Source organism: Bos indicus, chromosome 15, assembly GCF_029378745.1.
Source record: "Bos indicus isolate NIAB-ARS_2022 breed Sahiwal x Tharparkar chromosome 15, NIAB-ARS_B.indTharparkar_mat_pri_1.0, whole genome shotgun sequence".
Taxonomy (NCBI): Eukaryota; Metazoa; Chordata; class Mammalia; order Artiodactyla; family Bovidae; genus Bos; species Bos indicus.
This window is the reverse complement of record NC_091774.1, coordinates 15,544,516-15,688,694: the sequence shown is the minus strand read 5'-3', so window position 1 is coordinate 15,688,694 and position 144,179 is coordinate 15,544,516. Positions and strand designations below refer to the sequence as shown.

At 40.9% G+C, this 144,179-nt stretch overlaps 1 protein-coding gene and 1 long non-coding RNA gene across 3 annotated transcripts; one reads left to right on the top strand and one right to left on the bottom strand.

The window, feature by feature from the left end:
- Positions 1-37,412: 37,412 nt before the first annotated feature.
- SESN3 (sestrin 3) lies at positions 37,413-118,329 on the bottom strand. 2 transcript variants are annotated; one of them, XM_070803350.1, is made up of 10 exons: positions 118,312-118,329; positions 65,126-65,191; positions 61,589-61,786; positions 59,691-59,873; positions 56,851-57,087; positions 56,080-56,254; positions 51,508-51,626; positions 50,491-50,681; positions 47,494-47,638; positions 37,413-45,240 (listed from the first exon to the last, which is right to left on the bottom strand). In XM_070803350.1, the coding sequence occupies exons 3-10, from the start codon at positions 61,694-61,696 to the stop codon at positions 45,154-45,156; spliced, it is 1,245 nt and encodes a 414-aa protein (XP_070659451.1). In that variant the 5' UTR covers positions 61,697-61,786; positions 65,126-65,191; positions 118,312-118,329; the 3' UTR covers positions 37,413-45,153. The 2 variants fall into 2 exon arrangements, with proteins under 2 accessions (XP_070659451.1, XP_070659450.1); XM_070803349.1 differs by lacking the exon at positions 118,312-118,329 and adding an exon at positions 116,542-116,789.
- On the top strand, positions 116,957-129,790 carry LOC139187277 (uncharacterized). Its single transcript, XR_011570813.1, has 3 exons — positions 116,957-117,807; positions 118,367-118,448; positions 129,212-129,790. It is a non-coding gene; the product is annotated as an uncharacterized lncRNA (long non-coding RNA).
- Positions 129,791-144,179: the final 14,389 nt, after the last annotated feature.

Sequence of the window (144,179 nt, the reverse complement as noted above, 5' to 3'; positions counted from 1 at the left end):
ATTTGAAATCTAGCCTGGGTACCACAGAATAGAGTTGACAGATCCAATGCATTTGAACTAAAGCATTTTGCAAGCTTGTAAGCAAGAAGGTCAGGAAGATGCCTTGGAGAAAGAAATTGCAACCTATTCCAGTATTCTTGCCTCGAAAACCCCATGGACAGAAGGAGCCTGGAAGGCTACTATCCATGAGGTTGCAAAGAGTTGGACATGACTTAGCAACTGAACAACAATAGCAACAAGCAAGAAGGTAGTGGAAGAATTTGGCGGTAAGGGGAGCGTTCAGTTCAGTCACTCAGTTGTGTCCGACTCTTTGTGACTCCATGGACTGCAGCACGCCAGGCCTCCCTGGAGCTTACTTAAACTCATGTCCATTGAGTCAGTGATGCCATCCAACCATCTCATCCTCTGTCCTCCCCTTCTCCTCCTGCCTTCAATCTTTTACAGCATCAGGGTCTTTTCAAATGAGTCAGCTCTTCACATCAGGTGGCCAAAGTATTTGAGTTTCAGCATCAGACCTTCCAATGAATATTCAGGACTGATTTCCTTTAGGACTGACTGGTTGAATCTCCTTACAGTCCAAGGGACTCTCAAGAGTCTTCTCCAACACCACAGTTCAAAAGCATCAATTTTTCGGTGCTCAGCTTTCTTTATAGTCCAACTCTCACATCCATACATGACTACTGGAAAAACCATAGCCTTGACTAGATGGACTTTTGTTGGCAAGGTAAGGTCTCTGCTTTTTAATGTGCTGTCTAGGTTGATCATAGCTTTTCTTCCAAGGAACAAGCATCTTTTAATTTCATGGCTGCAGTCACCATCTGCAGTGGTTTTGAAGCCCCCCAAAATAAATTCTCTCACTATTTCCATTATTTCCCCATCTATTTGCCATGAAGTGATGGGACCGGATGCCATGATCTTAGTTTTCTGAATGTTGAATTTTAAGCCAAATTTTTCACCCTCCTCTTTTACTTTCATCAAGAGGCTCTTTAGTTCTTCACTTTCTGCCATAAGGGTGGTGTGTGTTGAGGATATGTAACTCTTGTGGCAGAAGGTATGGTCATAGGGACGTAGATACCCAGCTGCTACATCTGCCTCAGCTAACAATCAGGGGTCTCTGGAACCAGCAGCAACTTCTTGGGCATCTAGTTCTTCTACAGACTGCTCTAACTAGGGGTACCCTCAGCTTTTCAGGTACTTCAGTATAGAGGAAACACTGATTTTTCAATAGGACATCTAGAATTTGTTATGGTTAGGGATTTTCTCTCCTTTACTTTTCTTAACTAAACAAATGCACATTTATAAGAGAAAATAATCACAAAGGCCCTCAACTTGTGCTTCTGGCATCAGTGAGGAGCTAGACTCAAAACCAGAATTTGGAGCTGTCCTCCTCCTTAGAGAGCAACCAGCAGCACAGAGAATGTATCTGGAAGTTCGCTATAAAGAGCATTGATATTAAACAAGTTCCACATTTTATGAACAATTAACTTGGGCTCATATGAATGCAAACTCGATTGGGCCCTTTATAACAAAAAGGTGAGTTACCTAATATATCAGGAAAAAGCAAACTAAATTGGTATAGAGATTAGCCAAGAGATCTGCAGCTCAGCTAGTGCTGAACAAGGTCAAGGTGATTAAGAAGTTAATGAAAATCAGCACTTTGGGCTATAAAATAACCACACAGAGAAGTTTAATCGTGTTGCAGTCTCCTCTTCCAGATTGACTATCTAGAGCTTGCCAAGGGCACCATACTCGGTCGTTGCTTCATTTTGCTAAGGAACAGAGGATTGAACCCCCAGAAGGGTACCAAAAGCACCCACTGATAAGGTCTCACAAGACCATCACCTTCAAGGTGTTGAGCAGAGAGAGGCGGACTAGGCAAGTTTTGGACACTCTGGCACCATTTTCCTTCCACTCCCCCTTTAAGAGGGAGGGGCCACCATTGGCCCTCCTGGCCTGAAGTGGCCCTGCTTCTGCTGATAAACAGGTTTCCCCCTTGGCCATGGCTGCACCCATGCTCTCCGCCACCGCTGGACTACTCTGTTACTGCTGCAGCTCCCTGGATCTAATCTTGGCATCAGGAATTCACCGCCAACTTCTGGGATCTCTTCCCAGGTCCTGGGTGCATCCTTCATCTGCTAGTGTTCACACCCAGGCCCCCAAATCCATCCACCGATTCCTGCAGTGCACTCCCAGGCCCTAGAGGTCCATCAGCTTTTGGGGTTTATCCTGGGCTTCTGTGGGTCACCCCAGCCTCTTAGAGGGCATCCCACTGACCTCAGACTACAAAATGATTACCAGCTCTCCAACCAGCAGGTCCTCACTACTCTCTGAAGGAGGAAACATTCCTATCCTTCTTCCTAATGAGAAGTTTTGCCCTTCCCTCACCCCAAATTTTCGTTCTCTTCTGATTTCCTGTGTTTTCCTCCACAGGAAAGTTTTGGTGATTTTTGTGGCAGAGACTGCATTATCAACAGAGCTGAGGATACAGATTCTAACACCCCCATAACTCCCACCAGGATATGAATACATTGTAGCAAGAAAAATAGAATAAGTTGCTAAGTAAAAGAGGCCTGTGGTATGTTTTATGTAAAACAGAATTACAGCCATGCAGAGACATAATACAAACAAAGAAGTACCGATGGCTAACAAACACATGAAAAGATGCTCAACATCACTCATTATCAGGGAAATGCAAATCAAAACCACTATGAGGTACCATCTCACGCCGGTCAGAATGGCTGCTATGAAAAAGTCTACAAACAGTAAACATGGAGAGGGTGTGGAGAAAAGGGATCCCTCTTACCCTGTTGGTGGGAATGCAAACTAGTACAGCCACTGTGGAGAACAGTGTGGAGATTCCCTAAAACACTGGAAATAGAACTGCCTTATGACCCAGCAATCCCACTGCTGGGCATACACACCAAGGAAACCAGAATTGAAAGAGACGCGTGTACCCCAATGTTCATCGCAGCACTGTTTACAGTAGCCAGGACATGGAAGCAACCTAGCTGTCATCGGCAGATGAATGGATAAGAAAGCTGTGGTACATACACACAATGGAATATTACTTAGCTATTAAAAAGAATGCATTTCAATCAGTTCTAATTAGGTGGATGAAACTGGAGCCTTACTTTACAGAGTGAAGTCAGAAAGAAAAACGCCAATGCAGTAAATTAACACATATATATGGAATTTAGAAAGATGGTAACGATGACCCTATATGGGAAACAGCAAAAGAGACACAGAGGTAAAGAACAGACTTTTGCACTCTGTGGGAGAAGGCAAGGGTGGGATGATTTGAGAGAATAGCATTGAAACATGTATATTACCATATGTGAAATGGATCGCCAATCCAGGTTTGATGCATGAGACAGGGTGCTCGGGGCTGGTGCACTGGGATGACCCAGAGGGATGGGATGGGGAGGGAGGTGGGAGAGGGGTTCAGGATGGGGAACACATGTACACCTGTGGTGGATTCATGTCAATGTATGGCAAAAAACCTCTACAATATTGTAAAGTAATTAGCTTCCAATTAAAATAAATAGATTAAGTTTAAAAATATGTCAAGAAACAAGTAATAACATTTTCAACTAAGGAGGGAGCTAGTGAGCAGGAGGAGTATGACTTAGGCTGAATGGAAACGATAAAGCCGTGAGACAAACTGCTTCACTGGTCTGCTGGTGTACTCATGCCCAGGGTATGGGTTCCCCATACCTGGGAGGTGTGGGCAGGGCTCTCAGCAGATGAGTTAGGCTGGGAAGAGAAGGCCCAGTCAGGCGGCTGTGCGCTCCGCCCTGGTTAATATAGTGCTCTCTTCCTGTTCCTCAAGAGACAACAACATTCTCCGCTGTGTGTGACACAGAACTTGTATTTTTTTATAATTCAAAACAAATTCTAAGCAACATATTTGTGTAAAGTTCCTGGCTGGTAAAGCATTGTCTAAAGATAATTTTAAGAAGCCATAAAACAGGGCTGTGTGTGGGAAACAATGACAGCTCATAAATTGCAGCAGCTATTAACTACCTTGTTGGAATAAACTCAAAGTGAACTTTTTTGGAGTTTTCAGAAACTGGTTTCACCTGACTGTTAAAGCCCCAGCCTATTAAAAATGTAGACGCAATTGTGAAGCCTGAGAAAGCAGCTTATACTGGTAATTCTCCCTGATGTTCTTGCTTGAAATGAGCTTGAATTAAAGGAATTTTTGGCATGTTTCTCAACCCACACATAACAGGATACATTTTGGGTTGTTTTGGCTTTGTTTTATTTTCTCCCCTTCCTTCTCCTCCCCTTCCCCCCTCCTCTTTCTTCTTCCCTGGTCATTCTAGGAGCTGGGGCCCCAGCGACGAACAAGACCCAGGCACCGCCCTCAAGGAGCCCACACTGGTGTTCAAGTGCCAGGCAAGTCCTTCCTTCCTTGATGAGAGTCAGCGTGCGCAGAGGTGAGTAAATGGGTGTGTAAATAGTCGACCTCAGGATATGAGGCAAGAAGGCAAAGAGTCTGAGAACTGCTGTTCAAACTACAGACTGAGATACAGAAAATACAGCAGCAGAGCCAGCACGCAGGGAGGTGCGATCAACGTGGGGAATGCATCCTGCATCTTTGCAGGTGGTACCCTGTGCACAAGCTGCCCACGTGTTTGCTTCTGGCCCTGCGCTGAGTGTTCCGTATCTCTGTCCGACTTCCCAGCATTACCATCTTCCGCCCTTCCTGGCCAGGACCAGGCGTTAATAAATGCTGGGTTAAGCAAACATTCAAGAAGGAATGTCCCACTCAGTGGGAGGTGGAGCTAGAAGATTCCGTCCTACTCCAAAATTCTCTGCTTATAGAGAGGGCCTGGCATGTGGCAGGTGCCCACTAAATATTGAGTCACATGATGCCTGCCTAGGATTGAGTTCATTTGCACTGTGTTTTACCTCTCCATGTAAATCAGCTTACCCTTTCTGTAAGTGTAGGAATCCTTTAACAAGCATTGAGCTAATCAACTTGCATGCATTACGTCATTTACTTTTCACAACAACCCTAGGAGACAGGGCTTTGTTGACATACAACAAACTGCCCCGTAATTTAAACAACAGTTTATTATTATCCATCATGGTTTGTGGGTTGACTGGGCTCAGTGGGGCCATTCTATTTGGGGGTGAGGGGGTCACAGTCAGATGTTGACTGGGACCACATTCATTTGAAGGTCCAGTGGGGGCTGGACGTCCAAGATGGCTCATTAACTTGGCTGGCAGAGATGCTGGCTGTTGCTGGGATATGGTGAGCAGATGCCTACGTCATGACCTCTCCAAGGGCTTGGGCTCCTCACAGTATGCTGGCTGGGTTCCTACCGGGCACATTATAGGGGACCCAGATGTAATGACTTACTCTCATATGCTCTAGCCTTGGAAGTCCTAGAAATTGGTTCTTTTCACATTCTCATGGTCCAGCAAGTCCCTGAGGCCAGCCTGGAGGCAAAGGGATGAGAAGTAGACTTCATCTTTTGATGGCAAGATCATTTCAGAAGAGCAGCAGGGATGGTCAACACTGTTGTAGGAATTTAAGAAAGATACATCTGCCCTTTGGTGTTATTGTTCAGTCACTCAGTTGTGTCCAACTCTTTGTGACCCCATGGACTGCAGCACACATTCCTTGTCCATCACCAATTCCTGGAGTTTGCTCAAATTCATGTCCACTGAGTCAGTGATGCCATCCAACCATCTCATCCTCTGTCATCCCCTTCTCCTTCTGCCTTCCATCTTTCCCAGCATCAGGATCTTTTCTAATGAGTCAGCGTTTCCCATCAGGTGGCCAAAGTGTTGGAGCTTCAGCTTCAGCATCAGTCCTTCTAATGAATATTCAGGATTGATTTCCTTCAGAATTGATTGGTTTGATCTCCTTGCAGTCCAAGGGACTCTCAAGAGTCTTCTCCAACACCACAGTTCAAAAGGATCAATGCTTTGGTGTTCACACTTTTTCATGGTCCAACTCTCACATCCATTGGAAAAATGGACTACTGGAAAAAGCATAGCTTTGACTATACAGACTTTTGTTGGCAAAGTTAATGTCTTTTCAGTTTAATATGTTGTCTATGTTTTGCCATAGCTTTTCTTCCAAGGAGCAAGTGTCTTTTAATTTCACATCTGCAGTCATGATCTGCAGTGATTTTGGAGCCCAATAAAATAGTCTTTCACTGTATTCATTGTTTCCCCATCTATTTTCCATGAAGTGATGGGACTGGATGCCATGATCTTCATTTTTTGAATGTTGAATTTGTAGCCAGCTTTTTCATTCTCTTCTTTCACTTTCATCAAGAGGCTCTTTAGTTCTTCTTTGCCTTCTGCCATAAGGGTGGTATCATCCACATATCTGAGCTTATTGATATTTCTCCCAGCAATCTTGATTCCAGCTTGTGCTTCACCCAGCCTAGCATTTCTCATGATGTACTCTGCATAGAAGTTAAATAAGCAGGATGACAATATACAGCCTTGATGTACTCCTTTCCCAATTTGGAACTGGTCTATTGTTCCATGTCCCATTCTAACTGTTGCTTCTTGACCTGCATACAGATTTCTCAGGAAGCAGGGCAGGTGGTCTGGTATTCCCATCTCTCAGAATTTTCCAATTTGTTGTGATCCATACAGTCAAAGGCTTTAGTGTAGTCAATGAAGCAGATGTTTTTCTGGAATTTTCTTGCTTTTTCAATGATCCAACAGATGTTGGCAATTTGATCTCTGGCTCCTCTGCCTTTTCTAAATCCAGCTGGAACATCTTGAAGTTCTCAGTTCACGTATTGTTGAAGCCTCGCTTGGATAATTTTGAGCATTACTTTGCTAGCATGTGAGGTGAGTGCAATTGTGCAGTAGTTTGAATATTCTTTGGCATTGCCTTTCTTTGGGATTGGAATGAAAACTGACCTTTTCCAGTCCTGTGGCCACTGCTGAGTTTTCCAAACTTGCTGGCATATTGAGTGTAGCACTTTAACAGCATCATCTTTTAGGATTTGAAATAGCTCACCTGGAATTCCATCCCCTCCCCAGCTTTGTTTATAGTGATGCTTCCTAAGGCCCACTTGCCTTCGCATTCCAGGATGTCTGGCTCTAGGTGACTGATCACACCATTGTGGTTATCTGGGTAATGAAGATCTTTTTTGTATAGTTCTTCTGTGTATCCTTTCCACCTCTTCTTAATATCTTCTGCTTCTGTTAGGTCCATACCATTTATGTCCTTTATTGTTCCCATCTTTGCATGAAATGTTCCCTTGGTATCTCTAATTTTCTTGAAGAGAACTCTAGTGTTTGCCATGTATTCTGTTCCTCTGTATCTTTGCATTGATCGCTGAGGAAGGCTTTCTTTTCTCTCCTTGCTATTCTTTGGAACCCTGCATTCATATGGGTATATCTTTCCTTTTCTCCTTTGCCTTTAGCTTCTCTTCTTTTCTCAGCTCTTTGTAAGGTCTCCTCAGACAGCTATTTTGCCTTTTTGCATTTCTTTTTCTTGGGGATGGTTTTGATCACCGCCTCCAGTACAATGTCACAAACTTCTGTCCATAGTTCTTCAGGCACTCTGTCTAGCAGATCTAATACCTTGAATCTATTTGTCACTTCAATTGTATAATTGTAAGGGATTTGATTTAGGTCATACGTGAATGGCCATGGGACTTCCCTGATAGCTCAGTTGGTAAAGAATCCACCTAAAATTCATGAGACCCCAGTTTGATTCCTGGGTCAGGAAGATTCACTGGAGAAGGGATAGGTTACCCAATCCAGTATTCTTGGGCTTCCCCTGTGGCTCAGCTGGTAAAGAATGTGCTTGCAAGGTGGGATACCTGGGTTTGATACCTGGGTTGGGAAGATCCCCTGGAGAAGGGAAAGGCTACCCACTCTAGTATTCTGGCCTGGAGAATTCCTGCCCCGAAAATAGGTTCATCTGTATCATTTTTCTAGATTCTACATATATGCATTAATATACAATATTTGCTTTTCTCTTTTCTACTTACTTTACTCTGAATGACAGACTCTACGTTCATACATATCTCTACAAATGACCTAACCCAACTCTATTTTGTTACTTTTTATGCCTGAGTAATATTCCATTGTATATATGTACCACATCTTCTTTATCCTTTCATCTGTCCATGGACCTTTAGGTTGCTTCCATGTCCTGGCTATTGTAAACAGTGCTGCTATGAACATTAGCGTACATGAGTCCTTTTGAATTATGGTTTTCTCAGGCTATATTTGGAGAAGGCAGTGGCACCCCACTCCAGTACTCTTGCTTGGCAAATCTCATGGACGGAGGAGCCTGGTAGGCTCCGGTCCATGGGGTTGCTAAGAGTCGGACACGACTGAGTAACTTCACTTTCACTTTTCACTTTCCTGCATTGGAGAAGGAACTGGCAACCCACTCCAGTGTCCTTGCCCTGAGAATCCCAGGGATGGAGGAGCCTAGTGGGCTGCCATCTTTGGGGTCGCACAGAGTCGGACACAACTGAAGAAACTTAGCAGCAGCAGCAGCAGCAGGCTATATTAGAGAAGGAAATGGCAACCCACTCCAGCAGTCTTGCCTGGAGAATTCCATGGACAGGGAAAGCTGGCGGGCTGCAATCCATGGGGTCACACAGAGTCGGACATGACTGAGCAACTGACACACACAGGATATATGCCCAGGAGTGGGCTCCACAGTTCCTCTGACTTCTTTACCATGATGCTTTACCTAAGACAGTTTCTAAAACTTCGATAACAAAAGAGTCACCCCTCTCAAATATGCAGTATTATTTTCAAAAATATAAAAACATAAACTCTAGTAAAAATTTATAAACTAGAAATATAGTCAATTAGAAACATAGTTCTAGTGGGCTTTGGGATGTTATGTTTGAGAAATACTATTGAAAGAAGGACTAACATTTGTTGAGTGTCTTCAGTGATCCAGGTTCTTACACACTCTATATAAACTCAGTTAATTCTCACAATAATTTTTTTCTCTCAGATGAAAAATGAAATTTTGGGAGGTTAAATAACGTGCCTAAAGTCACACGGCCACTCAGTGACAGAGGCAGGGTTTAAACACAGATGTGTCCCAGTCCTCTTTCTATGTGCTTTCCATGTGGTTCCACAGTACAGCAGCCAGCAATCAGGCTCCGAGATGAGATGAGTGAGAAGGAAGTTAACTCAGGAGTGCTCAGGGATCACACCCGTGAGGGAAGGTAAAGACACAGGACCAGGCACGGGAGAAGCGGGCTGTGATGCGGTCAGAGAAGAGAATGCGGCAGGCCCTTCAGAGTCATCCCAGTTAGAGGGAAGGGGTCGGGGCCTTTATTACCCCCCAACCCCGTGGCAGGCATCGCGGCAAATGGCTGCAGAATAAGCAAACGCATCAGTGGTCAAACCAGACGGAACTGTCAAGGGAGGCGCCTGGCAGAGGCGAGGGCCCACAGGGGTAAGGGCAGCCTGCTACATTTTTAATGTTGTTGGGTTTAGGCCCCACATTGAATCAACTTACAGTATTGAATTTATTCACCGGAGGATGCCAAGTGGTGATACACACCCACTGAGGAGTTCCTAAAAGTAAATAATTCAGGAGATGTTCACTCAGAGAGGCCAGTGCTGGGAGATGGTTGGCTGATAAGAGATTAACAGCCAGTCACAAAGACAGGCATCATCAAAGGCCGCCGCTTACGAGGCTGGGATGGAAGAAAGGAAGCGCATCTTTCCTGTCCTCTGTCTGATCCAGCCTCGCCTTCGATCTCCATGGGAAAGGGGAAGAGGAGAGTGGGGAGGTCAGAGGTCAAGGGGGAAGAGGAGAAATGAGACAACTTGAGGAAAATAGGACTGGTTTATCAAATATATGTTATCTCATTTAATCCTTATTGTTGCTATTTAGTCGCTAAATTGTGTCTGGCTCTTTCGCAACCCAATGACCTATGGCCTGCCAGCTCCTCTGTCCATGGGATTTCCCAGGCAAGAATACTGGAGTGGGTTGCTATTTCCTTCTCCAGGGCATCTTCCTGACCCAGGGATCAAACCCAGGGAACTGCATTGGCAGGTAGCTTCTTTACCACTGAGCCACCAGGGAAGCCCTTAATCCTTATTACAACCATGAGAGCTACTGTTTTTTAAAACATTGTTAGTGGAGTATAGTTGCTTTACAAACTCTGGGAGATAGCGGAGGACAGAGAAGACAGGGTGCTAATGTCCATGGGGTCACAAAGAGTCAGACACGACTTAGCAACTGAACAACAAACAGCTGCTTTATGGTATTTCCACTGAATAGCAAAGTGACTCAGTTACACATATACATATATTCACTCTTTGTAAGGTGAGTTTCCCATAGAGGCTGTTACAGAACGCGGCCTGTGCTATACAGTAGGTCTTTATTAGTTGTCTACTGTATATTAACATGTAATAGTGTGAGTACCTGTCAATCACAATTTCCCAGTTTATCCCTCTCCTCACTTTCCCCCTTGGTAACCGTAAGTTTGTTTTCTACATTTGTGACTCTATTTCTGTTTTGTGAATAAGTTCACTTGTATCATTTTTTTAGATTCCACATATAAAGTGATATCATATGGCATTTGCTTTTCTCTGTCTTACTTTGCTTAATATGATAATCTCTAGATCCATCCATGTCACTGTAAATGGCATCATTTCATTCTTTTTTATGGCTGAGTAATTTTCCATTGTATATATCCATTCCTTTGTAGATGGACATTTAGGTTACTTCCATGTCCTGGCTATTGTAAATAATGCTGCAATGAATACTGGGGTGCATGTACCTTTTTGAATTATTATTTTCTCTGGATGTATGCTCAAGAGTGGGATTGCTGGATCGTGTGTGTGTGTGTGTGTGTGTGTGTGTGTGTGTATGTGTGTTAGTTGCTCAGTCATGTCTGACTCTTTGTGACCCCATGAACTGTAGCCCGCCAGGCTCCTCTGTCCATGGGATTCTCCAGGCAAGAAGAGTGGAGTGGGTTGCCATTTCCTTTTCCTGCTGGATCATATGGTAGTTCTATTCTTAGTTTTTAAAGGAACCTCCATACTGTTCTCCACAGTAGCTGCACAATTTTAGGTCCCCACCAACAATGTAGGAAGGTTCCCTTTTCTCCACACCCTCTCTGGCATTTAATGGTTATAGACTTTTTGAAGATGGTCATTCCAACTTGTGTGAGGTGATGCTTCATTGTACTTTTGATTTGCATTTATCTGATAATAAGTAACATTCAGCATCTTTTCATGTGTTTTTGGCCATCTGTCTTCTTTAGAGAAATGTCTACTTAGATCTGCCCGGTTTTGGATTGTGCTGTTTGTTTCATTGACATAGAGCTTCATGAGCTGTTTGTATATTTTCGAGATTAATCGCTTATTAGTCACTTTGTTTGCAAATATTTTCTCCCATTCTATGGGTTGTCTTCATTTTGTTTATGATTTCCTTTGCTGTCCAGAAACTTTTAAGTTTAATTAGGTCCTATTTATTTATTTTTTTTTTTATCTTCATTAGTCTAAGGAGGTGGATCAAAAATGATGTTGCTGTGATTTATGTCAGAGTGTTATGCCTATGTTTTCTTCTAAGAGTTTTGTAGTGTCTGGCCTTATATTTAGATCTTTGAACTACTCATTACAAACTTTTCAAAGGAGGAAATTGAGATTCAAAAGGAGTAATTGAGATCTCATACATGTGGGAAGAAACGGAGAGAGGACAAAGGAGTGAAGGGAGGAGGCAAGGGAAGAGACTAGAGTTGGGCACGTTGATCAGAAAAGGGGGACAATTTAAAAAATGTTGCCAAAACATACTCATGCTGCCAAAACACCACACTTCCTGCCAGTGCACCCAACTGGGAAGCCGAGAGGGAAGTAAGTCCTTGAAGCCCAGACTTCATTCTGCTTTCTTTCTCTGCAAGTAAGCCGATCCTGCTCATGGTGCCCTGAGACCTCTGATGGCGTCTTTCCAGAGATTCTAAACATGTCATCACAGAAATCAGTTTTGGCTTCAGTTCTAATAGAATTTTCAACAATGAAATTTATCCATTTTCTGTAGGGTAGGAACTTTCAAAAGATTTCATTTCACGTTTATTTCATTTACCCTGAACAATAATGCGTGCGTGCTCAGTCGTGTCCGACTCTTTGTGACCCCGTGGACTGACTGTATCCCACCAGCCAGGCTCCTCTGCCCATGGGGTTTTCCAGGCTAGAGTACTGGAGTGGGTTGCCGTTTCCTCCTCTAGGGGATCTTCCCAATTCAGGAATCAAACCTGCATCTCTTGCATCTCCTGCATTGGCAGGCAGATTCTTCACCACTGCACCATCTGGGAAGCCCAATAACCCTGCCAAAATAAAGAATTATTTCTAATTTTGTAGAAGATGAATCTGAAACTCTGAGAGGTTGAGCAACTGATCCAAGATCACACAGCTTGTGTCAGAACTGGAATTCTAAGCCAGGTTTTTGCCTACACACTCTTTTCACTTACTTATCCTGCTTCAAAGTTACTGAGGTCTGTGAATTCCACATATATCACTCTGGCCTTACTTTTGGTTGACCCAGACATTCAGGGTCCATCAGGGGGGTGCACATTTTGCATGAATCCGTTACCCAATATTGGGCATTTTATTCTTATTTGGCAGATTTAGTTTTTCTTTTTTGGGTGGGAGGGGGTGACTGTGGGTGCCCAGATAGCATACTGCTGCTGCTAAGTCACTTCAGTCGTGTCTGACTCTGTGCGACCCCATAGACGGCAGCCCACCAGGCTCCCCTGTCCCTGGGATTCTCCAGACAAGAACACTGGAGTGGGTTGCCCTTTCCTTCTCCAATGCATGAAAGTGAAAAGTGAAAGTGAAGTCGCTCAGTTGTGTCCGACCCTCAGCGACCCCATGGACTGCAGCCTTCCAGGCTCCTCCGTCCATGGGATTTTCCAGGCAAGAGTCCTGGAGTGGGGTGCTTCCCTCAAATAAATTAAACTTCCCATCTGTACTGAATCATTTGGCAAGAAGTGGTCCGTAGCCAATGCAAATATAAGAAGAGTGCAGTAAAAGGTGGTGGTGGGCGACCTGGGAGAAGAAGGTTTAAATGTATGGAGCTATGAAAGCTTCCCAGGTGGCGCAAGTGGTAAAGAATCTGCCTGTCATTTCAGGAGGCTCAAGAGACTCTGGTTCGATCCCAGGGTGGGGAAGATCTCCTGGAGGAGGAAATGGCAACCCACTCCAGTACTTTCGCTTGGCGAATCCCATGGACAGAGGAGCTTGACAGGCTACAGTCCATAGGGTCACAGAGAGTCAGACATGACTGACCCAACTTAGCATGAGTGAAAACATCTCATCTTCACCTCCCACTAAAAACCAGCACTCCCACATCACTGTTTGCCCAAGGAACCATTCTTTCTCTACTTTGAGTTGTAGTTCCTTAGCAGCCCCACAGCCAGCATCCCTGCTCTGTGCCTTTGGCAGTCATCCTGGGCCTGGGAACGACTCTATCCTGTGTGGACACCTGTGGGTGCCTCCCAGAGTTCCTGAAAGGACGATGGATGGTTAACCACGGCCCACAGCTCCTGGGGAGCTCTACCCTTCCGCAAGCCGGCCAGGAGGAACCAGGGGCTCCTGGGTCCCGGCAGTGCACTGAGGGATGGGAGTAAGCATTGGGAGAGGGCGGACAAGTCAGAGCTGGAGGGGAAAGGACCATTCTGGAAGCACACCTAATAAAAAGGAAGTGTCCTCTCAGAACCCAAGGAGAAGACAGAGGGCCCCCAAACAGTCACACTGTGATCAGTGCTGCCAGGCAATCAAGGGGGTGGGCGAAGGAGTGGGTGGAGAGATGTTATTTATGGGGCAGATGGGAGAGCTCTGACAAGCAAATGCCAAGGTCAGTGTCAAAATAGCATTCATCTTCAGCCCTTGGTGGTGAAAAAAAAAAGTATATATAGTTTCTCTGAAACAGCACTGAGTTTGAGATCCCCTGTGGTTCAGTGGTAAAGAATCTGCCTGCCAAGCAGGAGATGCGGGAGACGCGGGCCGGATCTGTGGATCGGGAAGATCCCCTGGAGAAGGGAATGGTTACCCACTTCGCTGTTCTTAAGCCCAAAGGGTTAGGAAAGATGCTTGGCTTTCTTCCCAGGTCCAGACCTCGAGGAGGAGCCAGGCTTGCGAAGGTTTTTTGGAATTCTCTAAGGGGAGGGCCCTGGGTGTGGAGGGCAGTTTCTGCTAGCGGCGCGCTACAAAGAGGCTTTGTTCCGGGAGGACGCGCTGGGGCGGGCCTGGGAGGGGGCAGGTTTGGTCCCGCCCAGGAGCAAACACTGTGGCCAGCCTCCAACAATAGTTTTGTTAAAAATCAGGAATGCAGGAACGTGCCAGAGACCGTTTATTTTCCTTTGGGGTGGGACAGAGGGAAAGCCGCTCCCTTTCTTGAGCGGGACCGAGTGCTGTCCCTGCTTGCAGCACAGTGCCAGTTCCCAGGTCTCCAGGGAGGAGGCCGGTGACCATCCGCCCCTTCCCTTCGGAGACAGCGCACCTTCCCCAGCCATGATCATTTTCTCTGGCGCTAAAAAGAGACGCTCAGATTCCCAGGCCCGAAACCCGGATAAACAGCCCACATGGCTGAGTGGGTGTTCAGGCTTGGCTGACTCTTTGCGACCCCGTGGACTGTAGGTCGCCAGGCTCCTCTGTCCATAGAATGTTCCGGGCAAGAATACTGGAGTAGGTTGCCATTCTCTTTTCCAGGGGATATTCCTGACCCGGGGATGGAACCCGCGTCTCGTGCATTGGCTGGCGGATTCTTTACCACTGGGCCACGTGGGAAGCCACTCTTACCCAGCTCCAGTAGCGAAAGATGGAGCGGTGGTTGGTCCCCAGAGCAGGCAATCCTGCAGATGCTCCCAGAGGAGACACAGACGCCCACACAGACATATACACAGACACACAGACATACACACACACACAAACACACTTTGGGAAACCCCGCGCCCCCTTGTGGTGCAAAGAGCTTCTCCGCTGGAAGAAGGACTCCTGGATTCGCCGCTCAGGTCTCCACGTGGGGGTCCTCCGCTGTCTCCAGGCGCCTCTTCCATAGTCGGGGCTCGAAAGAGAAGGGGACCGAGGTTTGAAAGACTTTCTTCTCTGGGATCGCTGTCCCCCGCGCTCGCCTCCAGGTGGCTCTCTCAGCCTGGGCAGGGGACGCAGTCGTAAGGTGATAGCCCCAGTTTGGAATCCCGTCCCAGGCGGCCTCCCTGGTGGCTCAGACCGTAAAGTATCTTCCCGGCAATGAGGGAGAAGCGGGTTTGATGCCTGGGTCGGGAAGATCCTTTGGACAAGGGAATGGTGAGCCAAGGCAGTATTCTTGTCTGGAACATCCCAAGGACAGAGGTGCCTGGTGGGCTACAGTCCATGGAATTAAGGAGCGATCAACACTTTCAGCGTTAACACGAGTCAGGAGCACTTTCGGTTTCCCTGCTCCCGCCACCCCCGCCACCCACCCGCTCCCTGCGTCTCTGGTGACATTCGTTAGGAGGATGAGCTCAAAGAAGTAGACCGAGTGAAGCCCGGATAGCCAGGTTCCCTCCCGGTGGCCGGATAAGGTCTTTCCTCCCCTCGGGCTGGGAGCCTTTGGGCCTCAGAGGGCAGCTTCAGATTCTCTCGGGAAAGTTGCGCTCGCATCTGTCCATTTCTGCGTGAACCTCGGGGCCTCTCTGGACCCGCTGACGACCAGGGTGGGGAGAAAGAGAGAGAGAGAGAGAGAGAGAGAGACAGAGAGAGAGAGAGACAGAGAGAGACAGAGAGAGAGAGAGAGAGACAGAGAGAGAGAGAGAGACAGAGAGAGAGAGAGAGAGAGAGAGAGACAGAGAGAGAGAGAGAGACAGAGAGAGAGAGAGAGAGAGAGAGAGACAGAGAGAGAGAGAGAGAGACAGAGAGAGAGAGAGAGACAGAGAGAGAGAGAGAGAGAGAGAGAGACAGAGAGAGAGAGAGAGAGAGAGAGACAGAGAGAGAGAGACAGAGAGAGAGAGAGAGACAGAGAGAGAGAGAGAGAGAGAGACAGAGAGAGAGAGAGAGAGAGAGAGAGAGACAGAGAGACAGAGAGACAGAGAGAGAGAGAGAGAGAGAGACAGAGAGAGAGAGAGAGACAGAGAGAGAGAGAGAGAGAGACAGAGAGAGAGAGAGACAGAGAGAGAGAGAGAGAGAGAGACAGAGACAGAGAGAGAGAGAGAGAGAGACAGAGAGAGAGAGAGAGAGAGAGACAGAGAGAGAGAGAGAGAGACAGAGAGAGAAAGACAGAGAGAGAGAGAGAGACAGAGAGAGAGAGAGAGAGAGAGAGACAGAGAGAGAGAGAGAGAGACAGAGAGAGAGAGACAGAGAGAGAGAGAGAGACAGAGAGAGAGAGAGAGAGACAGAGAGAGAGAGAGAGACAGAGAGAGAGAGAGAGAGACAGAGAGAGAGAGAGAGAGAGAGACAGAGAGACAGAGAGACAGAGAGAGAGAGAGACAGAGAGAGAGAGAGAGAGAGAGACAGAGAGAGAGAGAGAGAGACAGAGAGAGAGAGAGAGAGAGACAGAGAGACAGAGAGACAGAGAGAGAGAGAGAGAGAGAGAGAGAGACAGAGAGAGAGAGAGAGAGAGAGACAGAGAGAGAGAGAGAGACAGAGAGAGAGAGAGAGAGAGAGACAGAGAGAGAGAGAGAGAGACAGAGAGAGAGAGAGACAGAGAGAGAGAGAGAGAGAGACAGAGAGAGAGAGAGAGAGAGAGACAGAGAGAGAGAGAGAGAGAGAGAGAGAGACAGAGAGAGAGAGAGAGAGACAGAGAGAGAGAGAGAGAGAGAGAGACAGAGAGAGAGAGAGAGAGAGACAGAGAGAGAGAGAGAGACAGAGAGAGAGAGACAGAGAGAGAGAGAGAGACAGAGAGAGAGAGAGAGAGACAGAGAGAGAGAGACAGAGAGAGAGAGAGAGAGACAGAGAGAGAGAGAGAGAGAGACAGAGAGACAGAGAGAGAGAGAGAGAGACAGAGAGAGAGAGAGAGAGAGAGAGAGACAGAGAGAGAGAGAGAGAGAGACAGAGAGAGAGAGACAGAGAGAGAGACAGAGAGAGAGAGAGAGAGACAGAGAGAGAGAGAGAGAGAGAGAGAGAGAGAGCGCGCGCGCGAGCGAGCAGCCCTGGAGGGCACGCCAGCGGCCAGAGCGCGCCGCTCGACCCCGGGGCCACTGTGGCTCAGGTGGTAAAGTGTCTGCCTACAATGCGGGAGACCTGGGTTCGATCCCTGGGTTGGGAAGATTCCCTGGACGAAGGCATGGCAACCCACCCCAGTAGTCTTGCCTTCTGGAGAATCTCCATGGACGGAGGAGCCTGGCGGGCTATAGTCCATGAGGTCGCAAAGAATCGGACACGACTGAGCGACTTCACATTCACATTCATTCATTCGCCCGCCCTCGTTTGCCCCTACGGGCGCAGCCGCCGCGGCCTCCGCCCGGGACCGGCCTGGAAAGGCCGCGCGGCGCTCCCCGCGCGGAGCATCCTTTATTCCCGGACGCCGGGAAAGGGAGGCAGCGCTCACACCCGTGAGTCCACTTGCAGGTGCGGCTCTTCGGGAAACCCGCGGGAAGGCGGGAGCCGGCGAAATTGGAAGACAGTGAGCCCAGAGCGGTGAAGCCGGATGAATCGCAAGTATGGGGACAGACGGCTCCGACCCTCCGCTAACCCATCTGTCCCCACGTGACCAGATCTCCTGTGAGCCCCGTGAGGCGCGTCCTTACCGAGACCAGTGTCCCCTTCCCTCCTCTTCTCTGTGCTGCACCCCCGCTGAAAGACATGAACTCGGGTTACCGTGTAATCCGTCCCTCATGCACGCGATCTGGGCACGCTTTCCCCGTGGGCTGATTTCACAGGGTCACCGGCAGAGGGCAACTCCATTCCAAGTTCTTGAGGACCCCCAGCCCTGTGTCCATTCTCCACCGGCCCACGAGGTGGGGCTTCTGTCTTGCCTGTTTACAGCCGTCCTCATCCGGGTCTCAGAAAATTCTCCCGAGCCCGCCTTCCTCACCTGCAGTAAGGCCGAGAGGAGAAGGTCCCCTGTATCTCTAGCACAGTATGAGCTGCCATCTGTCCAGATAACTGTGCTTTTTTTCTTCCCCTTACCACTTGTTTTTGGGTTTCCTTGGTGACTCAGAGGGTTAAAAAAATCTGCCTGCAATGCAGGAGACCCAGGTTGTATCCCTGAGTGGAGAAGAAACCCTGGAGAGCGGAAATGGCTACCCACTCCAGTATTCTGGAGAATTCCACGGACAGAGGAGCCTGGCAGGCTGCAGTCCATGGAGTCACAAAGAGTCGGACACAACTGAGCGACTGACACTGAGACCTGTTTAAGTTTGAAGGAGCCACAGAATCGCCAGCCAAAGGAAAGCAGGCCTGGGAAGGCGGGGAGTGTGGCGAGGTGTGCTTGGGTGTGGACAGAGAGACGGAGGACGACGGCTAGTTAGCTTGTGGCAGAGGGTGAGCCAAGGCTTTTCCTGCTTTCTGACATCCCCTCAGCTTCCAGTTTTGTTGGTGTGTAGGAGCCGCTGCTCTGCCCCAGGCACTCACTTGCACACTGTCTTCCTTAGTGGAACAAGCTCTGGGCTTGCAGCTGTGAGATCTTAACTGGACTCTGGCTCTTTCTCTCCCTATGAATTTCCTTTTAGAGAAGCACCTCCTATTTATTGCACTTCCCACTATGCAATTAAGTACATCAGTTTATCCATTCAAGACATATTTCTGTGTGCCAATATATGTCCCCTTGCCGAGCTTGTAGTCAGACAATAAGCAATAAATACAATAACTACACTGTGTGTGTTAGAAGGGGGCTGGTTGTACAGGGTTTTGCAGACATTTTATGAGCTTTAATGTGAAATGCAGTACTTGGATGCAATCTCAAAAACGACAGAATGATCTCTGTTTGTTTCCAAGGCAAACCATTCAATATCACATTAATCCAAGTCTATGCCCCAACCAATAACGCTGAAGAAGCTGAAGTTGAACGGTTCTATGAAGACCTACAAGACCTTTTAGAACTAACACCCAAAAAAGATGTCCTTTTCATTATAGGGGACTGGAATGCAAAAGTAGGAAGTCAAGAAACACCTGGAGTAACAGGCAAATTTGGCCTTGGAATACGGAATGAAGCAGGGCAAAGACTAATAGAGTTTTGCCAAGAAAATGCACTGGTCATAACAAACACCCTCTTCCAACAACACAAGAGAAGATTATACACATGGACATCACCAGATGGTCAACACCGAAATCAGATTGATTATATTCTTTGCAGCCAAAGATGGAGAAGCTCTATACAGTCAGCAAAAACAAGACCAGGAGCTGACTATGGCTCAGACCATGAACTCCTTATTGCCAAATTCAGACTGAAATTGAAGAAAGTAGGGAAAACCACTAGCCATTCAGGTATGACCTAAATCAAATCCCTTATGATTATACAGTGGAAGTGAGAAATAGATTTAAGGGCCTAGATCTGATAGATACAGTGCTTGATGAACTATGGAATGAGGTTCGTGACATTGTACAGGAGACAGGAATCAAGACCATTCCCATAGAAAAGAAATGCAAAAAAGCAAAATGGCTGTCTGGGGAGGCCTTACAAATAGCTGTGAAAAGAAGAGAAGCGAAAAGCAAAGGAGAAAAGGAAAGATATAAACATCTGAATGCAGAGTTCCAAAGAATAGCAAGAAGAGATAAGCAAGCCTTCTTAAGGGATCAATGCAAAGAAATAGAGGAAAACAACAGAATGAGAAAGACTAGGGATCTCTTCAAGAAAATCAGAGATACCAAAGGAACATTTCATGCAAAGATGAGCTCGATAAAGGACAGAAATGGTATGGACCTAACAAAAACAGAAGATATTAAGAAGAGATGGCAAGAATACACAGAAGAATTGTACAAAAAAGATCTTTATGACCCAGATAATCACGATGGTGTGATCACTGACCTAGAGCCAGACATCCTGGAATGTGAAGTCAAGTGGGCCTTAGAAAGCATCACTACGAACAAAGTTAGTGGAGGTGATGGAATTCCAGTTGAGCTCTTTCAAATCCTGAAAGATGGTGCTGTGAAAGTGCTGCACTCAATATGCCAGCAAATTTGGAAAACTCAGCAGTGGCCACAGGACTGGAAAAGGTCAGTTTTCATTCCAATCCCAAAGAAAGGCAATGCCAAAGAATGCTCAAACTACCGCACAATTGCACTCATCTCACACGCTGGTAAAGTAATGCTCAAAATTCTCCAAGCCAGGCTTCAGCAATATGTGAACCGTGAACTTCCTGATGTTCAAGCTGGATTTAGAAAAGGCAGAGGAACCAGAGATCAAATTGCCAGCATCTGCTGGATCATGGAAAAAGCAAGAGAGTTCCAGAAAAACATCTATTTCTGCTTTATTGACTATGCCAAAGCCTTTGACTGTGTGGATCACAATAAACTGTGGAAAATTCTGAAAGAGATGGGAATACCAGACCACCTGACCTGCCTCTTGAGAAATTTGTATGCAGGTCAGGAAGCAACAGTTAGAACTGGCCATGGAACAACAGACTGGTTCCAAATAGGAAACGGAGTACGTCAAGGCTGTATATTGTTCCCCTGTTTATTTAACTTATATGCAGAATACATCATGAGAAATGCTGGACTGGAAGAAACACAAGCTGGAATCAAGATTTCCGGGAGAAATCTCAATAACCTCAGATATGCTGATGACACCACCCTTATGGCAGAAAGTGAAGAGGAACTCAAAAGCCTCTTGATGAAAGTGAAAGTAGAGAGTGAAAAAGTTGGCTTAAAGCTCAACATTCAGAAAATGAAGATCATGGCATCTGGTCCCACCACTTCATGGGAAATAGATGGGGAAACAGTGGAAACAGTGTCAGACTTTATTTTTCTGGGCTCCAAAATCACTGCAGATGGTGACTGCAGCCATGAAATTAAAAGACGCTTACTCCTTGGAAGGAAAGTTATGACCAACCTAGATAGCATATTCAAAAGCAGAGACATTACTTTGCCAACAAAGGTTCGTCTAGTCAAGGCTATGGTTTTTCCTGCGGTCATGTATGGATGTGAGAGTTGGACTGTGAAGAAGGCTGAGTGCCAAAGAATTGAGGCTTTTGAACTGTGGTGTTGGAGAAGACTCTTGAGAGTTCCTTGGACTGCAAGGAGATCCAACCAGTCCATTCTGAAGGAGATCATCCCTGGGATTTCTTTGGAAGGACTGATGCTGAAGCTGAAACTCCAGTAATTTGGCCACCTCGTGTGAAGAGTTGACTCATTGGAAAAGACCCGGATGCTGGGAGGGATTGGGGGCAGGAGGAGAAGGGGACGACAGAGGATGAGATGGCTGGATGGCATCACTGACTCAATGGACGTGAGTCTGAGTGAACTCCGGGAGTTGGTGATGGACAGGGAGGCCTGGCGTGCTGCGATTCATGGGGTTGCAAAGAGTCGTACATGACTGAGCGACTGATCTGATCTGAATGTGAAAGAAGTGGGGAGCCATTCGAGCATTTTGCTCAGCAGGTAGGTACTTACTCATCACAAGGATTGCACTTGGCTGTGAATAGTGAGGAACAACAAAATGGGGACCATGGTGGTGATCTGGGGAGCTTCTTTAGGGCCAGGGGTGAAGAGAAGTGCTCAGATTCTGCATGTGGTTTTCAAGGTAGGAGAAAAAAGATTCCTGCCCTCCTGTGTTTGATCCCTGGGTGGAGAAGATCCCCTGGAGGAGGGCATGGCAACTCATTACATTATTCTTGCCTGGAGAATCCCATGGACAGAGGAACCTGGTGGGATACAGTCCCTAAGGTTGCTAAGAGTCAGAAATGACTGAAGAAACTTAGCATGCCCTCCTGTAGGATGTGAGGGAAATTGGAGATGACTCCGTGCAGCTGGAAGGATAGAGCTGCCGCTGGGACTTGAAGACTGTGGAGAAAAGGGGGAGTAGAGCTCAATTTTGGACATATTCATGGTGCGGTGTCAATTAGAAAAGCCAGCGAAAAGGTTGGCTAGGCAGACACTCATGTCTCGGGAGGGCTGGGCTGGGGATAGAAATGAGGGGAGTGTCGGGATGCATGCACACCGTGCTGAAAGGCCTAAGGCTGGAGAGATGAGTGTGAGGATGAGTGCGGTGCAGGAGTCCATGCCCGGAGCCTGGGCCACCGTTGCACACATCACAGGGGAACCTGTTAATGCTTGGCCCCAACTCCCATGAACCCCCTGGATTGTGGCTCAGGCATAGATCTGCTCAGGAAGCATCTGTTAAATGGACAAGCCTAGCTTGTCTGACTCGAGAAGGAAATGGCACCCCACTCCAGTACTCTTGTCTGGAAAATCCCATGGATGGAGGAGCCTGGTGGGCTGCAGTCCATGGGGTCTCAAAGAGGTGGACACGACTGAGTGACTTTACTTTTACTTTTCACTTTCATGCCTTGGAGAAAGACATGGCAACCCACTCCAGTATTTTTGCCTGGAGAATCCCAGGGACAGTGGAGCCTGGTGGGCTGCCGTCTATGGGATCACACAGAGTCAGACACGACTGAAGCAACTTAGCAGCAGCAGCAGCCTCTCTGACTCTTGCCATCACGCCTCAAATGAACATAAACCTGGGACCCACTTCGTAGGGTTGTCCTTGAAACGTTAAATGAGGTAATGAAAGGGAAAATGCCTTACAAGTAGTAGGCACTCTGTTGTATTTTAAAGATACAGGTTTGAGGACCTCATCGTCTCTCTTTTTTGTAACTCAGGTTTGTATGAACTTTACGGTTTATATCTCTTGATGGTGTCTTCACAATTATTAATAATTCCTGATGTGTGCATGGTAAACACTGTTACTGTCATTTTATGGATGAGGAATGTAGGTTTGGAAAGGTAGTGATTTCCTGAAGGCTCACCTCTGATAGTGACCCCAGCGGCTAGTGTATCTGGGCATGTCTGTGCAGGCACTGGGTTGATGATCTCGCTTGCATCTTGCAACAACACCCTGAGGTGGGTATTTTACCCTCTTTTGCAAATAAGAGCACTGAAGCCTGAAGAGGATGGCGCGCTTAGTCAAGGCCACGAGGTGAGTGGGTGGCAGAGCCAGGTCATGAAGCAGACCTCCCAGTCCTTGCCTTGAATGATCTGTTCACATCCTCCGAGGTCCTTTTCATGGTTGGCATCCTAGACTCTGTCCAGAGCAGGGCCTCGCCATGGGCAGCAAGAGTGGCTGTCTCCTGGCTTTGGAGTTGGCCTGATCCTCTCTCCTTACATTCTCTTCTACCAAGCCTGCTGCAGGATGTGAAAGTTCATTCACTTCTTGGGAACTTTCTAGAGCAAGCTAGGGCAAAGCATTTTGGGTCATTGCTCCCTCTCTTTGAAATGTTCTTTCCCTTCTTGATGTGTGGTCTTTGGAATTCTGGGGAGCTCCTGGGTGTTTTTCCAAATCCAGCTCTACTGTGACACCTTCTCTGCTTGTACGGGACAGAGGTAGTCACTGCTTTGTTCCCATGACACTTTGTTCCCACCTGTGTCACAACAGTGAAGAGTCTTCTGTGCATTTGACTGATACCACCCTAAGAATGTGATCTTATTTTTTTTTAGGAGAACTTACTTTTTCATGACTTTGTATCCGATGTGGTCTTTGCTTCTGAAACACATAAATGAATGAGTGACTTTCAATAGTCACCATCAAAATGATTTTCTGGATATCAAATACTATTTCAGAGATGAGGAAATAGACTCACAGAAGTGACTGCCCAAAGCCATTCAGCTAATTAAATATTGGAGCCTGAGCACCAGAGAGGTGATGAGGTTGTGTCTTGTGAAATCTCTTGACAACTGGTGAAGCCCAAAGGTTCCACACCAGCCTTGCTTTCTCTTTGTGATGCCATCCAGGGTCCTTGAACTCTCCCCCAAATGATCCTGCAGGTGGCAACAGAAGCTAAGGAAAGGTGCAGTGTCCTGGCCCAAGCTGGTCTGGAGGTGTAAGGAAGGCAGAGTTTTCTACAAGTGGAGCAAGGTGACTTGTAGAAATCCAAGCAAGAAAGAACATCCTATGCCCCATCGCGTTGAACTCAGAAGCTGTTTAAACACTTTCAGGAATAGCACTGGTCCTAACGTGGAGAAACGTGCAATATGACGAAACGGAAAAGGCAACAGAAATAAGAGGACATCAGATAACAAAGTGAAACCTTATGTTTAGATGGAAAAGCCTCAGAATCCACCCCAAGTTACAGAACGTGGGACAGTGAGGGTCAGTTTCTGGACCACTATGCCTTGTTATCTGCAGAGCAGATTTCTGTCTGGTGGCTGAAATCAGAGGAACCAGGGGTAGGTTCGAGGACATTTGACGTGACCCAGAGGCTGTTTCGTCATCAGCTGAAGGCCACCTGGACCATCAGAGCTTCTGGCTTGTGAGTCTGTGTCCCCATCTCTGGCCATGTACATATTTACCCAAGGCTCACTAAACAGCAAAGGAAAGGTCATTAGTTTTGCCAGGACAGGAAACTCTGAGTCCTATAGTACCCAGACGGAAGAGTGGTCAGCGGAAGATGGAACAAGGGGACATTTGCCCTATACTTAAAATAGCTGGGAGCTTCCCAGGTAGCTCAGGGGTAAAGAATCTGCCTGCCAATGCAGGAGCTGCAGGAGACACGGGTTCAATCCCTGGGTCGAGAAGATCCCCTGGAGGATGAAATGGCAACCCACTCCAGTATTCTTGCCTGGAGAATTCCATGGACAGTGGAGCCTAGTGGGCTACAGTTCATGGGGTTGCGAAGAGTCAACCACAACTGAGCAATTGAGCTACTGAGCACGCATGCATGCAAAGTAACTGGAGAAGGGCACTGCATGGAAGTGGCGTGGCTGGAGCAGTGGTGTATGTGGGGAAGAACGGGGCTGAGGCTTTTGTGATTACAACTCCTGTTTGGGCAGCACTTGCAAGGCACTTCCATGATCTCTTTACTTCTCTCCACACACTAGAAGGTGGTAATGGGGAAACTGAAGCTGGGAGCATCTCGTCTACCTGTCTGCTTACCATGGAGCTATAGTATCAGTTGTGTTTCTGTGATGGATTATTCTCTGCTTTGGGTCCACATCTTTAACCAGGCTACATGATGTGCTTCTTCTTTTTCCAGAACATCGCTCATCTCTAATCTCGCCATCTGCCTTCATATAGGAGCTATTATTATCTGACTCTTTCTGGGACTGTTCAGCCTCTGCATTCGGTCTCATCCTTTCTTTCTCCCTGTTGGTTTGATATATGCCATAGGAGTAGGGTTGCCAGATTAAACAAAAAACAAACAAACAAAAAGAGATGCTCAGTTCAGTTTGAAATTAAGAAAATTAATTTTTATTGTAGGGACATATTAAAATGTTTCTATTTATCTGAAGCTCAAATTGAACTGGGTGTCTACATTTTATCTGGCAACTCTACATGCGGGTGACTGTCCTGAACACCATTTCCATCATACTGAAAATGTCCAGTTTCCCAGGAATCCATTGGGTGGGGGTCACAAGTGCCTGTGGTGCCTGGGCAGGGAACGTCAGTGTCTGCATTGGGCGATGAGTAGGAGGAATGGTTATGGAGCTGAGCTGAAAACTGAAGAGTGGATGTTCTCCCACTCCAGACTTTCAAATTCAGAGTTTTATAATATCATTAAATATTTTAAATAAAACATTGAAGGGAAAAGCAAGCCAACACGCACACAGGCGCACACGTGACGGTCGGAGTCTGGCTTCTTCTTGAAGCCCAGGCTGGGCTGAACCACCGGGTTGGCCTTGGTGGCCCCCAATCACATGTTCTGCCCTCCCCTTCCTCCCTCCTCTCCTGTCTCCCCATGTCCCCATCAGCTCCTTCTTGCTCATCACATACCCCTGGCCGTCTTCCAACCTGCCAGCCCCACTGGCCACTCAGATCCCCAGTGATCTTTCTCTTTCCAAGTTCCAAGTGTTCTTCTCCTCCCAGGAACCCTCCCTGCGATCGTATCCAGAGCCCAGAGGAGGCCAGGGAGTGACTTTGAGAGGCCCCCTACCATATATCAAGACCTTTACATACAGATCTTTGCTTCTGTTTGGTCTCCTGTCCTTTGTAGGATGGTGAATCACTCGAGAACCGCAACCCCGTGACATCCACCTTTGATTTCCGTATTGCATTTTGATATAAATATGTGCTCAGAATACACTGAGCAGTGGGGTCAGGAAGGTACAAACTCGTGACCTCAGTAACTGCAGGCTGGAGGCAAGGTCCCAGTGCCTCCCCACCCCCGCATTTCCTCACCACATCCCCGTCCCCTCCCAAGCCTAGTTTCAAGCATTTTTCTAATTTGAGGCTTGCCCAAGTTGAAGCCTTGGCTTACACATCCATCTTTTACAGAGCTGATGAGGACCTGAGTTGGAAAGATATTGATTCTCTTTTTGACCTCCATCCAAAAAAGGTTAGTTTTATTAGGGAATTAACCGGAGCATCTTAAAGACCTCCTCTTGTGCAGTGAGTCAGACTTGGGGCTTTGAGAGGAATGTTGTTTCATCTTGACAAAGCCCCATCTTTTTATTTCTAAGAAGAAAAAAGTCCTGAGGAACATGGGTGACTTGGGGCAAAGGGCCAGTTGGCCCCAGGCGTGATCTGTTTCCAATGGGAAAAGGACAAGAATCCTGGAAACACCTGATTTAGGCTTGGAAAAAGAAAAAAGGCACAAGCACTGGCTAGGCAACCTTCCAGTCTTCCTAGCTCCAAAAATTTCTCAAATGTTCCTTCCCTGGGACTCCTGGCCTCCCCCTGACCCCAGGGCTAACTGAGAGGTGCGGAGCTGGGCTGGGGACCCAGGCTGCCGCTTGGGCATGCCTTTGTAGCCAGTGGCACCTTCTTCACAAGCTCCTTCTTAAGACTTGCTCTGGGACCTGCCCTGACAGGGAACTTTCTGGAAGCCTGGTTGCCTTTGAATTCTGTTATTACTCTTTTTTAATATATGCTTTTTAAAATTGGAATATAATTTCTTTACAATGTTGTTGTGTTAGTTTTTTCTGTACAACAATGTGAATTCTCTTCCTTTCAACAGGAAAAGATCTCATGACAAAGACTATGTCTCTGTTTTATCATTAGGCTTCAGACCTCTCCATGGGGGAAAATAGCTGTTTTTTTTTTTTTTTTTAAGTTCAATAAACTTGGAGAAGCTCATTATTATTCATCAACTTCAAAGAGACTGGCCTGGGCCCCTTGGACAGGACTCAGAGCAGTTTCCTAATCACGGGCAGAAAGAAAAGGAGACCAGGACACATGGGTGAGTTTTCCTGCATTAGTGGTTTTTCCTAAAATAGTCTCTGGTTTGCTGTCTGGGGGTGGGGGGAGGGGGGGAGGGGGCGTTTGCACTTGCCTGCGTGCCAGCTGCTGCTGGGACCCAGGGTCGCCAGAGGCGCAATCCCTGGCTCTCCCTGCCTGCTGGAGGAGATGGGCTTGTGGGCAGAAACGGGATGTGCAGTGGTTACTGATGCCGGCTCTGGGTCGGAAGGCCTGTGCCCTGGCTTGGCTGTTGCTGGGCTGTGTGGCATTGGGCAAGTTACTTAGCTTCTCTGGGCCTTAAGTTTTACATGCTAAAATGGGGTTCATTGCAATACCTACATCCGTTGAATGAGCTCAAATAAAGTGCTTCTACCCAGTGCTTGGTCCTCGTGTTTATTATGATCATTCAGAGGGTGGGGAGGAAGTGTGTGGGAGTGTGGAGGAGCATGCAGCTGATTGCCTGGAGGTGGCAGGGGTGGCTTCAAAGAGCAGGTGACATTTGAACTGCGCCCGGAAAGGTGAGGAGGAGTTCGGTAGACCAAGGTGGTGCCGGCTGAACCCAGGGAGAGGGGAGCGTGGTCAGAGGCGTGAACTGGCTGGAAGGAGGGCCGGGGGGCCGGGGTGGCTGTAGCCGAGGACTTGTATCTGGCCTGGGGAGGGAGTGAAAATCACAAAAGGAGTCTGGAAATGCGGGGTCAGGCTGGATTGGGAAAGGCCCCCAGTTCCATTCATTTGGTTGTTAAGTCCCTGTAACCACATGTGATGTATTTGAAGTGCTCAATAAATATTAGCATTGTCATTATTACGATGATTTTCAAGTCTTCTACAGATATCGTCTCACTGAATTCTTACAACACCCCTGAAAAGTAGGTTCTTTCATCCCCATTCTGTAAAACCAAGAAGGAAGGCAGAAGAAAGTTTCAGAACCTGCCCAGCATCTCTGAACCTGTAGCGTGGAGCCAGTGGGTGCTGCAGCTGGATTTTGAACTTGAGTTTGTTTGACCCCAGAGTCTAAGCTCTTCCCCGTGACTTTGTGCTTTCTCACAGTGCTTAAGGAGGATGCCTTCAAACAGGGCTTCCCATGTGTGTAGTTAATGGGATTGTATATGAATGACTGGGGCTTCCCGGGTGGTGCAGTGGTAAAGAATCTGCCTGCCAATGCAGGAGGCGCAAGAGACATGGGTTCGATCCCTGGGTCAGAAAGATACCTTGGAGTAGGAAATGGCAACCCTCTCCAGTATTGCCTGGAGAATCCCATGGACAGAGGAACCTGGCAGGCTACAGTCCATAGGGTTGCAAAGAGTCAGACACGACTGAACACACACTGGAGAAGGCAATGGCAACCCACTCCAGTATTCTTGCCTGGAGAATCCCATAGACAGAGGAGCCTGGCGGGCTGCAGTCCATGGGGTTGCAAAGAATAGGACATTAGTGAGCACACACACACACATATGAATAATACCATACTGTTTACTTTGTAAGAAATTTAATTAAAGAGATCCAATAGAGGAGTCTGACAGGGGCCTTGAGAGAATAAATGCACCCTTCGGTTGGGGTGTCTTTCAGACAGCCTTCCCAGGCAGGGAACTCTTGGGCTGTATACTCAAGGCCAGGCCCCAAGGCCCTCCCATCTAACCCCCAATGCCTGCAGCACAAAAATCACCATGGCAACCCTGGTTAGCATTTCTTTGCAGACAGGCTGAGTGGTACCTGACACCCTCTGGGGCACTCAGCTTTGAGCAAGGGCTTGGCTCCCTTAGGGGCCAGTGCAGGCCAGGTCATCAGGTCTCCAGGCTCAGACAAGAGCCCAAACATCTTCTGATTGGCACAGGGCCTGTGACAGCTTCTCTCCCACCCATTCACGGCTGGCCAGGCCTTTGTGTCTGGGGTCACAGTTCTGTAGGTAGTCTCCCGTTCTTTGGGGAGACTCACTGGGTGAGGACACTTAGTCCCTGGGCCCCCAGCAACCTCAGGGAAGATGCTGGGGAGGAAAGAACATTCTGTAGTGGGGAAGCAAGTGACAGGCACCCGGGAATTCCCCTTCCTCTAACACCTCCCTCATCATTGTTCCCCGATGCCACCAATGCCAAGGCTTTAAGAAATCACAGAGGAACCAGTGACCTTGGCCCTGGGACAGCTGCCCCAAATTAACATCCTGTGCAAGTGAGCTAATTTGCATAAATGTAACCTCCTCTGAGAACCCTGCCAGACCACAATTCACTCTTGTTCCCTGTCTTTCCCTTGACAACGTTTATTGCAATTTCTAGGCTATGATACTAAGATTTTCTTGCTTACTATTCCCTGCCCCCTGCTCCTGACTGTAAACATCTTGAGGGCAGGGAGCTCCTGTTTTATCGTCTGTTGACTGCTGGCGGCATTGAGAACAGGCTCTGCACATGGCGTGTGGGTCCAGTCTCTGGAAGCTCCTGCCCCACCTCCTTCCCTGGCCTTCTTCTCATGTTGGCCTTGACTATTGAGTTTCTCAAGATGGGCTCTTCTGCTGCACAGCCTTTCTGGAAAGCAATTCGGCAATGAAGAACATTAAGAGTGGTTTTGCCTTCTGGCCGAGAAGTTCCGTTTCAGGAATTTCCACTTCAGGAGATGTTTGTATCTGGAGTTTATGGTAGGGGGTTCATTTTCACTATGGGGAACCTGTCTCTGACACAGCTTCTTCTGGAGGCCTTTGGACTAGCTGCTTTATTAACATGCAGTCTTCTTTGGTTTCTCTGTCATATACTGAACATCCAGAGTGGGTGAAGACAAAGTGGATTTAACACTGTGTAACTCTGTGTATAAAGTTGTCCGAGGGAGGGGGTGTCCCCAAAGATAGATGGTTCTCAAAAGGAGCCTCTTGTGGTGCAGAGTGCATAAAAGTTGTGTGGGGAGCTTGTAAAAAGGGACGTTGTATTGGCCCCTTACCTCCCATTCTGATTCAGTAAGTTTGGGTGGTTTCCAGGAACGTCTGTTTTTAAGAAGCTTCCCTGTAAATTTCATCGCACAGGGAGGTAATTTGAACACCATTCTTCACACTTGTAACCCCCCAGAGTCCATTTCGTTTTTAAAATTCCCCTAGGCCTTATTTTCATGGAACTATTTTATGTCATACAGGATCTGTGCATTCAATAAATACTGAAATACCAGACAAGCATTCTTACCACAAAGTTAGAGAGAGAAGAGTTAATTATGAAAGACACCACGTAACTGGTATACCACGCTTTCAAGGGTACACACTGCATACAGAGACAGACATCTAGAATGACTTCAGTCTGCAAAACTTGCTCTGCTCACAAGCAAGCGTGGGCACGGCCTTCTTTTCCTGGGGTCACGCGAACTGGTTGTATGTTTCCATGTTCACCACCCATCTCAGCACTTCTAAGACTCTGCCATAAAGAGTGATTTTAGAAGGAGCTTGGAATTCCTTTTTGTCTCTCCCTAATCTGGCTCCCTTCTCTCTATTCTGCCTGGAGGTGGGAAATCAGGCTGCAGTTCTTTCCACTGTTAGGAAGGGGTCTACTTGGTGGGAGGGGTTATTAACTTCGCTCACTGGTTCTCAAAATGTGCTGGACATTGGAATGACCAGGAGAACTTTTCAAAACCAAATGTCTTGCATGCACCTCAGACTAACGCCACTAGAATCTCGGGGTAGGATTGGGGTTCTCAGAGATCAGTGTGGTTGAGAACTACTAATTTGGCCTAAACTTCACTTGAGGCAGAAATCAAAGTAGTGCAGGAAACTTTATTGAAAAGCCTGGAGAAAAGCATTTCTTTTCCTTGTACCTTATTTATGATTATTTTCTGTGTTCACTTGTCTTCCTGTTGACTGGTTTGCTTTTCTTTTCACAGACTTCGATTATTACCCTGTCGTATCACCCTGTGGATTTTCCAGGTGGTGCTAGTGGTAAAGAACCCGCCTGCCAATGCAGGAGACCTAAGGGGCATGGCTTTGATACCTGGGTTGGGAAGATTCCCCCAGAGGAGGGCACTGCAACTCACTCCAGTATTCCTGCCTGGAGAATCCTATGATGGAGGAGCCTGGCGGGCTATGGTCCATGGGGCCGCACAAAGTTGGACACCACTGAAGTGACTTAGCATGCGTGAATGCATGACTCTGTATTGTAGCTTCATTCCATTCAGACCTGGAAAGCTCATCTTGTAACCCAACCATTTTCCCCTCAGAGTCTGAGCATGTGGCTTCCCAGTTACCATGGATGCTTTTTAAAAAATGGAGATTCCTGGTATCTGCCCCATATTCATTAAATCAGAATTTCTGGGGATGGTTCCACGAACCTGGATTTTTAGCAAGTTCTTCAGTGATTTTTATAGTCTAGAGTTTGGGTATTTTGGCCCTAACCTCACCAGCCCAGTATGACTCATGTACAGTCATACTTTGGATCCAAAATATTGAGGATGAAGTCTTAAGAACAAGCTTAACAGGAATGCCATACATTTTACCCTGTGAAGATGGACATTCTGAGGACAAGGATGAACAAAGGGCTGATTATTAGGTTACCAATTACATTGACTCTAGAGATTATAGGTGGAAACTCCTATGACTGGTTTCAAGGCTCCCCTTCATCGACTGTGATATAAGAAGAAATTTCCCGATCCAGTTTCTCGGAGGGTGAAGAGCTAACTGCCTCCAGCACTGGCGTTCTATCAGTTATCCATTGCCACAGACATGCTGTGCGACATACAACTGCAAAACCTCAATGGCTCACAATGCATACTGAGCTCTGCTCATGAGCCTCTGGGTTGTGGGGTGATTTTGCTGACCTTAACTGGGCTGGGTGAGGCGCCACCCCCAAGTCAGGAGTCAGTTGTCAGGCTAGCATCCAGGCTAAAAGACTTAACTGATCATGGGTGAAAAGACCCTGATGCTGGCAAAGATTGAAGGCAGGAGGAGAAGGGGATGACAGAGAATGAGATGGTTGGATAGCATCACCGACTCAGTGGACATGAGTTTGAGTAAATTCCAGGAGTTAGTGATGGACAGGGAAGCCTGGAGTGCTGCAGTCCATGGGGTCTCAAAGAGTCGGACACAACTTAGCGACTGAACTGAACTGACTGAATCTTGGGTGAGCTTTCTCACATCTTAGCTAGAACCACTGGGGCAATTCAGCTTGCTCCAAGTGGCTCATCCTCTGAGAGAGTGGAAATGTGCAAGGCCTCTTAGAACCTGTGTCTGTGACTTGCACACTGCACCTCTGCCACACTGTTGGTCGGCTCAGCCACCGAAGGAGCCCACGTTCGAGGAGGAGAAACAGACCCTCCCTTTTGACAAGTGAAGTTGTCAAGTCATGTTCCAAAGCATGTGGCTATAGGGAGGACATCCGTTGGTGCCATTTATGCAAACACATTGATCACTGAATCTTTTTCTCCTTAGGTACCACATGGTTAGAAAGCACCAAGCTCTGAAGGGTCTTACATTGGTTCTAGACATCAGGAGTGTCTGTGTGCACACAGGTGGGAGGGTACGCCAACCTGCACCCCAACAGTTTGCTTTGTGTGTCTTAGGCTTTACCAGTCATGGCCTGGAGTATATCACTGAGGGGGATGTGCAAAAGCATTCGAGAAATTACTCAAGGCATTCAGAAAACATCCCAAAGAAGGCATCACAGTCACCTGGCAGATGCTGTCTCTACGCGTGCGTGCATGCTCAGTCACTTTAGTCATGTCCGAGTCTGTTCATCCCTGTGCACTGCAGCCTGGCAAGCTCCTCTGTCCCTGGAACTTTCCAGGCAAGAATACTGGGGTGGGTCGCCATGCCCTCCTCCAGGGGATCTTCCCGACCCAGGGATTGAACCTGCATTTCCTGCTCTGCAGGTGGATTCTTCACCGCTAAGCCACCAGGGAGGCCCTTCTGTTTCTACACTGCCCTGAAATTCTAGTCAGGCTCTGGTTGCCAAGGAGATGCTATTGTTTCAAAATAAGGGACAACTCCATGCCAGTGCTGGAAAATGGTTTCCATCTCCTTTTCCAAATGAATAAATACAAGTTCTTTAACCTGACCTTTCAGACCCTGCAGTCTGACCAAATTACAGCTTCCAAATCCATCTTCTAATGTAGATCCTGCACATGCACACTGCAGTGGACGCTTGCCCCTGTCCTCCCTTCTAAAGGCATAGCTCCTCCATCACTGCAAATCCAAATCTTAGCAATTCTACCAGCACCTGTTTCAATACTGGCTGCTTGAAAAATCATCACCATTAACAGCTAACAAAAATGCATGATTCTCCCAAGTAATTGGCAACCCACTCCAGTATTCTTGCCTGGAGAATCCCAGGGACAGGGAAGCCTGGTGGGTCAGTCCATGGGGTCGCAAAAAGTTGGACATGACTTAGTGACTCACTCATTCACACATCTCTTTATTTGGCATCAAGGGAAAAGACGAGTGGTTAAAGCCAGACAAATCTGAGGATAGTTCTATCATCCACTTGTTCAGCCTCAGACAAGTTGCTTCATTTTGCTCTACCTCTATTTTTATCTCTCTAAAATGGGGAAGATACCCGCTTTCAAGGGGATTAGGATAAAATAATGTATTTAAAGTTCTTAATGTTTAGATAGGATACATGATAACTTGATAAATGATGGCTTTTTATACCACGTTACAAGTTATTATCTTCTTCTTTCCTATGTTGTCTCATGTTACCTCTCTTACCCACATTCGCCCTTCCCCCTCCCCCACCTTTTAACGACAAGGGCCATGTCTTCCTTCTTATTCCTGTTATCTGCAAGTATAGATGAGAAAATGGAGGAACCATAAGATGTGGTGATTTGTTCATGGCCAAATAGTTTGCCGTGGTGGAGCTGAGATTTGAATTTATTCTAGGACCTGCCACCTAAACCCCTGCACTGCACTGCCTTATCTTGATGTGGACTTCCAGGAAGCAAAGCCTGAGATTAAAGTTTATTTGAGCTTGAGGGGCAGAAGTGGAGGACAGGGGGAGTAAAGCAGGAAAAGGAGGAAAGAGTGGACTGGTACTCAGTTCTACCAGGTCCTCTGAGTTTCTGAACTGAGACCCAGCAGATGGAAAGAAACAAACAGTCACCCCTGGTCTCCAGTTAGTCACTGTGCAGGGGTTGACTGCTAACTCCTCACCCTTGCGGTTGTATGCGATCAGCATGGAGGTCCGGAGAAGACTCTTGAGAGTCCCTTGGACACCAAGGAGATCAAACCAGTCACTCCCAAAGGAAATCAACCCTGAATATTCACTGGAAGGACTGATGCTGAAGCTGAAGCTCCAGCACTTTGGCCACCTGATGGTAAGATTCGGCTCCTTGGGAAAGACCCTGATGCTGGGAAAGATTGAGGGCAGGAAGAGAAGGGGATGACAGAGGATGAGATGGTTGGATGGCATCACCAACTCAATGGACATGAGTTTGACAAGCTCTGGGAGATAGTGAAGGACAGGGAAGCATGGAGTGCTCTAGTCCACGGGGTCACAAAGAGTCGAACACGACTGAGAATCTGAATAACAAAAAGGTCCTTCTGGTACCCTGCCACAAGAACTCAGGGCAGCCCCAGGGCAGGAAGCCAGACCTAAGAGGTGCTTTCCCACTGTCTCTGGGAAAACCTGGCCCCAGCCTGTGTGAAGCTGGTGGCCACAGCACATGATAAAGTGGTTGGTGTGTGAAGTGGCTGGTGTGTGTGAAGCAGTTGGCACTAATGCCTCAGCAAATAAAGGAAATAGTCAATGGGTGGTAAAAGCGTAACTAGGAGTCTTCCTGAATTTCACGTTGATATGAGGATGAAGGGTTCGTTTGTTTATTTTAGAAGCAGGCTAGTGCAAGATGATTATTAAGCATTCTTGTCTCAGATCCCTTTAAAGAATGCTATGGGTGAATTAAAATAAGAGTTTTATGGAAAGGTGTGGACTCACCTGTGTTTTGAAACATGTCAAGTATGTGAGATTATGGGAGAAGAGACATTTTTCTGAGACAGATTTTCTTTTCAATTCAATTAGAAAATTACCTGAGTTAGAAACTATGCCTTTGTATTGGTAACTTCCACCACATAGAAAGGTCCTAAAAATACAAAACAACAACAACACAGTTTTAAGTTTTTCTGGGTCTTCTTTAAGAAAAGGGTCAGTCGTTCTTTGCAACCGCATGAACTGTAGCTCACAAGTCTTCTCTGTCCATGGAATTCTCCAGGCAAGAATCCTGGAGCGGTAGCCATTCCCTTCTCCGGGGGATCGTCTTGACCCAGGGATCGCAGCTGGGTCTCCTGCACTGGAGGCAGATTCTTTACCATCTGAGCCCCCAGGGAAGCCCAAGTCTTCTTCAGGATCAGGTTTATTGTTCTCTTGGGAAAAACTTCCAACCTTTAAGCTGACAGGTGAACCTCCCCCCTAAGATATCATCTTTTAAATCAAAAGGCTTATTCAGGACTGGAGGGGGGAAAAAAGACCCTATTTTTTAAAATTTAAAAAAAGTTGCAAGTTAGCCAGAAAAGTAAGTTATCTAAATTTTGTTTGGGAGTCTGAACTATTCTTTAATTTTTCAAGCAAGATGTCATGTTGCAAGCATAGTCATTTATATCATTAACCAAGAAACTTAGGCTGGATTAAGGTAGTGAAGTTCAGTGTAAAAGTGGTGTCAGAAAGATGGAATTCAGATCCCCCACTGTGCTGATTCTAAGGCACCAACTCTTGGGCAAAGCTCTCAAGACTGTTTCCTCTTGTGTAAAATATTATCAGTTCTTTACAAAGTTATTATGAGGATTAAATGAGACCGTATATGTGAAAAGACCAAGTACACACATAAGGGGTTTCATTTTACTTTTAAAAATGGCCAAAGTTATTAATCAGTTCCTAGGGAACTAGGGTCAAAAAGCTGGATCTTGAATTGGGGAAGAAGTGGAAATTTAGCTGTTGGCTGAGTGTGGTCTGACATGCCCTGTCCTTTCTCTCTCCTGCTACTGCTGCTGCTGTTTGCTTGCCAAGTCTTGTCTGACTCTTTGTGACCCCATAGACTGTAGCCCGCCAGTCTCCTCTGTTCACGGGATTAACCAGTCAAGAGTACTGGAGTGGGTTGCAATTTCCTTCTCCATTATCTCCCCTAGAGGTCACATATTATTGAAAATGACAGACTCTAATCAGCAAGAAGCTGGTTTTTGCTGATCTCCCAGTACAGCTGGGGGCTTCCCAGGTGGTACTAGTGGTCAAGAACCCACCTGCCAATGCAGGAGCTGCAGAAGATGTGGGTTCCATCCTGGGTCAGGAAAATCCCCTAGAGGAGGGCACAGCCACCCACCTCAGTCTTCTTGCCTAGAGAATCCTGTGGACGGAGAAGCCTGGTGGGCTACAGCCTATGGGGTCACAAAGAGTTGCACACGGCTTAAACAACTTAGCACACATGTGCGCAGTACAGCTGGACACATGGCACAAAGGAGAGTTCTTGCCTTTGCTCTGAGTTTTTGTGTAATTAGTGAGCTAAGAAAAATAGAAAGTTAGGGCTCTCCTTGGAATACCTTGCACAAAAGACTTTGCACATCCTCTCTAGCTTTCCCAAAGACTACTTTACATTTCCACTTGACAGTCTTACTATCACCTCATTACACGTGTATATACACCCCCGCCTCCGAAACTCTCCTTCCTAACTCTTTATTTCAATTAGCAACAGCACTATTCTCTGGGTTTTCTCAGGCATCCAGTCAGACTCATCACTGTACTGCGTATTTCAAATCCCTTCTTACACATCACCCAATCTCAAGCAACTATCTCAAGAAGGCAATTATCTCCCTCAGATGGTGGTACAGAAATCATGGATCCTAGATATCAAGTTACTTAAGGTCACAAAGCTTAAGTGAAAAAGAATAAGCTTTGAATTCAGGCTCTGCCCCAGGTTCAACGCCCCTTTTCCCATTCTACCTTACTATTTTTGGTTAATAAAAGATAATAGTGAAATTAATTTTCCTATTGCTGAGATCACAATGGACAGTTTCAAAGTAATAATAACTCTATATTTTGCACAATTTACACTATTCCATTAATGCACTATTAAGTGGTTGTAATAAATGTTACAAGAAAACTGTGGGTCAGAAAGAAACAAGAGGGAAAATGACTCTTACAACAATGCTGATATCTTTCAGAATGCATATCCAATAATTAACAAACAAAACCTACACTAGAATGCTTCTTGAATATTCAATTAAATATATATATATATATATAAAAGCAAATAGTCAGTGTTCAGTTTTGCCAATTTTATTGAACCAATAAAATTCCTACTAATAACAATGAAATAAATTTCTGCAAGTATAAATGTGATACAGTTTAACAAAACCCATTGTTCTGTACCTATAAATAGATTTTCAAAATGTCATAAAAAGTGCAGTTATGAATTGTTAACATGTTAATACACAGTTGCTTTATTTCAAATGTGTTTGCCTTGACTCACCAACAGTTCCTTCTGTAGCTGTTCAAATAATATTACCCATCCCTCCAAAAAAAAAAAAAGAGGCATTAAAGCACTAGAATATTACACATAAACTGATCCATTGAGGTCAGCTTTAGTCAGAATTGTAAAATCAGCAACATAAGAAAAATAAAACCTAGTTATACATACAAAAAGCTTTCATGGGTTCTATACTCTTCTTAACTGCTGACTCATGTGGAGGGCATAATAGTTGAAAAGGCTTATATGGTTAACTAACTTAGACTACATCTACAGCAGGGTCTGATTTGCCAGAACAAGTTTAAAGTGGCTGTTTATCAAGTTTGTTGTCTTCAGAATTGAAGCTATAAATGTAAGATCGCCATTTGACACTGAAAATCGTGTGAATCCTAAATTGCATCAATGATCTATTTGATAAAAGCTTATTCTAATTGAAACCTTATATAGTAAGAGACTGATAGATATATAGCAGTCTTAAAGATCACGTCATCCGCCTCACGTTAGTCCAAAGTCACGTGCTTCGTAAAAAAGAAAAAAATTACAGTAACAAAGCACAGGACGACAAAGGCAAAACATCACAGCTTCTGATTACATGGAATAAAAAGTACCAAGGAACGCAAAAAGATAATTCTGTATTAATACTGATGAATTAAAGAACTATAACAGACATTTCACAGCATGCTACATATATCACTCACAACTTAAGGATAAAATGATGTCTAAAATTGAAAGATAAGAAGTTGGCAATCTGATTTCGTGTGCAATTCAGCTACAAAGTCTTAATATATACATTCATGATGTAGCTGCCCTGCAAAATCAGGTTCTTTTTAAAAAAGAGAGATTTCAAGTTCAAATCCTATTTCATAAGCTAAAGGATACATCCAGTTGTTCCATGACCAGGAAAGTTATTTTCAGGGTTGAAGGAGCTAATCCAAGTAGCAAGGCCATGCTCCACGCTGACCTGACAGGGTTCTGTGTAACCTTGCTCCAACTGTGCATGTGGCTGTGAGTATTCTATCAGCATGGAGAAGATGCCAAACTGGCTTGTGGTTTGCTTTCTTTGTCTATCTTATCTGATTAAAAAGAGCAGATGTGAAAAGAGAAAAGAGGAAGGGAAAAAAAAGGTGTTTTCTTTCCAGGGAAGATATATAGATGTAAAGGGAATATCTGCACTAGGTATAGAGTTGGGATGACTTCCCTTGGTGAACAAGGGTAGCATTTAACTCTTTCCCTTTATTTTAGAGAATCAGTGAAATTCAGGAAGGAGAAAACAAGTCTCAACATTACAAAGGAAATTTCTTGGCTACCAACTGATGAATTTCCTTGATCCTACTTTTTGATCCTTCCTTATCAGATTTGGGAATCAGTCGACAACTTGTAAAGACTGATTAACTTAAAAGGAGATGTATAATCAGTTTCATTCAGTAGGTGTCATAATGCATAAACTTAAGCTAATCAGGATTGATAATACTTCAGCATTAAAGACTAGAGAGCCTCTCTCCTTTTGATTTTTTTATGAAGTTAAACTGAGGAATGCAAGAAAATAGACTGCTTTAGCAAATTTATATACCCAAAATTACATTTATCATAGTTAGACTTACTAACATTTGATGTTGTACTATGAGCTGTAAAATAGGCTGTTTGTTCTAATGGCCATTCTATAGTATGAATTTCATTACTTCAAAGATTTCCACAAGCATTGAAAAGAATCAGGTATTCATCCCCCAACCTGTCCCCCCCACCCCCCACCACCCTCATATTCCTTCTTTTTCAACTCTGGACCTCACGGTGGTGCACTCATAATTAATTTAAAGCTAGAAGGAACATTTTATAACATAGGATTTAAGAAAAACTATTCCTTCAGGCTCTACTTATTCAAGTCTCATTTACTGGACTCTGTTTTTGAGTTGGGGTGTTCACAAATGGGCGTGGAAGGCACCCGGATACCACCACAGATCATAATATTTTAATCTGTACTTTCAAACAGGGTGGGGTTTGTCTTCAGGTCAGACAACTGTCTACAGATGAACACACCCCCCCCGTTAGAAACCTGACAGCATTCGTCTATGGACTGCGCTAAGCAGGCACTGGCCAGACCGGAAGTGCTGTGGCTTCTTCCCCTTCTGTGCGCTTCCTGTTCCTGGATGATACTGCCTGGATATCCTGGAAGTACGCCAGGGGAATAAGGACTACAAAGGAAGTGCATTCCCTTTTCATCTCACAGCTCATTTTCCCCAGCGAGAAACAGGGTAGGAACAGGGGCTCCAAGCTTAGTCCAATGAGGGAAGCTTGATCAAACCCTTAGGTAGCCAATTTTGTGGTATTTTATCTATATTTTAAATCCAGTAGGCTTCTGTGATCCAATGGGACTACCTAAATGCCGTGTATCGTATGTTCTTCTATTTGAAATATGTTTCAAGGCCCAAATGACACCCATAAAACAAATGTCAGAAACACCACCCATGTCTATGCCAGAAATTTCCTGTTCCACTGATTGGTTACAGATTAGTCTGGACTGCTGGAGAATTTTCACTTTACATTCAAATAACGTGGACTAATGCAGGTATTTACTACCTAATACAGATCCAGGTTAGGATGGCATTTCAATCACTTTAAAATCCTGCTAAATGCTAAATTCTGCATGGTAGAAATAGTTCGATTTCTTATCATGTATAAATATAAAGATTCCTACTTTGATAGAAGGCAAAACTCTTCTATGATTTATTTAAAATATGGAAGTAGTACTTCTGAACAACAGAGAGTGAATCCATGAAAATGGTTGGATACTCTGAGTTTATAGGCTCTTTGGGGATGAGGTAGAGGAGAGCAAGATATTCTGGCAGCTGGGAAAGGGCAGAACAGTATGGGATGGACGCGATCACACGTGGTGCTACATAATTTCCAGTAGGGGATCGAGGGCAAAGGTGAGCCAAAATATACCTAGATGATTGAGGAATTTCAAGGGAGTTGGGACAAGTTGTATTATTCCTCATGAATGGAGAAAAAGTAACTGGGAAAAGTAAATGCTGGTGATGATCAGCAGGTGGCTGGTGATGTCTGGTTTGTGAAACAGCGTTCGCACCAAGATGGGCCGAGGGGAGGGGAGGAGAGTGAGCACGGTTGAGGCTGAGGCACTTGGGAGGAAGAATAAGCAGGCAGGAAAGGGTGGGCTGAATGTAGGCAGGAGCTCCCGCAACAGGAAAGGCTCCTTCAGACCGGGTGTGTGATGCTGAGGGCAGCCACGCTAGTAGAGTTATGGTCCATGTGTTCTTTGAAAAACTCTTCCTTCCTCACAGGGCTCTGCCTCGACAGGTACCTCTACCCCTGCGATCCATTTCACTCCAGCTGTTTTTGTTCTAGGTCTCACCTGAGCAGACACTACTGATGAAGCCAAATTAGCATGGAAGTAAGTTCCACATGGAGGGGGCACTGAAGTTCTGTTGACTGAGATGAATACATTCATGTTACAGTACTGTTTTAAGGAAAGACTAATTTGATTCTCAGTCTTCAGATGGATATAATCGGGAAACAGAGTTTATGATGATGGCCACCTAGAATAGGTTCTGACTATGAAATTAGGTAATTTAAAACTCAGTCTGAATAGAGGAGCCACATATCGTTCAGTTTCCTGTTAAATTATACTATTAGCAAATTTCATATACTATTTATATAACATTATAGTTGCATACTTTTCACTCCATGCAAGACCGTCTATTTGCATAAAAGAAGAAAAAGTCCCCCTAGATAAAGAGTTTAAGGTCTTGCTTTCCAGAGGAATGATTTAGAATTGTCTTTAAAACACAACATAAAACAAAAATGAAAACCTCATTTTACTAGCACAGTGCAAATAATTTTCATAACATGCACTGAAATTTATTTTTTTCCCTGATGAACTGCCCTTAGAGTTTAAAAGAATCTTACCACCATATAGGCATGTACTCTGCACAAAAATGGTCAACTATTTTTAAGTACACATTTTTAACTGCTGGTTGATAATTTCATTTTGCTGTAGCATAAAAATTTAATAGTTTGGATTTAAAAACTCTGTAAGGTGGGGAAAAAAGTTGCTCAGGAATAATGTTAACTAGGTTTTAGAAGCATTTGAAATCTTTAAGGGACTTTATAGCACAATTAAAATAGGGGCTCTGGTTCAAATATGATTTTGATATAGAGCTGACATTGAGAGTTCTATTCTAAGACAGTCTTGTGTTGTTATCATTTGGGTTTAAAGCTATAATTAAAAGCCAAGACCATGCCCCAGGTTCCACATTAGCCATCTTTTAGTTAAAAGGTATCCCAAATGGGACAAAGGTTCTTCCTGAGACTGAGACAATATCCTTAGCTCAAAAAGGTGAAGAAAGTTACAAGTTGTCCCATCTCAAAAGCCTGCTTTCCTCTAATTATCACGAGTCCATCTGAGGAAGCCGAATCCGAAGGATTTAAGGAGGCACCTGTCTGGCCACTCCCATAGTCAAGGGACTGGGTTCACCATTTACTTTCAGAGAGAAGAGTATTTGGATTTTCTTAAGGTGATCCGAGAAAACTGAGCATTCTAACTCTAGCGGGAAAACTCGAAATTCAAAAGTAAACAGAGAACCATTTCAAGCATATACATCAATGGATTATTAGACTAATTTGAAAATAATAAGCAACGGAGTTAGAGACTTCACATTCACATGTGCTTTTTGTTTTTTTCACGTACATGTGTACATCTCAGTTTGGCACAATGTGAGCCCAAGGGGTAGGTTAGCAGATCGTATAGTCACATCATGACACCAATTGAACCAGAGAGCTCTTTTAAAAAATATCACATTTTAATATAAAAAGCTATACTATAAATTACTACATAGTAAATTCAATACTCTGAAAAAATACCACCCTGGAAAACCGCATCAGAATTTCAAGTTTGCAGTAGCTGAAATTCACAGCAAACTCGCTGTACAAATGGTATTCACAACCTAGAAGGCTGTGCAGGCTGCATCTTGGCAGGTGCTTTGGCACCTCCAAAGTCAATTTTTCTAGGCTGATTCAGTGAGGTTCATAAATATCTTGTTTTATTTTTGTTTATAGTTCCAAGTCAACTGATTTTCCTGATTAGCGATAAGATACATCTATGCTAAGCTAAAAAGAAACTTTGCTAGGAAAGAGATCTAGTAAAGGCACTAATAATATTCCCATAACCCAAACTTCAACTACTTACATTTCTGGGGTGGGCAATGCAAAAACAAAAACTAAGTGGCCATTTTAGTTACTTAAACCTTGTTTCCCCTTTTGGTTTAAAGCTCTTATGATGTTCTATGAGAATTTTTCCTCCTTTTCAATATATAAATTATTTTTCAACCTCTAATACAGGTCACCTGCACAAAAACAAAGGGATATTAGCTGAAAGAATTCTAGTTAAAAAAAACAAAATGTCAAGAGTAAAGGGTATCCTCAACTTGAAAGTTCTAAAATTAGGGAAGTCAAATGGACATGCATGTTGTCATTCATATTTTGCCATTCCCCTAAATACTTTCTTTGTAGTTAGTACCTATCTATATAATGTGATATGGAATAACATCAACATATGGTATATGCAATAAACAAAACAGACTCGATCTGGCATGAGTTCTTTGAATAATCTTTTTAAATAAACCACCCTGTCTTGAAAAATATTAGCAGTTTTTTCCCTCACATGGAAGATTTCAAACAAGATCCTGGAATCTAAAAATGCAGAACTACCTTATATTCATAGGTGTACAGTCATCTTGCTATTTTCTTACCTAGAACAAAGCCTAACAGAAAGCAACCTAATGGATTGTACCAGAAAAGAATGATAAATGGAAGGGGAAAATGATTGACGAGAATACTAGCCCACAATTCTTTCATGAGAGGAAAGACAAAGTTAAGTCCTAGATTACAAGTCTAAAATACAATTTTTGTGGGAATGCTAACGGAAAAATTTATCTTCTTTACTGTGAAAAAAATGGATTTTTTAAAAAAAAATTAGTATGTTTGTGTAAAATTCAAGTCACCCTTAGTTAACCAAAAAGTGTTTAAGCAGTGCAGTCGTGTCCTACCGGATAGCTGTGAGCATCTCTTTAGGCACTTCACTGGTTCATTAACATAATACAAATTAAAGCTATAAATGTACAGCATTGTGCTCTGTGAAGATAGTCTAATCAAGCAACATAAATCAATGCAAAAATGTGACTTTGGGGATGCTTTTTCCTCCCATAAGACTTGAGATCTTTTTTAAACCAGTTGTCCAAAGAGATTGTTCTGGGAATGGGGATGCTTTGGCATTGTAAAAGGAACATTGTTCAACCCCAGGAAGGCAAAAGCCTTGTGCGATAAAGAAATCTGAACTAAATTTCTTTATAGCTCTGTGGTAAAAGGACACTTCTGCAGTGACATACATAATAGGGGGAAAGTTTGTTGAGTCTTTTTCTCTCTCTCTCTTTTTTTTTTTTACATATTGCACTCTTGTGTTGTTGTTCAATCACATTAATGCATAGAAACAGAATTTTTACCTTTGAATAATCAACTGTTTAACCTATCATAAGAAAAACCGTGGAAAGTAAGTTCTAGAAGCCTAACAGGAAAAAAATATAGGCATATTAACCTTCCTCTGCTTACTGTAATATAGAAAACACTATGAGAAAAGAAAAATGTGCAAAGAAAATTTTTGGTCAGTCTTGTGTGGGTACATGTTTCTATGTGCCAACTAAATGAACTGTAAGCAGTCCTGTGAGCACTGATTACTCTGATGACTGAGGATTACTGTCCGTGATAGAAAGGAGTGTGCATAATTCCACTTTGAATATATACATCTGATATGGAAAACGGAAGCTTCTGTTTCAGAAGAGAAAGGAACTAGCTGAATTTGGCATTTCAGTAGCATGCTATAGAATTCATCATGATCAATTTCACATTAAATTATGGACAATGGCTGTATCACATTTCATGTTATCGCCAATAGCAGTAAAAAAAAAAAACAAACAAACAAAAAAATAAACAGTGCCTGACAAATAAACTCCTGGAGACACAGATGCGTGTCCTGTGAGCAGCTTAGTCCAACAGCGCATGCTTCTCCTCCACCAGGTGTAGGACACAACCTTAAAGTTCTAGAATGGCCAGAGGAGGTCATTCATTGCTGAATTCCGATATCTGAAAAACAATTGCTCGAGCAGATTGTAGGCGCTTTTCCTTATTAGAAAAAAAAAAGGAAAGAACAAAAATACACATACAAACCCCAAAGCACTGAAGTTAAGCATTAACAAACCAGGTTCATGATTTATGATCAGTATCCAAAAACCCAACTACAAACAATGCCAAGTAGTGCTCCTCAGTATTATTTTTGCAATTGTTAGTCATGTTAAGCATCAAGGAAAAGAAAACACATCATTGCACATTACAGCCGCCCCCAAGAAACGGCTAAAACTTTGACACTAGAGAATTGAATAATGTTTGATGCTACATCACAAACAGCTTCTGATGTATATCCTATGCGAAAAGGTCTTTACACATATATGATATCTTCCCTGGGTGATGCTTCAGGTCAAATGCCGAGTTATGGCACGAAGAGCATAGAGAAGCTCAGCTTGCATCCGTGCTTCCATTAGAAGTAAATTGACATGAACCTAGAAATCAAAGTGTTACCAATTTAGTGACCATTATAAACAACTGAAAAAACTTTAATTTATTTCATATAATCAGACATTCACAAATGTATTCTAACATTAGATATTATAATCTCACCAGTTTTACAGACACACATACAAACACACATGCCTGTGCATGTTTATGTGTGCACATGATGTAAGACTCATAAGAAAACTGTTTATTAAAAAAATGTGAGCAGTAAAAATGACCCCTAGAATCTTAAAAAGTCCAGTAATTTTCTTAGGAGAGCTGTAAAGCCAGATAATCCTTTGGGTTGTAAAACAAAAATACTTTTTGCAAATTACAGTTCTCCTACAAAAAATACTTTCTTCCAGATGTAAAACTTTATATGGCTGAAAATCAGCCTGTATTTATTCCTTGGAAAGTTCTTAAAAACATTTTTTTACTATTTACAGGCATACCTCATTTTATTGAGCTTTTGCTTTAATGCACCACATAGACACTGCTTTTCTTTCTTTTTTCACAAACTGATGAAGGTTTGTGGCAACCCTGCATTGAGCAAGTCTATTGGCGTCATTTTTCCAACAGCATTTGCTCACTTCTTTGTCACATCTGATAATCCTCACAACATTTCAAACCCTCCACCACAAAAAAGATTATGACACTTTAGGCTCAAATGATGGTTAGCATTTTTTTTTATCAGTAAACTATTTTTTAATTAAGGTACACATACTGTTTTGTTTTTAAAGACATGATGCTCTTATACACTTAATAGGCTACACTGTATTATAAACTCAACTTTTACATGCACTGGGAAACCAAAAATTCATGTGTCTTGCTTTATTGTGATATTAACTTTGCTGCAGTGGTCTAGAACCAAACCCAGAATATCTTTGAGGTATGCCTGTACATGGGAGAAACCAAGGTGAAAATCTGAAGCTTAAAGCAATCTGAAATTAGTATCTGGTAGTTTACTGAGTGGTGGCTAAATTTTGGTTATGTGTTTTGTCCAATGTGGAGTATAAAGTAAAAGTTTAGCACTGGGCTTTGAAGTATTGGATCTGACCCTGATGCTGGGAGATTGAGGGCAAGAGGAGAAGGGGGTGCCAGAATATGAGATGGTCAGATGGTATCACTGACTCAAAGGACATGAATGTGAGCAAACTCTGGGAGATAGTGAAGGACAGGGAAGCCTGGAGTGCCGCAGTCCATGGGGTCAAAAAGAGTCAGACATGATTAAGGGATTGAACAACTTAGATACGCTTAGCTTGCCTAGAGTCTTTCATATACAGCTGTGAACAAGCACCTGGGGGAATTTTTGAGGGGGATTCATTTCACCTGACAGGTTAAAATAAGCACCCACATACCTTCAAAAGCTTTTACAAAGAAGTATGATATATTTAAATTATTTTGATATCTTTCTACAGGTTAGATATATCATTGGATCTATTCTCTTGATGAGTAAGGAGAATTTCTAGATACCACTGAGCAAAGGGAGAAATTGTAATACAAACTTGTAAGTAGAGCATACAGATCTATCAAGGAGAGATGCTGGAGGTAAATGGGTGTTTATCTGATGTGTGATTGGCTCTAAGACTTCAAGAAAGACTGCTAGGGATCGAGGTCATAACATTCTCTATCAAAGTCATATGGTTAATTAGTGAATATTAGGACTCTAAAAAGGTTTTCTTACTCTCAAGCTTAGGAACTGTGGTATAAATGGAAGATTCTTGGATTTAAACGTCAATAGACTCATGATTGAAGGCCATACTTATACTATACCATTATAATGGTCATTTATTAGGTCTTAAATAATGTTTCCTATATATTGATATTTCAATCCAAAAAATTCCTCATATAATAATATACTTGGCTCAAAGGTCTGCATTATATTGTCAAATCACTAAATTACCAAATTGGAATGAGAACTATTGTTCTAATAGGTTAACTGTAAAATGGCTAGAATGAAAAAGTTCTCTAAATGGATATGTCTTCTGAGCCAAGATCCAATTTTCAGATCCAATCTTTCAAAGGCCAATGCTAAGCTTTTACTTTATACACCACACTGGGCAAAACACATAACCAAAATTTAGTCACCATTCAATAAATTTGAATTTTAAAACATTGTAAAAAAAAAAAAAACTGATGGCCAAATGATGCCACTTCCAACTTCTCTGATGGTGTTGATTTATTACTATTTTCACATTTAATTTTTCATAATCATTACTCCTTATGTGGAATATACGTCTATGTTAAGTCATGAAACACACCTTTTCTGAGTGTTTGAACTGACGCCAGTAACTATCATACATGCGCTTGGTAGTCCTCTCAGGATAGCAGGTCACTGTCTTAATGTAAACCTTCAGGCTTCGTTCAAGTAATTGATTAACTTCTCCATAATCGTAGTCATCATACCTAGAAGCAATAATGATAACAAGCTTTAGAATGGCAGAATCAAAATTTCTGATTTCTAAAGTTATACCAAGACACAATAATTACCTAGTAATTAAATACCAAAAGCTCATTCATTAACTCCTTTAAATAATAAATATTTGAGTGCCTACTATAAGCCATGTAGTTTCCATGTACTCCTTCAGGCACTGATGAAGCACAAATGAACAAAATAGACAAAAAGCCCTAGTCTCATGGAATTTGTATTCTATTGGAGAAAAAAGAAAAATGAAAAAGAGCACCATATAATATATCAGATGGTGACAACTGCTATGGAGATAAAATACAGCTGGGGGCTGGGAGGAGAGTTGTGATTTTAGATAGAGTGGGCAGGAAGGCTTCTCTAAGAGACTGACATCTAAGCTAATACTGGGAGGAGGAGAAGAAGCAAGTGTAAAACCCTAAGGTAGGAGTCTAGCGTCTTAGTGAAAGTGAAAGTCACTCAGTCATGTCCACCTCTTTGTGACCCCATGAACTGTAGCCTGCCAGGCTCCTCTGTCCCTGGAATTCTCAAGGCAAGAATATTGGAGTGTGTAGCCATTCCCTTTCTCCAGGGGATCTTCCCGACCCAGGGATCAAACCCAGGTCTCCTGCTTGGCAGGCAGATTCTTTACTGTCTGAGACACCAGGAAGCCCCTAGTGTCTCAAGGAAGAGGGAATAATCAATTATGTCTGATGCTACCAAGTAGGCAAAGAAGATACCACAGAGAACGGGTCGAGGCAAGGAGCTATGGAGAGGTGAAGCGCAACCTTAGAAAGAGTAGTTTTGTAGTTCTGCTGCTGTGCAGGAGTAAAAGCCTGACACTGCAGTCAGTTCACAAGAGAACAGGGGATAAGAAAATGGTGACAGTAGATATACAAAATGTTATCAAACGGATCTGCTGTGCATGGGAGCAGAAGTGTGAGGCAACAGTCAGAGGGAAATGAAGGATGAAGAAAGGATTTTTTTTTGATATGATGAGAGAAATAAAGGCATGTTTACATATTGATGGAAAAGATTCGATTAAGAGAGTAAAGCTAATTATGCAGGAGAGAGAAGGGAGAATTGCCAGAAGAGGGATCTTTAGATGAGAGGAGATGGGATTCTGTGCCCTAGTGCATAGGAGTGTAGATAGTTCATTCATGAGATGAGAGACTAACAGTGTAAACGGGCTCAGAAATAGCTATGAGAGTAAATGTAGTGGTGGGAGCTTGTGGGCTTTCTCTTCTGTATTTTTGGTTTATTTTTAATCCAAACATAATACTTAGTTAAAAAAAAAAAAAACTCTGGGATTTTACATAAGCTTTATTTAGTAGCACCCAGCAGAGAAACATCACCAATTTATTGCCTTAAATATAATATTATTTTGAATATAATATTAATTTATAACATGTATTGAATTAAAATCTATTTGAATTAAAATCTATTACTGTTTATTTTTCTTAATTAGGTTGGTATATTAAATTTTAAAATGTGATGATTCTTTCTAGAATAGTAAATGGGCAAATAGCGGAGCTACTATTTACCATCATAATAGCATCTTTTATGTAGAATATTTCATATTAGTTGACTTTTCCAGGAAATTTGGGATTTTTTTTTAAGTCAAAGTTATAGAAACCACTTTGCTTAACAAATAGAATTCTAATTCCGTTCCATGAGGGCTTTGTGATACTATATCAGAAAGGATACAGTACAGAGTCAATTGAATGTATTCATAACTGGGGATTTTCTCTTTTGGAAGATCTATCTCCACAGAAGTCTTCAAAACCCAGCTCAAAAAGGATGTTCTCCAAGGAGAGCTTTCCTGATTACACCATTCAGTCTTATTCACTCCTTCACTCTCAGTCCTCTCAATTCAAACTTTCTAAATTTAGGTGCCACTAATTTATTCTGACTTACAGTTTCATTTCAGTATTCTTACATGAGCTTATGTAAGTTTTATGAAGGCAGACTCTATCTTAGTTTCATTTATACCCAAATTATACCATACCTTCAAAAACCAACCAACCAACCAGCACTTGCTATAGTTATCTAACAGGATATCATGGGCTTCTCCTGTGGCTCAGCAGTAAAGAATCTGTCTGCAATGCAGGAGATACAGGAGAAATGGGTTTGATCCCTGGGTCAGGAAGATTCCCTGGATGAGGGCATGGTATCCCACTCCGGTATTCTTGCCTGGAGAATCCCAGGGACAGAGGAGCCTGGCAGCCTGTAGTCCATGGGGTCGCACGGAGTCAGACACGACTGGAGCGACTAAGTATGCCTGCACAATGGCATATCATCTATACTTCTGAAAGGTTCAGTTCTTGCAGGAGGGATTCTCAAATGGAGAGTTTTACTACTGTCCCCAATGATTACTGATGTTTTTTCCCTCCTTAGTAAAATTTTACTACTGTATTTATATGTGCATATTAAGCCTTTTAAACAAAGAAAAATGCTCTTCTAGAAAATAGAGTTAATTTTTTATAGTCAGGAGTCCATATGTAATTTTCTCCCCAGAAGTATATACTCTTTAACAGGAAAAAGGTAAGACTCCTGTCAGAATTTTCATTTAGAAACACGTACAACTGTCTCTATAGGGCTTTCCAGGCGGTGCTAGTAGTAAAGAACCTGCCTGCCAATGCAGGAGACATTAGAGACATGGGTTTAATCCCTGGGTTGGGAAAATCCCCAGGAAAAGGGCATGGCAACCCACACCAGTATTCTTGCCAGGAGAATCCCATGGACAGAGGAGCCTGGAGGGCTACAGTCCTTGGGGTCTCAAAGAGGTGGACATGACTAAAACAACTTAGCACACACACACACACACACACACCTGTCTCTACGACAACCATACCTGATTCCAAACATACAGTGAACGTAGTTAAATAAAGCTCTGCGCAGCATCGTTGTGTCAACATCCTCATGGGTGGCCATAGTGTTATAGGTGAGATTGTAGACCATGCGGAACTTCTCGTCAAGAAGATGTCCAATATCAGAGTAAAGTCTGTTCACCAAGGAGAACCCGTGATTTTCCCAGGTATAGTCCTAAAAGAATAAAATGTATCAAAAATGGTCACTCTCCATTTAAAGTCTATGTTTTTGTGAAGTATAACCACTGAAGAAAGTGGAGATATTTCAGTCTGTAATCCTTTCACGGATTCTAAGTTTGTCACTTTACCAAGATTGCTTTACCAACACATCAGTTTGTAGACGGGAGGGCCGTGCTATTTCCTCACTGGGTCCAGGATGAGGGACATTGGTGATAAACTCTGGCTACTTCCCGTGGTCATGTACTATGCAAACTACACCGTCATCTGGAAGAACCCCAGAAAGCCCTGGAATAGTCCTACATGACTAAACCTACTCAGTGACACGGATGGCTAGCAGATCATCTGAAACAAGCACAGAGGAGTCTGTCTTTGATCTCGCCTGCACTGTCTTTATGAACCACATCACTACTGTGGCTCTTATCTAGGGATGGGGAACAGGTGGCCCTTCAGCCCATAATTATAGACATATGGCCTTTCTATAAAAATGCCTTCTTATTATAAATGTGAACGTGTCACTCAGTTTCCTCCCTGCTTCTCTCCAAAACATGAACATGATACTACTACCATGCAATAATGCAAGTAACCACATAAAGCAGTTTCCTTTTGCCTTCTTGGGGTTGGAGGTAGAGGGGATGCTGAAATACTAATCCATCAACTGGGATATCAAATTAGACAAGGCTGAAAAGTAGGTTAAATAAAGATATTTATAGATTCTATCAAAATGTTCTATTAGTTTCTATGGGAGTCAACTTATTCAACATTTCACAGTTAAAGTGACAGTATCTCTTCTCCAATTTCTCTGAATTAAAGGCGTCTCATACCTGAGCTCGGAATGTTGGCAAATGTTCCTCCCCTCGTCTGGCAAAGTCTTCATATCCAAAACCAGGGTCTTCAATATATCGGGAGACATCAGATGTTATAATCATGTCATCCTCAAAATCTAAGGACAATAATGAACAATTTGGTATTAAGGAAACTGTACAGAGTTAGAACAATGAATTAATTGCACTTTCTTCCAATTTTTCACTATAGCTTTTTCAAGGATTTCCATAGTGTCAATATTGACTACATGCCTTGTATTCACATAAAATACCTTTTGCTCAAGTTTTGAATGCAATTTCATTACTAAATGCCGGCAACTGTAACATTTAGCTGTAGCTATTCAGGCAAAAAACTGACTAAATTAAAATATCTAAATATTAGTTTAGTCAAAAACTTCACTTGGAATTTTCTGTAAGATGTTACAGAAAAATGTAAATGAACTTTTTGGCCTACCCAATACAAACATTTTTTTCCTAAATTTACCTTAAGAAGTTAAAATTTTTTTTAAAAGGAGTTAAAATTAATATTCTGACAAATCTAAAACTCCAATTTTAATTCTATTTAAACAAATATTTCAAACTCTGGACTGGTACTTTGCATATTATCCACATTCTTCTACTCCTAAGAGATGGATACAAATAAAATACAAAAAATACTATGTTACAGTAATGGAACATCATTCTAATTTGAAAAGCAAAAAACTAATAAATGCTAGTCAACTCTGTTACCAAGCTATAGAATAGTACCCTTGTAGAAAACTTCAAACATTTTCTTCAAAAGACTTGAAAAACTATTCTTAGAATCTCTAAATGGAATCTGAAATGCTTTATCATACTGATCAAACCAAGAAACTTGTTATAGGGAAAAATAAGATTCTATTTCCATTTTAAAACACGGTAAGTCTACAAAAATAACTCAGCCACATACTGAGTCATTTTTCTCTTATCTTCGTGTGACCAGCAAATTTAGTACTGGGAATGGTGAACAGTAAAGAATGAAACAATTTATTTCCTAATTTATAAATGATGTAGCCTCTTGTTAAAATCAGAATATAACTTTCCACCAAGGTCTAAGACTTGCTTAGTAAATTCAAAACTCACTTTAGAAGGCAAAAGTTCTTGCTCAAGCATCTAAGAAGAGAAAGACTGACATTCTAAAATATACTTTCAATAATAAGAAAAGGGCTTCCCCAGTGACTCAGTGGTGAAGAATCTGCCTGCCAATGAAGGAGGTACAGGTTTGATCCCCAGTCTAAGGGGATCCCACACGATACGGAGCAACTGAGCCTGTGCGTCTCAACTACTGAGCCTGTGCTCTAAAGACAGTGCTGCAATTACTAACGCCCGTGTGCCTAGAACCCATGTTCTACAACAAGAAAAGCCACAGAAATGCAAAGTCTGAGCACCGCAACTAGAGAGTACCACTATTACAATAGCCAGGACATGGAAACAACCTAGATGTCCATCAACAGATGCTTAGGCAAAGAAGTTGTAGTACATATATACAATGGAATATTACTCAGCCATAAAGGAACGAATCTGAGACAAGGATAGTAAGATGGATGAATCTTTTAAAAATTTTAAAAAGAGAGTAGCCCCCACTCACCACAACTAGAGAAAAAGCCTGTGTAGCAATGAAGACCCCGTACAGTCAAAAATAAATAAATTAAACAAAAAAAAGAAATAAAACATTTATGCCCTTCAAGCTCTAGTTGTCTTAGAGAAGCTTTAAAAAATCAATGTCTAGGGAATTTCCTGGTGGTCCATTGGTTAGGACTCTGAGCTTCCACTGCAGGGTACCTGAGTTCAATCCCTGGTTAGGGAACTAAGATCTTACAAGCTGCCCAGCATGGCCAAAAAAAGATAATAAATAAATATTGTCTGTGCCATCTTTCACTGCCATTCAGCTCCAAATATTTTCTAATTTCCACTGCAACTTTTTATTTCCCTATGAACTATTTAGAAGTATACTGTTTCATTTCTAAAGATTTGAGAAACTTCTAGTTATTCCTTACTGATTTCTAGCTTACTTCTGTTATAGTCAAAAGTTACACCCTGTAAAGTTTAAATCTCTTAAAATTTGCTGATATTTGCTTCATTAACAATATATGGTTGATATTGGTAAATTTTCTATGTGCACTTGAAAATAATGGTATAGGTTGCAGTTTGGGATATAGTGTTTTATTTATGTCAGGTAAAGTATGCTAAATAAGTTTACTCTCTTTTTCTGGATTTTGTGTCTACTTATAGTTATAAAGAGATGTATATTAGAATTTTTCATCCCATGTGACCCCATGGACTGTAGCTGCCAGGCTTCTCTGTCCATGGGATTTCCCAGGCAAGAATATTGGAGTGGGTTGCCATTTCCTTCTCCAGGGGATCTTCCTAATCCAGGATAAGAACCTCCATCTCTTGCATTGCAAATGGGTTCTTTACCACTGAGCCACCAGGCAAACCCAAGTTTTTCACACTTACAAAAATTAATATCTAAAAGTAAATGCATACTACTAACTTTAATACAATGTTTGCATTTTAAAATATTGGCTTCCCTAGAAGGTTTACCCTACGCTCATTACTTTCCTTTGTCCCACTTGTTTTCTCTAGATGATTTTTTATAAACAACTCTTTTGATTTTAACTCCCAAATATATATTGATAACTTCCAAAACTTTATTTCGGGCTTAAAACACTCTCCTGTTCAACCCTGGCTTTCCAAGTGTGCAGACCAGGAGCATGGGCATTACATGAAGCCATGATTGAAACGTAGCTCCTCAGGTCCTGGCACAGAGACTGAACACAAAAATCTGCATTTCAACAAGATTCCTCAGTGATTCACATGCATATTAAAGTCTGAGAGGCACCTGTAGCTGTTTTCAGATTGGAGGTTTTATAGACATCACAAGTCAACATGTCGCAAATATGGCTGGTTACATGATCTTTAAGGCTGGAAAGGTCATCATGATAAGGTCTCTATCTACCTAATCAGCTTCCTGTTCACAATACCTACCTCATGTGTCACATCCTAACAACACAGAACCAATTGCTCCTGCACCCACCATCCTGTTTCCTCACCACTGTGTGCTGGCTCAGGCAGGTGTGCTATTTACCACCAACTACCCCCCCCCCCCCCACCAGCCACTGCCTGACTCCCCTGCACTCAAGTCTCTAAGGTTTAGCTCAGAGCCAAGCGGCTAGAGGAGGTCTCTCCCTAGGCCCCCTTCTGTGCACATTCCTAACTCTCCATCACTGCTCCATTTATTCCTCACATTCTGCTTCATATTGCATTTCTCTCTCTCCCACTAGCAATGAGAGCCTGCAGAGGGCAGCAATCACGTCTCATTTAGCCTGGAAGCATTAGTGCCTACTACCCTGCTGAGACTACGCGGAGTACAATAAATGTCTGTAGTATGAATAGCAAACCAATAACCGAAACACTTCTTTATATTTGGGATTTCCTGCTGGTCAGAAGTTCTGAGAAATCATTATTAAATATACTCAATTTGGTAGATAAAATCTTTCATAAAAGAAATCGCTGGGGAAATGATAAAAGAGGGATCTTGCTCTTCCTGGTAAAATTTCTGAAAGCTATTGGTCAATGTTATATTTAATATTAATAAACCAGTCATGGCCAAATCAATTACTCTCAGGATTTATGAGACTGACTAACCTTATGACTAGTCATTTTGAAGCCCTCTGTTAAACCTACAGAGCTCTACTTTAAAAATAAATGTTGTGTAGATTGATGAGTTGGAAGGGTTTAAGCTTTTGAAGTCTACTGACTCCATGCTATTTTAATAACATGTACTATGTGGTGTTTAGTATCTTTTTAAGTTGTAATTGAAAAGTTTCCCTCCTATTTAAAAGTCTCTCAGAGTATTAGGAAAAGAAATGTATTTTAAAGACTAAAGCAAAGAAGCCTTTTGATACAGAAAAGCCTAACTTTTAATACAGGATGAATTCCTCCAAATTCAACCTAAGAAAATGACCTAAAATACATTTTTATATAATTCCAAAGGTTTCTGCAAAGAAATGCAAATACAAGTGCAATGTTACTTTGGTGTAACTTTAGAAATAATCTGGAAAAAAGCAGCATTGTGAGAACAATCCTCCCACATACTCCACACCCACAAAAAAGGAAGAGATATTTCTTACAAATTACATCTATTGAAACAGGATTTTACCTATCATTAAAAAAAATCACACAAGTAGGATGGATTAAATACTCTTATCTAACTTTATAAGCAGTTGGTCTGCTCTGAATAACATTTTATCCAGGATAAGAGCATGAACTACATACACAGCTGAAGTACCTCTCAAATGGATTTGAAATATATTCAAAGATGCAGCAACACAAGAGGGGAAGCAATAGCATCAGCATCAGGTAGAAGAGAACTAACTAAAAGGAACATGATAGTGGAATCATTCCATTATCCATATGGAAAATACTGAAGGTGGTCTGAGGTGGTCAGTCAGGGTTCTAAGAACAATAGGGACCTTCCCAACCCAGGGTCTGAGCTACCAGGGAAGTCAAAGGCAAAGAGAAAAGGCAAAGATAGTGAAAGAGAAAAAGCACCTGAATGAGGAAATGAATGAAAAGTATCTCCAGAGACCACAAAAAGACTTTCTTTCTTCTCCTTCTCAAAGCGAGTGGTCATTTCTTCCTGAGACGCCTCTTCATCTTCCCTTTCTTCTTGAAGCCTTTTCATTCTTTCCATTAAGGCCTCTAGCTCACTTAGCGAATCGACAATCTGGAGCCAGAGAAGATAATATTGGGTGTTATTAATATTAAAAGTTGTTCCGGTAAATGTCTCCATCTCCCAATATCACCTTATGTACAGTGGCACTAACATAGTCATTAATTTCCTAAGTGGGCTTCCCATTAACTCCAAAGAAAACCATATGGCAAAATTTAACATTTTCAGAGGTATAGTGTTTCTGCTTCAGTTACAAACACAGAAAGTTTATATGAATGGATTTATTTAATCTAGAATTCTACTGGATTGGCCAAAAAGTTCATTCAGGTTTTCCCATAACAGCTTTCAGAAAAATGCAAACAAACTTTTTGGCCAACTCAATACAACAGAATTTGATATATATTAGATTATACTATTACTTGTTTCTAAAACTGGTGCAGCCTTACAAGCCTTATGATTTGCAATTGCTTTAAAAGCCTCCTTAAGACAATTCAGAACTTCAGCAACAGGTTAAATTTTTAGGGTAATAAAAGATTATACAAAATATTTCACGTATATAATATCCCATTTAATCAGATAATTTCTCTATATGTTTTAATGTAGCAAGTTTAAAGGCAAAGTAGTAAAGAAAAACAGTTAAGAAAACAAACCCCGAAGTTGCTGCCGGTAAGGGATGCATTCTCTATGTTGTTGTCATTAGCGAGATCACACACACAGAAGTTGTTGACTGGTATTAGCCTGAATCCATTGGAGATTTCTGGATCTCTTTCTGGATTGATGCCACTACCAAAAACAAAGCTTGCCAAAGCGTGATAATGAGCCAGTAGGACCACAGCATGTACCAGTTCAGGCAGAGACCAATTATTTTCTCCAGTTTTGACAAGTTTCTGAAATGAGAAAGCCAGTCAAGAATAAAAGTGAAAATCATAGAATGTTACAAAGCAATTTTAGAAAGTATGGAAAAATGTATAAAATTCCATATGTCCATTTATAGAAATAATACTAAAAATTCCATTTAAACTGTTTCATATAGTAAAGATACAGCTTTGGTCAAACAATATTACATTAAACCTATCAAAACTAACATTAGAATTACACTGTAGCTTCTCTGAAATTCCTTATACATATAATGGAGTTTCTGTTTCCAAAGCACTTTTCTATATTATGCTATTTTAATAAGGTATTTTAGAGAATCCAAGAACACTGATGCTAGAAGGGACTTTAAAGTTTCTCTAGCAAGACCACTTACTTGAAGGTTTTAAAGGTAGAGACTCTACCTTAAAAATAACATAAATATTTAATTCAGTAGGTCAACTTTTAACTGTCTTGGATATCGTCTCTGACAGAGGAAGAACCTACAGCAGATGATAGACACTGTAGAAAACTACCTCACATTTGAAGGGACATTTAAAAAAAGTCTGCTCTATTTAAAATGGATAACCAACAAGGTCCTACTGTACAGCACAGGTAACTCTGCTCAATGTTATGCAGCAGCCTGGATGGGAGGGGAGTTTAAAGGAGAATGCATATGTGTACATGTATGGCTGAGTCCCTTTGCTATCCACCTGAACTATCACAACAATGTTAACTAGCTATAATCTAATACAAAATAAAAAGTTAAAAAAAAAACCAACAAAAAATAAAAATATCAGAGCACTTTTTTTACACGCTATTTTACTGGATCCTCCAGATGAATGGGCTTCCCTGATAGCTCAGTTGGTAAAGAATCCGTCTGCAATGCAGGAGGCCCCAGTTGGATTCCTGGGTTGGGAAGATCCGCTGGAGAAGGGGAAGGCTACCCACTCCAGTATTCTGGCCTGGAGAATTCCACAGACTGTATAGTCCATGGGGTCACAAAGTTGGCCATGACTGAATGACTTTCACTTTCACTTTTCCCAGATGAATGTTGGAATCATAAGTGAAGCCATTAAACACAGTAATCATCACAATTCCAGCTATTAATCCATTCAAGGTTTTCCCCATCAATCTTTATCTAATTAATCTATCTTTCAGCGTGTGATGGGGATCTGTTCTCAAATCTAAAACTTTCACTTGGCTCACTTCACATCTAAAAACTAAAACCAAAAAACTGCTTTTGCTTTACTCTCCATTATTTAACTACATACAAATTTAATACATTACCAAAAGCTCAGGGGGAAAAAAAGGAAAAATCAATCGTATTCTACCACTTTTATGTAACTTTTACATATCTTCTTTTATTTTTCAAAGTATAATTAAATAATCAGAGTATACAACCATTTTTCTCTGCTTTTCTAACTTTTTGAAAAATTTGATTTTCATGAGGCTCCACTGTCTTCAATTAATTATTAAGCATGGGCATACTGTAGCCCAGAACTTCAGTTCCATTTCCTTACACATTTAAATTGCTTCTAAATTTCTTATTTGCTATTATAAATAGCACCTTTCTGCTATAGCTTTGTTCATATTTTATAAACAAGCCCTAATAGATAATACAAATCTGAGAGTATACAGACTGACAAAAGCTGAGTTTGGTTTAATTGGGCAAATAACTAACAACATGAGGGGAAAAACTAAACCCAGGACATTTCTAATGCATGAGAAGAAGGGGTTTTAAGTACCTAAGGCTTCTGCTGATAATCATTTAGCTGATGACTCCAACTAACTGAATAGTGCCAAGCATGGCGCTAATTCAACAACCTCATCCTGGAGGCTTTTAACAGATGCTGCTTTTGAAGGGCAAGTGCTCCAGCCAATCACAGTTCTCTTTCTTACCTAAGATCTAGTCTCTAGAGGCATGTAAGTATATACACATCAGTTGGCAAATCACTTTTACTTGAAAAATCATTTCTTCAAAATCTTAAAATTATGAAATGTTAGAACTGCAAAAGAGTTTAGAACTCATTTAATCTAGCCATCTCATTTATAGAAGGGTGAACTACCAAGGCCCACAAAAGTTAACTTTAAAAAGGTCACATACTTTGTAGTTAAGAGTTAAAGACTAGAACCTACGTATGTTATCCTCCTAATGCATTTTCTTTGTTCTGCCTACTGCTTGAAAATAGAAATCAACTTTTCTTATAGCTATTTGCTAATTACTGATTACTTAAAGAGAAGTGGGCTTTCCTGGTAGCTCAACTGGTTAAGAATCCACCTGCAGTGCAGGAGACCCCTGTTCAATTCCTGGGTGGGGAAGATACATTGAAGAAGGGATAGGCTACCCACTCCAGGATTCTGGCCCAGAGAATCCCATGGACTGTATAGTCCATGGGGTCACAAAGAGTTGGACATGACTGAGTGATTTTTCACTTACAGAGAAGTATTCATTTATATTTAACTTAAACCCAATGACTTACATTTTCTACACATTTCAATACACTATTTATTTTTTATTTTTCAAATTCCTAACATGCAAGTATTTCAAAGTAAGTCTTAAGCAAAATACTTAACTGAAAATAACTTTAAGAATCATTAGTAAAATTTCTTTCTCCCCTTAAGAAATACTCAGTACCTGAATGTGCTCTTTTGTGATCAGCCAGGGTCGGTGTGCTAACAGCTTGTTTATTTCATTAAGATTTTTCAGTCTTTGTGGTACATATTGCAAACCATTCAACCATTCAGCAATACCTCCTGTCTTTAAAAATTCATCCACATGCATGTTTATTAAGTAAGAACACTGATGTCTAGCTGCAGCCTACAACACAAAGAAAAGATTTGGTGGATAAAACAGTCATGGTACGGTCTTATTCTACAATTACTAGGACAGTCATTTAAAGTTCATTTTTATAGCTAATATTCTTTTCTTAGAGAATGCTCTTCCTAAAACTTTCATCACAATGTTGTCATAGATTCTTGAATCGATACATAAAGCTGACATATAAGTAAATGTCACATGAAGCCAATTACTTCCTCATCCAGAAGTGGTAGGGGTCAATCTAGAACCCATTTTCTATTTATGTGAAGGAAGCATATGTTCATTTTATTATGGTAAGTAAGATCAACTATATTCTATTTAAAACACAATAAAATCTGATTAACTTGTACCAATTCAGAATATATACTAGTTTGAGTATTTTTCTTATTCCCTTTGAGATAACTGTGAATCAGCCTTATCTGTGCCCATCCTCCTATTGAGATGAAACTGAAGCTCACTGACCCTTTCTTTCCTAGGCAAGCCAGAATCAGCCTTGATAAATTGGTAAATCCATGCAAAACAGACTTTTCACCGCTCGTTTCCTCAGGGCTGCTTCTCAGTTAAATAGTACTGTTTTACTCTGTTTTCCACATCTTATTTCTCTCTTTGTTGGTGACCATTCTAAGTTGGCTTTCAGACTTAGTGTCGTCAAAACCTTAAGCTGAGTAATCTTAGACAAGTTCATCATTTAATAAAACACAGGATGCAGCCCTTTTTTTGTTGTTTAAAACTTCAGTGAGAGCATAAACAAATTCAACTTGATAAAAACTAACTCCTGGCTGGCTTTGATCACTCTGCCAGCCCAGATGTTCCCCTAACTTCTCCAAATATATTGCACTTGCATCTTGTTCTTTTCTCCAGCAACAGCCCAACTGTAGCACTGTTTCTACCTTCTTATTCCTGCTGCCCATCATCCCAATTTATAATTAACTAGTTAACTAGCTTGTACCAAGTACTAAACTTAGTAGTATAACTTATTTAAGAATTCTTCTCTGACAGAGTCGCCTAGTGCTAATACTTTGCTCTTATTTAGCCAAATTAGTGATATTCTTCATGTACAGAATGACTAAATAAAAAAGTCACAACCAACCTGTTTTATATTAATACTGAAAGAAAACTATCAGGAGTAAAAGGAAAATTTGAGGGACACTAGGAACATTACTTCGGAGAAGGCAATGGCACCCCACTCCAGTACTCTTGCCTGGAGAATCCCATGGACGGAGGAGCCTGGTGGGCTGCAGTCCATGGGGTTGCTGGGAGTCGGATACGACTGAGCGACTTCACTTTCACTTTTCACTTTCATGCATTGGAGAAGGAAATGGCAACCCACTCCAGTGTCCTTGCCTGGAGAATCCCAGGGACGGGGGAGCCTGATGGGCTGCCGTCTATGGGGTTGCACAGAGTCGGACACGACTGAAGCGACTTAGCAGCAGTAGCAGCAGCAGGAACATTACTTTCGACCCTATAAACATCTTTAATCATGAGATTAAACATGGAAAACTTTACTAATAATTAAATCAGAAACATTCAGTATATTATGTGAGTTACAACATTCAAAATGTAACCAGTGGATTTGGAATCCAAAAGGTCATAAGCTTCTTGAGTTGTTGTTTCCGTGTGATTATACTTAGCTCTGCACCACAAGTAATACCAGCAGTGAGAGGGACTAAATGAGGACCAAGTCACGTGAACACAGGAACCGGAAGTGAGCGTACCATGATGGCGATGTAGTGCCGGTGCGGTAGAGGAAGGGGGCCATCCATGCGCAGCATGTAGAACTGGCTCCTCAGGAAGGACTCCAGGTACTGAGTGTGCAGGCTCATGACCTGGGTGATGTTATCCAAGCGACCGGATGTAGAGTATTCTTCCACAAGAAAGTTAGTACGTTCATCCACTGTGTTTGCCTGGACAACCTTTCAACCAAGAAACACAAAACAAAATCAAGGCTGAGAAGTAAACACACCAGTGGTTTACACGCATTATTCCATGACTGAAGACGATGAAGGTCCTTTTGACATTAACAGACACTGAAATAATGCAGTTTTTCATACTAGAAACAGAAATGAAAATGAAAGCACCATTCATTTTTGGCTCTGGGACCACAATTTATTAAACAACAAATGTCAAATTATCAAACATTATACACACAGCTATGAAGTTGGAGAAAAGAAGCTTCCATCTGCTTTGCCAGGCACATAAGGCAAAAATTTTCAGGGCCTGCTTGCCTGGCTATTGTCACACTGATTCATGGGGAGGGAAAGCATTTAGAATTTTCTCTCAATAGCCTATGAACACACTTAATGACTATATCTTAGGACAGACATTTTTCAGTCTGATCCCTTGCTTGTTTTAGTTATTCAACATTAAAAAAGCTTTCTGCAGTCTTTTTTGGTGACAAAGAAAAATAGGATAATTTGTAGGAAAGTGTTAATTGAAAAATTAATAGGATACTAGATTCCCATTCTGAGCCTATCATATTAATTACTAGAAACAAGGTAAGTTATTAAAATGAACGTGCAGCATCTGAGAAAATCAAAAGGACTTTTTCAAAAATAGATTATTCACATACAGGTTTATAAACAATGACAGCTTGGGCATCATACCAATAATTGGCTTCTGAAGGTGTTAAGAGCTTATTAGCACCCCATGGAAGGACTTGTTTCAGTGGGAATCAATGAACATCAGATGTGCGTTTCTCGGCTTGGTTCCTTATTTATTGGCATTTTAGAATTAGAGTTCTAGACTTACGAAGAATTTGTTCCTTATTTTAGATAAGGTAACAGACTCAAGATTAAATTTCAGCTCATACAACTATTTAATAGTAGAGCCTGGTTTAGAATCTGCTGCTGCTAAGTCGCTTCAGTCGTGTCCGACTCTGTGCGACCCCACAGACGGCAGCCCACCAGGCTCCCCCGTCCCTGGGATTCTCCAGGCAAGGACACTGGAGTGGGTTGCCATTTCCTTCTCCAATGCATGAAAGTGAAAAGTGAAAGTGAAGTCGCTCAGTCGTGTCCGACTCTTTGTGACCCCATGGACTGCAGCCCACCAGGCTCCTCTGTCCATGGGATTTTCCAGGCAAGAGTACTGCAGTGGGGTGCCATTGCCTTCTCTGGGTCTAGAATCTAGGTCTCCTCAAATCTAGACTTGTGGTCTTTCTAAAGATCCACACTGCTCTTAAGAAGCTCTGTTTACTTTTCAGGGCTGGCCTCACAATCTCTTCTGAGATTTTATTATACAAAGGCACTATTGATTGAGGAAAATTTAATCCCAAAGGAAATGTAATGTTTGAAAAGCGTTAATTGTGAGGAAATGTTAATTACAATGGTGTAAAAAAAAGGCAATTCCACTTTGGCTCACTATAAAACCAAATGTATTTACATTTGTTCATGTCCTCCCATTTTGTCAATTACAGGGAACCAAGATGACAGTTAAAAATGGAATGGATCATGATAAACTCTATATAATTAGGGACAGAATATTTGTTGTTTTGTTTTGCTTTCCAGCAGAAGATTCTTCTGCTTAACTGATGCCTAAAAGACATTAATAGATTCGTATGATGCAACAGAGCCTGAAAACAGCCGTTGCTTCTGCAAACCAGATTGTCTCCAAATACATTCTGTGTAAATGGCAGCATTTCAGGAAGCCTTTATATATGTATTAGGCAATCACTCTGCTAAGAGCAGCCGTGTGCTCTATGAGGGAAAAAGGACAAGCCCAGCAGTTTCTCTAATGCATGATTACCTACAGTCCCTGAGCTCCTGAAACATTACAGGTAACTTGGGAGTTTCATGGAAATGGCAAGGTCACTAAAAAGTCAAAATGAACATGATGGAACTGCTGACTCTAGTGCGACCTGACATGTATTATTATTCAAATTCTACTCATTCTTTAAGGGATACCTGAAACATCATAGGTATTCAAACATATCTTGACTAATTTCTGAACAATATAGGAATAATGCTAGTGCTTTAAGATAAGATACCTTTTTGCAATCAATAGTAAATCAATATATATAACCATGGTTAATATGAGTTAATAACTCCTTGAAGCAGAGAAAAACTCAATTAGTGGGCCTGAAATTTTTCTTAGCCCAAGTATAAGTTAAAGGCAGCTAGGAATCTCCAGGTCCTAAACATTGCTGTGATCTTTCATAGAGATGTATACCCACTAAACAGGCATGCAAATTTTCTTATAATATCTTTTGTGTCATTTCACAAACATTCTTTCTGCATTTATCATCTTGACTCCCCCAGCTTCATCAAAAGTGCAGCTTGTAGTGGAGATTCTCTGACATTCTGTCTCATCAGAGACTCAGAACCAAATGAAAAGATGAATTACTAGTGATTATTACTTTGCCAACAAAGGTCTGTCTAGTCAAGGCTCTGGTTTTTCCAGTGGTCATGTATGGATGTGAGAGTTGGAATATAAAGAAAGCTGAGTGCTGAAGAATTGATGCTTTTGAACTGTGGTGTTGGAGAAGACTCTTGAGAGACCCTTGGACTGCAAGGAGGTCCAACCAGTCCATCCTAAAGGAGATCAGTCCTAGATGTTCATTGGAAGGACTGATGCTAAAGCTGAAACTCCAATATTTTGGCCACCTCATGTGAAGTTGACTCACTGGAAAAGACCCTGATGCTGGGAGGGACTGGGGGCAGGAGGAGAAGGGGACGACAGAGGATGAGATGGCTGGATGGCATCACCAACTCGATGGACATGAGTTTGAGTAAATTCCGGGAGTTGGTGATGTGTCGACAGGGAGGCCTGGTGTGCTGTGGTTCATGGGGAAGCAAAGATTCGGACACGACTGAGCGACCGAACTGAACTGAATATCATGTTTTCTTCAATAGATTTAGTTGGGAAGCTTACTTTTTCACTTAAAAATGTCTTTTCTTAACATTTATGTAACCTATAATCACCATGAAACACTGGCCATTTTAAAACCTTAAACCTACATGATAATATTAAGTTTTATTACTGTTAGCAGCTTTGTTCAGAAATGCTATATTTGAAATCAAATATGGTAAAATTTATATTTTTCTAAACTTGCAGTACTGTCTAACTCCAAATAAGATGATTATTACACATACAATCTTTCAAGTGAAGTTGAAAAGAAAATACTTCTGTGGTTTTCTGACAAATAAGAATAAGAGCAAAATACATGTTTACTTCCATATTAAAAAATGCAGATATTCTTTGACACAATTGAGTTATTTTAAAAATCACTTTATATATATTAAGACAGATTGACTTACTTCCTTCTCTGGAATAAAGGCACTTGGTCCTCTTGTCAAGGGTTGAGATACTCTGATTCTTTTGTCCTGTTTTTAAAAGAAAAGTTTTATGCATTAATGATGACTTTCTATGAAAAGTTAAATTGGTATAAATTGCTAAAGTATAAAATAAATGGAATAAGTAAATAGAATTATGTAAACTCAAAGTATTAGGTCTTGGATTCCGCCCCCTCCAGCCCCATAACAAACAACAACAATAACAACAACAACAGCAAATAAACTATGGGGTCATTGCATGAACAAGATAACGAGACAGACAGGCTCCTACCATGGTGCTGGGCACACAGGCAGGCTCCTCAAATGTTATTTCCCTCAGTCGTACTCTATAGCACCAGAGATTTTTTAGCCCATATTTGACATGACTGGAAACCATCAGCCTCCATAATAAAATCATATCTAACAGTATACTAGCATACTGTTGAACCTCAATTTGAAAGCTAAAGGAAAAGTTGGATTCTAAGAGTATTACACACAACCTCCTAAAGCAATGGTCTGATTTCTGTTTTTCTTTCTGAATAAAATAGGAATAAGCATATCTAATATAAACCTCTGAAGCTTTGGGTAAGAACAATGTAAAACATGGAGAAGTAGAGGTTAATTTCACTGAGAAATGGAGACTATAATAATGTTTATTGTTCTGTCGCTATTCTACTTAGTAGTAAAATCTGCCAGATCACCAATGGCATGTCTGTGTTCATTTTAACTTTTTAAAAATATTGTTTTTGTGTCCCCATTTAAGTACATTCATCTATGAGTCAGAAAAATTCCCATCAGGAACAAACTTCCTCCTCTGTAGGTATAAGGAAGAGCAAGAAGAGTCAGGGGCAGGCTCTCTGGTTTTGAAATCCTTCTTACCAAGGAGAAGAGACAGGAGGAACAGCCACTTGATTTTCTATAATAAAAGTAGTAAGTTTATGAAATAGAAGCCCTCCAAAGTCGTAATATAAAAACAGCGGCTCTGCTATGGTTTATGAATATCATAAAGACTGAGTGAGAAACTGAAGAACAGGGGAACAGACGTCTCCTGGAAAGGAGTGTTAACATTGAGCTTGCCCTTCTCTCCGCTCCCTTTTTCCCTATTTCTTTCTCCGCAAGGTAGCCTGAATCTTTTTTGTTCCTTACAATCCAAGAGCCTACCAAACACAAAAAAGTATTTGAATCCCTTACTTCATTAGGAAGCAGTCAAGTATTCAACAATCTTTTGAGAACCGAACCAGATACTGTGGTAGCCTCAAGATACAGGGTGAGCAAGATGGACATGGGCCCTGCCCCTCAGAAGTCTGGCACACAATCTCCAACAATTTTCAGGGTGCTACTGAGATAAATATATTAAATAATGATCATCTTAAACTGCTAGTGCTTTAGGAAGAACTAATCATCTAGGTTATATTTGTGAAGGGATGACAAAGAGATCTCAATCTGCTGGTGAAGTACATTAGAAGATTCCATGTCAAAAGAAACAATTTAGAATTTCTAATATTAGTATTTCTTGCCTGCATCAACCATCATCTGGGTTTACCTAGAAAACTAATTTAGAAGAAAATGACAGACTTCTTCTCCTTGCTAGTCTTAGTAAATTATAGGAAATGAAAATTTGAATACTCTCTATATAACACAGCCTAAGGCACCAATATGTGAAAGGCAATTTCCTTGACAACTGATCACTTCAAATAAACAAAGCAGTTAGAGGAACTGATTGTGAAGACAGATCACAGGTTTGAGGGGAAAAATGTCAATAGGGAGATAAGTGGAGTCTTTTATATATATTTATTTCAAAAAATACATGAAATTCAGAGAAAATATGGGGAGAGAAAAATAAACTAAAAGTGTACAAAGGGACTTTGGAGATAGAGAATGATTTATTACTAATATGATTTATTTTTAAAAATCATTACTTGATATATTTATCAACTGATTTATCTTTAAAGGTCTGAAATAGTTATTTTGCCTACAAAAATATTTTCTGGATTGGCCAAGGTTTAAATGTGAAATACATTTTCATTATAAGTGGAACTGCATACTTCTATACTTAAAAGAATATAACATGTTAATTTTAACCAGTTGATAAGAAGCAACTGATAATGATTTCATTTGTGTCAACGCTCATTTGTTCATTTATCCAGCAGATATTCACTGAGCATTCACAATGTGCTAAGTACAGCCAAAGAACTGATGCTTTTGAACTGTGGCGTTGGAGAAGACTCTTGAGATTCCCTTGGACTGCAAAGAGATACAACCAGTCCATCCTAAAGGAAATCAGTCCTGAATATTCATTGGAAGGACTGATGCTGAAGCTGAAACTCCAATACTTTGGCGACCTGATGCGAAGAACTGACTCACTGGAAAAGATCCTGATGCTGGGAAAGACTGAAGGTGGGAGGAGAAGGGGACGACAGAGGATGAGATGGTTGGATGGCATTACCGACTCGATGGACATGAGTTTGAGTAAGCTCTGGGAGTTGGCGATGGACAGGGAAGCCTGGAGTGCTGCAGTCCATGGGGTCACAAAGAGTTGGACACAACTGAGTGACTGAACTGAAGTACAGTGGGGACATGAAAAAGTAGTAGACTGGCAGAAATGCATTAACTATATCATAGTTTGTATATGCATATACAAAGCGGTATGGGAGCACATCATTTTGTGAATTATCATTTACTTAGTCATTTGCTTCCCCAATGGCTCAGCAAATAAAGAATCTGCCTGTGATGCCGGAGACACAGGAAATGTGGGTTCAATACCTGGGTCAGGAAGATCCCCTGGAGAAGGGAATGGCAACCCATTCTAGTATTCTTACCTGGAAAATCCCATGAACAGAGGACCCTGGTGGGTTCTAGTCCATGGGGTCACAAGAGTTAGACACAACTTAGCCACTAAACCACCATGGTTTATGTTGGTGTATAGTTTATATTGGTGTATGTACAGTTTCATTATTGTAAATAGCGCTATGGTGAATATCTTTGTATAAAGAGACTTGGGGGCATATTTTGTGGTATTTAAGATGGTTTCTTTAGAAAGACTCCCAGATGTGGGTTTACTGGGGTTTGGGTTATAAATCTTTATAAAGTTCTTGTTGCATACTACCAATATGCTATAAAGTTCTTGTTGCATACTACCAATATGTTTTACCAATTTTATTTCCATCAGTTGAGAAAATGTTCACTTAACTCACTAACTTCAAAAGTGAAAAACAGCCTTCAAAAAATGTTTTTGAAACTTTTAATTGTATACACGGTACTGGTGGTGACTTAGTCACTAAGCTATGTCTGACTCTTGCAACCCATGGACTGTGGCCCGCCAGGCCCCTCTCCCTATGGGATTCCCCAGGCAAGAATACTGGCGTGAGTTGCCATGCCCTCCTCTAGGGGATCTTCCCAATCCAGGGATGAACCCTCGTCTCCTGCATTGGCAGGTGGATTCTTTACCACTGAGCCACCAGGGAAGCAAGTGTATACATAGTTCAGATAAAAATTCCCTAAGCAGAGTTGTGGGTCAGATCTCTGTTTTTAATAATACAATTCTTGGTGTGATACAGTCACTCCAGAGGGGGGGAAAACAAACAAACAAACAAAAATACCCCAAAAGAAACAAACAAACAAACCCCCAGCTAGGAAGCTACTGCAATAGCCGAGGGGAGAGATGATGTGGCCTCACCTAAGAGAGCTATTTATACACTGAAAAGTGAGAGTTGCTTAGTTGTGTCTGACTCTTTGCAACCCTATGGACTACAGTTCATGGAATTCTCCAGGCCAGAATACTGGAGTGGGTAGCTGTTCCCTTCTCCAGGGGATGGTCCCAACTCAGGGATTGAACCCAGGTCACCCGCATTGCAGGAAGATCCTTAACTGTCTTGAATCACCAGGGAAGCCCACTGAAGAGAAGGGAAAACTAACATTTTAAAATTATACCAACATGTAGACTTCTTCAGTTATAGTTTTAAAATGGTGTCACAATTGAAAGAATCAGCCTACTTCCTGCTTCTGTAGAAGAAGCATCTTTTCTGGTGAGGATACTACTGTCCTCTCAGTTAACTGCTTTGTATATTTATATGAAGGTGGAAAAGTTCTTTCAATGATCAAGGCAGTTTATAAATTCTCCTTAAAATTCTTTTACTGAACATTTATTCCCCACCTACTTTCTATCTCTATATGTTTTTAAAGTTGATAAAATAAAACACAAAAGAAGTAGGATAGTACTGCTGACTTAAAAAACAGTCACGACCTAAAAGTTGAGTGAGTGAGTGAAGTCTCTCAGTCATGTCTGAGTCTTTGTGACCCCATGGACTGTAGGAGCCTACCATGCTCCTCTGTCCATGGGATTTTCCAGGCAAGAGTACTGGAGTGGGTTGCCATTTCCTTCTCCAGAGGATCTTCCTGACCAAGGTTCAATCCCTGGGTGGGGAAGATCCCTTGGAGGAGGGTATGGCAGTCCACTCCAGTATTGTTGCCTGGAAAATCCCATGGATGGAGGAGCCTGGCAGCCTACAGTCCATGGGGTCCAAAGAGTCGGATGCGACTGAGTGATTTCACTTTGTAGCTCAGTTGGTAAAAAGTTGAGAGTTATGTTTTATTTGATGGAAATTTTTAGGACTTAAGCCCAGGAGGCAGCATCTCAAGTAACCCTGAGAGAACTGCTCCAAGGAGGCAGGGGGAGGAGTCAGGTTATATAGAAGTTTGCAACAAAGGGCAGGTCTGAACATCGAAAGTATTTTTGTGAATTAAAGAAAACCAGATACCTCAAGTCAAGGAATTTAGCGTTTTTATACATATGGGAAGATGCAAGAGCCTGGGCTCACTGACATCATTCCTTTCATATGCATCTCAGCTCTCTGGGCCAGTATGCTGCATTTTTTTACATCTGAGCTTCTGTGCTCACCACAGGGAGTGGCTGCAGCCATGGCTGCCAGATCACTTCAGATTCCTGGGTGCCCTCAGGGCTCAGAAATTCACATTTGGAGAGATGAAATCACTGATGACCCTGACATCCTTTTTTACTGATATGGCAGGAAAATACTCCATTTTCTCAATACCATATCCAAAAGATTCCATTTACAACCATAAGCTGGAGTTCTCGTCTCCAGTAATACTTTGTAAAACCTTTCCTCATCTTTCATTTCAAATCCAAAATACCCAAGAACTGGGTTCCTACTTTACTTATGCTCTGATTAACTTTCCTGAAGTCTCTAGACCTGGGTTGCCTTATACAGTAGCCATCAGCCACATGTGACTATATTTAAATTCATTAAAATTAAATATAATTCAAAGTCCAGTTGCTCAATCACACTGGTCACATTTCAAGTGCCCAACAAACACCTGTAGCTCTGACTCTGACTGCACAGTCTGTGGAAATATCGCCATTGGACAAGGCTCCACCATCACAGACATGCTACTCAAGACTACATCTGATTTTTGTGAAATCACATCTTCAGGCATCTTAATGCCTTTTGAAATGTTAAATGACTCCTCTGCAGAGTTATTGGTTTGATGGTCACACCTACTCAATCCCATAACCAAGCATTTTAATCTAATTGCAGAAATGCTCTCAACCATATCGAGAGTGAATTCAGACAGAAGCAATTTGGGAAAAGAAAAAAAAAAAAAAATCAGCCAGTTCTAAGAATCTTTTGTCTCAATGTCTGCACATAGTACAGTCTGCAAAAAAGTATCAAGGACTTTGTCTTTTCCCCTTTTAAAACTTACGGTAAAAAATATATAACATGAGCTCTACCCACCTAACAAATTATAGTAATTACTGTACAGTACATTACTGTTAACTATAAGCACAACATTGTGTAACAGATGTCTAGGACTTTGTCATCTAGCATAACTGAAACTTCACACCCACTGAAGGGCAGCTCTTCACACTCTTCAGATCCCAGCTGAGATGCTACCTCTGTGATCTCCAGCCTTCTTGCCTCTGTGCAAAACTCAGATCTGCCTTTTGCTAGGCAACTCTCCCCTAGTTTGGCTTTCCTGGCTCTGAAGCCAGGAAATCCTCCAATTTCTTTCACCACTTGTACCCTCTTCCTAGACATTCCCTGCATCTCCTTCATCAGCATTCATTCTCTCAAGTGAGTATTCTGATCCATGGCTTCCATTTTCCTGATACAAACAAAACTCTGCTGGACTGTGTGAGCCTCACCATACTGGTGGGAGAAGGGTGGAGTGGGTAAAGGAGAGAGAAGGGTATGTGATATGAAAAGCAAGCAGGCCCTGTAACAGACTCCTGCACCTTTGCTAAAGAGCTCGAGTTAGCACTGCTCTGCCCTTCCATCGGACCTGGGCCATTTTGAGCTGCCTGTGACATGCTGGAACCTTAAAATTAACATGTTTAAAACCAGTCTCCTACCATAAACCAGCTGGTCCTTACTTTCCTCTTTAAGTTATAAAATCACCACACAATACCAGTAACCCTAGCTCTGATTTACAGAGTTATCCTCGACCCTTTATCTTAGGAATCTGCATTTAGTTAGTCGCTAAATCTGATAATTGCCTTTTCCCAACAGTATCTTTCAGCTCTCCTTTCCCCAGCTCCATCTCAACTGTAAGAGTGTCTCTCATGCTAAGAATTATTTCCCCCTCACAACTGAGAGTCATGTCAATTCTAGGCCCTAGCTTTTGAGGAGATAACACTTAAAAAAAAAAACCCAAAACCAAAAACACAAAGTGCAATACAAAAGAAGATTCTACTTTTATTCTATCAATTTTCCCTAAAACAAAATAAAACACACCAAACTAGAACAGCTGTGATATACTTTCTCAACATACACTACTCTAATAGAAGAATTCCAGGGTTGGTCTATATTAGAAGTGAAAATAACTTGCAGTTGCACTAATTTTGAGTAATAATATTGCGAAGTTTTCCTTTCTTAAATATAAAGCTAATATCCTGTCCTAGGGAATAAATGACTTTGATCATAGTAGTGAATCTTACACAATGAACTTTAAGTCATAAATCTTGTTTAATAACTGTGTAAAAATAAAACAAAAAATCAAGTCCGGGTTTGTTTGTTTGTTATCTGTACTGTCTATTATAGTATCCCTTAGCCATATGTGGCTATTTAAATTTAAGTTTGTTGTTGCGTTAATTGCTCAGTTGTGTCCGACTCTTTGTGACCCCATGGACTATAGCCCACCAGGCTCTTCTGTCCATGGAGTTCTCCAGGCAAGAACATTGGAGTAGGTTGCTATTCTCTTCTCCAGGAGATCTTCCCAACCCATGGACTGAACTCTGGTCTCCTGCATAGCAGGTAGATTGTTTACCATCTGAGCCACCAGAGAAACCCAAATTTAACTTGATTAACATTAAATAGGAGATAAAAACTAAGTGTCTTGATTGCACTAGCCACATGTAAAGTATATAACAGCCACATGTGGGTACCAAGCTGAATTCTTCTATCATTGCCAAAGGTTCTATGGCACAGCATGGCTCCATAGCATTGATTAGTCTTGGTTTCAGCTACTCAGATAATGTAAAGATACAAAATGGTTAAAAATTCAGGAATGAACACAAGCAGAATAAACGAGTATTAAGGTAACTTCATCGGAGAAGGCAATGGCACCCCACTCCAGTACTCTTGCCTGGAAAATCCCATGGACGGAGGAGTCTGGTAGGCTGCAGTCCATAGGGTTGCTAAGAGTCAGACATGACTGAGCGACTTCACTTTCACTTTTCACTTTCATGCATTGGAGAAGGAAATGGCAACCCACTCCAGTGTTCTTGCCTGGAGAATCCCAGGGATGGGGGAGCCTGGTGGGCTGCCATCCATGGGGTCACACAGAGTCGGACATGACTGAAGTGACTTAGCAGTAGCAGCAAGGTAACTTCATAGAAATAAAAATTTGATTTGGATAGTAAGACTGGAAAACCAAAACACCAACAAATTAATCACAATGGCAGAAAAGTTTGCAGATACCATTCAGAGTCTCAATTTGATGACAATTTTCAAATCACTAACTTAAAAAGAAGAAAGGAAATTCTCCAGTATGTTGACTTATTAAAATAAAAGGAGGTATAAAATATATAAGAAACTTTAGACAGTAGTAAATTTAATTGATTTTCCTTCAAATATCTTAAGACAACATTCACAGAATTTGCTTAAAATTTTTTCCATAAAATCCTACAATTTCAATCAAGAGAAAAACTAGTTAAAAAAATAAGAACTCATACTTTTTATATATCAGTGTCATGTGTCCTAAGAGATTATTTTACAAAGGTTATGATCTCAAGAGTGGTACAAAACTTTATCTTTTTTCAGATATGTTATAACTGAAAGAAGTTATGCTTGAAATTCATCAGCTGAAATTATGCCTATTAAGTAATTATCTACTGGAAAACAAAAGACCAATAGCATAAACATGAATTGTATTTTAAAAATTGCTTATCCTGACACTTTTCTGTTAGGTAATTTACTAGATCACTTTATGTAAATTAATCCCACTAGAAAATTAAGATATGTGAAAGTTACAAATTCTTAAAATTATGAGTCTTTAGAGGTAATCAACCAGAGAAGGCAGTGGCACCCCACTCCAGTACTCTTGCCTGGAAAATCCCATGAATGGAGGAGCCTGGTAGGCTGCAGTCCATGGGGTTGCTAAGAGTTGGACATGACTGAGTGACTTCACTTTCATGCATTGGAGAAGGAAATGGCTACCCACTCCAGTGTTCATGCCTGGCGAATTCCAGGGATGGGGGAGCCTGGTGGCTGCTGTCTATGGGATTGCACAGAGTCAGACACAACTGAAGCGACATAGCAGCAGCAGCAGCAGAGGTAATCAGCAAATTACTTGCCCCTAAGAGGCTAACTGTTAAAGAGAACTAATTGCTGCATTTTAAGCTACTAAGTATCTTTAAAATAAATTATTCAATTTAATTTTTACATTTTTCTTCTTGAGTATATTTCATTAAAAAATGGAAAAGCAAAAAAAAAAAAAAAAAGAAAACCAAACCACAAATTCTATCCATTAAAATGTAAAAGAAAAACATACAAATTCTATCTATTCTTGAATTTATATTTATAGGAGAGAATAATACTGAGAATAATGTGTGTAATTAACTTTACATATAGACACTTGAAGAGGTTAAAAAAATGTGTTTAACATATAAACAATTCTGGCAAAGCAGAAATTTTTGATTCCACTGAACATACTAATCCCTCAATTTTTGAAGATTTTTAAGGGCATCCTTAGAAGATAGTTTAATAGCTTCAAAAAAAATTTAACACACTGCAATGACAAAATATCTTAAGTATAAAAAGCATGCTCAAACAAACATTTTAAGTGTGACTGTAAGAAAACTAACTGAAATTATCAATACAAACAGTAAATTACAGTTGTTGACTTTCCTCTCCTTTTTAGATGTTCCATTTTGGCAGAAACCACTGCAAAAAGGACAGAGATGGGAAGGTGGCTCAACGCTTTGAAATAATACTGATGTCATCTTATTTCCTGGCAGACAATTACAGAAATAAAGACTGGGTTTATAGAAATTGATGACATTACACATTTCAGAAGGAACGGACAAATGGAAAGGAACACAGAGATGTTCTAAAAACTCTCTATCCCTAAATGAGAAAAGCATGGGTTTTAAATTAGTTTGTCATAGATGTGTAATTTTATAGTAAACTCATATTTAAATGTCTGCCATTACCTGAATATACATTATTTCCCATTATTCCAAAATGGCCTAAAAGATTATAAAATTATTACTTCTCTTACTCTAGATTAAAATATGAATTGACCATCAATACAATTAAAATATGTATTGTAATAAGTAACTGAGACCTAAGGTCATTTAGTGATAGAAGATTGGGAAGCAGAAAATTGTAATACCATCAGAGGCAAGAATCTTGCAAATTACACAACATCTCTTCTAGTCCTTGGAGCCTGAGTGTAATAGGGACCCCAGGAGCATCAGGAGCCCAGCTCCGAACACAGGGTGTGGCAAATATTCGCTGAGGATCCAAAGAGCACTGAAAATTCCCCTTCATAAGTGGGGAATCCTGTTGCCTTCTAAAGGTCTGAGACTTCGGTTCCCCTTTTTAACTGAGCTCTTAAAACCAAAGCAACCAAGCCCTTTCGGCAAGAGCTCTACCGCTGGGTACGATCATTTGAGGAACACTGCAAAAAAGATCTTGTAACTAAGAGCATCAATTTCAGCTTTCTTCAACAACACACACTAATTAAGATTTCTAACTTCCAATCTCAAAACATTCCCACTAAAAGGAGTGCACTTGTCAGCTTCTCTACCTCCTTCTTCCCCCTAGTAAACTGTCAGGTGCGAGTGGACTGGGACAGTACCTTGTTCATTTTGGAGTACATCAACTTTAGTATGGAGTATGGTGTCAGGTAAACTTCAGTTCCATTTTTTAAAGATTCACATGAGGCCACATTAGCTACTCCTTTAAACAGTAAACCTAAAGTCAAGTTCAAGTCCAGTGCCATCCAGAGGTAATAAGCAGCAATGAGCGCACCTACTTTCCCACTTTCCATGTAATACACCACAGAGTAGCATAAATCAAGCTAGATTCACTTGTCAATGAAAACTTGGGAGTTCTAACGTGGCAGATCTTTTCTGTGTTGTGCAGAATTTAGACATTTGAACCAGTATTTCCAGGCGCTGTCCTGCCTTTTTGATGTCTATTGAAATACTACCTATTCTTCCTTTAAGACCCAGCTCTAACACCAACTCCTTGGGTCTTCCTCCACTCACACCAACTCCCAAGTTCTTCTAGGAAATTAAAATGATTCTTCTTAAGGTTCACAATTCTATTTAGTTTTTCTCTCTCTTAGAGCTACTGAAGTATATCATTATCTTATCACTTTCTTCAGACCATAAATACCTTAAACAGCAGGATCAATTTCTAGCACAGTATCTGTACCTTTATAGCACAGCAACATGAAAATAGTAGACCTCATGCATATGATGAGTTGAACTGAGGAGACAGAAGTCTGGTACAGGCTCTTCCATCCCTTTTCCTTCCTTCAATGGGGAAGAGTATCCTGTGGACTTGAGGCAGTTCTCTGTACTCTTATTGAGACATACCAATAAATTAAATTAATAACCACAGTCCTAGACATCAATCTATGACCTTCCTTGTATCATCTGGGTTCCCTATGTGACAAATATTCCCTTTTCTCTGTTTATCTTCTAGTGTTATTAAAACAAGCAGTACATGCAATTTCCTGTACTTTGTGCTACCTTCTTAAAAATCAGTAATGATACTTCATGCCTTGACACTGATCTTGAGCAACAAAGGCTCCTATACACCCTTTTAAGTGTTAAACACTTTCTTTAGAGATGCAGAATGACAAAATATACTTGTTGAATATATTAAAATTTTGGGCTAAGTACCCCGAAAATGAGATTTCTCTCAGGTACAGAAAACTCTGCACCTGAGACAAAGTCCATAATAACTACTTAATTCAATGCTTCCCTAATAACATATAGATAATACACTTTTCTACCACTGATTATAAAATTGTTCCCCATGAAGTGTTAAGAACTGCTTTACTTTTATACAGTTTTTAATGTTGTCTATTGTGTAGGTTTTGCTGGTAGCTCAGAGGTTAAAGCGTCTGCCTGTGATGTGGGAGACCAGGGTTCGATCCCTGGGTTGGGAAGATCCCCTGGAGAAGGAAATGGCAACCCACTCCAGTACTCTTGCCTGGAAAATACAGTCCATGGGGCCGCAAAGACTCGGACACGACTGAGCGACTTCACTGAGGTTTATTGTGCGGTAGTAAAAACTTGGCTTTAATTTTAGAAAGTTTTACCTATTAAAATTATGTCCCAATTAGATTAAAAGAAATAAAAAATGGAAACTTTTGAAATCAAGATTCCTATTAGAAACAATTACAGTTACAGAGTCCCTTGGACAGTAAAGAGATCAAACCAGTCCATCCTAAAGGAAATCAACCCTGAATGTTCATTGGAAGGACTGATGCTGAAGCTCCAATACTTTGACTACTTGATGCAAAGAGCCAACTCATTAGAAAAGACCCTGATGCTGGGAAAGATTGAGGGCAAGAGGAGAAGGGGGCAACAGAGAATGAGATGGTTGGATGCCATCACTGACTCAATGGACATGAATTTGAGCAAACTCTGTGAGATGGTGAAGGACAGGGAAGCCTGGCATGCTGCAGTCCCTGGGGCCGTGGAAAGAGTCCAATACGACTGAACAACAGTTACAGAACATTCTAATATTACTCAGTATATGGCTGATAGCCTTTTAGAGAAATAAAAAAATATGCTGTAAACGTAGCTACCTGGTGTATGAAAGAAAAGTAGGGCTTTAAGTCAAACCTCTGTACTTAGCATCTACTACCCAAGTTGTAACAAAATCAAAAGGTCTTCTAAGTTATTCTAATGAAACAGAATGACATGATAGTTTCCAGTTTTTTCAAAACACAATGATTAACAAAATAAAGGTCACTTGATCAGCTTAGAGAAATTGTAAAAAAACATTAAAGCTGTGTTTTAATGTATACAGGTAAACTTAAAACCCATTGTAATCAAAATTAAAACATGACTTATTATGTTCATGTACATAGATGGTTCACAAAATTTTTGATATTAGAAACTCTTTATATTCCAAAAATTATTGATCCCCAAAGCTTTTATTAATGTGATTTTTTTTCTTGTTTTGTTGTAGTTGCTAACTTTTGTCTGACTGTTTTTGCAACCCCATCAATTGTAGCCTGCCAGGCTCCTCTGTCCATGGGATTTCCCAGGCAAGAGTACTGGAGGTGGGTTGCCACTTCTTTCTCCAGGGGATCTTCCTGACCCAGGGATCGAACCTGTGTTTCCAGCATTGGCAGGTATATTCTTTACCACTGAGCTACCAGGGAAGCCCAATGTGAGTGATATCTATCAGTAATTATTATACTAGAAATTAAATCAAAGAAAAATGTAAATACTTAATTCATTTAAGAATAAAAATAGAATAAATCCATTATATATTAACAGAAATGAATTTTTTGAAACTATAATTTCCAAATCAAAACAAAAATTTTACTGAGTAACATAAACATTTGCACAAATATCTGGCTTAATTAAAGACAACTGGATTCTTACATCTAATTCTATATTCAATCTGTTTCTATATGTTTTATAGCATGAAGAAGACTCAGCTTCACAAAAGTATTTTAAAAACCTTTTAAGATAATTTTGGATATTCTATGATACTACGTTAAGACTTGACAAATAGTAGCTTTTAAGTTTGTTGGAATGTGGAATCTGAAACCACATCAGTAATCATCTTACTTTGTTACATTAAAATACATTGGTTTATCTTATACTTTGAAGAGATCGATCCGGGAGTTGGTGAGGGACAGGGAGGCCTGGGGTGCTGCGATTAATGGGGTCGCAAAGAGTCGGACACGACTGAGCGACTGATCTGATCTGATTAGCCATTTAGAAAATATTGGATCAGGGAGGTGGGGGTGGGGGGTTCAGGATGGGGAACACATGTATACCATGGCGGATTCATGTCAATGTATGGCAAAACCACTACAATAAAGTAATTAGCCTCTAATTAAATAAATTTATATTAAAAAAAAAGAAAATATTGGATCACTGACTTTGGCAGGCTTTCCAAATGTTCATACATTGAATATATTATTTAAAATAAAATACGTTAATGTCACCACTGTTCATATCAGAAAAATCTTTAAGCTTTGAGAAATGGACAAGCTCATGGTAGAGGATACCAGTTTTACAAAACTGTTTTCTCCTCAAAGTCCAAATTTTATTTTGGCAGTAAATCCTACTGGTTGTTTTCCTGGAAGTGATGGATTCACTTTGTTTATTTTTGTAGAAATGTCTGCCAAATACCCATCTGAATAACCATAACTATCAGTCAGTCATTTTTTCATATAAAATAGTGTTCAATAAAAAGAGACTAGTTTGGCTCACAACTCAGTCACACAGCTGCGTTTTCTCAAGACAACCACCATACTTTGGCATGGAGAAGATCTTTATGTATATACTCCCCATTTTGAAAATGATTAAGCATTTCATGGTCAAGATTTAATAAAATGCCTAATTTTTACTGTTTTAACAAGGATATTCTTCAGTGAAACCAACTTTTTTTTTTTTTTTTTTTACTGTGAATACAGAGCAGTGAGGAAAATAATGATTACTATGTCAGTAGAAGGCCACTGCTTTGTTTTGTGCTAAACATTTAGCCCGAGTTCCACAGCCACACTTTGGGAAGCACTGATTGAAATGAATGTTTCCAATATACTCTGCCTCTCTTCCTTCTAATTATGTATCCTTCTGAAACAGTTTCAGTTGCAAAAAGATTGCTACAATTAACTTTCATATGAAGACAAGGTATGAAGGAATCATTATGAACAATTATTATTTTTTTTACTTTTCTCCATACTGCCATGGCCATAGAACTTCTATGGAAGTGTTCATTTCTTTATTTGTAAAATAAACTTAATTATAAAACAATTAAGCATGAATGATCAAGAAGACCCTGTAAGAGCAACATAGGAGGGGTGCTAGCCTTACCATATAGTAAAACATAATATTTTATTTATGTGCTGTATTAGCACATAAATAGACAACAAATGGAACTTCACTAATTATGACTCAAAATCCAGAAACAACAATTGATAATTCAACTACACATATACATACACACACTTTAAAAAAATTTTCTGTATGAGACAAAAATATAAAAATCAGAAGGCAAATGTTGCAATTTAACACACAATGGCTAATATATTAGGAGCTCCTGAAAATTAAAAGGGAATAACCAACAACCAAATCAAAAAACGAACAAGGAATGGGCAATTAACAGAAGAAACAACTCATAAAAAGAAAAGCAAATGTTATATTTCACACACCAGATTGGCAAAAATCCAAGGTAGGCAACATATTTTTTGACAATACTACAGGGAAACAGGTACTCTCAAAAACTGTGGGAATGCAAAATTAAACACCTTCTGGATAGGGATTTGACAATGTCTAGAAAAATTACACACGCACCTGCCCTTTGACCCTTAAGTCTCACTGCTACTGCTGCTGCTAAGTCGCTTCAGTCATGTCTGACTCTCCAATGCATGAAAGTGAAAAGTGAAAGTGAAGTCACTCAGTCGCACTACTAGGGCTCTAATCCATCAATACAACCATAAAATAGGATGAAGAAAATGTCTATATACAAAAATAATTTGAACATGATCAGTTATGTCAGACTCTTTGCAACCCCATGGACTATACAGTCCATGGAAGTGTCCAGGTCAGAATACGGGAGTGGGTAGCCTTTCCCTTGTCCAGGGGATCTTCTCAACCCAGGGATCAAACCCAGGTCTCCTGCATTGCAGGTGGATTCTCTACCAGCTGAGCCACAAGGGAAGCCCATTTAATCAAGCATTTAGCCCCAACTTCAAATTGATAGGAAACAGAAGGTTAGAGGAACAAATTAAATGACAACATGAGGACAACAAGCATAGAAAATGATCCAGGTTATGAAATATTCTAGAGGACAGCTGACAACAACCAGTTAAGGGCCTGAAAAACAAAAAGCAATTGGAGGAACAACTCCTAAGAGAGACTTAAAAGACCTAACTACCAAATGGAATGGTGAACCTAATTCAGAAAAAGTTACCTCTAAAAAGACACTAAACAGTTGGGAGGAAATTGAATAAGATGAGGAATTAGATGATTTCAAGCAATAATTGCTAAGTTTGTTAGGTGTGACACTGGCATTGTAGCTATACAAGAATGTGTCTGTATATTTTAGAGATGCATACTGACATAAGTAGGGGTAGAAGGAAAAGAATTTTAAATTACTTCAGCAACAATGACAACAACGTGCGTGCTCGGTCACTTCAGCCATATTCGATTCACAAGATTGATAAAGAGTGGCAAGATCTTGTCAATACTGAATTTGATGATGGGTTTTGGAGGCTCATTACACTGTTCTTTTTGATTTTGTGTAGCTGGACATTTTTCACTATAGTTTTTTTTAAAGGTGCATAGCAAAGTCCCTGATATGAAATAGGCATTTAATAAATGGCATCTATTACAATAAAATTTTAGTACTTTATGAGTTTGAAGAAAAAAATGTGTTAAGTATATTTTAAACCTTACTAAGATTAAACATTGCAACTTTTATAAAGAAGAACTATTAATGCATTCAATGGATTTTTTTTTCCTTTTTTAAAAATTTGTTATCTGGAAGTTCTTGGGCTAAAAATTGGAAGTGTAAAGATAAATAAAGCATAGGCACTGACATCAAGAAAACATGAGGTAAATACATTTGGATGCACAGTTAAAAAACCTGTGAGGACCTTTAATGGAGTTGAACAGGATAGGAAAACCTAAGTCTGCAAGGGGATGAAGCAAAATTGCCCTCCAGATAGTATAATTCTTTAGGAAGAAATAAAAATCTGCCAGGTTACTTAGAAAAGAATGGCTAGGTCTGGAAGAGTACAACATCCCAGGCAAAAGGAATAGAAAATACAAAGACATGACACATTTGGGGAACTATATGCTGGTTCTACATAATCCCTGAAACTGTCTTAGGGACTAAGATTGATACATAGGCAAGAGTCATATCATGAATGTCATACTAAAGAGTTTTGACTTCATAGAAATGACAGACAACATCAAAAGGATATTTATCTTTTGAGAATGCATTTCTGACATCAGTTAGAGAATGGACTGGGATGGGGGAGGCTGAAGGAAATCAAGTCTCTTAGAAGGCTACTATATGTTCTAGGAAAAAGATTCAACGTAGCTAAGCAGTATAAATTTAAAAAAAGGAATTAGGTTGAGAGTTACTTAGGAGACAGAATAAATGGAATTGACTGACCATGAGGGTAGTGAGAGACATCTAAGATGCATCACAGAATTCGGCACTGGATGAATGGATGACGCACAATGGTGACACCAGCTGGTATTAAAGAAATCAAGAGACTGAGGCAGCTTGGATTTAGGTTGATTCTAATAATCCAGGGATATATGCTTATGAGGTAGATGTATGGAAGGATATGGGGTTCAGGGAGATGAAATTGCTGCCAAGAGTCAAGAGTTTCATTCTTTTAATCTGCATCTAAAGTCCCAAATTTCCTATCATGAATAACATCCTAATATCTAACAACAACTTCACATCAGGTTCTTTACTTCCTGTTCACAAAGTTTCTCTCTGCGACTCTACTATGCTTTCCATTTCCATCATCACTACTCCATTCTGGGCTATGATTTATCACCAGCTATGATGGGGGATGGGAGGGCATAAGTACAGTAAAAGCAAGAAAGGAAGGTTTTCAACATTCTGGCTCATACCGAGCTTTCCCACATTTGTTTTCCAAGTATTTCTGACATGAGCACTTCACTTCACCTACACTGATCTGCTGACTCCCCACAACTCCTGGACTTCTGCTCCTACATCCTTGGAACCCCCAAGTGGAATTACCACATCCCTTCTTCATATTTATTACAATGTTACAGCTCATTCGTCTCATAAGACCCAACTGAGTTCCTACATTCACCATACTGAGTCATTCAAATCCTGTAAATTGTCTCTCTTCAGGTTCTCACTTATACAGATACCTCGTCATATCCTTACATATCTTTATCTTCTCTGTCACCAATTTGATAATGAAAGAAGTGTTTCATTTTAATTAACTTGAATAATTAATTCAAATCAGGTGCTCAATAAATGTTGGTTGATCACAATTTTTCTATATTACTGAGTCTATTACATATTTAATTATAGCAAGCAATAATTTTTGGACAACCACCTCCTTAAAAACTGTTTCTTGGCATGCTGGACTCATTCTTGTCCTAAAAAACACACCATACACACAGACATATTATAAATGAATAGGATTATTTTACAACATTCAAGGTTTTGAATTTGTTTTGGCAACAAAATTCTCATAACGTAGTTTCTGATGGAAAAGAAAGTGAAGTCACTCAGTTGTGTCCAGCTCTTTGCAACCCCATGGACTGACTGTAGCCTACCAGGCTCCTCCCTCCATGGGATTTTCCAGACAAGAATACTGGAGTGGGCTGCCATTTCAAAGAGCTATAATTATGCTACAGTTGAGACCTGTGAAAATAATCATTTTCTAATAATCAAAGACTTTCCTTAATTTGTCATTCTCCTGATAGCTCCTCCCATTTTACAAGCTGGCTTATATACTAATGTTATCCATGCAACTTTTTGTCCTTTCTTATTCTATCTGAACTAACTTCACTTATTTTAACTAAGGATGGCCTGTACTTAAGGTGTCAGTATTAGTAGACTGGGTTCAGTCTTCTAGTTACCTTGAAATAAATAACAATCATTCATATAATTTAATTATTACCAATTTTTAAGCACTGAAATGATATTTAATGGGAACCAGAACACTGCACTAAGCATTCTAAGCTAAAAACACATATTCAAATCAACCACCCACCCAATCAATATGCACTAACTGAACTGTTCATTGTTAAACAGTTTATGCAATAGCTCTTTTAGGAATATACAAAGTATAAAAGCTGCCCCAAAGAAACTTACAAACTAGCTGGTGAAATTAGGCATATATACTTCTAACAATAATAAACAGATATGTAACGGAATGGTATAGGCTAGGTGATACAATGAAAACAGTACAAAAACCCTGAGTTCTTTTCCCTTCTCAAGCACTGAGAGACCTTGACCAGTTTCTGGGGCATCAATTTTCTCATTTGAAAAACAAAAAATGAGAAAGATGATCTCTAAGGGCCTTTTTGCATTAACATTTTCTGGTTAATCACAACGTGGTGACAGGTTCTAAAAGCTGGTAGAAAGTTTTCAGAAAAAAAACAACCAATTTGCTTTAAAATTGCTTTCTCATTGCTTTCACTAGTTTAAAACAAATACTGTTTTAAAAGTAACCATTTTTCTTATAGTCTATTAATCAACTGAGAAAGAGTTTTTGGTAAAACGTTATAAGCCAAGATAACCTATAAATATATACTATATAATGTATACATCTTTATAACAGAATGACTTTAAGTATATCTAAGATTCTTTTCAATGATCCAGTTAAGAAAACATACCATACTCTAAAAAAGCTAAAGAAAAAAAGATCCATTTCTTGTCAGGATCCATGTTGCTTAAAGGTTTTCTTCTTTCTCTCATTTTTTTTTTTCTGGCCAAATAAATCAAGGGATCATGATAAACTCCTTTGTGTGAATGATGAAAGTAGTCTTGTAAGTAATCCTCATAAGATTTATACTTTTATATATCATAAATAATTTTTCAAATTCATCACAAAATAATACATGGATTTGTTGACTTGTTGTTCTCATATAATTCTACTTAACAACGTATTACAGAGTTTTGGCTTTGGCATTAAGAATTACTAGGCCTGTCTATGGGGCATCCCTGGTAGCTGAGCTGGTAAAGGATCTACCTGTAATGCAGGAGACCCTGGTTTGATTCTGGGCATGGGGGATTAAGGGTCCCCTGGAAGAAGGGATAAGGGATAAGCTACCCACTCCAGTATTCTTGGGCTTCCCTGGTGGCTCAGACAGTAAAGAATCAGCCTGCAATTCAGGAGACCTGGGTTTGATCCCTGGGTTGGGAAGATCCTCTGGCAAAGCACATGGCAACCCACTCCAGTCTTCTTGCCTGGAGAATCCCCATGGACAGAGAAACATGGTGGACTACAGTCTATGGGGTCGCAGAGAGTCAGACACGACTGAGCGATTCAGCACAGCACAGCACAGCACAGGCCTGTGTATATTCATGAATTTTAATTTTCCCTAATGTATTTTTAGGGAATTTACACAATCTTAAGAGGTCTTCAGCTGTTTCTTCCCTGGAACACAGTCACCAAAAGATACAGGATTTTTCTCTTCTATGCTTTTGCTGCTGTTTATTTGCTAAGACATGTCCAACTCTTTGCAACCCCATGGACTGTAGCCCATCTGTTTCCTCTGTCCATGGGATTTCCCAGGCAAGAATACTAGAGTGGGTTGCCATTTCCCTCTCCAGGGGATCTTCCCAACCCAGGGGTCAAACCCACGTCTCCTGCTTGGCAGGCAGATTCTTTACCACTGAGCCACCTGGAAAGCCCCTTTCTCTTATAAAGGAAGAGTCAAACAACCATTGCTATGCCAAACATGTATACAACTTTCAGCATGTTGGCTGACAGGTCAAGATGTCTCACTCAAATGCTGGTTGTCTAATGGGTGTCTTGCTTCCTCTCCACTTGGGCAGCATTTGCTTCCTCCAAGTATGGCAGCGAGGTTCCAAAAAGAAGCCTATGAATGTAAAGGTTGAAGCTGCAGGTCTTCCTCATGAGTTTTTAGTGTTAGCTCTTTGAAGTGTAATTTTACTTTGTAAAAGCAAAGAATTTTAGTTTTCCTAGTCATGCTCCAAACTATCTTTTGTCTAAGAGGAGTGTACAAGAAGTGGGAACAACACTTAAGTTTCTTCAGGACAATTATATAAGTGATTAAAAGATCTAAGGATTAAGTCCATATGACAAAGTATATGTCTAAATCAATAAACTAGTCACAAAGATAGCTTTTAGAGGATTTAAAGAAGAATCAAATGGTGATTTTATGTTATGCTTGAGTGGAAGTGAACTTAACAAAGCTAAGACATTTACCCATTCGAATACAATTATTTTCCATAACATTTGAATAGACAAATATGATTATCTAATCAGTACAATTTAGTTGGCAAGTATTTTTAAACAATTTCAAGGTACCAAAGGACAGCTGCATTTCTGATAGCCAACAATTTCTTTTATATTTTGTTAATGTTAAAGGACAGCTGCATTTCTGATAGCCAACAACTTCTTTTATATTTTGTTAATGTTATTACTTGATTTCTCAGAGAAAAATATGAAAATATCAAATAAGAATGCTATATGGAACAGAGGCCCCAGTTCAATTTCACAGATAAACACTGAGGCAGTATTTATTCTTATTGAGGCAAAACATGAAATATGGATTCATGAGTCTTGAGTGGCAATGTTTTACAACATTTTAAGGCAATGAGTTTCAAACAAGTGTTTCAAAAATACACTTGTCCTCAGAGGAAAAGTAATGCATTATAATGGTAATAGTGCAGCACCCAAGGCAGCAGGTAAATAACCTCTTCAAGCCTTGATTTATTCTTTGGTCAAGTGGGGATGGAATCTCAACTTTATATGCTATGAGGATTAAATGAGATAAGGTACAAAGGAAAAAATCTAGTAATGTGTCAAGAATATAGTGGGCACAAAATGAAAAGTAGCCCTATATTTAAGTTTCGGATAGCATTCCTGGCAAGGGTTACTAATTTCCCCCATTATGGACCGTGTCCTCCTTAAGAGCCTCATGAAGAAACACATTACACTATTGTTAGTACAAACCCCCCCATATTTGTGTGCTCTCCCCACCTCTGTAGTTTTTCTTTCTTGGATTTAACTTTTTATTAACACTTTTACTCATGATGGAAAAAAAAATACAGAGAGCAAACAAAAGTTCCTCATAATTTTATCATACTAAAACTACTACTACTGCTAACATAGTGATTTCTATCCTTCCAATATGGTTTTCTAGGCTTATTATATATTCAGATGGATAAAAACAAATGTACTAGAGATCATGATTTTTTATAATTTTTAAATTTCTTTTTACCCCAAACATATATTTTCATAATGTTATAATAATAAATTATGCTTTTAGCCTTTAATTTGGTTGATGGGTTCATGACAGTTCCCTCTGGGCCCCTCACAGGTGACATATTTTAAAGGTATCTGTGATCTCCAATGGTCCAATTATTTTAAAAAGTCTACTGAATTTCTATATGCAATTTATCACATCTATAATTAGTAAATTTACTAAATTAATCACACTATCACAATGAATTAACTAAAAGCCAAGGGTAATTTGGAAAGAAAAAAAAAAGGATAACCTTTTCAATTATAGTCATTCTGCTGCATCACAATATATGTGCCCCTAAAAATTTCACTGAACTGTGCAAAATCATTGGAGAAGGCAATGGCACTCCACTCCAGTACTCTTGCCTGGAAAATCCCATGGATGGAGGAGCCTGGTAGGCTCCAGTTCATGGGGTCGCTAAGAGTCGGGCACGACTGAGCGACTTCACTTTCACTTTTCACTTTCATGCATTGGAGAAGGAAATGGCAACCCACTCCAGTATTCTTGCCTGGAGAATCCCAGGGACAGAGGAGCCTAGTGGGCTGCCGTCTATGGGGTCGCACAGAGTCGGACATGACTGAAGCGACTTAGCAGCAGCAGTGCAAAATCATGCAATAAAACTATCGGCTTACAGGGAAAATGAAGTTAAGGGCACAATACTTTAAAAACTGCATCAGTTTTACATTTTAAAAAAGGAACCTAATAAAAATGGTATAAAAAGTTTCATACATGTTAAATTGCTAAAAATGACATAAGGATTAAAATAAATATGGCACATTACCTTGAAAAAGATCTGAAAATTGTTTGTGGAAGTGGGTTGGGAGTTACAAAGCAGTAAGGAGGAGGATGATCTGAAATTGGATGGAAAGCTGTGACACCAGACCTGGAGGGTGAAGGTTTGAGCAACATGTGTTTAGGGTATTCCTAGGCAGCTCAGGTCAGCTGAGTGTGGTTTTCTGAATTCACTGAACATTTCTGATGGAACTGCCCATAAGCAAATGCAAAATTAACCATCATGCTCAAATTATACCCTGATACATCAATTGGAACAAATTGATGTGTTACAGTAGAACTAACAGCACGTTGCATTCTGACACTACATCAATGAGGCACAGCTCTCATTAAGACAGAAAGGAAGACTAAAAAAGTTTATTATTCCTGTGGACCAGATGACTCAATACTATTTAATAAGTAGATATGAAATTGTTTTTATTTTTTCCAAAAGTTAATTTGACAATGTTCACAGACAAGGGGAAGGCAATGAAAAACTGAAACGTGCAATTTCTGTTTTTGATTGTCAGACAGTTCCCGATAAGTAATACTCTATAAATATATACTTATCTTCCTTATCGGAGAAGGCAATGGCACCCCATTCCAGTACTCTTGCCTGGAAAATCCCATGGACGGAGGAGCCTGGTGGGCTGCAGTCCATGGGGCTGCTAAGAGTCAGACACGACTGAGTGAATTCACTTTCACTTTTCACTTTCATGCCTTGGAGAAGGAAATGGCAACCCACTCCAGTGTTCTTGCCTGGAGAATCCCAGGGATGGGGGAGCCTGGTGGGCTGCCGTCTATGGGGTCGCACAGAGTTGGACATGGCTGAAGCGACTTAGCAGCAGCAGCAGCATCTTCCTTATATCAAAGATTTGGTCGTACCAAAAAAAAGTAAAAACAAAACTAGATTCAATTCAGGCAGTTTATAATTTGATTTGCATTACTTGAAGACCAAATCTAGAAAAATATATCCAATTTTATCCAGAAAATTGAAATATTCTGATATTATTAGAGTGATAAAATAGGATATAAATTGCAGATAACCATCAACTACTTCCCGTTGCATAGTTAAAGTATGTTTGTTAAAAAAATAATGACAAATCGCGTTTGGGGGAGAATGGATACATGTATGTGTATGGCTGAGTCCCTCTGCTGTCTACCTGAAACTGTCACAATATTGTTAACTGGCTATGCTGCTGCTGCTGCTGCTAAGTCGCTTCAGTCATGTCCGACTCTGTGCGACCCCATAGATGGCAGCCCACCAAGCTCCCCCGTCCCTGGGATTCTCCAGGCAAGAACACTAGAGTGGGTTGCCATTTCCTTCTCCAGTGCATGAAAGTGAAAAGTGAAAGTGAAGTAGCTCAGTCATGTCCCACCCTCAGTGACCCCATGGACTACAGCCTTCCAGGCTCCTCTGTCCATGGGATTTTCCAAGCAAGAGTACTGGTGTGGGGTGGTTAATCAGCTATACTCCAATATAAAATAAAAAGTTAAAAAAAAATAATGACAAATAGGATTTTCAAATTCCAAAGTTGTAACCCAGTAAAATTTCTATTGATCAAAAGTTATTTTTAAGAAGTATAGTTAAGTTACTCATACAAACACTAGATCAGTGACTGTTCCCTCTCATGCTAGACAGAATAAAATCCAAATAATCTCAGTATTTCTTCTGCTTTTAAAGATCCTGCTGCTGCTGCTGCTAAGTCACTTCAGTCCTGTCTGAATCTGTGCGACCCCACAGACAGCAGCCCACCAGGCTCCACCGTCCCTGGGATTCTCCAGGCTAGACCACTGGAGTGGGTTGCCATTTCCTTCTCCAGGGCATGAAAGTGAAAAGTGAAAGTGAAGTCACTCAGTCGTGTCTGACTCTTAGCAGCCCCATGGACTGCAGCCCACCAGGCTCCTCCGTCCATGGGATTTTCCAGGCAAGAGTACTGGAGTGGGGTGCCATTGCCTTCTCCTTTAAAGGCCCTAGAAATATAAAATCAAATCTATTACCTCTCTTGATAATGACTGTGTCCAGCAACTCTCAATCAAGAAATGAAAACATATTTACTTAATTTCAGACTTTATACATTTATAAAGAAAAACAAAAATCATGACACAGAGATGAAAACTCCTTTACAACTAGTAAACAAACAAACGTGAAAGCAGTTCATTTCTGTTTATGAGATAGACATGGGGGTGACCCACTGAATTTCTATATGCCTTCCTTTTATTTCTGGATATTGAGAATTTCTATCTACATTGAGGGAAAGCGAATATATAAGGAATAGTTGGAAGTGTGGTCATCATAGTGTTAAGCAGGTTAGCTTGTGTACCTGCTATTCTCATCTAAGAAATGGGGTAAATAATTCTACCTACCTCATAGGGTCATATGGTGTAAAGCCTAAAATTAAGGCTCAATATTATGTGCTCCTTAGGCATACGATGCAATCAGTTCAGTTCTGTCACTCAGTCATGTCCAACTCTTTGCAATCTCATGGACTGCAGCATGTTAGGCTTCCCTGTCCATCACCAACTTCCAGAGCTTACTCAAACTCCTGTCCATCAAGTTGGTGATGCCATCCAACCATCTCATCCTCTGTCATCCCCTTCTCCTCCTGCCATCAATCTTCCCCAGCACTAGGGTCTTTTTCAATGAGTCAGTTCTTTGTATCAGATGGCCAAAGTACTGGAGTTTCAGCTTCAGCATCAGAGCTTCCAATGAATATTCAGGACTGATTTCCTTTAGGATGGACTGGTTGGATCTCCTTGTAGTCCAAGGGACACTCGAGAGTCTTCAGGAAGACCTCAAATGGCCCAATTTGCAAGTTCTCCTCACTTTGCTCATGAAGAGAAGGTCTCTTAGCCAAATAACCCTTCTTATCAAATGGATCAGGTGCAATTCCTGCTGATCCCAGAGTAGCAGGTTTCAGTTCCCTACCAGCCCATGGAATTATTCAAGCAAGACATGCACAGATTCCCACAGGAACCAGGAGGTAGCTCACTCTCTTGATACTACAAACTCTCCCTCCCACAGCCCCTGATTGCTCACTCCTGAATACAACCTCCATATGGCCTGTAAGACATTCAATGTTTTCTTTCCCTGGGCTGTGGTATATGTAACTAATAAGCTGTTGATCTCATCTGTCTAGTTTTGAGTGTTGTTTCTTTGGTGATCCCCATGACCTAAAGCTAGGAATCCCTTCCTCACTAATGGCATGAATAGGAGGCTATTGAAACAGGTAGTAAAAATACTATATGAGCTAATACCTGTCAAGCTCTTAAAACAGTGTCATATTATCTATTATGTATGTGCTTGCTATTATAATTATGCAACACTGAGTTCACAAAGTTCAGTGTAACTAGCCAAAGAGTTTAAATATTAAGTTAAAGAAAAGATTTATAGAATACACTGGATTTAGAAAGCTATCAATTGACTCACAGTAGTCCCTTAGTTCAGTATTTTGCTCAACAAAAAACCAAATTAAAAATGGAAAATAAAACAAAGCTACTTAAGTGAGAAATACTCATTTACAAAATAATTGATTATACTCTACAACAAGATGATCATTTTCAAGAATTAAAATAATTAAAAATGTAGAAAGTCATCAAGATCACATCACTCCACCTTAAAAGTTAGAACAAGTATTTGATATTTAATACTTGACTAACCTTCTTGGCCATACACTAGCATATTTGGGTAACTGAAGTTTTATTCATGCCTTCATAAATAATAAGATAAATAATAATCTATGAAAATTTATAAAAAAACCAAAAGCATACATATTTTCTATTTTTACCTGCCTTCATAATAATTTAGTAAAGGTCTTCCTTTCCAACCACACAGTAAGTTCTCCAAAATCTAGTTCATATTCTGTATACTTTTGTATTCTTCAAATGCCCTAAAACATAAGTACTAATTAAATACTATTAAATAAATATATAAATACTCATTAAGCTATAAATTAAATTACTTCACAAATTAATTAACTTTTCTTATCTTCAGGTCCTAATTGAAAACACATCTAGATGAATATATAATGTTCAAATTACAGATTTCACACATTTCTGAAAATTATACAAGTCTCATCTACCATACAGTATACAAAAGCAGAATACAGTTGTAGCTATCTTTTGAATTCTAAATTAAAGAGAAAAAGTAGTTTTCTGATTAAATATTAGTAACTACATAAAAAAGAAAATTCTGAAATGACTGCTATAACATAAAGGAATACTGTATAGAAATAGCTACAATACTGTCATTCATTTCCAGATTGTATATATCTGTGTCTACATATCTGAGCACTCGTTAGTGTCAACTTCAAATTGGCACTTACCAAGAGTGTTGCCAATGACTAAACTGTAAAGGCATTTGCCATCTGCCATGGAGATTGAACCCCATGCTGCTATAGCTGTTGACCTTCAACAACCCCTGAGGGAGATCAGGGTGGAGTGAGGCATTCTGTGTTCCAGGGAATCTGGTGGGACAAGTCTTTAGATAGTTGGATGTTTTTAGGAACACATTTTATGATTTCAATCCTTGCATCTCCTCAAATCTAGAGAAGCACTAAAACTCTTCATGGTGACATCAGATCCTCATGACTAACAAAAAACCTTTTGTAAAATAAGTGCTTCGTGGTATTGAACTCCCCTTTCACCAAAACCTTATATACAGACTTTCCCCACTGCCATTTTGGAGCAGTCTCTCAGAGCTATCTGAGACTCTGCCTCCCAGGCTGCAGTCCTCATTTTGCAGCAAAAAAATTTAACTCACAACTCTCAAATGGTACATCTCTTTTAGTCAACATGAGCCACCTACACACCTTATTTTTCCCTCAGCAATCTATCCATAGCTTCTATTAGTTCAGTAACTCATTTGTGTCTGACTCTGGGATGCCATGGACTGTAGTACACCAGGCTTCCCTGTCCATCAGCAACTCCTAGAGTGTACACAAATTCATGTTCATCAAGTCAGTGATGGCATCCAACCATCTCATCCTCTGTCGTCCACTTCTCCTCCCACCTTCAATATTTTCCAGCATCAGGGTCTTTTCAAATGAGTCAGTTCTTTGCATCAGGTGGCCAAAGTATTGGAGTTTCAACTTCAATGAAGAACCTTCCAATGAACATTCAGGACTGATTTCCTTTACGATTGACTCGTTGGATCTTCCTGCAGTCCAAGGGACTCTCAAGAGTCTCCTCCAACACCACAGTTCAAAAGCATCAATTCTTCGGCGCTCAGCTTTCTTTATAGTCCAACTTGCACATCCATACATGACTACTGGAAAAACCATAGCTTTGGCTGATGGACTTTTGTTGGCAAAGTAATGTCTCTGCTTTTTAATATGCTGTCTAGGTTGGTCACAGCTTTTCTTCCAAGGATCAAGCATCTTTTAATTTCAGTCACCAACTGCAGTGATTTTGGAGCCTAAGAAAATAAAGTCTCTCATGGTTTCCATTGTTTCCCCATCTGTTTGCCATGAAGTGATGGGACTGGATGTCATGATCTTAGTTTTCTGAATGTTGGAGTTTTAAGCCAACTTATTCACTCTCCTCTTTCACTTTCATCAAAAGGCTCTTTAGTTCTTCTCCACTTTCTGCCATTAAGGGTGGTGTCATCTGCATATCTGAAGTTATTGATATTTCTCCCAGCAATCTTGATTCCAGCTTGTGCTTCATCCAGTCTGGCATTTCACATGATGTACTCTGCACATAAGGTAAATAAGCAAGATGACAATATACAGCCTTGACGTACTCCTTTCCTGATTTGGAGCCAGTCTGTTATTCCATTTGGAATGATAACTGGTATAACTCTAAATGTTGCTTCTTGACCTACATACAGATTTCTCAGAAGGCACGTCAGGTGGGCTGGTCTTCCCATCTCTTTAAGAATATTTCACAGTTTGTTGGATCCAAACAGTCAAAGTCTGTGGGGTAGTCAATAAAGCAGAAGATGTTTTTCTGGAACTCTCTTGCTTTTCCGACAATCCAACGGATGTTGGCAATTTGATCTCTGGTTCCTCTGCCTTTTCTGAAATCACCTTGAACATCTGGAAGTTCATGGTTCACGTACTGTTGAAGCCTGGCTTGGAGAATTTTGAGCATTACTGTGCTAGTGTGTGAGATGAGTGCAATTGTGCAGTAGTCTGCACATTCTTTGGCATTGCCTTTCTTTGGGATTGAAATGAAAACTGACCTTTTCCAGTCCTGTGGCCACAAATTTTTCCAAATTTCCTAGCATATTGAGTGCAGCACTTTCACAGCATCATCTTATAGGATTTGAAATAGCTCACCTGGAATTCCATCACCTCCACTAGCTTTGTTCATAGTGATGCTTCCTAAAGCCCACTTGAATTTGCATTCCAGGATGTCCGGCTCTAGGTGAGTGATCACACCATCATGGTTATCTGGATCATGGAGATCTTTTTTGTATAGTTCTTCTGTGTATTCTTGCCACCTCTTCTTAGTATCTTCTGCTTCTGTTAGGTCCATACCATTTCTGTCCTTTATTGTGCCCATCTTTGCATGAAAAGTTCCCTTGGTATCTCTAATTTTCTTGAAGAGATCTCTAGTCTTTCCCATTCTATTATATTCCTCTATATCTTTGCACTGATCACTGAGGAAGGCTGTCTTACCTCTTCTTGCTATTCTTTGGAACTCTGCATTCAAATGCGTATATCTTTCCTTTTCCTTGCCTTCAGCTTCTCTTCTTTTTTCAGCTATTTGTAAGGCCTCCTCAGACAACCATTTTGCCTTTTTGCATTTCTTTTTCTTGGGGATGGTCTTGATCACTGCCTCTTGTACAATGTCATTAACCTCCGTCCATAGTTTTTCAGGCACTGTCTATCAGATCTAATCCCTTGACTCTATTTGTCACTTTCGCTGTATAATCGTAAGGTATTTGCTGCTGCTGCTGCTGCTGCTAAGTCTTTTCAGTTGTGTCCGACTCTGTGCAGCCCCATAGACGGCAGCCCACCAGGCTGCCCCCTCCCTGGGATTCTCCATGCAAGAACACTGGAGTGGGTTGCCATTTCCTTCTCCAATGCATGAAAGTGAAAAGAGAAAGTGAAGTCACTCAGTTGTGTCCGACTCTTAGCAACCCCATGGACTGCAGCCTACCAGGCTCCTCCATCCATGGGATTTTTCAGGCAAGAGTACTGGAGTGGGTTGCTATTGCCTTCTCCAAGGTATTTGATTTAGGTCATACCTGAATGGTCTAGTGGTTTTCCCTACTTTCTATGATTTAAGTCTGAATTTGGCAATAAGGAGTTCATGATATGAGCTACCGTCAGCTCCCAGCCTTGTTTTTGCTGACTATATAGAGCTTCTCCATCTTTGGCTGCAAAGAATATGATCAATCTGATTTCAGTATTGACCATCTGGTGATGTCCATGTGTAGAGTCTTCACTTAGGTTGTTCAAAAAGGGTGTTTGTTATGAAGAGTGTGATCTCTGGGCAAAACTCTGTTAGCCTTCAACCTGCTTAGTTTTGTACTCCAAGGCCTACTTTGCCTGTTACTCCAGGTATCTCTTGACTTCCTACTTTGCATTCCAGTCCCCTATAATGAAAAGGACATCTTTTTTGGGGTGTTAGTTCTAGAAGGTCTTGTAGGTTTTCATAGAACCATTCAATTTCAGCTTCTTCAGGATTACTGGTTGTGGCATAGACTTGGATTACTTTTGATACTGAATGGTTTGCCTTAGAAATGAACAGAGATCATTCTGTCATTTTTGAGATTGCATCCAAGTACTGTATTTTGGACTCTTGTTTACTATGATGGCTACTCCATTTCTTCTAAGGGATTCTTGCCCACAGTAGTAGATGTAATGGTCATCTGAGTTAAATTCACCCATTCCAGTCCATTTTAGTTCATTTTCGTTCACTGATTCCAACTCCATTTTAGTTCACTGATTCCTAAAATGTCGACATTCACTCTTGCCATCTCCTGCTTGATCACTTCCAACTTGCCTTGATTCATGGACCTAACATTTCAGGCTCCTATGCAATATTGCTCTTTATAGCACTGGACTTTACTTCCATCACCAGTCACATCCACAACTGGGTGTTGTTTTTGCTTTGGCTCCATCTCTTCATTCTTTCTGGAGTTATTTCTCCACTGATCTCCAATAGCATATTGGGCACCTACCCACCTGGGGAGTTCATCTTTCAGTGTCCTATCTTTTTGCCTTTTTATACTGTTCACGGAGTTCTCAAGGCAAGAATATTGAAGTGGTTTGCCATTCCCTTCTCCAGCGGACCACATTTTGTCAGAACTCTCCACCATGACTCATCCATCTTGGGTGGCCCTACATGGCATGGCTCATAGTTTCATTGAGTTAGACAAGGTTGTGGTCCATGTGATCAGTTTGCTTAGCTTCTGTGGATATCTATTAAATCCATGAACTTCTGTTTTCACCTCAAAGCATCTTCAATTTTCCATCTCACTTGGACTTGCTCTCTGTACTATCCTTCCCTTAATTTGTTCTAGTCTATTATTTCAAAATGCTAAGAGCTCTTAATATTTTTATGAAATACATATTGTTAAAGGGAACAAAAGGTAATGAAGAGAAAGATACGGTAAAATAAGCTTCAGTAACCTCACTACCCAGAAATAAATACTATTTATTTTGGAGTCAATCATTCTGTATTATCTTTTTACATTTTAAAAAATTAAAAAAAAAACTTAATATCATTTAAAAAGGTCTTTTCCACTCAGTAATCTATTATGGACATCAGTTCATGTCAACACATCCTAAGCGTTGTCCACTATTCCATGGTACTTATGCCACCGATTTTAATCAACTCCCTTCTTAATAATAACATCAGAGTATTAAGTATTTACTGATGATATCCTACAAAAAAGAAATCTGTATGCGAAAAAAGATCTTATGACCAGATAACCACAATGGTGTGATCACTCACCTAAAGTCAGACATCCAGGAGTGCAAAGTCAAGTGCGGCTTAGGATGCATCACTACAAACAAGCTAGTAGAGGTGATGGAATTCCAGCTAAGCTATTTCAACTCCAAAATGATGATGCTGTGAAAGTGCTGCACTCAATATGCCAGCAAATTGGGAAAACACAGCTGTGGTCACAGGACTGGAAAAGGTCAGTTTTCATTTCAATCCCAAAGAAAGGCAAAGCCAAAGAATGTTCCAACTACCACACAACTGCACTCATCTCACATGCTAGCAAAGCAATGCTCAAAATTCTCCAAGCCAGGCTTCAACAATATGAGAACAGAGAACTTCCAGATTTCAAGCTGGATTTAGAAAAGGCAGAGGAATCAGAGAGCAATTGCCAACAACCATTGGATCATCGAAAAAGCAAGAGAGTTCCAAAAAAACATCTACTTCTGCTTCATTGAAATGGAAATACAAGACTACCTGACTTGCCTCCTGAGACATCTGTATGCAGGTCAAGTAGCAACAGTTAGAACTGGACATGTAACAACAGACTGATTCCAAGTTGGGAAAGGAGTAGTCAAGGCTGTATATTGTCACCCTGCTTGTTTAACTTATGTGCAGAGTACACCATGTCAAATGCCAGACTGGATGAAGCACAAGCTGGAATCAAGACTGCTGGGAGAAATGTCAACAAGTTCAGATATGCAGATGACACCACCCTTATGGCAGAAAGTGAAGAGGAAATAAAGAACTTCTTGATGAAAGTCAAAGAGGAGAGTGAAAAAGCTGGCCTAAAACTCAACATTCAAAAAACAAACGTCATGGCATCCAGTCCCATCACTTCATAACAAAGAAATGGGGAAACCATGGAAACGTGACAGACTTTATTTTCTTGGGCTCCAAAATCACTGCAGATGGTGACTGAAATTAAAAGATGCTTGCTCCTTGGAAGAAAAGCTATAACCAACCTAAACAATGTATTAAAAAGCAGAAACATTACTTTGCCGACAAAGATCCATACAATCAAAGGTATGGTTTTTCCAGCAGTTATGTATGGATGTGAGAGTTGGACCATAAAGAAGAGTGAGTGCCAAAGAATTGATACTTCTGAACTGTGGTGTTGGAGGAGACTCTTGAGAGTCCCTTGGACTGCAAGGAGATCAAACCAGGCAATCCTAAAGAAAATCAGTCCTGAATATTCTTTGGAAGGACTGATGCTGAAGTTCGAATATTTTGGCCACCTGATGCGAAGAGCCAACTCAATGGAAGATACTCTGATGCTTGGAAAGATTGAAGGCAGGAGGAGAAGGGGACAACAGAGGATGAGATGGTTGGATGGCATCAGCGACTCGATGGACATGAGTTTGAGCACATTCTGGGAGTTGGTGATGGATCAGGAAGCCTGGCATGCTGCAGTCCATGGGGTCACAGAGTCTGACATGACTGAGCCACTGAACTGAACTTTTGAGAGATGATTCAGCTGGAAATTAATCCCATAGTTAGATAAGGCTTAGTCAAGGAGGAAATGAATATAATAAAGGACAAAAGATTACAAAGGATAATGTGGTCTTTTTCCTTAGCCTCTAATACACGGCACACTGACCGACATTTCCTGAAGGCTAGGTGGCCTAGCGGTGAGAACTATAGGGCTTTTCCTCTTCAGTGGGTGTGGACACAAGAGGTAACAAGGGTGGCAAGTTGCCAAGGGTGTCTTTAACAAGAGAAGTAACCCCAAAATCCCAAATTGTAGGAACTGGTTAGAAAAAAAAATCGCATAATTTGTTAAACTTTTGTTTTTAATCTTGTCATTGCTTCCAGTGTTCCAGAGATAATTCGGTTTAAATATAATCAAGAATGGCTCATAATTTCGTCAGTATTTTTATTCCTTATGAGAATAAAATTACAGCCAGTCCTAGGCAAATTTTTTCTTTCAGGGTCCCAATTCTAATCTTGGACCTCAGCTCCTCAAATTTTCTATTAATCTGAAGATAATGATTATCATTCATTAATTAAGTGAAGGAATCATTCTATAGCATTTGAAATATTCAGACAAAAAGTGCTATGTGAAAAAAAGATATGTTAGCTTAATCAGTCATGCAAGAACTGACAGGAAATATTCTCATACCTTACTTTTGCTGTACTGCTATTTTAGACCATGAAAATGCCTTTTAAAATTTCCTTTTATATAAGTCTCAGAGTCAAAAGCTGACTGGCCATTGCCATGGAGACAGTTCTATTTAAGGTACTATATTAGTCCTTTCCTCACAGAAGGAGGATAAAAAAGTGGTCAATAAAAAAGCATCACTCTCCATGGTTGAGAATTAAGTCAGTAAAAATGCTTCTTGGGCAGGCAGCATAGAGAAATTTGGGAGTGGGGTAGGAAGGGACAATTTAATATGGTCCATTACTCTTCCTGAGTAAGATCAACACAGGTTAAATTTTAGTACTAAAAGCAGAGAAAGTATGAGGAAAACTCCATTTCCTCAAAATTAGATGCAACCAGATAGCAAAATAAAATTTCTTATATTCACTATCCTAGATAGAACTGCAACTAACTGAAATGATCTTTCCTTTTCAAAGGGTAATCTTTTTTATTCTTTTCATCTAGCTAGGGCCCATGTATAATTCCTTAAGTTTGCTTTAATTTTCAGGCTTCCAGACATCCCATTTGTAATTGAAGAGTAAGCTACCAGTTTACAAGTAAAAAAAATATATATTCATAATTCATATACATATTTAATCTTGTCTAAGAGACTCAAAACTATTAAAAAAATGTGCCTATTTTAAATCTGTCTTGGAGACAAATATAGTCATTTTTCCTTCTATTTAAGAAAAGACATTCAAGATAATTTTATTTTCCATGAAAATAAAACATCAATCTTCCTTGAAATAAAAGTAACTGAAGATGGTAAAACCCATCAGAGTCTACCAATGTTAGCACTAAAACACTTATTTTTATGTAGCAGAGGGATTCCAAGAGATATTTTCACTTGATTTCAGTCATAAACAAGTTTACAAAATCCATCTTTTTTTTTCTTAGAATTCAGTATCTGGCAACAATATAATGATATATTTTTCTCAAGGTGAGAGAATATTGTACCTAAAAGTCTGAAATCTATATTTTTTAAAAAGGCAAAAGAAATCTTACTGATTTTCGAGCTGGTACTTATCATTATTATCTCTAAAGAGTAGAGATTTAGTATTGACTTAATTGCAAACAATTTCTTCCTTTTATGATATTTCTCAAATAATTGATAACACATACTGAACATAAAATGGATATATAAATTTTAATTTGCAGAAGTATTTAGTTATTAATCCTAGATTAGCAATTTTCAGTCCAAGAGTGCTTCATGATCACCTGAGGGTCTTATTCAAATCCAGATTGATGGGTCCCTCCTCCAGAATTTCTAATTCAGCAGGTCTGGGATGGGGTCCAAGAATCTGTATTTCTAACAAAAGTCCCAGGTGATGCTGATACTGCTGGTTCCAAGATCACCCTTTAAGAACCATTGTCATAGACCTTAAACAAACTTCTCAGACTAGAGAAGTTATTCCTTATTAATAAAATACTTCAATCTTTCCCCAAATGAACTATTTTAAATAGAACAACATCTTCAGTCCCTGGGGAAAACCAGTTAATCACAGCAATTTGGAGAGGCTATTCATTCAATCAAGACTATGTTAATTCCTAAAAATTGCTATCTAGTGGCTGGATAACTGCTGTGAGGTTACAGTGACATTCAGGAAAATAAACCCCTGACCAGCAATAAATAGCTTGTGTTCCCTGTGAATCCTTGAAAAACAAGTATCTACTATTAAATCATGCAGAGGAACTTAGTACTTGAATGTAAATTTTTCTTAGAAATAACTGCAAGCCAATTATGCCAATTACATAGGTTCCAGAAAAATGTATGTGTATTGAGTTTCTGTGAGTCCAGTGTAACTTTTCCACTGATTTACATCTTCATTTTAGAAATCTTTGATCTTGGATTGATTGATCCACAACTGACAACACATTATATATATTTTTTTCTTTGTGTCTCATTTTAATGTAATGAAAGACATCATGGATATAGACAGAGACACTGAGGCAGGCACAATTAATATGAAAACGGACTTGTTCCTTCTGTGACACTGTTACTGTTGGCATTTGGGTTTATCTAGTTGGCAACCCACCCCAGTGTTCTTGCCTGGAGAATCCCAGGGACGGGGGAGCCTGGCGGGCTGCCGTCTGTGGGATCGGACACAGACGACAGACACAGTCTATGTCGGACACAGAGTCGGACACAACTGCAGTGACTTAGTAGCAGCAGCAGCACTTAGGAGATAATCTAGGTTTGGGTTTGTTGCTACTTTGGTTATCCTTCAATGTACCACACGCTTTACCCATCTCTAATAATGCCTTGGACAGCACTTTATATTTTAGTTTTCACGTGCTCTACAGCTCTGTCAGACAGTTAATTACCCATAAACACTAAAATGCATTAAAATGACTATAAAGATAGAATAAAAAGAAAAGACCTTTTTATAGTAACAATGTGCTCCTCTCCTTTTTTATGGTCATGAAAAGCATACCTGTCACTGAACAAAAAAAGTGATGGACAAGTCCGGAGTTCTAGAGGACAAATTACTTCATTTTTATGACATTAGAGTACCTTTCAGGAAAGGTAACACAGTGGTTTGTTAAAAGCTAAAGTTACTAAATGCACACTGCCACATAAGATTCAAATTTTACTGGCACTCTAAAAGACTCAACACCCTATAGCACACTGGTGGCAGGATCCTCAGTTTCTCAGTAAGAAACAGCTTCTATAAATATCTGAAGTTAAATGAAGCTATCATCCAGGTAGTCATTAATTTTCAGTTCTTTCCATTCACCATTGTGGCAAATACATTCCCTGCAGAATCTTTAGTACAGACCATTAATAAAGGAAGAAACAGAAAAACATATAGACGTCATGTACTTACCATTAGAAGTTTAACATCAATTAAAAGTAAAATATTTTCCATTAATGGCTGCTTAGACATTATGGAAATTTGTTTTTTTTTTAATCAAGTGCATAAGATTCAGGATTACTTCATAAGATAAAAGAATCAGAATGATCATTTTATATCAATACATGGGTTATGTAATTTAATTCTCCTGTATATAATCATAACCAAGCAATTGTAACAAGGGCTGGTCAAGAGAACTCTCTATCAGATTTAGTTTGAAGGACACATTACTAAAATGCATAGCTACCAATCATCATTTCAATGAAAACTCTGATTGACTGACCAGGGTTTGAATCTTGCCCACGACACTGGCTGGGTCATTGCCGTGGGTATCAATAGATCTCAACCACGGAAAACATCACATACTGATGCTTCTAAAATGTGTGATTTGGATAAATGGTGTCAATATTATATTCACTGATCAAATGCTCAGTGTGAAAATTTTTTTAAGTTCATCTCCATAATAAGTATTCTGAATAGCTAATGATTTTCCATGCTTAAATTATTGAGTCATCACTTCCACTCACCATAGAAGGGTTCTGTTTTGACAGAATCATCCTCCCCTCACACAGCCTCCAACACCAACATTCAGGTATCACTGCACTCAGATACCACCCTTGTCAGCTATGGACCATGTATTTTTCTCGAGTGTCACTCTGTGCATGTTTGTGGAAGGTAGGTAGGGAATCAGGACTTTAATGGAATAAGACAATGAGGTCAACACTTTAAAATTATTTACTATAAAAACTACAGTTTTTATATTTTTATATTTAATTATTTACTATAAAAACTAGTTTTACAGCTAGTTGTACTGCCAGTTTGTAGTCGTAAGGAACGTCTATGGAGTTACCATATACGCTCTTTATGTGAGACCTCAAAGATAGTAAGAGTTAACAGAGCTCTGAGATCCTAACACGGGTTTTCTGACCAGCACAAAAAGAGATTCTTAATTAGTTATGCATTAAGACGTATCAATCCAAACAACTCATATTAGATTTTGGAAAACTCTTGAAATGTACCTAAAATTAAGATTTAAGCCTCTGTAATATATAAGAGCACTTGCACTGAATTCAAACAAGGTGTGACAACTTTAAAACAGGTACACAGCACTGTTGACAGATGCCAACTGACCTGACAAATATGCTTTCAAGTATATTCAATATCTACAGATGTGGATCCATCCAAATTACATGCTATCTTTCTAGGTACTAAATAGGCAGTCATCCCAGTTACATGATTTTACAAATGGTAGTGCTTATAACATAGTTGGCTTCTGATTAATTTTGTACACCAGTGAAAGTAGACCTATGATAGAATTACATAGAAAAATACTTTAATAGGTCCTATTACTATTGATATTTTAATAGTAAGCAAAGCACAATTCAGAAAGGTCACCTAACTGAAGTGATGCAAAAATTCCATGTACTAATTCTATACCAAGAGGTCAGCAAACTCCTAACTGCTGCCTAAATCTGGCCTGCCATCTGTTTTGCTACTACGTGTGAAGTGAAAGTCACTTAGTCATGTCCGACTCTTTGTGACCCCATGGATTGTACAGTCCATGGAATTCTCCAGGCCAGAATACTGGAGTAGGTAGCCTTTCCAGGGGTTATTCCCAACCCAGAGATTGAACCCAGGTCTCCTGCATTGCAGGTGGATTCTTTATCCGCTGAGCCAAAAGGGAAGCCCAAGAATACTGGAGTGGGTAGCCTATTCCTTCTCCAGTGGATCTTCTGACCCAGGAATCAAACTGGGGTCTCCTGCATTGCAGGGGGATTCTTTACCAACTGAGCTATCAGAGAAGCCCCCTCTCCCCCTCTACTGCTTGAGTGCTAAGCATGAGGTTTATATTTGTAAGTAATTGGGAAAAAAGTCAAAAGAAGGTTTACAATGTCAAAATTATATAAAATAAAAATTTCAAGACCCCTAAATAAAGCTGTATTGGAATAAAGTCACATCCATTCATTCTCAGTCATGTCTATGGTTGGTTTCACAGTGCAGAGGCAGATCTGAGTAGCTGTCACAAAGAGAGCTATGTAGGCCTTACTCTAGACCAGCAAGCCTCCAATGCTTACTACCCACCTCTTTGTAGAAAAAGTTGCCAAACCCTGATCTATACTATCTACCAAGTAAGGGGCATAATCTTGAGGATGTCTTTGTGAGATCCAGAGGTTTGACGCAAATGATCACACTGCTTAGGCAAGAACCCTCATGTGCTCCCTTTGTGCTTTTTCTGTGTCTAACAGGCAAGCGAACTTAATGTCTTTTGAATGAACAAATACATGAAAGATATTCACAAAGTATGTGAATGGTTTCTAAATGTTTACAGCTTTTATATATCTTGCCTGCTTAAGAATATGGAAGCCATTAAACAGTAATATCAGTGAGACCTAAAATAAGTGTAAAATGGCAATCCATACATTTTAACCAAAAAAGGACAATTGTTTCTACATTGTTATTTGCCAAAATAAATATTTTCCCTCATTTTAAGGGCACTGAATACTAAATAGTTCTCTTGCATAGTCAAAAAAATGTTTATAAGTTCATGTTAACTTTGAGTACTCAATATTTGCATAAAGAATATTAGAACCAGGACCTTGTAGTCATTTTAATAGCTATACAATATAAAATATCACAAGATTATTAACTATATTGTCATATTTAAAAAAAAAAACTATAACACAATCCTATAAATAGGATTCCACACTTCAGCTGAGAATTCATTAATTTCAAGTAATATATTAAACAAAAAAGCTTTGATAAAAGAATTTGAACACTACTTGGAGTTTAGTGTTAAGATACCTATAGCTTACTGATTTTTTAATTCTTTCTGAGTGGAGTAAATTTGCTGGCGTAATTTGTTTTCTTTGTTTACACCAAAAGAATTAAGATACAAATATTACATTCCTAATCGCAAATAAAAAGGAAACTTTCTTGGGAGTTAAAATTATTTGTTTCATTTATATTACTTTAAAGACATCAGTAGGTAGTGATAGGAGAATGCAATGGCACCCCACTCCAGTACTCTTGCCTGGAAAATCCCATGGATGGAGGAGCCTGGAAGGCTGCAGTCCGTGGGGTCGCTGAGGGTCGGACGACTGAGCGACTTCACTTTCACTTTTCACTTTCACGTATTGGAGAAGGAAATGGCACCCCACTCCAGTGTTCTTGCCTGGAGAATCCCAGGGATGGGGGAGTCTGGTGGGCTGCCGTCTATGGGGTCGCACAGAGTCGGAAGTGACTTAGCAGCAGCAGCAGGTAGTGATATGCCATACCATATGCCAGCATATGCCACCCAGCTTGTAATGAACCATTCTGGTCCAGTCTGACTGAGTACAAAGTGAGTAAAGATGGGCAAGCTTGATGGTGGCCCTTGGTTATCTCAACACTCTGATTATCACCCAATTTTTATCCCTCCCATCAACTGTTACTTGAATGTTGGATAAAACTGCATTAACACAGCTTTCTTATGAGACACAACAACCAATAGCCAAAAATATCCTCAGAGTCAACATACTAAATCATTAACCTTCTTGGTGTTAAGCACACAAATTAGGAAAGATAGCTCCTGTGAAGCAGTTACTTAGATTTCACAATGTATTTTCTTCCCTGGAAACGATGTTACCTCTAGTGGTTAGGTTTCTTGCCTCAACAGTAAAAGCCTATTGAATATACTAGTTATATTAATAGTCCTCTGGAACTAAATTAGATATCTTACTGTGTTTCTATGGAAAATTCTCAGAGTTTCAACTAAGAAATAGCAAAACCACATCTTCCCACATACCCCTCTCCCTAACATAAACCCTTTGTAAAACTAAAAAATTCTTCTGGAGACACAGTATTGTAGGGATAATGGTAGGGGAAGGATAAAGTCCTAGGGTTTCTTTGCTTTTTTTATAATCATCATTTTTTCCTTAACACAAAAAGCCAAAATGAATAGCAGGAATAAACGTTCATGCTACTTATCTCTGTAGATTAACTCTTTACTGCAAAAAGTTTACCAAAAAGTGAGACAGTTTCTTAGAGGTCCTCTTTAAGAGATACAATACTTAAGCTCAAAATGCTCCTAGACAGCATCTTTTGTCACAGAAATCGTAGCAGTATTGAATGAATCAGTATTAGTGAACTAATGAATGGCTGGTTGGCAAAAGGAGTGGGTCAAAGTTTGGTAGGAAATTAGGAAAAATATATCCTGGGATTAGGAAAGAATGGTCACAAGATTAACAACAGATTTACATAGATAAAATAGCAAACTAGATAGGTCAACACTGTTTGACCTCAATTTAACCTTATAGAGAAAAATTTACATTTTTCATGTAAAATTAAAGTAGACAATATCCGAACTTGAACTCACTCCTAGTAATCTCTTAGTAACCAAGTTCTATTAAGTTTTGTTAATTTTTACATTTTCTGAGTCTTGTACATAAGGAAAACATGTGGAGGATAAGGGAATACAGGGTTTATAGGTGTATAAAAGCCAGGTTTTGGAGTCAGACTGGTTCAAATCCTGAGCCTGCCACTTATTGGTACTATGATCTTAAGCAAGTAACCAAGGTTCTCTGAGTTCCAGTTTCTTCATCCATAACGTATGAGTAATGATTCTTTATGGGTTTGTTGTGACAATTAACTGTAATACACATGTAGGGCTTAAAGACTTAGCACAGTCCACTGCACATACGAGAGATTCAATAGAAGCTATTATTGTTGTTGATATTATAAAATATATTTCAAAACTAAGAGTTACAGTCTCAGGTAATTATAATCTTCCACAAAATCTGGTTTTAGTTCCTAGTGAGGTAAATTTGACCTTTTAAATTCTGCATATAAAGAAACAGATATTTCATTTAAGTGCCAAGTTCCATTTTCGCAACATAGGAAGATGCAAAAATAAAATATAAATCTAGAAATGAAAACATATACCTCTAGTACAAGTAGTTCAAAGCTATACTTTAAGAAATCCCTGTTACAAGAAATAATATGGCTCTAGTCAGCCAGTTTTATGGCCATACTTGTTATACACAGGATATGTTCAATACATTCTTTGTGAAACATAGGCAAAATGCCTGTCATTCCTTACTAACTTTGAGCAGCAAAATTCAAGGTGTTTCAACCCACTGTTGAATAACCTGTAATATTCATGTGCTCCTTAAGTGGCAGTCAATATTTTGTTCCATAGACCAACAAATGACTTCTGGGAGGATCTAAAAAGCAAAGGCTAGCTAAAGGGTAGTCCAGGCCAAAAACAAGTCTCTGGTTCACAGTTGCCAAGGGACTGCCTGCTGAATGAAGAGATCACAGCCAACTCTGGAATATCCCAAAGTAAAAGACTCCTGGTGGGGAGGGTGGTAGGAGAGGGAAAGGCTTAGCCAGAATTATCCAGTGAAACAAACCCCAGGAGAAGACTTGCTGTGAAGCTTGAGGTTTTAAGATCATACCTCTAAAACAGCCTTCTCTGAGAGAGCTCCAGCTGACTCCAGGAGGTGCGGGATGTGTCCCCATCAAAGCAATCGCCATTTCACATTTCTGAGAAGAACCAGTCCCTAAGGGCTGTGTCCTGATCCTCTTAGTGAATTAACATCCTGACTCCCTCCAAAATGGGGTATGATATTTAATAGAAACATTCTCATGGTCACAAAAATGACCATGGTCACAACTTCTCAAAGTGGAGATGTCACAAGAGTTTTGAAGAAAACTTTTGAGCAACAAATAGAAAATCTCAACTTCTGTTATTAAAATTCTCAAAGTGTTCAGATAAACCTTATTAATAAAGAGGGCAAAGTATGGCTACAAAGAATAGACATATCCTGGAAAATGAGAAAAATAATTGTCATTTTCTTAGATTATACTGTATCCAATATAAATGTACTGCCAATATTTGCTAAAAACAAGCTTTCCAATAACTATATCACAAATAAGAGGCAACCCAGTAGAGGAAATATATATATATATATATACACACACACAAAATACAACAAATGCAGTATACTTGAGCAGCATGGCAGTCCAGACCACAGAAGAAAAAAAGAATTTGAAGATTAGGAAAGACTTTTTGGACATGTCACAAGAGTTTTGAAGAAAACTTTTGAGCAACAAATAGAAATTCTACATGTTAATTGTAGGTTTAGATGGTATGTGTGTGTGTGTGCCCGGTTGCTCAGCTGTGTTCAATTCTTTGTAACTTATGGACTATAGCCCGCCAGGCTCCTCTGTCTATGGAATTCTCCAGGCAAGAAGACTGGGGTGGGTTGCCATTTCCTACTCCTGGGCATTTTCCCAACCCAGGGGTTGAACTCACATCTCCTGCACTGGCAGGCAGATTCTTTACCACTGTGCCACCTGGGAAGCCCTTAGATGGGACAGGACAGATATTTTCAAATAGTTTATAATGCAGCTACTTATAGATTTAAGGTAACTGTTATGCAACACAGGACTAAATGTCTTGGTTTGGCAATGTATGTATTATATATTATGAATTCCACCTCCTCCTTCTATCCCTACTCCCAACACAGTGATGCCTAAAAGGGACAGGTCAGCTACTGGTAATCATTTGTAGGCCTTACCAGATCTAATCAGGTAGATCCTTACGCCCATGCCTTCAAGACCACACTGAATTACAGCTGCCATAGCTTTGTGTACAGTGTAAACCAACCCCCCAACCACACCCCCACACCCACACCCTAAATAGAAAATGCACTATACCTTAGCAGGCTGCAATATTTAGGGACTTCCACACTTAGAGCTGTCCTATCTCCTATTACTGTAGTGGTTTTCTTTTTCTTTATTGAAGCAATCTAGTTATCAGTTGTCTACACTGATACACCTCTTTCTTCTGATTCTTTTCCCTTCTTCTGTATTGCTTCTCCCACACTTCTCGGCTTTCAAGAAAAGTAGGCTAACCTTGCTACTCAGGGCCTTTATTTCCTCTCCAGCCAAAAACCGACCAGTTAGAGCACAATGGCCATTATCTTTGGATCTCACCATTCTTTGCTTGTTGCATAGTAAATACTAAGGAGAACATTTCTTTAGAGCCAAAGAACTTTGTTTTTGTCCATCTTTGGTTTCTACCAGGTAAAAGGATGCTCACAAAACTTAGAGAAAGATCATCTCTAGCTAGTCTAAGCTTTTACTCCACTTATTGGGATACATCCCAATAAACTCACTGCAAGTTGAAAAATATTATAAGTCAAAAATGCATTTAATATACCTAGCCTATCTTCAATGTGCTTAGAACAATCATCTGAGTCTACAGTTGGGCAAAATCAGCTAACACAAAGCCTGTTTTATAATAGTGTTAAATATCTCACGTAATTTATCAGACACTGTACTGCAGGTGAAAAACAGAATGGCTGTATGGGTCTGAAAACGTTGCACAGTGAGTTGGTTAGTTTATGATCGCATGGCAGACCTGGAACTCCACTCAGTGCATCATAAAACATATGGCTATCTCAAGAAAAGATCAAAGCTCAAAATTCAAAGATACAGTTTCTACTGAAAGTCTACCACATTTTGTTGCTGTTCAGTCACTAAGTCCTATCCAACTCTTTGTGACCCCATGGACTGCAGCTCTCCAGACTCCTGTCCTCCACTATCACAAGGAGTTTGCTCAGATTCATGTCCATTGAGTCAGTATGCTATCTAACCTTCTCATCCTCTGCCACCCTCTTCTCCTTCTGCATTCAATCTTTTCCAGTTTTTTTCCAATCACCTTTGCACCACAAAAACTGTACTGAACCGTCCTTGATCAAGGACCATCTGTACTGTGGTATTAGAGAAGCTTCTAGTGTATCACTGACAAGTGCTAGGCAGCATCTGGAAGTGAGTCCCACATAGAACAGAGATGGCTGGGTTGGGTTTATCTATGCTTTCTGCCAGTGGTATTAGCCTTTTATTCCTCCCATAGTCACTCCAGAGAATTACATGCATATGCATCATATGTTGCTGCCAGGAACTGACTCAGCAGTTCTCAAAAGTTTTGGTCTTGGAACTCCTCCACACTTAAAAACACCTTAAAAAACATTTTTGCAAATCTCTTCAATGTCTATTTAAAATAAGACAGCTAGATTTCATATCTCTTCTACATTCAATCTGTTGTGATAGGTTTTGATTGAAGGTATGTAAGGAAAATCTTGTCTCACACAGATATGTAGTTGGATGATGCAAAAGATAATTGTGAATGTTCTGCTTTGATACTACACCAAAACTCGACAAGCAGAACTTCTGAAAGGTTAGCTGCAATGTGGACTCTTAACCCCAACCAGTAAACTTAACTTCCTATCTTAAAATTCATTTGTCTATCTTGTACTTTGAATGGATCTTTTACCCATGCACGATTTTGAAAAACTAAAGTCAGCCTGACAGGTGTTAAGTAAAAATGGGGTTCATTTTAAAAGTGGCTAGTTTGGCCTGCAACTGAAACAACTACACAAATCCTAGACTGCTGTGCAGTAAAAACACCTAGTATACTTCTCATCACTCAAGGATCAGGGTTTAACAAAATTTAACAGTGATTACTGTTGGGTGCCACTACCTTTACTTATTCTAAGGGGCCAGTACAGTTTTACATCCATTGCTTTTACACAGTGAAAAAAGCTATAAAGTCTTGTATGATCATAAAAGGGCCTCCCAGGGGGTACTAGTAGTAAATAATCCACCTGCCAATGCAAAAGACGCAACAGACATGTTCAATCCCTGAGTTGGGAAGATCTGCTGGAGTAGTAAATGGCAACCTGCTCCAGTATTCTTGCCTGGAAAATCCCATGAACAGAGGAGTCTGATGGGCTACAGTCCATGGGGCCACACAGTCAGAAATGACTGATCAACTGAGCGTACACATGCATGCACGTGTGCACGCACACGCACACACACACACACGATCATAAAAAAAGTTTTGACTTCCCAGACCCTCTGAAATGGTTCTGGATACTCCCAAGGTCTGAAGACTGTATTTGAGATTTGCTGCTTTATATCATTCAAGAATTAACCAAACAACAGTTAAAGAGATAATAAAAATAGCCAACTAACTCTTCTCCTTCCCCTCCAGTTGATCTGCAGTCATGCGTCAAAGAGTGGCTAAAAGTCAAATTTCTGACTATTATTACCTGGAGAGTTTCAGGACTTTAAGCATTCCACAGATGCTAAAGCTGGCAGAGCTGGGATGGACGTTCCCTGATAGCATCAATACTGCAAGGGACAATTCGAACGTAGTTTTATTAGAGGCATATTAAAAATTAAATGGACTTTATACTAGTTGCATGACAGAGTCCATTCCTCTTAAATTTTCTCAGTTTGTGAGAACCAACTGATAATGTGAAAGCACTGTAAAAATTGTGAAAAGTGAAAGTCTCTCAGTCGTGTCCATGGCATTATCCAGGGCAGAATACTGGGGTGGGTAGCCTTTCCCTTCTCCAGGGGATCTTTCCAGCCCAGGGATCGAACCCAGGTCCCCTGCATTGCAGGCAGATTCTTTAGCAGCAGAGCCACAAGGGAAGTCCAAGAATACTGGAGCGGGTAGATTATCCCTTCTCCAGGAGATCTTCCCGACCCAGGAATTGAACTGGGGTCTCCTGCATTGCAGGCAGATTCTTTAGCAGCTGAGCCACAAGGGAAGTCCAAGAATACTGGAGCGGGTAGATCATCCCTTCTCCAGGAGATCTTCCCGACCCAGGAATTGAACTGGGGTCTCCTGCATTGCAGGCGGATTCTTTACCAACTGAGCTACTAGGGAAGCCAAGGTCTACACAAACATAAGTTATAATCCAGTCCGTTCAAAGGGGAAAAAGAAGATAAAGACATGGGGAGAAAAAGGTTAATGCATTTTATTTCCCTAGCTCTTCTCCTAAATTAAAAGTTAACCATTCTTTGCTTTATCCTAGATTTGCCCCAAATTCTAGTAAGCACAATCTTCCTTAACTCTTAAGTCTTTTCAAATCAAATACCAATTTCCCTCATCTGCTGAAGTGTCCAAAAGGCAATTTTTTAATTTGAAATGCCAGAAACACATTAATCATTTAAGGAAAGGGAGGGGTAGAATACAAATATAAATATGCAAATAAAAATTAGTTGATCACCCTAATTAAAAGCATAATGTCATTACCTCTCATTTGCAGACAATAATTAGATAAGACAGAAAAGTGAAGACTAACCAAATTACTCAGTATGTATTGATATATATTGCCAAAACATACAAAGGTCCTACTCTAGGAATAGGGAAAACACATAGGCTTGTCCTTCTTATATTCGTAGTTGTACCTTATGGTTTACAAAGTACTTTAACACACATTACCTCTCTCTAGCTATGCAGCAACCAACAAGGCAAGTAGAAAGGATCTACATTTTCCAGAGAAAACTAGACTCCAATAAGTTAACTAAGTTGCCCAATACTCACAGACCTGTCAGAGACCTAAGGATGAGCATATCTTGTGACTTCCAGTGTTACTATATTTGTAGTTATATTTTAGCAATTTATTTGGTGGGGGCTTCCCTGGTGGCTCCGTAGTAAAGAGTCCACCTGCCAAGCAGAAGACCTGGGTTTGATCCCTGGGTTGAGAAGATCCCCTGGAGAAGAAAATGTCAATTAACACACTCCAGTATTCTTGCCTGGGAAATCCCATAGACAGAGGAGCCTGGTGGGCTACAAAGGGTTGCAAAGAGCAGGACACGGCTTAATGACTAAACAACAACAATTTATCTGGTGGTGGAGAGGCTGTGGAAGCAGTACCATCCCTTTTATAAATGAAATCTTATATTGAACCTGAACTGTGAGACACATAAATACCCTAAAGGGCTTTTATAAGTGTTTAATTATAAACTAACAACTACTGATAATAAGTTTGTGTTCTCACAAAAGAAAATTGATCATGAGCAGATATGTAGAGGAAGGTTTTTCTAAAGGCCTGTGCCTTCATAATCAATGAGAGTCTTTCTCATCAATGTCTTATTAGCAAAAGTGTTCAAATACATGTACAAAGTGAACAGAACAAATTTGTCAAGGCCTGCACAAGAACAGTCTTGTAATGAATGATCTTGGGGTAGCTGTAATTTTGTACTTAAAATTTAATCCAACTCAAACATTTTCGAATACTGAAGCATCATGCTGCTGCTGCTGCTAAGTTGCTTCAGTTGTGTCTGACTCTGTGCGACCCCATTGACGGCAGCCCACCAGGCTCCACCGTCCTTGGAATTCTCCAGGCAAGAACACTGGAGTAGGTTGCCATTTCCTTCTCCAATGCATGAAAGTGAAAAGTGAAAGGGAAGTCGCTGAGTCCTGTCTGACTCTTCGAGACCCCATGGACTGCAGCCTACCAGGCTTCTCCATCCATGGGACTTTCCAGGCAAGAGTACTAGAGTGGGGTGTCATTGCCTTCTCCCACTGAAGCATCATAGGGCCCCATAAAAAGGAGTCTGAAAACCACTGCATAATGACTTGCTGTCATAAACTCACTTGCTTGCTCTCCACTTGGCTCATTTTGAGATAAAACTAAAACCTACTTTGACAATCCAAAAAATGTATAAAAGAAACCTGATTAATAAGTATGATTACTATTTCACAGTCAAAGCAATACCACTCTTTTGGTTGAACCATATAAAACTGCCATTAACTGACAATTTTGACTATAAAAATAAGGTTCATATGGCTTAAACTAATATTTCTCATTTTATTTTCCCACTCTTCACTCATAAAACTATCAAAAAATTGTCAAAAATAAATGGATATATAAGCAAAGTGGAAAAAGTACAATATCCAACAACAACAAAAATCACTGGAACTACCTAAACATATTAAGCATTTTAAAATGTTAAACCCTTTTAACATAATGTGCAGAGTTTTATTCACTTCAGTAGCACTAACTGCTCAACACTCAAAATACATTGTCATATATCCCCTTTTATTTACTGGAGGATGTGTGGGTTGACAGTTACCTACCTTTCTTAATGTAGATTGGCACGCCACTTTGAAATGTTATCTAGTTGTCAGTGGAATTTCTTCAAGCAAAACATATACACTTCAGAACTCATCAACTTTTTCAAAGTAAATAGAAGCATTTCCTTTTTTATCAAAAACTTTATTGAATTATTTCATTGATAACAGAGCAAGTCAGAACAATTAGGAGTTATAGATTTGAAGAGAGTTTTGTTTCTTCATTTCTTTACCTATCTGGTTTACCTCTCCATTCTTCCCACTGACCTAAGGTTACCAAATTAGGTATATTCAATACTTGAAGAAGTCTCTCTTTTTTTGGAAGATACTGAATCAAAATTATAAAGGTACTTATAAGAATAAATGTGATTCTCATAAAACAAAGAATTCAATTTTCAGATATTGGGTTGAACCAAATCATTTACTTTGATGGAGAATCCAGTTCTTTTGTAAGTTCCCCCTCAAAATCAATACATGGCAACAAATTAAGCCACTTAGACAAAAAGGCCTCATGCTACATAAATAAAGGTGACTCTTTCCCCATCATTAGTGAGGATTATACAGTAAAGAGTAATTCACACTGGGTATGCATGAGTTTCATTCTTCCATCATGAACTACACTGAACTAAAATTCAAAATGCTGTGACTCACATGGTTATTACTGAACACTTAATATTAAGTGGAAAACACAAGATAAATCCAGATAATCCCATTTTGAGAGTTACAGATGAATTTTGCTTAGAGTTATATACTTTCTATCAAAAAAAAAAAGCCCATTTCTTTATTAGAAAAGTCTTACATGCTATTTTTAGAATGATAAAGAATTTAAAATGCTAAACACTTGATATCTTTTAAGAGCACTTAAGGCACTCTTAAAAAGCTACAAATGTTGCCAAGTCATGTCATAACTGGCTCAAACAATCCCATTTCCATCTAAAGTTATTTCATGCTACTGCATGAATCAATATTAAATACCTTGGAGTTACTAAAAACTGGAAATTGGCATAGATGTGCACAGCAATTATAAGATATGAAAATGGTGAATATTCATTTTCCATATATTCTTTCTTTTAATAATAGAAGGATGTTTTCCTTCTAGGTAAAAAGAAATAATTTCTTAAAAGCTAAAGAATCCCTCTGCAATGCAAGAGACCCCGGTTCGATCCCTGGGTTGGGAAGATCCCTTGGAGAAGGCAAAAGGCTACCCACTTCAATATTCTGGCCTAGAGAATTCAATAGACTGTATAGTTCACAAAGAGTTGCAAAGAGTCAGACGCGACTGAACGATGTTCACAAGAGAAAGATATAAAGATGTCTTGAAAGGTAGCAAAATGTCATGGATCATAGCCTTGTTTCTCTCAAAAGAAAAACAGATTTTGAAATTTAATATTACCTCCAAACATTTTATTAGTCTACCAAATTGCCAGAATCATTAAAAAAAAAATTCCAAGTTAATACAGGTCTTCCCTTCCCCCCCACCTTATTCAGTTAAAAAAAAAAAAGCTGTTTTTTGTGTGTCTCAAAAAACTTTTTTTTTTCCATATTAAAGACATAACATCACTTTTAAAGCTGGAAAATCATCATCATCATCATTTTTAAAAAAGCTAAGTTCAGATGACATCTGGCCCAGAAATGAAAGAGTTAACATTCAACTAAGCTGCTCTGCACTTCTGATCCTTTACATTTCTCACAAGCTGCCCTACAATGAGCTGAGCAAGTATCAACTGTAATTTGATCCCGGAGTTTATGGAAAAAAATAACTGCACATACTCAACATGCACATTTAATAAAAATCTGTTTCAAGAAAAACATACCCGATAAACACAATTTAAGGCACATTTAACTGTTTGATTAACTTTAAATATGCAATCCCTTTGCTTTCTTCATGCTCTCAAATAAAACTGGGGAGAAAAAAAGCAGCGGCTCTACTGCAGGGAAAAGAGGCTTGAAAAACAACTTTGATTGGCACTTGGCCTGACCCACAGAGGAAGAAAAACAGTTTTTGGACAAAGAGCGCAAATATTTGAGCTTGCTTACTTACATGTTTCTTTCTTTTTTTTAATATAGAAAGAACAATCTCAATTGAACTGTAGTTAAAGAAATTGACTAAAAACGGTGCCGTATTCATCTTAGCCTTTCAGTCCCGACGCATTTGCACAGCTCAGCAATTTTAATTCATTTGTACTGGACAAACAGAAGCACCTCAACTACTGTTTCCACTTAATGAAATGTAAAAATAGTCTCGAGAAGAATAAGCTAATTATAATATAACCCAATGGCGGCTGTTAAAGTCTGATTAAAAGCTTTTCTCGGTCTAAAGCGACATCTTTTCATACTGCACCCCCCGCCCCCGCCCCCGCCCCAACCCTTAACGGAGCGATTAAACCAAGTGAGCTAAACAAAACTGGAGTAAACTTTCTCTCAATCACTCTGGGAAGCAATAAACTGCGCGTCTGATTTTTCTGGAGCAACACCGGGGTGCGGGGGTTGGGGGAGAACGGGGGATGGGGGGGGGGGTGGTAAGCGCTAAAAAGGGACAATTCACGTCCACCCTCGTCTCCACCTCCCCCAGTCCCAGCCTGAGGAACCGTAACGTCGAACAGCGGTTCCCATGGGCATAAAGTTCAAGCTGCTTTACCAGTTTCTTTCGGGATCGACCCGGAGCCACAAGACGACCATCAAAAAGAAGGTTAAAAAAAGAGAAGAGTATTCGGGTAGAGCGTGCAGAAGTAAAACCGAAATAAATAAAAACAACACCCGCAGGAGTTAGGCGCAGCCGAGAGGAAGCCAGGTTCCTCTGGACCAGACCAGTTCTGATTTCACACCGACTTGCACCCAGAACACCGGGAGGAGGACCGAACAGGTCCGTCACCCCTCCGCCCGAGGAGCGGGAATGGGGGGCGGGGGGGGAGGGGAGGCAAGGTAGCTAGGTGAACGGAGGGACAGACTGTAAGCACCCCCAAACCGCCGTCCCCCAAGCCCCCAGCCCCGGGGGCCAAGCGCTGCCCCGGCAGGAATCAAAAGCCCAGCAGGCTAGAGCCTCCGTTCGCGGCTCAGGCCCCCTTCTGGGGGTCCGGCGGAGAGGCCCCGGGGTCCCTCGGCCGCCGCGGGCAGGAAGCGCCCCTCGGGGATGGCCCCGGGCCGAGCCCGTACCTTCCGCAGCACTTTCCGGCAGTTGGTACAGAGCAGGTAGCTGGCGGCGGCCGACGGACTGCTGCCGCCGCGGTTCATCGCGGCTGCGGGCGGGCGGCGGGCCGGGGCCGGGCTGTCACTGCGGCCGCCCGCGCCGCTGCGGGGCCCAGACTGTCCCCCACACACGCCCCGCAGGCCGCGCTTCTAGCCTCAGCCTTCTCGGGGCGGGAGGACGGGACGGGGGGGCGACGGCCGGAGAGCGGGCGGCTGCCCGCAGCGACCCCCGCGGCGGCTGCCGGAGCGACGGCGGAGACGGCGGCGGCGGCTCCTCAGCGGCGCGTCGTCCCGCCCGCCCCCATCCCGCAGACCCCCGCCCCCGCCCGGCCAGGACCAGCCGCCGCCGCCGCCGCCGCCGCCGCCACCGCCGCCGCCGCAGCGCCTCAGCGGCTCCGCGCGGCCCCGCCCCCGCCGCCTCAACGCCTTCACCACCTCCGCGCCCCGGCACCGCCCCCTCCCGCCAATCGGGCCGCCCCGGCCACGCCCCCCGGCGCCAGCCTGCAGCCAATGAGCGGCTGCTGTCGGCTGGGCGTGGCACCGGCCAATCACAGGCGCCGAGGACGCCTCGAATCTCCGGGCAAGTTAAGTTTGTCTCCGAGGCTCTGAACTGCAGGGAGACGGCGGGTTAGTTCGGTAGCCGGGTGGGAGGGAACCGAGTTTGTGCCGCTCCGCCAATAGGGGGAAGAGGGTGTGTCACATGCAAATAACCCCGTGAAACCCAGCCCCTCCCCTAAGGCCAGACACAGCCCCTGCGCTAGGTCCCTGCAGAAATGGGGAGGGGATGAGATAAATAGCTGGGAGCTAGAGTTCGCTAGAGGGTCTAAGACTCAACTAAATGTTTCCCGATTTCTTGAGAAAGACGGTGGGGGTGGGGGGAGCTAAAACGTTCATACCGATCCACCAGGGCACGTGGTTAGGCTTTCTCTTTCTTACCCAGAATCTTAGCTGGAAAGAAGACTGCAGTCCTGTAGCAGTTGACAGCCAAGGATCGCAAAGAACTTTATGCATCGCTTATCCTTGTTTTGCAAAAGACCAGTTACCTAAAGCTTCGGCAGCGGGTGGGGGATAGATGTCTAAGTACATTTACACCATTAGTCGGTTAGAGGGAAACAAAAGACTCAAAACCTGTGGGTTAGCGGTTTCCTCCTCCATCAAAAGCCCCTTCTCGTCGTAGTCTCTCAGCAACGAAAATTCTTTTATTTGTCCAGCTCGACAAGGCCAAAGAGACAGGTTTGTCTTCCACCCCAAAGTCCTTCTGGGGCGGCTGGTTAGATAAACGCAGAGCTCGGAGCCCTGCCTGCGAACGAAGCTTCAGAGAACAAATTGCCATTTAAAGCTCTTGGGCTAGACCTGCCTCTTGCAAAGCTACAAATGAATTCAGGATTTTGGTGTTCACGTTCTGGGGAGAGAAAGCAGATGTAACTGGGGGAAACTCAGGCTGGCAGGGTGTGGGGGGGAAGGACAAGTGGGAGAGTAAGGTCTCCGGAGGGGCTAGCCGCGCTCATGCTGGTTGAAGGCGGGTTCCGACGTGAGACACCCCGAAACCTGCTCCCCTGTGAGAACAAAGGCAGGTGCCGAGCGAGAGCCTGGTTGGTGCCGGACGCTCCCCGGCGTACTCCGGGCCCCAGAGATTGCTTGCTCTGCCCACTGGAGCCGAGTTCCGTGCACACTGGAACCCCAGCTCCCCACCCAGCCCTGGCTGAAACCACATAAGACTGTGCGTTATGACATCACCTGTTTTCGGGCTGGAGAACGCGATCAGTATTCTCGGCTTCTGCTTTTCTTAAAGGTGGCTAGCGTACGAGGATCCGTGAAGGCCTGCAGTTGGCAGAATGAATCTGTGGAGATGATTTACACGAATGATTTCACTGGTTTGCATTTCTTTCTTTTCTTTCCTTTCTTTTTTAATTTAAAAAACTACCCTGGTTGCCTTAGGGATTCAGTGTGGTGTTGTGATGCAAAATCAGAAAGGTACACTTGGAGGAGCTAGCAAGTTTAGCATATCAAAGCTATCAGACCAAATTCTGTGGTTAAAACTGCCAGTCTCCTCATTTTTCGACAGCTGCCCCCTCTCTGTCCCTTTTAGAGACCAACGAGCATAAACCAAGTCTACACAAGGAACAAAGGAAATGGAAATCTGCCAGTGTCAGGTTTAAATAGATTAAAATAGACTGGAAAATCCCCAAAGGGTCTAAATGATGTGGTGGGGTAAATGTGTTGATCCATTTAACTAAAGTTAAATGATAGCTAAAGTTTAGTGATAGCTAAAGTTCTCTTGGTGTAGTGTGGATTTATACAGCCTAGGAGAGCAATGGCGTGGGGAAGGTGTATGACATTCTGTTAGAAGAAACTAAAAAAGAAGATTCCGCAGAGGGAGAAATGACTTATATACACTTTAATGCAGAGAACCAAGAAATCCAGGGAGAAAGTTAGGAAGGCACAGTTGTCCTAAGAACTGAAACACATATGTGTCCCCATTTAGTGGTACATTTCTTGAGTTATATTCCTGGCTTGGAAAGCAGATTTTATGTGAATACATTTTAAAGGCAAGTTGAAATTAAAGGATGAAATGAATTTTTGTGCAGAGATTGAATTTTCTCAAACAATATTTTAGCTTCAAATTATTTTCTATCATATACTTTTTATATCCTTTCCTTTTATTTAATAGCTAAAATTCTTTCACAGTGAAGTCCCTTAAGTTATTCAATAACCCAGAGAGGCAGGAAAAGAGAGGCCAGCTTCATACAATTATACCTTCTAACAGAGATTGCTAAAAGGAGGTTTTAGAAGAATCTCTTCATTGATCCATGGTCATGTACATGTATGTGACCAAATGATGCCCCTCTCCTCCAAAATTTTATAAAATTAATTGTCTACACTGTCATTTATTTGGCAGTCAACCATGTAACATTTCTCTTATTGAATCACCATGTATGTGTAATATTTCTTCTATTGAGCCACAATATATGTGTTTGTGTCCCACCTCTGAACTTTCCAATCCAGTAACTCATTCTCAATACACAATGACCGTCCTTTCCTCCGGTTCTCACACCCTCAATTCTATCATCCTTCTTCTCACCTCTCTGGGTAATGTTCAGCTTCTGGACTCTTCCTTTCTTTTCCATCCCTTACCTGGCCTCTTTTTCTTTCCCAGCCAGCCTGGATACTAGGAGACTGTGACTTAGAAAATAAGTGACTTGCAAATCCTGGACCTCATGTTAGTTACAGAGAAGGAAACAAAAGCCCATTCTTTGAACTTCGTTCAGAGCAAGGAAAAACCCCACCCCTTTTGTTGTCTGGTTGTCTAAAACAAGAAAGAACTTCAGGAAAGTAAGACAGCGGTGAAAATTAACAACCAATATTGAGCATTCCTTTCTTAAGGTTTTATGTACCAATAGAGAATGATACTTCGTTAAACATTTTACACTGTTTAAAAATAATTTTTGCTTGTTTTGAACTATTTTTTCAAGTGTGACCTTTTTTTCCCCTAGTCGTACATAAAATCACATGGCTTGGATGTACCATAAATTATTTAACCATTACTCCATCATGGAACATGTAGATTATTTCCCATTTCTCATGATTATAAATAATAATCTGATAAACTTCCTTACATGTAAGTTTCTGGCAGCATCTTTGATTCCTAGATATGAAATTTCTAACCAGAAGGATGTGAATATGTTTTAAGACTCTTGATATAATGTACTAAAAGGTTTTGTGAAAAGATTTAACCAATTTGCACTCAACTCACCATAAGAGGGCTTCCCAGGTGGCTCAGTGGTAAAGAACCTGCCTGCCAATGGGGGAGACCCAGGTTCAATCTCTGGGTCAGGAAGATCCCCTGGAGCAGCAAATGGCAACCCACTCCAGTATTCTTGCCTGGGAAATCCCATAGATAGAGGAGCCTGATGGTCTACAGTCCATGGGTCCTGAAGAGTTGGACGCAATTTGAGTGCACACGTGCGCACTCACACACTCAACGAATAAGCATAGAGGGGAGAGATCTCTTGGTAGATTAAGCATTTGTCAAAGCATCCTTTCCTATACTTTTTCCTTAGCATCAAACTGAATACTGATATGACTGGTTCAGATTCTATTTTCTCATTAGACTGTGAACGCCTGTAGGGCAGGGAATGGACTGCATTCACTTATTCACTTCCAGCTCCTAGCTCAACCCATTTTAAAAGAAATGCTTTAAAAATCTTGGAGAAAATATGGAGTTTTCACTCTGATTTTCCTCAATATACTGTAAGTCTAGGGCATCTCTTTTTAATCTCTAATAATAGCTACCGGATCTTACAAAAGGATCCCAACACATATCTGTGAATTGAATGGTTCAGAATGACTATTGCTGCAAAGCAGAGATTGGATTCATGTCCTTACCTGTCACCAAGTCTTTCTTGACACTGAACATCATGATCATGACTGAGGCTTGCTATCTCTCTTATAAAATGAAAGTTCTTACCACAAACCAAGGGTATAGGGAGAGAGGGTTGGGCACATTTTTATGTTCAGCACTTTTGAAAGAAGATACTGTGTTAATAACATGCTGTGACTTTTGGACTTGAAATTGTTTACTTCTCTAGATATTCTCATTCTACTGACCTAAGAACTGGGCCCCTTTATAGTTCCTGAATAAGGATTCAATTGAAAAAATAAATTACTGAAGATATTTTAAAAATTCCAGTTCTGGAGACAATAGGTCATTTTCTAATATTTTGCCTTCTCAGACTTCTTCGTCTTTCCCCTGGGGGCACCCAAAGCCTTGGATTGCAGGGCAAGTACTGCATTATTTACAAATTTGCAAATACTGTAATTTGTTTTGTGCACAAAGGAATTTGCACTTCACACAATTGTAAATTAATTGCTCCCTTTGAGCTGTTAATTAGATTCCTGCTAATTTTTCCTAGGGCCTAAGACCAGTCAGTACTACTCCGAAGGAGGAATTAAGAAGATGTGATCCAAAAGGGGCTCTGCTCGAGCGCCGCTTCCCCTCCCACCCTCCCCATCGCCCACCTCCACCAGGAAAATTATTCTTACCGAAGCTCATTTTCCAAGGAACAAATATTCCAGCAAGATCCCGATTTCTGCCAGCTTTCTCTTCTAACTTCCCCTTCCAGAGTTTCCTGCATTAAACCCTGTAGAAAGCAGATTGCAAAGGAGAGGCCTACAGATCTGGGTTTATCATTGTTTGGCCTGCAAATGTTAGCCAGCACAGTTCTTTTTAACATTGAATTACTTAAAAACACTTGATGTAGGAGATTTTTGCCGCCACCCGCACCCCCACCCACCACCAAGTCTAGATTTCTGGTGTCTCTTGAAAATGGTTAGATCTGGTTACACTGGATGTGTACTGGTATATGGCCACCATCTGCTGGAACCCAGCACCTGTTATCTGCATTTGGACATGCATTTTCAGGTTTACCAATGTCTGTCACTCTTCTGGGGTTCCATTTTGTCACTTTATATACATTGTCTTCTTGACCTTTGTAAGGATTTGCCATCTCAGAACTTTCTCCGGCACTCAAATTACTGATCTACTGACTGATCCTCTTAACTTTATCATAGAACATGAGTTAAAAAGAAACATGTCATCTCTTGGCTATAGCAGAAGTTGAGGAAAAGGGTCCAATGTAAAGAATATCATGATATGCAGTTGCCTGGGTGATAGTACATAAGGGATGGATTGCAAAGTGGCCTGAGGAATCTTTTGCTGGTTGTGGAAATGATATGTATCTTGATTGTGCTAATACTTTCATGGGTGTACATAACTGTCAAAATGCAATAAACTGTACAGTTTTATTATGCAGTTAACTGTGTGTAAGTTACGTCTCAAAATAGTGGATTTTAAACAAAAACAGAATAATGGTTGTATAATATTTTAACATTTGTATGTATAACAATCTGTTCAGTCAAAATTCTATAATTGGATATTTGTGGGAATACTTTTAGTGAAAATAAATAATATCAAATATGCAAATTCACAAAAAGGATATCACGATATGTATATCAATTATACATTAATTAAAAATAAATTTAAAAAAGAATACTCTGGTACTCTGACACATACGTGTGTGTGTGTGTATACACATTGGTACTCTGACACATACGTGTGTGTGTGTGTGTGTGTGTGTGTGTATACACACAAGGGGAAGGACAGTTGTCTAAGAAGGGACTATTATGTCCTTTACACTGGTAACCTTACTCCTTATTCTAACTCTGTCTAAATTCCCATTCAAATTGTAGCTTTAGGAGAAAGGGACCAAGGGGAACGTGGCAATAGTAGGAGGCCCAGGAGAGTGTTTTCTTTGATAAGCATTATCATGTGGGGACTAAGAGCCTGGGCTTTGGAGTCAGATACGGATTTGAGCGCTGACTTGGACCCTTACTAGATATATGTCCTTGGGCAAGTCACTTACTGTCTCTAGGCTTCAGTTTCCTCATCTGTGAGATTGAGTAATAATGGTACTTTCTCAAAGGGTGATTGTGAAGATTGAATGAGACAATGCACCGTAGTGTTCAGGAAGTGACTAGAACCTTGCAAGCCCTCAAAAAGTGTTTGCTGCTAGCTGCCACAATACAAAGGATGTTATGCTCTGACATTGGTCTAGTTACCTAACTTTTCTATGTCTTAATCTTTGTCATCTAAAAAGAAGATATTAATATTGGCTTAGTTATAGACAGCTGTTTTGAGGATTAAAGGAGTTATATGTAAAGCGCTGTAAGACAATGTCTTGCATATAAGAAATGCTATATGAAGATTTACTCTTATTGTATACTGTGGTCAGGAGATCTTTTTTATTTTCCTCTTTGTTTTTCTGTGAAGATCTTTGATTTTCTTTTTATTTTATTTTATTTTTAAACTTTACAATATTGTATTGGTTTTGCCAAATAGCGAAATGATTTTCAAGGTACTTCTCAAAAGTAAGGTAACGTATTGTAGAAGTAGCAATGGACAGAAAGTCAGAAGACCTAAGGTTTAGTTTAGTAGTGCTGTAAACTAAGTGATCTGGGGCCTCAGCTTCCTTTTCTGTTAAATGTGGAAGGGTCATTAAGTGGGGTCAGAGCCAATCCAGATTATAGGAAAATTGAAACTTATGAAATATGGAGACTTTCCTTAAGAAAAAAATATGAAACTATGGATGCAAAATTATTTATGAAAGTGAATACTTATTTAAAATTAATAAATGGAATCAATAAACTTTAAAAAGCTGAAAATACTATAAACATCATAAAATCCAAATAAATAACAAAACTATCAATCAACTACCTGACACAACCCTATATTATTTTTTTCCCCTCCATATTTTTGGCTGTATATTTTCATTTCCTTTTCATATGAGAATGATTTTTGCAATATTATCTTCTATGGAGAAAATAGAAGGATGATTCATTTTTTTCTCTAGTCTAGTGCCCTAGAACACTTACGCATCATAAACATTTTCCAACCTACATCTTTGTGACATGATGCATGTGAATTGGCCTGGTGGCAGTAGAAATATTCCTAGAATCCATTCTTACATTGGGACAACTCAAAACCAACAACCACACCTGAAATGACTATTATCTCTTTCTATATATATAACCCACTAAACACAAGCTAAAGCTACCTCCATCTCAACTTCCCCTTACCTAGAATAACAAAAATACCCATGGCTTCCCAATTTCTCTGGCATGAGGGAGAGTTTGAAAGAGGTAACTTGAGTACAAAGAGTTTGTGTGGTCCTTACCAATAATGGTTAATAGCTTGTTTTAAAAAATTTAATTAATGACTATGTGGACACATTTCTCTGGCCTCTCCAAAGAGCCTTGGAAGGGGCCAGTGCTAGTGATGGACACTAAGGTTTAAATGTCATTAAATTTGTGGTTAATTCATATCTGAGAATCACAAAGACCTAGTCAAGCTCTAAAATTCTGTGAATTTGTTTTGTCTTACAATTTCCATGAGAATCTAGTGCAAGCAGGATTACTAAGACAGGAGAAGCAGGAGAATATCTGCAAGTAGGCAGGGAGAAAGTAAAAGCAGCTCTAGTCTCAAAAAATCCCCAAAGTTGCCCGGGTTTTCTTTGTTCCCTTATTTCTTCTGTGAGTCTATTCCTTTTTTTTTTTTTAAGTAATCTATTTGTACTCACCCTAGTTCTTAATATCTTTCTTACAGATGTGAGGAAACTAAGACAGAGAAATAATTTTATGTATTTTAAAGAGAGATCATTGTGGAATATGCTAGTTGTCTGGGTGTTAAAAAGGAAAGTGGGTGAATAAAACAAGGATCCTGTTAATTGGAGTATAGAAGAGTTATACTTTTTAGACTCAAGTGTCTTAGATAACATATAACAGTATTTATTCTATTGTGAAGAATTTGCAGGAAATCAACACATAGTTGAAGGGACCCTAAGAAGGGAACAGCCTACACTTCAATTTTCATCTCTTCTGAAAGTGACAGTTACATACAGATTTTTAGCGTCTTCAAGGATGAGCCTTTATTCATCTGAATATGTCAAATACTTGGAACCTAAGAGGAAGTGCTTGAAAAAGCTTGTTGGATGAAATAATTGGATGTATTAGAGTTTGTTAACTAGAAAGTAGATACATTTTTACCAACAAAAGTTCCCAAGTTGTCTTAAAATTGTAAAATGATTTTCATGCAAAGGTAAAATTTGCCTTGGTAGCAAGAAGCAACTTTCAATAATTATATAAATGGTAACAACAAACAGCAATTTCAAAGATAAAGTGTTGGCATTCCTACATGAGCTGCCAGCTTGGAATCACAACAGCGTCTCATAAGATTTTGGAAAGCTAGAAGCATTTTGGAAGACTATGCTTCGAAATACATGCTGTCCAGATAGTCTTTTATTCACTCATTTATTTATTGGATATTGAGCAAGTAGTAAGTCCTGGTGATTAAAAAAATAACAAAAGATAAGTTTACAATTTAATAGAGAGACTAATGTATAATCTCTGCACTGATGTAGAAGATAAATAGAAAATGGAGAACAGAGGGTAAGAGAATTATTAGCAAAGAATTTAGAAAGCTCCTTTGAGTAACTGTACGCCTCTTAGTGGTAGTGATGGAAATTCACTCCTGTGTTCATGCGTTCATTTGCTCAACGTGCGTCTGTGGAGTACAAGTACCAGGCTCTTGGTTAGTTAGGGAACATGAGAGTCGGGGTCTTACATAACAGATAATCTTCCAGAGAAGAGGGACTTCAAACAAGTAACACCAATATGTAATAAGTATTTTTATTTTTGGCCACACGGTGTGGCATGTTGGACCTTAATTCCCCAACCAGGGATCAATCAGGTGCCCCCTGAAGTGGAAACTTGGGTTCTTAACCACTGGACCGCCTGGGAAGTCCCTGTAATGATTATTATAGTAGGGGAAACACAGGAAGGAAACATACAGCATGGGAATCTAACATAATCCGGGCTTCCCTGAGGAAGTAAAATGCAAACCCAAGTAGTGGACTGTCCACAGTTTGACAGTGACTACCATGTATGCCAGCCAGTGGGTCCTTTCCATCTGCAACTCACATCTTGATGTTTCAGTTCCTCTTTTAATGTAGTTCCCGTTACAATTATAAAACTCCTATTAATCCTGAGTTTTTACATTACAGTAAACAAACCTTGGGCTTCCCTGGTGGCTCAGATGGTAAAGAATCTGCCTGCATGCTGAGACCTGGTAGGAGACCCAGGTTTGATCCCTGGGTCAGGAAGATCCCCTGGAGAAGGGAATGGCAACCCACTCCAGTATTCTTGCCTGGAGAATCCCATGGACAGAGGAGCCTAGTGGGCTATAGTCCATGGGGTCGCAAAGAGTTGGACATGACTGAGCGACTAACACTGACTTTCAAATAAACTTTAATACTGAGAGCAAGCCTCCTTTCTCTTTTATGAGGGACTATCCTTATTTAACTTCTTTTTCCTAATTAAAGAATATCATTTAACATCATTTCATGCTTGATATTTCTCACTTAGCCCACCCCCATGCTGAGTTCCATCCCTGTATGTGCAAGTTAAATGTAGGCACCATTTCTAAGAGGTACATCTATTTTATCTCTCTTAAGACTCTGAAGTATTTGAAAGCAATTCTCCTATCTCTAATCTGTATTTTCTAATTCCCACAACACCCACTGTAATGATACTATAATCATAATTGATATAGTAATAGAAGCAACCACTACCATTTACTGGGTGCTTACTGTGTACCAGTCATTTCACAATATCCTTTATATATTGTCTTACCTAATATTTACAAAATGCCCATGAATGGCTATTGTTATCTTCATTTTTACAAACAATTTATAGGGATTAAAAGTTTGGTCAGAGTTATTACTAGACATTTGAGATTTGAACCCAGATTTGCTTAATGCCAGTATTATAGCCCATATTTATAAATAGTATTATGCAATCCTGTCTTTGCATTGTACAGTCAGAATATTGTAATTATTCTTTGAAATAATTCTCTGTGATAGGTTATCAAACTATGAGGTCTGCTGACTTAGGTCTCCCAATGTCCACCAGACACAGTGCGGGCATTTCTGGTAGCTGGATTACTATTGAAATCAATGCTATGGGAGTAGAAAAAACAATATGCATTATTCTTTCTTCTAATATTGTATTGCCCATTGGCATGTTACTCTAAAATAAAACAATTGAATGATCCTGGGATTCGAAAAATCCTTTTGTTGACACTCTAAATGCTGAAATTCCAAATGTTTTTGATATTTAAGTCTGATGATCCCTAGGCAAGTGGTTAGTCATGGAGGTAAAATGGTGTATATACTGAAGTTGAAGGAGAGGGGAGATGAAAGAAGTTACCCTTGTTCCTCTTACATGCTGTGTCAAGGATGGTCCAACCCCATTGTGACTGGTTGAAACTAGCTCGTCTAACAAAGATGAATGAACTGGTTTCCATGTAATCTGCTGGTGAACTAGAGGTTTTTATCTCAGCCTTGCCCATCCAGATCCTCCTCTAAGGAAATCTTCCTTTCTGTGGGCTCATTCTAAACAGTGATGCTCTGTATTATGTGTTTGCTCCCTGTCTCACATGAGTAGACCAAGGAGTAGGCACTTGGTGGAAAATAGCCATTCTGTGACCTGGCCAACCATCTGGATGGACTAGCTTAAAACGATGATCTGGGCCAATCAGTTCCCTTTCTGGGAAATTCGGCAATTGGAAACTAAAACACCAAGCCAGCTGGCAGCAAAGTCAGATTGTGAGAGGATGCCATGAACCAAAAGGAACCGAAAACTATGAAGGGCAGAACAGATAGTAAAGGTTGAGGAAGCAGGTTGGACAAGAAGGATGGAGGCAATGCACAGAAAGAAAGCGAAGACACTTAAGACACTTGGAGGTGCCTTCAATCTTGCCTATTTCCAGTTCTGGTCCCTGCCATGTATCCTTGTGACGACCCACCCCCACTCCACTCCACCCCTTCCCCCATCTAAATCTCTTTCCACCATTAATTTTGTGAAGTACCTTGAGTGTGCCTGTTTCTTTCAATCAAAAGAGATTGATTGAAACCATCTCTTTCTTCCCTTGCATGTCAAGCACTTACAAATATGAAGTATTACTCTTAGTTCTCATTAGCAAATGGATGTGAAAGTCTGACATTCAAAAGAAAGAACTAGAATGCACCGAGCCAGAAAACCCCATTTTGCTTTTTTTCACATAGAAAAAAATCTTCCAGTGTAACGTTTCATTAAGAAAGTCTGCTTTCAAATTTTTAGGACCTTTTGTGCCTCCAGTTGGAGAATGAAGATCAGTAATCTATTACCTAAACTGCTTCTCTCCAAGTTTAACATCAGTGTGATTCCGAAATGTCTACCTGAGCAACCACCCATGAAGAAAACTTTGAGAGATAAAGGCTTTCTCTCTTTCTACTCTTATCCTTCGTTCAGACCTCATGCCTGCTGGCCCAGTTTAATGATTTTTTTTTAGAGTTCTTGAACCAAAAAGGATTTTTTTTTTAAAGTAAAAACAAACAGAAATGGGAGTTAAATGTCTCTGAACATTTCCAAAGAATTAAGTGGTGAAGAAAAAGATAAAGTAAATAAGGGCAGCTTTGGGTCAATTTGCAAAGTTAAAAATCACTATGGTGGTCTTTATGAGATAATGAAGAGGACCAGGTATGTAACTATGAACAGGTATAAATATTTTCACTTGACTCAACTTGCCAGATGAGAAATATGTCTGAACAAGCAATCTGTTTCTGTAGGGCCAATCGCTAGCTTCGGGAGCTCAAGCTTAACTCAGGTAGCCGTGATAAATCTGGAATAGTCTTGATTTTCCATTACTGTTCCTCACACGCTTTGTGTCTGCGGAAGCCACTACTTTTTCTTCCTTTTCTAAGTGTCTCTCTCTCCCTCTTTCCCTCCTCCCTCCACATCCTTCTCCCTCCTCCCTCTTCCCTCTCCCTTCCTCCTCCTCCTTCCCCCTTCTCCCTCCTCTTTTCTTCCCTCCCCTTTTCCACCACTTCTTCCCCTCCTTCCCCCTCCTCCTTTCCCCTCCTCCTTCCTCTCCTCCCCTTTTTCCTCCATTCTCTCTTTCCTCCTCTCCCTCTCTCTTTCTCTCTCACTTATATTGGGTTTGTTCTAAACTCAGCCACCCTTGAACCCATTCTCTCTCCTGCAGGTACAATAGTTCTTAGGATTTGCCAAGATCTTGGAAAATAAAGGAGATGCTTCACCCGACCAGTGAGGATCCTCTTTGCCACACCTTTGGAAATGTTGTGGATGGGGAATTAAAGGAAGTGGTGTTGCCCCACCCGGGGCCATCCCAGAAGGACTGTGGTTGTGCTGGACGTGCTGTTGATGCAACAACTCTACTGTTGTTTCTGTCTATTCGAAACCTGTCACTTTGCATTTTCTTTCTCCAAGAAGATCCAAACATCAAGAGACTCCCATGTCTTGGGGGAACTGGAACGCCTAGGAATGGAAACAAATGGAAATACATTATACCAGTGGAACTTCAGCTATGACCTGAAATGTGTTACCTAAGAGCTCTGTAAGGGAGAAATTGAAAACTTTTTTTCTATCTTAATATTATATAATCTAGTCACTGTTGAAAAACCCTTCAAATTTCATTTTTTTTAGTAATTACTTTGTAGAGTTTTTTGAGGATTAAATGAAAAAAATTATGTAAAGTGCATAGAACAGTGTCCCTCCTGTTATGACCACTCAATAAATATTACCTATTATTATTACTTTTAAAACTTTTCATGCAGCAATAATATATTTGTTCAACTGCAATTGAAATTTATTTGAATTCAACTGCAATTGAAATTTATTTGAATTTTAATGTTTTGGGCTCCTTGGTGTCATTTACCACTGTATTTGATTTAAAAGGGCTCAAGTACTTGGTAATATGCAAGGTGGATCATCAAGCATTTTTACTGAAATTGTGTTTGCAAAGTACATTTTGGTCTTCTATTAGTCTGTTCGGTCCCACTGTAAGATAGAGAATTCTGTGTCAGAGATCCTGTTGAAAAATGAAGAATCTAAGTGTCAGGAGAAATTAAATGACAACATTCTAACCTCTCTCTAGATGAAGAAAGACCATCTTCTCTGGGACTTGGGCTCATACGTGAGGTATATGTAACCACACTGGAGTAGGAAGCAGCACCCCACTCCAGTGTTCTTGCCTGGGAAATCCCATGACAGCGGAGCCTGGCGGGCTGCAGTCCACGGTGGTTGCAAAGAATCAGACGTGACTGAGTGATAAGACAACAATAGCAGTGCATCCACACACATGAATATATGCCTTTATGTGTCCTACTGTCAACAAACTCTCTTTTTTTTCTTTTTTGGCCATGCTGTGCAGCTTGTGGGATCTTATTTCCCCAACCAGGAATTGAACCCAAGCCCTCTGTAGTGGAATTGAGGAGTTCTAACTCCTGGCCCGCCTGGTAATTCCCCCAAAATTCTTTTTCCTAGAGTATGGAAAGGCAAAAAGCTAGAGCTAGTGAGTAATAATCATTCCTTAAGCTTTTGACTGATGAGCTGCAGCTTGTCAGCTAATGAAAAGGAAGTATTATTCCCATTTAAGAGCTGGAATCCTGAGATAGAGTGCCCTGGCTCTTGCCATCAAGACTTTTGCCTGCTAGCCAATAGCTGATGATCTCAGTTTTGCTCTACAAGAGGCAACTAACTACCTTTAGGAATATAGACAATATCACAAAAGATAACATGCCTGATGTATTTTGTATGACTCTAGTAAGAAGCTAACCATACTATAAATAGGTCTGGGTTTTTTTTAAATATAGGTCTGGGCTAAGAGGGTCTTCTGGGAAGTGTAAATGGGGAGGATATATAAAGCATGGACCAAGCCATGGATTCTTTCATCTTTGCCTTTTACAATTGCCCTCTGTTTATAGAAGTCTATTTATGAGTCTGCCTTGGTCATCAGGCAAAATGCCTTATTTATTTCCTGGCTGTTTACAAAACCAAGGACCCAGACTACAGGATATTTATACTGTTGTCTATCAAAGCATTCACTGGGAGAAGAGATAAGCAATTCATCTGCCAAAAATATTGTGGCTTGCAAAATAGGAGCACCTATGAAAGAAGTCACCACAGTACCATGTCATGACAAAATGAGTGTGTTCTCTTGGATGATGTAGCTCATTTAGGTTGATTTCACCTTCCTCGGATATCATAAACATAATTTTTGCTTTTTCACTATAGCTCTTTGTTGCTTGGACAGGGACATCTCAGGTGGAAAGGGCCTGAAGCCGAGTCTGAGTTGGATCCTCCTGAGAACATCAAGAAGAGTTTACTTCCCTTTTTTTTTTTCAAAGAACGGAGGAGTATATTTAGCCAGGCAAACATAAGGTTCCAGATGTGGAAGATTACGAGGAACAGTAAGATTTTTCTAGATGGAAAAAAAGGGAAGGCAGATGCTTGGGTGTGTGCAGGGGCTTATAGCCCTGGGGCTGCCCTAAAGAGCTTCAGGGTGAAGTCCAGCCATGTGACCCCCAAGGCTGGACAAGGACGTGGGGTGAAGAGCGGCTCCAGCCCCACCTGTGGATTCCTGAGCCAGCTCAGCACCGTCTCAGCATTGTTCTATTAGGTCTTTGTCTTCAGGGCTTCACTGACATCATTCGACCCTATTTCTGAGTGAGATCAGGTTGATTTCTCAGAGCCCAAGGATCCCAATGACATGTCAGCTTTACCAACCTCGAGCCACCTCTGCTTCTCCAGAAACACATGCAACAAGACAATTATGATTTCTCAGAGCCTTTTAACAACAACGCCTTTGGTGTGTCACTTATCTGACTTACTTCTGACTTTTCCTGTGCCTGTGTCCCATCCCTTTAATTTCATCTGGCTCTTTTCTCCATCATCAGCCCTGCTTCCTGGCCCCTTTTCGCTAGAGCAAACTGCCAACCCCAGGGCTTTTGCCCTCCTTTTCACATTGCCCTCAAAAGTTACCCAAAGTATCCTGGAAGCAAAGTAGAAGAGCTTATAGTATTTTTGTAGTGGGAAGCCTTGCGATGACTTGTCTAAGCATGGCCTGTTTGCCAACTGAAGTGATTCATGCTCTGGCCAGGGGGAAGGTACGGTGGGATTTTGCCCAGGCACATTTTGGCCATCCTGTGTTTTATGCTGCCTGTGCTGAGTCGGCTATTGTTTTTTCTTGAGGAACAGTGTTGGAGGCACGGTTGGAATTCACATAACTGTAACCTTCCAGGTTGTCTTTGGTCCTGTCCAAGAACAGAATCTCAACTCCAGCCAAATACTCCCAAAAGCAAAGGGCATTTGTCATAGACTGTAAGCACCCTGAGAGCACACATTTCTGTCTGGCTTCTCTTCATTCCAGGCACACAGAATGGAGCCTGTCCCTGAGCCTGTCCCGATAAGTCTTTGTTAATTTGAATTCCTGCCTGATGAAATTATTACTGTAGTACTCTAGTACTGCATTGCAGCAAGGCTCTGCTGCATTAAATAGTGCAATATCAAATGAGTATGGCAGGGCAGATTTTAATATGCTAACTAATATACACAAAGGAGAAAAAGATCTTTGTATGTATCATGGGCTTTGAATGAACATGAACTTCTGAGGTCTGTAAATATCTTTCAGAGAACAGGACTGAAAATGGGGGAGAAATATAATAAATTTTAAGGAGCATCTTGAACATGAAAGACAGTTGATAAAAAGAAAGGTAAACTTTTTAATTATAAAAATATGAAATTGATAGATTTCCCCGCTTATTTGCAACACCAAATTTTCCTAGGACCTTAGTATTGCTATTTCCTAAAAAAGGAGTGGGAGCGGTGTTTATACTAGGTAAAATTCCCTCCAGTTCTAAAAAGTTGAGAGACTATAATTATAAATGATCAAAAATCATAAAAAAATAAATAAAACTGATGTCTTTATTCTCTCTCAGGGGAATAAGTCTAGCCCTAGAAGGAAAAAAACCTGAAATAACCTGAAGTCTATGGTTGTAGTCTTCTGTGTATTTGAATTCCTTAAACTGTGTACAAAAATTTTATATATGTCTTCCCTTGAGGAACAAGGATCCATAGTTTTCATCCAATTCCCAAGGCAGTTTGAGACCGCCCCCCCAAAACCTTGTAAGCTACTAGATTCTAACATTTTAGATTGTTTCCTTATGAGGCTTGAAGTAACCCTTTCTGTATGTCAGGCATTATGCTATACATTTTATATGTATTTTCTCATTTAACCCTAACTTTGCAAGCCTGATGCTTTTCTGAGAAGTTAACTTTCTCAAAGACTGATAACTTTCTCTAAGCTGATAACTGGTGAAGCTGGGACACCTACCCAGGCTGAACCAGGGTGCCAGGCTTTTATTCATTATACAGAACTACTTTCTTTTTGGGAGACAGAACATCTTCTGGAAACCAGAGCCTTTTCATTCTTAGCCATTATTTTCCCTGTTATCCATCTTTTATATTTATATAATAACTGCTTTCTGAACACCCTAAAGCCTTTCTACACCCAGGAAGCATTTCTCTGTGGAACCAGCCTTCTAAAGCACTGAAGCAACCCTCTCCAGACCGCTCACCTCGGTTTCCTTCCATTGTACAACCAGGGCAGTAAGCATAATTTTGCCTTAACTATCTATTCTAGACTCAAGTCTGGCCACATAGCACTAATGGACAAGCCATACATTTGGAGAGACTCCAAGAAATCCATCCCAAGCCCTGAATGGTCCTGGCCCCGTTCCAGAATTTTACAAACTTTCCACAAATTGTGATTCCAGACACGTTCATACCTTGGCCCCCAGGATAATGGAAGCCACAAAAGAGACAGAAATTAAAATGTCAGCCCAGCTGGGTCCACATTGTAGGCCAGTAATTACAGTGGAACCCTTTGCCTCTTCGATCACCTGAGTGGAGCACATCTGTGCCTCCTGCAAAAAAGGATAACAGAGTAATTCAGAGCAGTTTTCTTTTTTTAAAAGATATCCCTTAACTCAGTGTAAGTAGAGTGCGCTACTTAACAATGGCAACTAAGGTTTTAATAAGCCACAGGAAAACTTTTAAAAGCGAGGTGAGAAGCAGAGATCAGCCTTCTGATGAGCTTTGTAATTCAGTGACCACTGTCATCACTCAAGACCTAAATTACCTGAAATGTGTCATCAAGGCCTCAGCAGCAAGTAAAAGAAAGCGTTGTTATTCTCTGCCTGAGAAAAGAGTTACTGCCCAAACCTTTCAGCTACAGCAGATTCTGAAGGACGATTTGTATGCCACGTCACTACGGATAGGGAAAAGGATGTCCACAGCCAAGGTGACATCTGAGAGGTCATATACTTTGTGGGATCATGATAGAAGTTCAAAACATCAGCCTGAGAAAGGTAAGTGAAACTGACAACCAAGTGTGAAGTATGGGTGGCACAAGGGATTAAATGGTGTGGGAATCAGGACATTGGCTATCTCCTTACTCTCTCCTTTAAAAATTTTTTTGTTATAGACCCAGCCACTGATAGGAGTGGCTTATTACACATGAAGTGATCTGTTGTTTTCTGTGCCCTGAAGGTGCTGATTTCCAGTGTCTGTGATGTTACCATCCCTGAGTTTTTCCAGCTTTGAAACTGAGCGCTCCAAGCACTTGGATCCCTTTTCTTCGGCTACCATGCCAGGGAAACACTGAGATGACTTTGGCCAAAATAACCTTTCTGCCCATTTATATCCTAATCCAGAGAAGCAGCCGGTTGTGTTACCAAAGGAAACTGATGTTTGGTCATGAAGGAGTGTGATGAAACTTTCCCTGTATCTTTTTCTCTCTCCATATAACAAGATGGAGATGGGTTGTTTTCTTAAAGTGCTTGTCACCTGCTTTTTGATTGTTGTTTTACTTGGCTGCTTTCTCCGCGAGATTATAGGTTTTATGAGGACGGTTTTCCCCCTCAACCTATCTTCAATACAACAACAACTTTTTTTTTTTTTGAGAAACGAATAAAGAAAATCTTCTAGTCTATGTTATGTGAATAGTGACATCTTTTCAGGTTAGTAAAATATGGGTTGAAATGCTCAACCGGTGGTTGTCAGCTGAGTTTACATTAGGGGTGAATGTAATAGTGAATGCAGTTACAAGTTCTAGAATGTACAGTAAGCTCAGGCTGTGGTGGCTAAGTGCTATTTTTGTCCTCCGGCTCTTATTTTGCCTTCAGGTAACTTTTAGCCAGTGTTAGCCTTGGAAATCGCCCCTCCTTCATGCTCAGTCCTGTCCTGTTCTCCCCTCAGGCACGCGGGGTCCTACACGGGTAGGTGCTCCTCTGTGTAGCAGAGAGCCGCCTTCCCGGGGCCACTGGGCTTTGTTCACTCACCATCCCAGCTGGTCCTGTCAGCGGAGCGTGTCCTGTCTTTGCTCTGGTGAGAAGTAAGTGGAGTTCTGAGGTCCTCTACACTGAAGCCAACACTGGAGAAACTGGCGGGGTGGGGAGAGAAAGGGAAAGGGAGATCGCAGGGGATAGAGAGTCCTGATGACATTACTGGAGACAATAAACTACCCACAACTTAGCTTCCCTGGTGGCTCAGATGGTAAAGAATCTGCCCACAATGTGGGAGACCTGGGTTCAATCCCTGGGTGGGGAAGATCCCCTGGAAACAGGAATGGCAACCCACTCCAGTGTTCTTGCCTACACAGTCCCATGGACAGAGGAGCCTGGCTGGCCACAGTCCATGGGATCACAGAGTTGGACATGACTGAGTGACTAACACACACATCCACAACTTAACTTTTTTCCTGTCATTTGCCACAAAAGTAACTCTAACTTGGTCCAGAGACTCTGTTGTGTTATTTGTTTTTATCTTTGTAAAAGAAAGATAATCCTTTAGATGGCTCACCAAGGAAGTGCAACTTGCTACATCTTGGTCTTGTTAGGAAATTCATTATTTTCTTGGATGGAAACCTCTGCCTTAGATATAATGCTGGAGCCTCTGGACCTACAGGTGACTCAAGATGCATGTATACTCTCTTCTACCTGAAAGCTCCATATGAAGAGAGCTATTATGACTCATTTGTTCACTCATTCAGTAAATAGTTGTTGAGCACCTACTATATGCGGCCACATCTTTAGGATGTATGTTTAGATTTTCCTTTGAATTGTTTCTCATGTCACAGGGACTCTGGACCAACGCTGGAGTCCCTTCCTTAGAAGGACTCCAGTGTGTCAAAGACTCCCCCTTAAAATATAGCATCTGGAGCAAAGCATGACACCACCCATTCATATATTTTACACATGACTTAAGTGTCAACTGTGTGCCAGGTGTGAGGGTAACAGTGAATGAGGCACAGTAGTGTGCTCAGACTCACCACCTAGAAAGAGGAGTGCATGCATGGTTGCTAAGTCGCTTCAATATTGTCTGACTCTTTGCAACCCTAGGGACTGTAGCCCACCAGGTTCCTCTGTCTGTGGGATTCTCTTGACCCAGGGATCAAACCCAAGTATCTTATGTCTCCTTCATTGGCAGGCAGATTCTTTACCACTAACTTCACCTGGGAAGCCCCTAGAAAGAGGAGGTTGCCTTGTAAATAAGATAGGGAGCTAAGTGAAATCCAAATTGTAATAGGGAAGAGTAAATTATTTTAACCTTTGTACTCTATTGCTTTTGCTACAAGTTACTCACTAAAGAAGGGCTTCCCAGGTGGTACTAGTGGTAAAGAACCCGCCTGCCAATACAGGAGACGTAAGAGACATGTGTTCGATCCCTGGGTCAGGAAGATCTCCCGGAGGAGGGCATGGAAACACACTCCAGTATTCTTGACTGGAGAATCCTACAGATAGAGGAAACTGGTGGGCTACAGTGCACAGGGACACACAGAGTCAGACACAATTGAAGCAACTTAGCATGTGTGCACACAATCAGTAAAGGGATGTTGCCTATAGTTTAAAGCATACATAATGACCCACATGTAGGACCCCTGCCTCCTGTGTAATGAGCACTAAGCTAAAATACCTTTGTTTAGCCCACAGGAAGCTTCCTGACCAGGCCCACCTGCAAATGGCCACAGGAAGGAAGAAATGAACACATCCAGACCCAGGACTTTACCCCATCCATTCTAGTATTAAGGAATCCTGAATTTAACTCAGGGAAGATGGTTCTTTGGGACGCTAGTCCACCATCTCCTTGGCCTGCCGACTTTCTGAATGAAGTCCTGATTTCTTGTCCCAACGACTTGTCTCTCGATTTGTTGGCCTGTTGTGCTGTGAGCAGTATGAGCTTGGACTTGGTAACAAAATGAGGGAGCTGCCAGTCCTCCTTGGAGAGGGGAATCCTTGGAAATGCTTCCCACCTGGGGGAAGTAAGTCAGAGTGTGCATGTGGACATGTGATAGGCAGATGGAGTTGGGGGATGGTCTTGTAGGGAGAGTCAGCAGCCTGAGCAAAGGTAGGGAAGAATGAAACAGCCTAGTGAGCTCCAGGAACTGCAAAGGCTTTGATAGAGCAGGAGTGTGGGGTGTGAGAGCACGCTGCAAAAGAGTTAGGGCCAGAAAACTTGGCAGGGTAGAGCCTTGAAAGCCATACTTAGGAGCTTGGATTTTTTCCCCTACAAGGTGACAAGGAATCTGAAGAGAGACATGATTGGGTTTATAAATCATCCATAGAAAGATGTTTTGAAGCTGTATGACCCAGGTGTCGGACCTCCAGGAAACTGAGGCAGGAAGAGCAGCTGGGAGATCAGATCATCTGGATAAGAGATGAGAAAGGATTCCAATAAGGCAACAACTGTGAGGATGGAAAGAAGTCGGTGTACTACAAGCAGGGAGGACACACGGGCAAGCAGTGTGGCAGGACTTGGCTACCCAAAGTGGGTCAGAGGACCCATAGCATCAGCATCCCTTGGAAGAAAAGCAGATTCTCAGGCACCACCCTAGACCTACTGGATAATGATTTGCAGCTTAGCAAGATCCCTCAGGACATTCACTCACAGACACACTCAAGCTTGAAACACACTGGTCCGGGTACTGGGAATTCAGTGGTGAAGACACAAAGCAGCTGAGATCCTTGCCCTCATTAACACCGCATGGTGATGGTAAGTATCAGCAAGGAGACATATCAGGAACTGAGACATACCCTGGGCTCAGGGCTCAGGGGAGGTTTCCCCATGTAGGTTTCAGTGACAAGTCATGGTGAACCAGGAGGAGCAAGTAGAACATGGGTTCGAGTGAGGGGTTGGGGAGAAGTCTCCCATCAGAGGCCAGCATGTGCTCAGGCTGGAAGGGATGCCAGGGCCTTGGAGGAAAGAGCTGGGGCAGCACATGAGGAAGAAGGAGGGTCCTGGGAGGTGGGGCTGGAAGTCAGGGGGGATCAGGTCAGCTGCTCAATCACGCAGATGAGTCTGATTTTCACTGCCAGAAGAAATCTGGAGGAGAAAGCCCAGAGCAGTATCAAGAGGTGATATGTACGAGGAGAGTTGATAGCTTACCCTAATGGTCTGACCAAAGCCCCTTGGTTAACGAAGCCTATTGCTTTGGGCTTCTTCAGTTTTGACCCCACTTAAGAAAGCTTTATGGAGCACACACTCTATGTTAGCCCTATGTGAGGCAAGGGAGGGCTATTCAATATTTGAGATATGATTCCTGCCCTCAAGGATACCACAGTTTAGTAATGATATTTTGCTTTATTAAAGAAGCTTAAAGTCAAACCAAGAAGAATTTCTGGTTAATCATTCCCCAGGTCTTTCCACATAGGCTGCTTCTGAGACAGCTTTCCCTCTTTCTGTTCTTATGACTTTTTAGACAAAATTTTACATTTTTCTTGATTTCAGGCCATCTTCCCAAACTGTGATACCGTTTTAAATCCTGCTTCAGTCATCAATTTTTCAGCTCTCTCTCCCAACTTTATGCCACATGCAGATCTGATGAACATATCCTTAAAAAAACAAACAAACTTAAGATCCTATGCTAAAAATTGGTTACAGATGTCAGAGGGCCCTTAAGCTTCTTAACATGGTCATAATAGAGTTTCCTTTCTGAGTGATTATTGATTAGTTGATCAATACATCTTGGGCTCCATATAGTATTTTTTTCTCCCCCTGGGAAGAGTCTCTCTGTCTTGTAGCTAGAGATAAATGCACTCTTTATGGGAACCCACAGCATTGGTGAATACCAGTGTTACAGTATTTGTAACATTGCATTTTAATTTTGTTACCTCTCTGACCATCATTATGGGGCTATTTTACTCATCACTCTATTCCCAACACTGAGCACAGTGTATTATTGCATATGGCGGGCACTCAATATACACTTTATTCAGTGACTTAGCCTGCATAAAATATTTTATGAATTTGCAGAAACAGCTAGGCTATTTGATACATTTCAAGGATTGAAATATAGAGTTTAGCCCTCCAGACCTTTCCCAGGTCTGTGGCCAGCTTAGCTCTACTTGGGTCAGTAACAAGGCCTCACATTGATTCCCCAGAGTTGGCACCACAGTATCATACCCTTTGCTTTCTGGAACGTTTCTTGATATTTCATAAAAGTTTTTAGTGTCTTCAGCTTATCCTAGAGATTCTGCAAGTGATGCAGTGAAATCTGGAGAGAAGAGACGTGTAACCACTTCTACACATAATTGATCTCCCAGTTTCATGGCCAGGGTATGTCAGTCCCATACTGAGAGTCAGATAGGTAACAAATGAAAATGCAATGTCACACATATCATGATATGAGTATTCACAAGTACTAGGCATTCTTATAAAGAATACACTTACCTCTAGCCACAAGACAGGAAGACTCTAGGAAAAAAATACCGTATGGTGCCCAATATATTGGCTGGATTTTGCCAATAGAACTCTGCTTAATGGATATACCAAATATAATAACAGCCATGGTTTCATTTGGCAAAAGTCATTAATAACAACAATCCAAAAAATCCTTCTTTTTGATGTTAATCATGTCAATATCTTTCTAGTTTTTCATATTATCCCTACATGGCCATGCTGCACAACTGGAGAGACCTTAGTTTCCTAACTACAGATCAAACCCAGGGCCCGGCAGCAAGAACACTGGATCCTAACCACTGGACCACTAGGGAATTTCCATTTGTGTTTTTTAACCATGGGGTACTACAGATAACTCATTTTTGAAATTTGTTTTCATTAATACCTTGATTGTTTTCTTCTTGTGTCTGACTTTCTGTCAGTTCGACAAAAATACCTGGCAAGCTATTGTTGGGAAGGTATATTGGTACAGCCACTATGGAAAAAAGTACGGAGGTGTCTCAGAAAACTAAAAATAGAACTACCATATGATCCAGCAGTTTATCTCCTGGGTATATACTCTCCCCCCAGCCCAAAATAAAATCCAAAAAACTAATTTAAAAAGATACATGCACACCAGTGTTCATAACAGCACTGTTTACAATAGCCAAGATATGGAAGTAACCTAATGTCAATCAACAGATGAATGGATAAAGAATGGAGATATGTGTGTATATATATATATACATGTACACACTCAATGGAATATTACTCAGACATAAAAAAGAATGAAATTTTGCCATTTGCAGCAACATGGATGGACTTAGAGGGCATTATGCTAAGTGAGATAAGTCAGACAGAAAAAGACAAAATACTGTATGGTATCACTTACACATGGAGCCTGAAAAATAAAACACACTCACAAGAATGAAGCAGACTCACAGATATAGAGAACAAACTAGTGGTTACCAGTGGGGAGAAGCGGGTACAAACCATTAGGTCTAAGATAAGCTACAAAGATGTATGGAGAATATAGGCAATATTTTGTAATAACTGTAAACAGGGTATAATCTTTAAACTTTAAAAATGGTATAAAAATTAAAAATAAATACTTGGTAACTTTTACTGGGAATTTTCTATATTCTACATCCCACTTCTGCGATATATTTAATCCTTATTTATAAGAGGTATGTATATGACTATCCTTGATTTATTATTTAAAAAAAATGACACAAATGGGGGAGATTAAATTGCCTAACTCTAGTCTTTCCCATTCTATTGTTTTCCTCTATTTCTTTGCATTGATCACTGAGGAACTTTCTTATCTCTCCTTGCTTTTCTTTGGAACTCTGCATTCAAATGGGTTTATCTTTCCTTTTCGCCTTTGTTTTTCGCATCTCTTCTTTTCACAGCTATTTGTAAGGCCTGCTCAGACAGCCATTTTGCTTTTTTGCATTTCTTTTTCTTGGGGACGGTCTTGATTCCTATCTCCTGTATAATGTCACAAACCTCCATCCATAGTTCATCAGGCACTCTGTCTATCAGATCTAGTCCCTTAAATCTATTTCTCACTTCCACTGTATAGTCATAAGGGATTTGATTTAGGTCACACCTGAATGGTCTAGTGGTTTTCCCCACTGTCTTCGATTTCAGTCTGAATTTGGCAATAAAGAGTTCATGGTCTGAGCCACAATCACCTCCTAGTCTTGTTTTTGCTGACTGTATAGAGCTTCTCCATCTTTGGCTGCAAACAATATAATCAATCTGATTTTGGAGCTGACCATCTGGTGATGTCCATGTGTAGAGTCTTCTCTTGTGTTGTTGGAAGAGGGTGTTTGCTATGACCAGTGCGTTCTCTTGGCAAAACTCTATTAGCCTTTGCCCTGCTTCATTCTGTATTCCAAGAAATGGTAGGGACCTAACAGAAGCAGAAGATATTAAGAAGAGGTGGCAAGAATACACAGAAGAACTGTACAACAAAGATCTTCATGACCAAGATAATCACAATGGTGTGATCACTCACCTAGAGCCAGACATCCTGGACTGTGAAGTCAAGGGGGCCTTAGGAGACATCATTACAAACAAAGCTAGGGGACGTGATGGAATTCCAGTTGAGCTATTTCAAATCCTGCAAGATGATGCTGTGAAAGTGCTGCACACAATATGTCAGCAAATTTCGAAAACTCAGCAGTGGCCACAGGGCTGAAAAGGGTCAGTTTTCATTCCAATCCCAAAGAAAGGCAATGCCAAAGAATGCTCAAACTACTGCACAATTGCACTCATCTCACATGCTAGTAAAGTAATGCTCAAAATTCTCCAAGCCAGGCTTCAGCAATATGTGAACCATGAACTTCCAGAAGTTCAAGCTGGTTTTAGACAAGGCAGAGGAACCAGAGATCAAATTGCCAACATGGCTGGATCATCGAAAAAGCAAGAGAGTTCCAGCAGAACATCTACTTCTGCTTTATTGACTATGCCAAAGCCTTTGACTGTGTGGATCACAATAAACTGTGGAAAATTCTGAAAGAGATGGGAATACCAGACCACCTGACCTGCCTCTTGAGAAACCTATATGCAGGTCAGGAAGCAACAGTTAGAACTGGCCATGGAACAACAGACTGGTTCCAAATAGGAAAAGGAGTACATCAAGGCTGTATATTGTCACCCTGCTTATTTAACGTATATTCAAAGTCCATCATGAGAAACACTGGGCTAGAGGAAGCACAAGCTTGCTGAGAGAAATATCAATAACCTCAGATATGCAGCTGTACCACCCTTATGGCAGAAAGTGAAGAAGAACTAAAGAGCCTCTTGATGAAAGTGAAAGCGGAGAGTGAAAAGTTGGCTTAAAGCTCAACATTCAGAAAAGTAAGATCATGGCATCCGGTCCCATCACTTTATGGCAAATAGATGGGGAAACAGTGGAAACAGTGTCAGACATTATTTTTGGGGGCTCCAAAATCACTGCAGATGGTGATTGCAGCCATGAAATTAAAAGACGCTTACTCCTTGGAAGGAAAGTTATGACCAACCTAGACAGCATATTAAAAAGCAGAGACATCACTTTGTCAACAAAGGTCCATCTAGTCAAGGCTCTAGTTTTTCCAGTAGTCATGTATGGATGTGCAAGTTGGATTATAAAGAAAGCTGAGTGCCTAAGAATTGATGCTTTTGAACTGTGGTGTTGGAGGAGACTCTTGAGAGTCCCTTGGACTGCAAGGAGATCCAACCAGTCCATCTTAAAGGAGATCAGTCCTGGGGTTCGTTGGAAGGACTGATGTTGAACCTGAAACTCCAATACTTTGGCCACCTGATGTGAAGAGCTGACTCATCTGAAAAAATCCTGATGCTGGGAACGATTGAGGGCAAGAGGAGAAGGGGATCAGAGAGGATGAAATGGTTGGATGGCATCACTGACTCAATGGACATGGGTTTGGGTGGACTCTGGGAGTTGGTGATGGACAGGGAGGCCTGGCATGCTGCAGTTCATGAGGTCGCAAACAGTTGGACACGACTGAGCAACTGAACTGAACTGAAATTGCCTATACTCATTTATATTGGTTTCTGTCCCTCCTCCCAGGCTCCTGGTGTGTGGAGAGCTGAGGTCTGAATGAGGCTTAATTCCAGGGCCCAGAGTCTTAACCCAGCACACACAATTCTGCAAAGGGCCCACAGAGCTTAGAATACTGTGCCAGAAGTGCCCTTTGAGAATGTCTAGCTTGGAGCATTATACTTGTGGACCTGATTCTGTCACTTTCTGTGCAAAACGATTCTCCCAACAGAGACTGAAAGGCTGAGTGGGGATGGGAGGAGTGGGGGAAGGGGGAGGGGATGACTCTAACTCCTAGGATCCCAAGAGAGGACTTTCATGTTCAAAGCTCTGGAACTGAATGGATATAATATAAATCTTTAACTTACATTAATGTATTACACTTCATCAAGAAAATATTCATTGAATAATTAAGTGAATCACATTTTAGCGTTAACCACCATATAACTAGCTATGTGGCCATAGTATTTAGAGGAACTAAGAGCCTCCTGACGAGAGTGAAGGAGGAGAGTGAAAGAGCTGGCTTAAGACTAAATATTAAAAAAGCTAAGATCATGGCATCTGGCCCCATTACTGCACGGCAGATAGAGGGGGAAAAGGCAGAAGTAGTGAGAGATTTCCTCTTCTTGGGCTTCAAAATCACTGTGCACAGTGACTGCAGCCGTGAAATCAGAAGATGATTGCTTCTTGGCAGTAAAGTGACGACAAACCTAGACAGTTTGTTGAAAAGCAGAGACATTACTTTGCCGACAAAGGTCTGTATAGTCAAGACTATGATCTTCCCAGCGGTCAGGTATGGCTGTGAGAGCTGGACTGTAAACAAGGCAGAACGCCAAAGAATTGATGCCTTAAATTGTGGTGCTGGAGAAGACTTCTGAAAGTCCCT

Bases quoted from the DNA above. Each gene is read 5' to 3' on its own strand.
- SESN3 (XM_070803349.1), bottom strand. From the start codon at position 116,619: ATGAACCGCGGCGGCAGCAGTCCGTCGGCCGCCGCCAGCTACCTGCTC. The intron at 61,787-65,125 runs GTAAGTCAATCT...CTTGGTTGAAAG, and splicing joins CCTTTATTCCAGAGAAGGAA to GTTGTCCAGGCAAACACAGT. The intron at 51,627-56,079 runs GTGCTTTTTCTC...TATTGTCCTTAG, and splicing joins TCATTCATTTCCTCATTCAG to ATTTTGAGGATGACATGATT.